Raw genomic sequence first — 144,179 nt, 5'->3', positions numbered from 1 at the left:
ACCTCAAAGTGGCTATTTTTCAACAAAAAAACTTCAAAAACAGACTCCAACATGAAGCTGCAGAACTGGAATTAATTTGCCAACTAGATACCATCAGATTAGGCCTGGATAAAGACTGGGCGTGGTTGGGTCATTACAAAACCTAAACTTAATTTTCCCAATACTAATTTCTCCCTACCGTTACTCACACCTTCTTGTCAACTGTCTGTAATGGGCCACTCTCTTACCACTTCAAAAGTTACTTCTCCTCCCTTGGTATCCTGCTATTAATTGATTTATCTCATTAGACTGACCTAACATTTGGTAAAGCAACCCACATCCTTTCATGTATTTATACCTGCTCCTGTATCTTTTACTTCATGCATCTGATGAAGTGGGTTCTAGCCCACGAAAGCTTATGCCCAAATAAATTTGTTAGTCTCTTAGGTGCCACAAGAACTTCTCATTTTTTTTGCTGATACAGACTAACATGGCTACTACTGAAACCTAAATTCAATATAAAATCCTTTTTTGGAGAGTCTTTATCCCCATATGAAGGTTCAGATTCAGTGATGGCATTGACTTCAATGGGATTTGTGCCTGTACAGGCGAGGGGTGAATTTTGTCCTGACAGTCAAAAGAATGCCTCTATAAAATGACATGTGAGCAATATCGCAAACCCAGGCTCCGAAGTGAGGGTCCTCGTTCCATATTTGGGTTTTCCATTTAGAACCCGAGTATCTAAAATTGGAATTTCTGCACCTAAACTTGGTGCTCAAATTTGAGAGTTGGGCTCACATTTGATATAATGCAACTGGTAGCAATTAAAAAGTAAATCAAAACTCAGTTTTGTGTGTCTGTCAGCAGTCAGCCATGTAAATGAAATTTCAGAGGAATGTGCAGTAGAGAAGTATAAACCATACTTCCCTCCCCCATCCTAGCAGCCTGTAGTAATGGGGCTGTTAGAGATTGAACTTGCACACATTCTTTTGTAACTGTAAGGACGAGCTGATAGTTATCAGATCTATAAGACCTTAAATGTGCATGTTTCTCTTTCCCAAAGATTCACTGGGCAAAACTGACTTCAGTGAAGTTAGACCAGGGATAAATTTGATCCATTAGCTCCAGAATGTATTTTCTCAAGTGAAAGAATCTATTATAACTATTTTAGTATAAGTAGGCTCCTGTGCAGCTGCACAGCTATTACATACCCAGAGATTAAACAGTATTTTTGCTTTCAACACTTCGTCATTATTTCAGTTTTTAAGGCAAAACAAGTCATCAATTTGAGGTCCTCAAGAGTAAACCAATATCATGCTCGTTTATATATTTACTGGTGTAAAACCACATATTAAGAAAGGAATTTCTGAAAACCCACAGCACAAAAGGGGATCAGAGACATGATCCAGACATGAATTAGAACAAGACTTAGAAAATGGCTATGGAGGAAATGAATATGAAACACTTAGAAAATCAATTCAAACTGGTTTCAGTTTCAAGTTTCAGAGGCTCCTATTTACAATGGGGGAGATGTTATACCAATAAAATAAAAACCAGCAGGATCTTATTAAAGGGGGTAAGACAAAATGTCACATTTATTGTGAATACAAAAAGAATCGTAGCAGGCAGTCAGTTATAGCTATAATATTTCATTCAGTTTCACATTTATTCAAACATTCGTTCATTCACACACACAGGTTCTGCAGCTGCTGTATAGTTACCAGCCCTGAATGTAGCTTGAGTTCGTGGCTTGGGTTTGCAGCTTGTGGCGGCTAACTGGCCAGGAAAGCCGGGCACAAGGAAGAGCTGGGTCTCTGTTGGGCATGCACCGATGCCCTTCCATGTTGGCACCAGAATGTTACCCTTCAAAGTCTTCCATCTCACCCATCCTTTTTGTAGGCTTTAGTTTGAATCCAGAGTCTATAGGTCTTGCTGTGTCACGCTTCCTCTGGGTTTGGTATGATTGATCACCCGTCAATTGCAGACATGACTTTCAGCCTAGGACCTGGCTTTGATGTTTCTTCAATTGTACTTTTGTTCTTTTCTTTTGAGGGTGGACTCCTCTTACTTTGTCAGAGCTGTTGTCTGCATCTTCAACCATTGGGTGTTTACACTTTATTTCATCAGGACGGGCGGGGGCTGGAGGTTGATTCCATCATCCATACATATCTCATTCACACATCTAAACTAAACTAATAAGATTACAGCAGGGTTTTGCAAAAATGAAGGTTGCAGCAAGCTTTTACAAAATGGAATGAACATTTTAAAATGGAGTTTGGGACAAGTTAAAATGGAGTTTGAGTTACAATATGGACAAGTGTAAGGAATAGCAAACAGTGAACAGAAGTTACAATATAGACAAGTATAATGAATGACAAACAGTGAACAGAAGTTATAATGTTGAAACAGTGTAAGTTTCAGCGATTTAAGCAGCAATTGGATTGAAAGTGAAACTCAATTAGCCAGGTATTGGGATAACCGGTTTTATGAATGAGTGTTGTTTCATTCATAAAACTTTGCTTCCGAAGTTATATTAATAGAGTGAACAATTAAAAACAATTTCATTGATCAGTTCTACACCAGCGGAGTGGATGTTCCTTTTCCTTTCTTGGAATGTCCCTGTTTTAGCATCATACAAGGGAGAAGTTACAGGTGTTGCATCCGGTTCTTCAAAGGGGTCTTTTATTGGCAAACTGCTGGTGGCTTTGTGCATCCAAAAGAACATAACAGTGTCATGAAAGTTCAGCAATAGTAGCAGGAACATAGTTATGCATACGAACCAAACAGAAGGCATCAGCCATTTTCGCACCATGGCTGATTCCTTTATTCTGACCACGGGGCTGGTCTTGGCAACTGGGTGCCAGCAGGTGCTAGGCTCTCCTCTGGACTTCTAAAGGCTTTATTCTGGCCTTTGATCTCCAGAGTCCCCTTTACCAGCAGGCCTGAAGCCTTAGCTGGCTATAAAGGCGAATCACTGGAGATATCACTTTCTCTTCCTGAGGTTGAACCTAGGTTCCCTTTTGGGGCCTGAAGCAGGGTTGCCGTCATGATCACTCCAGTTGTTTCAGAACTGGATTTAGAGGTTGAAAATCCACAGCGTCTGGGTCCCAGGGTGGTGTTATTTTCTTGCAGTCGGAGGCGTGGATCCAGCTGACGAATCCCTTGCACTTGACTGCTGTATGGGTGGTCAGTAGGATCTGGTAGGGGCCTGTCCAGCGAGGTTCTAAAGAAGTCTTTCTCTGATATACCTTAATATAAACCCAGTCCCCAGGCTGAAGGGGGTGGCACGGTGTGTCAGCTGGTTCCACCAGGGCACTTTGGACCTGTGAGTGGATAGACCTAAAGCAACGAATTAGCATCTGACAGTATGTTATAACAGTATCATCATTTAGTTGCAGGTCAATTGGCAAGAGAGTCGGGGAGGGGATGCTGGCATACGCATAGATCTGGCCATAAGGATTTCATATGGGGACAGACCATGTTTGCGTGTAGGTGTGCTCCTCATGTACAAGGGGTAGGGCATCAGGCCATTTAAGGCTGGTTTCAGCACAGATCTTAGAGATTTTGTTCTTTAGTTCCCCATTCTTGTGCTCAACCGCCCCCACACTCTGGGGGTGATGAGCACAATGCAAGTGTTGGGTGATGTTAAGAGCCTTGCAAATCTGTTGCATGATTTGGCCTGTAAAATGGGTACCTTGGTCGCTGTTACTCGAAAGAGGTAGACCAAACCGAGGAATGAAATCCCTTAACAATTTTTTTGCTACGGTGGGGGAATCGGCCTTAGCGCAAGGGTAGGCCTCTATCCATCCAGAATACATACAGACACAAACAAGAACATATTTATAAGAACAACATTTTGGCATATTGATAAAATTGATTTGGATATTTACAAAAGGTCCCCATGGAGTGGGGTGCACAGCGGGTTTTGTCCGAACTGGTCTGCTGCTATTGTGGGCTAGGCAGGTCGGACAAAAATTGCAATACTGCTGTGCCATAATGGAGAAATTTGGGGCATACCAATGACGCAGTACTGAAGCGATCATCCCCTCTTTGCTCACATGCGCCAATCCATGGGACGCAAGAGCGAGATAGGGGAGCACAGCCTTGGGCGCTACCAAGCAGCCATCTGGGGAGCGCCACAAGGCATCTGGATGCAAAGTACATCCATCCGGCCTCCATCTGTCCTTCTCTGGTTCTGGGGACAAATCTTGCATAAGAGCTAAATCATGGAGAGAGGCAGGCATGGAGGGGAACTGTGAACTAAAGAAAATAAAATCAAATGGAGCCGGAGACCCGGAAAGGGCCACCTGTCTGGCAGTAGCATCTGCCAGTGCATTTCCTCTGGTAACATCATCATAAGGTTTCTGGTGAGCACTACATTTTACAATGGCAATGGCAGAAGGGAGCTGAAGGGCAGCGAGAAGGGCATCAACAAAAGGCCCATTACTAATCTTTGCCCCCCTTCCCCCGAAGTGAGAAATCCTCAGTGTTTCCATAGTTGCCCATAATCATGAACCACCCCGAAGGCATATTGAGAGTCTGTGTAGATGGTAACAGACTTGTCTTTGGCTAAAGTACAAGCACAGGTAAGGGCGACAAATTCTGCGACTTGGGCTGAGTGTGCTCCCGTAAGGGAGTGGGCCGCCACAGGCTTGTGTTGGGAACAAACAGCATAGCCGGCCACAAGTAGGCCTGCAGGATTTCTGAGGCAGGACCAGTCTACATAGAATAGTAGATCAGGATTATGAAGCGGGGTATCCTTCAGATCAATTGGTCTAATGTAGTGCCAATCTTTAAAAAAGGGAAGAAGGAGGATCCAGGGAACTACAGGCCAGTCAGCCTCACCTCAGTCCCTGGAAAAATCATGGAGCAGGTCCTCAAAGAATCAATCCTGAAGCACTTGCATGAGAGGAAAGTGATCAGGAACAGCCAGCATGGATTCACCAAGGGAAGGTCATGCCTGACTAATCTAATTGCCTTTTATGATGAGATTACTGGTTCTGTGGATGAAGGGAAAGCAGTGGATGTATTGTTTCTTGACTTTAGCAAAGCTTTTGACACGGTCTCCCACAGTATTCTTGTCAGCAAGTTAAGGAAGTATGGGCTGGATGAATGCACTATAAGGTGGGTAGAAAGCTGGCTAGATTGTCGGGCTCAACGGGTAGTGATCAATGGCTCCATGTCTAGTTGGCAGCCGGTATCAAGTGGAGTGCCCCAAGGGTTGGTCCTGGGGCCGGTTTTGTTCAATATCTTCATAAATGATCTGGAGGATGGTGTGGATTGCACTGTCAGCAAATTTGCGGATGATACTAAACTGGGAGGAGTGGTAGATACGCTGGAGGGGAGGGATAGGATACAGAAGGACCTAGACAAATTGGAGGATTGGGCCAAAAGAAATCTGATGAGGTTCAATAAGGATAAGTGCAGGGTCCTGCACTTAGGATGGAAGAATCCAATGCACCGCTACAGACTAGGGACCGAATGGCTAGGCAGCAGTTCTGCGGAAAAGGACCTAGGGGTGACAGTGGACGAGAAGCTGGATATGAGTCAGCAGTGTGCCCTTGTTGCCAAGAAGGCCAATGGCATTTTGGGATGTATAAGTAGGGGCATAGCGAGCAGATCGAGGGACGTGATCGTTCCCCTCTATTTGACATTGGTGAGGCCTCATCTGGAGTACTGTGTCCAGTTTTGGGCCCCACACTACAAGAAGGATGTGGATAAATTGGAGAGAGTCCAGCGAAGGGCAACAAAAATGATTAGGGGTCTAGAACACATGCGTTATGAGGAGAGGCTGAGGGAGCTGGGATTGTTTAGCCTGCAGAAGAGAAGAATGAGGGGGGATTTGATAGCTGCTTTCAACTACCTGAAAGGGGGTTCCAAGGAGGATGGCTCTAGACTGTTCTCAATGGTAGCAGATGACAGAACGAGGAGTAATGGTCTCAAGTTGCAGTGGGGGAGGTTTAGATTGGATATTAGGAAAAACTTTTTCACTAAGAGGGTGGTGAAACACTGGAATGTGTTACCTAGGGAGGTGGTAGAATCTCCTTCCTTAGAGGTTTTTAAGGTCAGGCTTGACAAAGCCCTGGCTGGGATGATTTAACTGGGAATTGGTCCTGCTTCGAGCAGGGGGTTGGACTAGATGACCTTCAGGGGTCCCTTCCAACCCTGATATTCTATGATTCTATGATTAATTCTAGGAGTGGAGAGTTCTGCTGTCTCAGCTAAACAGTCATGGGGTTCTCCAGCCGCTGTGGGAAGTAGGGAAGTGGGGTTAAGGACAGGAAGGTGACTAAGAGTTACATTTGAAGCATTTAAAAGCAGCATTTCATATTTAGTTAGTCTCGAGTTAGAGAGATGCTGGGTTTTGCTTTTTAGAAGCAGGGTGGTCACAGCACGCAGGATGGCAACACATAAGGGGGAACCCAAGACGAAAGTAGCAGAAGCCTCCACAATGGAAGCGGCTGCAGCTACCGCCCAAAGACAAGGAGGGAGTCCAGCTGCTACAGGGTCCAAAGGTGAGCTATAATATGCTATGGGGCGTTGTTTGTCACCATGAGTTTGGGTAAGGACCCTCAAGGCTATTCCCTCCTTCTCGTGGCAATAGAGAGTGAAGGGCTTCTGGTAGTCAGGTAGGCCCAAGGCGGGGGACCTGGTAAGAGCTTCCTTAATTCTAGTAAATGTTTCCTCGGCTTTTGGGGACCATGGAAGGGGTTCAGGGACCTTATCAAGGGTTAATTCTTGCAGGGGCCTAACAATAGCTGTATACCCAAGGATCCACTGTCGGCAATACCCGGCCATACCTAGGAAGCCATGCATTTGTTTCTTAGTGGTTGGTTTAGGGACCTGGAGGATGGCTTGTATTCGTGCAGAGGACAAGCGTCTCTCTCCAGCTGAAATATCATGTCCCAAATAGTGGACTTTGGGCAGACAGAGCTGCAGTTTGGACTTGGAGGCTTTATGACCCTTCTTGGCTAGATCTTGCAATAGCGTAAGGGAATCAGTTTTGGAGGCCTCTAAAGATGGCGATGCCAACAGCAGGTCGTCTATGTACTGGACCAGAGTGGACCCCATTTTGAACACAAGGTCATCCAGATCCCTTTTGAGGATCTGCGAGAACAATGCGGTCGATTTGGTATAACCCTGGGGTAACCTGGTCCAAGTGTATTGACACCCTTGGTAGGTAAAAGCAAACAGATATTGACTATCTCTGTGGACAGGGATAGAGAAGAAAGCCGAGCAGAGATCAACAACCGTGAAATAAATGGCAGAGGGAGGAATATAGGAGAGAATAATAGCAGGGTTCAGGACAATTGGGTAGGTAGGGAGAATGGCGGCACTGACAGCACGGAGATCCTGGACAAAGCGCCAGGTCTGCTTGCCAGGTTTCCTTACGGGTAAAATGCGGGTGTTACATTTACTGACTGTAGGAATAACAACTCCTTGCCTAATTAGGGAGGTAATCACTGGGCGGATTCCCTCCTCGGCCTCCCTTGAGAGAGGGTATTGCTGAACTCTAGGAAGGGGTTTTGCCGGATCTAGGCGAAGTTGAACCAGTTGGGCAGTCCTGATGCACCCTACTTGGTTGGCATGCTTGGCCCATAAACAGGGAGGAATCTTGGCCAGCAATTCCTGTTGCAACAAGGAAGGACTGGGATCGGTCTCCTCCTCTGGAGCGCCCAATTGCAGGACTGCCAGGACCTCATTTTGGCTGGGATCTGGGACATCCAAATACACACCGTCTGGGGTGCAATAAATTGTACAATTTAATTTGCACAGCAAGTCTTTTCCCAAAAGGTTAACAGGTGAGCAGGGGCTGAGGAGGAAAGCATGGTGCTCAGACAGAGAACCGATAGAAACAGTCAGAGGTGAGGAGATGGGATGCGGAATAGGAGTGTTGCTCACTCCTACTGCATTCACTATTTTTGAGGTTACTGGAAGAGAAGGGAAGTCGTCCGTGTGGAGGGTGGACCGCGAGGCACGGGTATCTAGCAGGCAAGAGGTAGGGGTGCCATTAATTATACAGTTTACATATGATTCTGTCTGGTTTAAAGGGACAAGTGGAGTGATGATGTCAACTGTCTCCTGGCTATCCTAACGGCTTTGAGGGAACAGGGGAAGAATATTGCGGTGCAAGGGCAGGGTCAATTGACCACTCAGGATGATTGGGACAATTGTTTTTCCAACGGCCCACTTGTCTACAATTGAAATTGTTATTATTTTTTCCCTGGGTACGGAGACGGTAGGGACCTTTGTTGGGTCTCTCTCCTCTTCCCCTTAATGGGCGCTTGTTGTGGGGTTTCTGTATATTCTGGATCTGGAGAGTCATTAATTTAGTTTCGATGTCATCCTTTTTCTTTCCTAACTGACGGGAGTAATTCTGGGCTGCTGCCAAAATTTTGTTAGGGTTTTTTCCCTCCCAATCCACAATACCAATCTTTAATGGTTCCTAATTGTGAATTGAGTCCCTGGACAAAGGTGGCCACTATGGCTTGTTTGGCACCTTCCTCTGCATTACCTATGCCAGAATATCTTTCAAAAACCTGCTTAAGGCACTGCATGTAATCAGCAGGGTTTTCTCCTTTGTTTTGTCTACAAGCAGTAATTTTAGTCCAATCTGTCTTTTTTGGGCAAATTTTCCTGTTATTGACAGGTTTGTTTTTTTGCGGTTAATGGTCTTTCCTAATTTCTAGCTGCTATGGTTACATTTCTTAAGCCGTGCTGTTGTAACTGCCCTACAATGGAATTTTCCTCACCCTCTTCTTATGCTCTGTATACATAAGTTTCAGAGTAACAGCCGTGTTAGTCTGTATTCGCAAAAAGAAAAGGAGTACTTGTGGCACCTTAGAGACTAACCAATTTATTTGAGCATAAGCTTTCGTGAGCTACAGCTCACTTCATCGGATGCATACTGTGGAAAGTGTAGAAGATCTTTTTATACACACAAAGCATGAAAAAATACCTCCCCCCACCCCACTCTCCTGCTGGTAATAGCTTATCTAAAGTGATCAGTCTCCTTACAATGTGTATGATAATCAAGTTGGGCCATTTCCAGCACAAATCCAGGTTTTCTCACCCCCCCCCCCCACAAACCCACTCTCCTGATGGTAATAGCTTATCTAAAGTGACACATTGTAAGGAGTGGTCACTTTAGATAAGCTATTACCAGCAGGAGAGTGGGTTTGTGTTTGTGTGTGTGTGTGGGGGGGTGTGTGTGAGAAAACCTGGACTTATGCTCGAAATGGCCCAACTTGATTATCATACACATTGTAAGGAGAGTGATCACTTTAGATAAGCTATTACCAGCAGGAGAGTGGGGTAGGGGGAGGTATTTTTTCATGCTTTGTGTGTATAAAAAGATCTTCTACGCTTTCCACAGTATGCATCCAATGAAGTGAGCTGTAGCTCACGAAAGCTTATGCTCAAATAAATTGGTTAGTCTCTAAGGTGCCACAAGTACTCCTTTTCTTTCTGTGTACACAGTTAGCTTGACCATAGTTTTAGGCCTATAAGCACTCCCATCTCAGAGAGATGCTTTTTCAAACTTTTACTGGAGTCCCAGGTGGGCTTTAATCCATCATCCATTACCTTTAATCCTTTGAGAAAGCCTTGTGATTGTCTTGAATTCATGTGACTGTGGCATTAAACTTCCCTGTGCTTTTAAAATGAAAGGGAACTTCAAAAGACTCATTCATGCAATCTGCCTCATGTCAATAGCTGAAATCCATAAACAAATATTGCCCTGGAGCTTGCATGTGATGATGTGGCATGAAACATTTAATTAAACTGAAACTCTGATGGAGCATTTCATACATATATAGTAATGTTAATTATTATACATTAATACATATTAGGCCTAGATATTTTCGTGGCTCCATATTTAATTTACTCATATGTAAAAACATTCAAAATGTTTTAAAAAAATATACTGTAATTGCAGTAGCAATTACAGCAGTAAGAGTATTGATAAAGTAAGAGTAAATGTTTGTGAAAAACCCTGGTTTCGAGCACCCCAAACCTGGGGAGAAGTTTAGATTCAGATCTGAATCTGAACTCTGAAGTCCAGTCCTTTCTCTAGTATTGAGTTCCACTATATTAAAAAGTTAAAGCCACCTGGGTAGATTCCATTATTTGTGGTGCAATCAGGTTCTGACCATCTGCTCAGGTATCAGTATTATATAACACCAAGAGAGTCCATGATAACTATTCATCTGTAGAGAAAGAAACTGTGTCACACACAGACCTTTTTTTTTTACTGGACAAGCAGAGGTAGTTCAGTTAGATGATTCCAGATGAGTTTCAGCTGAAGCCCACGTTGTGTGTATATTAATGAAGAAGTTAATTCATCCAGCAGGAATGTCCTCAAACAGAGGAGATGGAAATATTTTTGGAAACAATCAGGAGGTACTGAAAAAAAATTCTTAATGATAGCACAAGATACATTTTGCTTCACCAAGAAAACAACTGCTTGAACTACTCCACTTCTTGCTTCTTGTATTTTTAATTAAGTATTAATCATCAGTTGTTTAATAATAATAAGGTTCTTCAGGAGCAAAACGGGAGACTGATTTGTTGTATGGGCAGTGCAAGTCCACACAAAGGATTGGATCTAAGCTGCACTTCTCAGGAAAGTCTTCTCAGGAACAGCGTTGGGGCTTGACATCACCCCTCCTCCGCCTGAAGTGTGCACCCTGGAAGCAGCCCTCTGTGGGGCTGCTTTGCTGTAGAGAATAGCTTGCGTGCACAGCATGTAACTAAATGCTGCTTCTCAGCAGCAGTGCTGGCAACTTCATGCCTGAACACAATGTGGGTATGTTCCTAATGAGTCTATGTACATTTATAACATTCCTCTGCACACTATTTTAAGCCCAGAGCTTGCCCAGTACCTGCCAGCAATATTCCTGGCTTTGGCTTGGTGCCGCAAGTGCATTCCTCTTCTGAACAACAATTTTACTCATCACTAGAAAGTAAATTCTACACGACGTACACATCCGATGCAGTGAGCTGTAGCTCACGAAAGCTTATGCTCAAATAAATTTGTTAGTCTCTAAGGTGCCACAAGTCTTCCTTTTCTTTTACTCAGAGTCAGGTAAGCAGAACACAACACACTGAGTTTAATTTCACTCACTGTTCATTTCTTTGGTTTCTCTTCCCTCCCGTAGTTTGCTTTCGTTTTACATTCATTTGGTGCTCCAATAGAAACAAAGTGTCACATTATCTGCTTTAAACACTTTTTCCTGTGAACCCAGGGCCCAATCCTGCTCCCACTGAGATCAATTACAAAATTCTCATTGCGTTAAATGGGAGCAGGATTGGGTGTGCTGTAGGGCGGCAAACATTTTTAACTATTGTAGTTCATATTTGTCTTTTCCTTGTGCAGAGGAGAAGAGAGCCGAAGAGCAGCTACAGCATGGTTTAGTAAACTAAGCGTGGGAATAGGAGCCAGGAACACTTGAATTCTGCCACTGACTCCCAATCCGTAAAATAGACACAATAATACCTACCTACCAGGATGTTGTGACAATTAAGTAGATAATGTTTGTAAAGCATTTTGAAGTGTTTATTAGAAGGGAGAAAGGTAACATTACAGATCCTTACTCTCCTTTTTTGTTTCCAAAGCAATTACACACTTGACCAGACAGCCTGCTTTCTCAGACATTCCTTACAGCTCAGATACAGAGGAAGCGTATACTCAAATGCCATGATGATCAGAGAACTATAGAAATTAGATAATTAGATTAAACTTGAAATGTTAAGGATTTGACTATGGAAGTGGGGTGAGATTGTGGATGTATCTTAGTGCTATAGAACTGAAAGACCTGACATTGCTGTCTCTATTTTCCACTATTAACTGGCAGATTAGCTGGGAAGTACTCAGCCTAGTTTAGGGGAATTACAAAATTCTGGCCACTATAGTTTTATCACCCTTGCAACAGACTACATAAAATTATCAGTTTCTTTGTGGCAGGAATTGTCCACCAAATAAATCTGAATGAAAGTCCCCTAAATTGTTATACATTAATAAATACAGTGATAAAGTCATACAGTAAGAGCAGGGGTTCTCAAACTTCACTGCACCATGACCGCCTTCTGACAACAAAAATTACTACACAACCCCAGGAGGGGACCGAAGCATGAGCCCACCTGAGCCCTGCCACTTCGGGTGAGGGGAGCCAAAGCCAAAACCTGAGCCCCACCGCCCTGGACAACGGGGCCAAAGTCAAAGCCCAAGGGCTTCAGGCCCAGGTGATGGGGCCTGGAACCGGAGCCCTGCCACCCAGGGCTGAAGCCCTCAGGCTTCGGCCATAGGCGGTGGAGCTCAGGCTTTGGCCCCAGGCTCCAGCAAGCCTAATGTCAGCCCTGGCGACCCCATTAAAATGGGGTCACAACCCCACTTTAGGCTTCTGCCCCACAGTTTGAGAACTGCTGAGTAAGAGCATAATCAGGAAGAAGGTTCAACATATATGACACCGCACATGATTTGATCTATGTTGCTGTTGTGCCACTCAAGTTTCCCCACCGAATGGCAAGGGGCAGCTGGTACAAATGCAAACTTCCATTTGTACAGAATGAGCTACCAAGTGGAGCAGCAATACTGAAAACTGAACATTCAGAGATCTGCATCTGTCTAATCTATCTGCATTTGAGCCAGGATGATACAATTTGTTTGAAATCCCTGTTGAGCAGTTGCCACAACATTGGTTAACTGGGAGTGATTAAAAACATCCTTATTTGGGGCTGCAGTGACACCCACTTCCTTTCCGAGAAGCTGGCTGCCCACAGAAGGGAAACTTTATTCACCTCACAATTGCACACACATAAGAAAGAATAAAATGCTAGGTCACTGTACATGTTTACTGAAAGAATATAATACTCATTACTCAGATGAATTGCTACAGACAATAAGAATAGCATTCCCCTCTGTCTATGTACTCTACGTGCCACGATATTCAAACTACATTACTAAGTCAAAATCTCTGGTCTAAAGGATTCATTACATTCCAATGGTTTAAACGACATGTATATACAAGTTAAATCTGTGGGTATCCAGAACTAACCAGGCCACTCAAAACTTCACTGGAGAAGTGGGGATAGAGCTCAAATCCTCGTGCTCCAAAAGCAAAGTCCCTGCTACCACAAGAACGGAAGGAGAATTCCTATTAGCTATTAGTAATATTGGCCTATGACACAGAGATTAGCTGTTCTAAATTTACAGAGCAGAGGGTATGATGTACACACACTAGCCAGTTTGTTACAATATGCATGGTAGGCTAACATAAATACCTGTTTACAAAAGAAACAATTATGTAAAGTAGATAGTTCCTGGCCTGGCCACCATAAACAATAGAAGGGAGAAATATCTTTTTTCCAATAAAAGAGGACAGTGGGATGGTTAGGTTATACAACACCTCAGGTATTAGAAATTCTGCTGCAAGCCAAACAGTCTGTAGACAAAAACAAGGTTGTTGCCTGCAGAGCCCGCTGTACCCCTGGCACATACGAGCCCAACAGAATTGAAGATATTAGATTCCAGTCCTACATGAGGAGAGATTCTTGGAGCTACATACATTCTTTCAGAAGAGCAAGGCTCCAGGGGAAAGCATTCTTTAAACTCTACACACCAGGGGAAGCTTTAAAAAGAAAATACTGAGCCTATTTACACCAGGTGCTGTTACGCAAAGAAATCTGGCTCTGTGTAAGCAATTTACTTTGCCCATGTTTTGTTTTTCTTTTAACCGTTCTGACTATTATTGTTTGGAAAGATGGTTCTTCTCTCACAACACAGCAGCTACTGCTTCTTGGTCATAAACTGAACTCACAGCTAGAGCTCTGCAAAACTCTTGTGGTTTTGTTTCAAGGAGATTCATGTGAACTTTGTCTTTGGTTTTGATCAATGTGGATTTGCACCCGTAAATCTTGCTTAAGTTCCAGATTCACCAACGTGAAAATCAAGTGAAAGCACTGACCTTCATGTACATTTGCTTTACCATATGGTGAACAACTCTCATTTAAAGTCAAATCTTGTAATCAGCACAGATGGTTTCAGAAACAATGAACCCACATGTTCTCCATCCCAACTGTAAACGACTTGGAGGTAATGGATTTGGGGGATTTCCTGGGACAATTCCCAGATGTAACTGAGTCATTTTATGTAAATTGTGAAGTTAGTTTTGCTCCAAAATATCCTGCCTGTTGACCCTCAGAGCATGGTACAAAGTCCATCTCTTACTCAGGTTGAGACTGGCATTTGTAGGTGAAGTAGGCTACAGTTTGATTTAATTTCTGGTTGGTTATTTTCTCTTTGGGGAAAGAGGACATTGCTGGCTTTATGTTTTATGTCATCCAATTTTTAATTCTATTAAAAGCACTTAGAGACTGGGATTCTTTCTTATATTTAAATATAATACTATCTCTGGTTTTATGTTCTTGCTGTTTCCTGTCCTCAGATGCCCTTTACAAACATACCTTGCTCTATTAATTCTATTTTAAAACGCTCCACACACAAATCTGTTTTGGTTTGCCGTAAGGTTGCAGGAAGCATTACATTGCATTTGTACAGTTTTACAATTTACTACCAGATTATCAAATTAACCATTTAATTTTGCATTCATTTTTGATCAGGTTAATGTGAGAGAGGAGAATAGAACATGGTACTATAAATACTTGTGGTTTTGCTTTTCTTTTTTTGCAATGCCTAGACCTGTCAGATACATACACAATAAAACAATTAATCACGTCTTGAAATGTTCCTTCAGGGGATTCCAGTTGTGGTCTGCAAATAGAAGCTAAAGCCAGTTTAGATCCTACTTGATCTAAAAATATGGTGGTTTAACAGATACTGCTGTACTTTGTAAAGGAAACTTGACATTACAAAATAGTTATTTACATAATTAAATGTTTATTAATGATATGTCACTTTTATATATTTGTTCATAATCTATTAGCAGTTGGATCAAATATTTGGACATTGCTTATTTAGGGGATGTCACAGGTTCAGTCGAGCACCTCTCCCGGTATTCACCAGACAGCTGTGACAGGATCTAACCATTGAATCCTTGGGTGTTTTAAGCCCCCAGAGTCTGAATGGAGTCCAGGCACTGTTGCTATCTTAAGGCCTTGGGGCAAATTCTCAAGGTACAGACTGATCCAGCGCTCCCGCCTGAGAAAATCACTTGATCTCCGGACCAGTCCCTGGAACGTGTGTTGACCCCTCAGACTTCCCAGTAGCTTAAACACACCCTCTGCCAGAACTCCACCCAAAGGCATGAGCCTTCTAGTTTACCTTCTTAAGGAGGCATGTGATAGGTTTAGATGCTTAACACACATAAAGACAGACCGTGCACAATATTCTCAACCACCATTACTCTTTCTTTAATAGCAAGAGAAAAATGCTGATGTACGCAGAAATACTAAACCCTACATACGTTTCCCTGTCTCTATTTCATTGCCACTCCTGAACATTCTCTGGACTCAGGACAGAGTCATCTGAGGCCGTCCAGTGTCTTTCTGTTCACAGTGCATGCCTTCTCCCCACTGCTTGTCTCCTCTCACCTTGGCCGGTTTGTCCCCTTCTCCTCTCCTGACCAAATTTCCTGGGTGTTTTCCTGAGCCTTCCCCTACAAGTTATTTTATAACCTCCTGCTCTGTCACCTCTGTCTCTTTGTCCGTCTGATGGGAAGTCTGCCCCACACTGGCCCATAAGAAGTAATAGCGCTCTAGGGAGGCTGTGCAGGAGGCAGCCAATTAGAGAGGGTCTGCGAGGAGCAGCCAATCAGGGCTGGGCAGGCCCATATAAGAAGGGCTACAGGGCAAAGCAGCTTCAGTTGCACCCTGGAGCTCAAGGAGGGAGGACTGGCTGCCTTGCAGGTGGGAGAATGTGTGCACCCTGGACAAAGCAGTGCCAGGGACCAGGGGTACTAGGGAAGAGCCCCTGGCTTGTGGCTGGGAGTTGTAGGCCAACACCCTGAGGCAAGGGCAAAGAAGGTGCTGGGGCTGCGGGGAAGTGGCACAGGGAAACAGACTGAGAGGTTGGAAGGGATGCAGCATGTGGCTGCCATCTACAGGGTCCCTGGGCCAGGACCCAGAGTAGTGGGCCCAGATCCCCCTGCCACTTGCCCCTGAGGAAGTGGCAGGATTGTCAGACTGCAGTGCTGTTCCCTGGAAGGGGGGGAGCACAGTGTGTAGCACAGCTAGAGGGCTGTGTCCTGAAGAGGATGCTGCAGATCTTGGAGTGACACAGGTCCAGGAGCAGAAGTGACAGTGGGTGAGACATTACCAAGAGTCAGTGTACCAACCTGTGGAGCTGATCTGCAAGATGACCAGCAGGAGGTGTGAGTTGTATCCTGTCACAGTCCTGCTTGGGAACTATTCACTCTCCAACCCTGATCCCAATCCCCCAGTCTCCTTTTGAGGGAAGCTGGAAAGAACTGTAGGATGTAGTTACTCTTTTGTTCTCCCAGATAAGGGCTATTCAGGAGCTGAGAATCCTTAATGATTGGCTGTGATGTCTGGGCAGTACATGCTTAAAAGTTTGCCACCATTGGTGGATACAGAGAGGTATTCATGATATAGCAATTTTCACAGCAACAACTGCAGAATAACGTCATAATATCAACCAGAATTTGTAAGTCATATATCAGTTCCCCAAATCATCATAGAGGGTCTAGAGACAGATACACCTAAGTAAATGAGAATAAAAAGTCTGGAATAATTCCAAGGAAGTCAGATAAATTACTCTGGTTTAAACTAGTGTCCACAAGTTTGAAATCTGTCCCCATGTCTTCTCTTGATGTGAGCATAACCCCCACTAATGTTCATGAGGGATATGTGTATTATAATTAATACAAATAAAAATCATTCATGTACAATTAATTTGCACAGCACTTTACAAACTGACGATTTGGGCGATCTGTTTGATATTGGGACGGGAACTCTCTATATATCTATGTCAGACTGCAAACTCTATTTAGCATGTAGGGCTTGCTACTTTCTCTGTTTTCACCTCCAGGTGGGACTTAAATTCCAAGGGGAGGTGACACATAGGTAACAATGGAGAATCATTAAACCTTGATTGTTCTCTGTTCACATGGAAGCATCTTTAGACAAAGAGTTGTGTACCACCTAGACGAACCAGTCTGCCTAGGTGGGTTGGTAACTAAGCAATGGATTATCTGGTGAGGCTCACCAGGATCATCTGACAAATGGGACTGGAGGTTGTAAAAGAAAGGGTCCCTCTTATCAGCTGTCTTGAGGGAGAAGAGACCAGAAGCAGAAAGCTGGCTGCAGGAGTGAAAGAAGACTCCATGTTCTGGAGGGTAAGCCATGTACAGGAGGGCAGAGGGAGAGGGAGCCTCAGCTCAAAGAACGTTCAAGAGGGTTAGGAAACTAAGGCAGGGAAATGAATGTAAGTGTTTTATTGTTTTGTCAGGATATGTATGTTTCTTGTGCTAAACAAAGTAGAGAGTAAGTGTGACCCTGGAACCTCTTGATACTGATGGACAGAGGACACAGGGTGTACATAGAGATTTACAGGGATCCCCTGGGTCAGTTTAAAAAATTGACTAAAGGGTGGCATGTAAGGTCTTTACTGAGAGCCAGTAACACACTGGTCATCATAATCACTGTGAAATATTTAATATTACAGATATTTAAAGATTTATGTACTTATGTTGGAAATTATATTCCTAAAGTGTGTGAGTTAAAGCAGGTCACCTGGAGTGAAACGTGTTCCTTTCAGACAGGCAGACATTTATTGCCTAGTTATATCAAAATTTAATATGGAATAATTTACAATGGAAGCCTATTTCTATACTAAGCCACCGGCTAATCAAGATTGCAAAATCTACAGGAAGGACAACAGCAGGAGTGAGTCAAGTTTACGGGTAATGGTCAAAGGATTGTTTTGATATATCCTTGGTTGCTAAAGGACAGCCTGGTATCTTTCACCCAGAAGTAAGATGATGGGGAGTTGCTTCATAAACAGAATTTCACAAACACACCTAGCTGTCATATGCTGGAAGGATTTTGGCTGAGCTTTCGCTCTTGTGACATAACAATGTCCTATTAGTTAAGTTTAGGCTCTAGTATGAGTTTTTTATTTTATTTTACATGTAACCCTTTGTTTCCAATATTTCTACATGCTGTCATTTGAATCTCTGCTCTTTATTAAATAAAAAGACTTGCTTTCTCTATGAACAAATCTAAGTGTTATGTGTTAAGTGAAGCTGTGCTCTGCCGTGTAGCTGGGAAGCTGTGGTATCCTGTTCTTTTGGGAACAGAGCCTCTGGGACTGCGGAGCTGGTGCTCAGGCTGGAGGCCGCATGTGGAGCCCTGTGGCCCCCCCACCAAGGAACCAGACCTGCTGGCTGCTTCCCGAGTGCAGCACGGTGCCCCAGCACGGTGCCCCATTAAAGCACGGTGCCTTTAATGGCCCAGCCAGCAGTGCTGACTGGAGCCGCCAGGTTCCCTTTTCGACTGGGTGTTCTGGTCGAAAACCGGACACTTGATCACCCTATGTGAGGTCCCTTTTTTGTGAAGGGGTAACAGAGTCTGTGCCCAGCAACTGTGCCAGAGAGGCCAAAAAAAGAGAATGCTGGAGCCTACCCAAACTGTTAAAGCTTAAAAACACACAGGCCTAGTACTTGGGGGCCCACACAGAGCAGCCTGGTGAGTGAGCAGGAGAGCTTTACCAGGGCTGTGACACAAACCAAGAGTAAGATATAGCCATGTCCCAAAAGCAAGGCCACATTTCAACTCTAGGACCACATTTCAACTCTGGGAAGATGTGGAGAGATCATTAGGGAAGAGAATGTGGCAGGAAGAATTCCTGTCAGAGTGCGGGGACCACAGAGTGGGTGCTTAAGAGGCAGGGAGACTGTTCCAAGAACTGAGTGTATGAAGGAAGTCTCACAGTTTCTTGACGGTGAGAAGACAGAAATCAAATTTTAATAAGGCCTGGTCTACACTACAAGTTTGTCGGATTTAGCAGCATTAAATCGAATTAACCCTGCACCCTTCCACACAATGAAGCCATTTTTTCAACATAAAGGGCTCTTAAAACCAATTTCTGTACTCCTCCCCAATGAGGGGATAATAAACAGGAAGCCAAGGAAGAGGTTGATGTGGTTGTCGCAGGAGGCCAGGAAGTGGTGTTTTGAAAAGGCTGAGATGGGAGGCAGCCAAGAGAAGGTTGCAGTAACCTACCAAAACTTGGACAAGGATTTAAGCCAGGGGTGGGGAAACCACAGGCCACTTCCGGCCCATCAGGCCTTTTAATCCAGCCCCGGAGCTCCTGCTGGGGAGCAGGGCCGTAGGCTTGCCCCACTCTGGCGCTTCAGCCGCCAAGGAGTGGGGTCGGGAGCTTTCTGTGTGGCTCCCAGAAGCAGCAGCATCTCTTCCCTCCATCTCCGGCTCCTACGCATAGGGACAGCTGGGGAGGGGGGCTCCGCACACTGCCCTTGCCCCAAGTTCCGCCCCCACAGCTCCCATTGGCTTGGAACCACAGCCAATGGAGCTGCAGGGTGGCACCTGCAGACAGGGCAGCATGCAGAGCCACCTGGCCGGGCCTCCACATAGGAGCTGGAAAGGGGGACGTGCCGCTGCTTCCAGGAGCTGCTTGAGGTAAGCACTGCCTGGAGCCTGTCCCCCTGCTCCAGCCCTGATCCCCCCCCCTCTCGCCCTCCAAACCCCTCAATCCCATCCTGGAGCACCCTCCTGCACCCCAAACCTCTCATTCCCAGCCCCATCCCAGAGCCTACACCCTCAGCCAGAGCCCTCCCCCCGCACCAGCATGGAGCCCCCTCCCACACACTAAACTCCTCATTTCTGGCCCCACCCCAGAGCCTGCACTCCCCACCACAGCCCTCATACCCTAACCTCCAATTTCATGAGCATTCATGGCCCTCCATGCTATTTCCATACCCAGCTGTGTTCCTCACGCCAAAAAGTTTGCCCATCCCTGGTTTAAGCAGTGGGGACAATGAGGATAAGGAATGGAATCTGGTGGTACTAAAGAGGGAGACTGGGGGAGGGACAGACAGGAATTAGTCAGAAACTTGGCATGAAATGAGAAGGAGTCAGAGATGATGCAAGTTGTGAGTCCGGAGTACTGGAAAGACAGAGTTGTCAGTGATGACAGAGAAGGAAATAGATCCCTTAAGCAAGAGTAACCTGACTCCACCATTTCCACTATCAACCCTGAATGTAGCATTATTACTTCCAACTTATCTATTGTGGGACTTTAACTCCTTGCAAAGTGTAAATACTGACTATTAGCCCTTTGACCAAAAACAAGTGAAGCATATTTTCCAGACAGTACTCTGGATGAATTTAAATTGACAGCAGTTGTGTTTGTATGTTACTATAATGAATTCTGGTCGAGGAGACTGAAAAAAGACAGAAATGGGGACCATTATTTCAAAATAGCTAGAAAAACAGGGGATCAGTGTTTCTTACATCAAGACAAGTGGAAATACACTTAGCAGTCAGGTTTTAATTTCTCCCTATTTTGTTTTATTGCATTCAGTGTTTGTTATTTGACTTATAACACTACCCACTTATGGTGCTAACATTAAGGACCTTTCAAAATTTCCATTATATATCATTGTTGTTGCTTAGCTGTGTGTATGGCTATCTATACGTGTCTATCTGACCTGAAAGTTGGAATTACAAAGGCATTTGTTTGAAAAAACTAATTGGATTTTGTTTTAAAGTTCTAAAAATGTTTTAAAAGTGAGATGTGGTGTTTATATTGTTGTCTGGTTAGTTATTTGTGTGCTGCAGCCTTTGCATATAATTTTTTGGAAAGCCAATGGCTTTCCATGTCTTATAGGGCCTGACTCAACTCCCATGCAAGTTAACTTCCATAGGAGTTAGATCAGGCCCCTCATGGACCAAATACTCCTCACCTTACTCCTGTGAGTAGCCCCAAATGCCAAGGGCAGGTGTTTCAAGTGAACAGTGAATGTAGCAGCAGGTTCCCTTTAGAGGTCCAAAGTTATTTACAAAAATAAGTCTGAAAAGTAAACACCCCTATTTCTTCCCTTTCCTCGACTGGTCTCATCTCTTCACCATTTTACACCTTTTTGTGTTTTTTTTTTCTACAACTCTTCCTTTTTTCTTTCTCTCTATTTTCTATTTCCTCTCAACACCTCCTGGCCAATTTTCTCCCCTTAGGGAGGGGCGGGATCAAAAACAAATTATCCTTCAAAGCACAATGGGCCAAGTCAATGGGAACTGCAAGCATTCAGCACCTCTCTGGATTTAGCTCCATAAAAACTATATATAAAAGAGAAAGTGAGCAAACAAATTCAGAGGAAGGTACCATATGAAACAAAGAAAGAATGGTCTATCGTGTCCAGAAACCAATGCTTATTAAATGCTTGATCCGTCTCCCACTGAAGACAATGACTTAACTCCTTTGCTTTCAGTGGTGTAGTATCATACTCTAATTTGAGGATTATCAATAAAGATGAATTAATATGTAAGGCCAAATTCATCCCAGCATGATTCCACTGATTTCTCTGGAGCAACACTAGAGATTAATCTGGCACATATGTTGTAGAAGGTCTTGGCACCAGTGCAAGATAGTTTAGGAAGAATGGTAGGGAAAGAAACGTGTGATAAACAGAAGATTTACACAGTTTTAAACTGATTAGCCAGATTTTGACTTCAGACTAATTATTGTTTCACAATGTAACTTAGTGGAAATTCCTCTTAATACTGGATTAATAAGTTTAATACAAGCAAGCCCTGTTCAGCACCATAGGAAGTCTAAAGTAATGCTAATTCTGATAATCTCCTAAATCTATAGTTGTAAATAGTGCTCTTGGCTGTTAAGTGATACTTTAGCTTCATACTGAAATTTCTGTAATGCAGGCTGTTTGGTTTTAAAAAGATGAATATTGAGGTTTATTGGGACAAGAATAAAGTATCTGCCATTCCCAGGAAATAATAAAATTACTTACTACTGTACAACTACAAAGTGCTGTACAAACATCAACTGATTCTCACTGTATCTCCATCAATAGGACAGGATTTTTCTCCCTGCTCTACAGATGAGGAAACTGATCAAGAGAGGATGAGGTCAACATCTTAAAGTGACCTCCGAATTTTAGGTGTCTCAGGTTTTGACTGTCCAGCTTGAGAGAGCTTGATTTTCAGAGCACCTGAATTTTGATTGATTTAAACTCTAGTTGTGGGTTCTCAGCCACTCTGAGAATCAGGCCCACAACATCTCATGCCATGCACCCCAAAATTGGGGCATTTACAATCAGAGGCCATTTCTGAAAATGAAGGTGGCAACTTGTGCAAAGTCACAAAGGAAATAAATTCCAGATTTTGCATTAGAACGCCTACATTCCTAGTTCTACTCCTGTGCTCAGATCAGTAACCATCCTTTCCTTTACTTGCAAATAGCCAAGAAAATTATCTGGTCTATTGATCCCAAAAGACATATTGGTTCACTGAAATGGTGCACCTCTTTAAGGCTGCTATGCAGCTGTAATCTGAGAAATCCTAGATTGCTGACAGAATCTGTCAGCATTGTACACATGCCATTAAGGAGTGTGAGGAAGCCTGATGGGCGTTGCTATTTGTCTCAGTGCTGGTGTGCATAGGGCAGTGCTGCTCAAACTTTTGTACTGGTGACCCCTTTTACATAGCAAGCCTCTGAGTGTGACCCCCCCCTTATAAATTAAAATTTTTTTTTATATATTTAACACCATTATAAATGCTGGAGGAAAAGTGGGGTTTGGGGTGGAGGCTGGCAGCTCGCAACCCCTCCATGAAATAACCTAGCGACTCCCTCAAGGGTCCCGACCCCCAGTTTGAGAACCCCTGGCATACGGGCATTCACTCCCCACAAGACAGAGCTGGTGTATTCAGCAGCTGAAGAAACTGCCTTAGAATAACAGTTGGGGTATTTATCAATGGCTTGCCTCACCAAGACTTCCTTAGGGCACGTCTTCACTAGCAATGTGGCTCTGTAGTCGCAGCACCAGCACTGGGGGAGAGTTCTCCCAGTGCTATAAAAAACCCACATCCATGAGGGGGGTAGCTCCCAGAGCTTGCAGCACTAAGGGGCGTGTTTTTTCACACCCCTGAGCGAGAAAGTTGCAGCACTGTGAAGTGCCAGTGTAGACAAGGCCTTTGTGAGAAAAAGCGAGACAGGAGGAGCAGCAGGAGAAGAACAGATGAAAGGTTAACTAGGAGGAGAGAGAAAAACAGGGCCCAAAAGAAGCAATAAGAATGTAACCGAAGTGCATAGCTACATGCTCAAGCCTCATGCTGCTACTTGGTCACATTTCCCTGCACAGCCTGCCCTCAGCTTGTGCTTACATATGCAACACTCCACTGCTATGTCAGATGTGGCCCAAATTGTTTCCTGGCTGCCTTGTGAGCATTATCCCTAACTGTTTGCCTTCCCAGCCCACCTCAAGAAAAGAAATTCTGGCATCGATGGCAGTGGCATGTTAACCGTCAGCAATGGGGTGCTTCAGGCTTCTTTGCCAACCAGCCAAAAAGACACTTGTTTCAAAGAAAGCAAGGAGGAAAGAGTTGTCTGGTGGCATTAATTATACTACAGGGATTGAGAGAGTGTCATGTCCCACTTCCCTCTACACAGTCAAAATGGCAGAGTGGGCTGAAATTAAACAGCATCTGTGCTGCCACCTGCTGCAGGATTTTACATTTATTCGCTACAGTAGTTCTTGGCTTCCATTTTCAAATATTGTGTTTGAGGAAAGAGGACAACGGGGCGTATTACAAAGGTGGAGCTGGTGCATAGTATAAATTCCCTTACAGAAAACCTTTTAGGTTGGAGTTAAAGGTGAAATATCTATCAATCACTTAAAGGGGAAAAAGAAAAGGAGGACTTGTTTACAGACTAACACGGCTGCTACTCTGAAACCTGTCATTAAAGGGGAAAAAATCTTTAAGAGAGCAATATGTCCAAAAGCTCAGTCATGTGTGTGCATACACACAAGCAGTGATTTTGCTTGAAATCAACAAGGTAGAAGCCTCGCTGGTAAATTTGCCTGCATAGCTTCTGTGACTGCATTTATAATCACACTAACTGTGCATTCACAAGCCTGTATATATGGGTCTCTGGTTTTCTCCACAAAATAAAAAAAGGAGCCTGAAAAGTCAAAGTAACAGTGACATTCCCATTTTAGAAAGTATGGGCATGTCCAGTTAAAATGACTGAAACAGCCTTTGACTGCATAGATACTGGTAGGATTTGGCTAGATATCAGTGCTGCTCAACTGTACCCATCCACTCGCCTTAGGTAAGTAAATATGGAGGGAGGGATAGCTCAGTGGTTTGAGCATTGGCCTGCTAAACCCAGGGTTGTGAGTTCAATCCTTGAGGGGGCCATTTAGGGATCTGGGGAAAAAATTTGGGATTGGTCCTGCTTTGAGCAGGGGGTTGGACTAGATGATCTTCTGAGGTCCCTTCCAACCCTGATATTCTATGATAGGCAGGTGATTGAACTGTCCATATTTTCACAATCCCCATGGCAAGAATGGGAGAGTAGATTTGATACTTCAGGTAGGAAGGTTTCCTTACCGTTTTGCAAGGCTGCCCAGTAGGTTTTCTTCAAGGTTGTTATGTAGTCTCACCATGAGAAAATTACTGTCTATACAGAATTGTCTAAGGTGCTTAGTCACCAAGGTACAAAAGTATCTAGGGGATAGAACAAAATACTGTGAGTCAGGAGTGTTAGCAGTGCTTTTTGAGACCAACTGATGACAGGCCCTATATAGGTGCAAAGTATTAATATTAATAGTATCCTGTCTCAGAGGTGGAGACAAACTGAAATAGCTACCCGCAGACAAGGTTTGATGCATGCCAGCAAGCCTGGGGCAGGCTCACCCTGCCTCTGGCCATGCTGATCCTGTTACATGGATAGAAGACTTGCTCTCGAGGGCCATCACCAGCATAGCATTCACTACAAAAAGACTGTGAATTCTGTTGGGGGAGGAGGCTGGTAACACTGAAATAAATTTATGCAAGCCCTAAATAATATACACAGTGGACTTTTACATAAGGGTTGCAGGAACTTTTGGACTGTTTCATAAAATTAAAAAGCACAAATTACCAGATTCTATTTACAAAGGACAGGGAATACCCTAAGCAACATTTAAGTATTTTATATAAAGTGGAACAACTTCACCAGGAGACATTAAGAGACCCATCCAAAAATACCTTGCATCCTGGTGCACTCACCTAGGAGGTGAGAGACCTGGATTTAAGTCCCTGCTCTGAATCAGGCAGAGTGAGGATTTTAACCCAGGTCTCCCACTTTCTGGGTCAGTGCTCTAACCATTGTGCTATAGGCAGGGGTGAAAGTAAGTTGAGTGACTTACCGGTACGCTGGGGCCAGCTCTGGCCCCTGGAAGGGGCGGGGCCTAGGGCAGAAGGGGCAAGGCTGAGGGGGTCAGAGCCAGCCCCAGCCCACCCTGTAAGGTAAGTGCCCCTCCTTTCCTCCTCCTACTCTGGGGTAGCAGCAGCAGCCTGGGGCTCCGGCGGATATTTAAAGAGTCTGAGGCTCCCCTGCTTCTACTGCCCCATCCTTTAATTAGCCACTGGAGCCCTGGGGAAGCAGCGGGGCTCCAGCGGCTATTTAAAGGAGCAGGGCAGCAGAGGCAGCTGGAGCCCTGGCCCTTTAAGAAGTCCCAGGAGCCCCCGCTACCCCAGGGCTCTGGGGGCTATTTAAAGGGCCTGTGGCTCCTCTGCTTCTACCGCCCCAGTCCTTTAAATAGCCCCCTGGAGTAGCGGTGGCGGGGCTCCGGTGGCTAATTAAAGGACAGGGCGGTAGAAGCAGGGGAGCCCTGCAGCCGCTACCCCAGGGCTCCAGCAGCAGGGCTCTGGAGGCCATTTAAAGGGCCTGGGGCTCCAGCTGGGCTGCCCCTGTATGGCGCAGCGGCTCTTGCCGGTATGCTGTACTGGGGCGTACCGGCTTACTTTCACCTCTGGCTATAGGATTTAACAGTGTCACCACTCCTTCAGGCTCTGTTTTGTTCTGGGCCTGATCCAATAGGCATGCTCAGAGTCTGCCTTTCAGATTGTGCCCTACAAGACAGATCGTTTGTGCATCCCACTGGGGCTTAGGCGAGAGTTGTTAGGTGCCATGCTGCTCGGAGGTGTCAGGCCTTAGGGAGCTTTGTCCAGGCCTGTTGGCAGAAATTTAGCTTCCTAGGGGATTTTAGTGGTGGAAACTTCGGTGCCATGGGAATTCAGGCACTACAGGGTTAGGTGAAAGCTGAACGGGGGCGGGGGGGTTGTTGAGGAACTAAATTTTAGACTTAGCCCTGGTCTACACTGGGGGCGGGGGGGATCCAAGTTACGCAACTTTAGCTACGTGAATAACGTAGCTGAAGTCAACGTACTTAGATCGACTTACCGTTGTGTCTTCACCGCGGTGAGTCGACTGCTGCCGCTCCCCTGTCAACTCTGCCTGCGCCTCTGGCTGGAGTACAGGAGTCGATGCAAGAGCGCTCGGGAGTTGATTTATGGCGTCTAGACTAGATGCGATAAATCGATCCCCGCTGGATCGATCGCTGCCCACTGATCCGGCGGGTAGTGAAGACATACCCTTAGGTACCTAAAGTTGCAGTTAAGAACCTAAATCCTTTTGTGGAAATAGCTCTAAGTTTTGCAACATAAGAATTCTGAAAATTCTCATTGAAAAAACAAAGCTTGTGCCTCTTTCATTCTTATAGAACAAAACAAGTTGGCAGGAAAAATCAAAATGAAAGATGATCAGATTATTACCAATGAAGTAAATAAGGGCTGGCATCTCTATCCATCTGAACAGCAGCAGCCTGAGATGTTGTCACTGTAAATTTTTTTGCGTTGGGGGAGGTGGATGAAAAGTAGCAGCAGCAACTTTGGGGATACAGTAAAAAGTTTCAGGAGAGTGGACTGTTATTGAAAACATTCTGTCCAATTTACTAACATGAAATTAAACTGATACAGAGCACGAAGGGCAACCCCCTGTTTTAGATATCTCAGTCCAACACCAGTGCCCAGTTCTCAGGGAGAAAGAACTGACTCTAATCCGAAACCAAATTCTTCTGCTGCTCACACAGCTCCCTGTTCAGGGACCACTGCCAGCGCACAGAACCTTGCATTACAAAATCTTGGACCCACACAGCATCTCTTCCCAAGACTGAACATTTGCTCACATGCCAAGAAAAAGAACTTGCACGACTCTATCTAACAGCCCCTCCTTGCGACACCTACTACATCAAGTATAGACATACCATGCTATCAGGCAATAATTTATTGTACAAAGCATTCACTCTGCTCTCATCTAAATAAGAATTTCACCTTAGACTTCAATGGGAGCAGAGCCAAGGTCCCAATCATGCAAATCTTTACACCAACGAGTAGCCCTTCCAGGAGTAGTTCCATGGATGTTAGGGAAGACTTGTGTGACGAAAGCTTTGAGGGACCAGGCCCAAAGCTCTTAACTAGGTGCATGCATGTGTGTGAAGTATACAATAGGGAAGGGTATTAGCTGGTGTGGGGCAGCTCCAGTCAATGAACTAAATGGAACTACAGCAATTTACACCAGTTAAGAATCTGACCCAGCGTTTTTAATGTTACTGCCCAGGACTCAGGAGCAGAAGGTGGCATTTCATTTGACTACAGTTGCCTTTTACAGGCATTAATGCAGGGCTAGGCTGTATCCAGAAGAAAATAGTTATCCAGTTTCAACGATTCATGTCCAGTAATAGTAGAACTACTCTCAGTTGCAGGGACTGAGCCCACTGACTTCGATGAGACCACTTGTGTAAGCAAGCGCCACTCCAATAAGCAAAGACTGCAAGATCAGGCCTCTAATTGTAACCAATGATAATGCAACTTCTTGTAGTTGAGGATAACTTAAAAGGATGGCTTAAAACTGAGATGCAACCCACTATAGTATGCTAAAATACCTAATGCTAATATTTCATAGTTCAGTTGTGCTAGGGATTTCACATTAAGGTGATGCTGTGGATGATTTTATTTATCTAAAATTAAGTCAAAGACAGAATACAATATATGTCACACTCTTAACGAGGCAGTTCACTCAGAACGGACCGGAAAAGGGGACAGAGGCAACTAGCCCTGAACTGTTTCAGAGTAGCAGCCATGTTAGTCTGTATTCGCAAAAAGAAAAGGAGTACTTGCGGCACCTTAGAGACAACCCCTAAATCAAACCAGTGCAGCTTTCTTATTGAGACAACATTTTAATGTTTAGAGACCTCTGGGATAGACATTTCCCAGGCATATTCGCCTGACTAACTGAAATCAAAGACAGGTAAGCCATCAAGAAATCACTGTACACTTTTTAAAAAAAATCCTCTTTCACTTACCACTGTATAAATTAAAACTATCAGCAAGCTCTTCCTGTGAAAGCATGAACAAGCAGAAGAGGCACTGACTGTGGGATTCATCCCAATTCTGAGATAGGGGAAACAGCCCCAGTCACTAAACGTGCATGAGATATAGATTAAGGAGGATAGTCCTCTTTTTGTTTCAGACACTTCCAACTATACAGGTGTACCTGAGCCAGACCCTTAGATTTGTGTCTCAACTTCCTCCAACCACCGTCCCCTTCCCCCTACCAAACCCCCCAAAATCCTTTTGAGAAACTTGGACTCAAATCTAAACTTTGTCACTCTGCTCTAATTCAGGGGCAGCTGCAGTCCAAAACTGGCTTTTCCCTGCCCCACCCCAGTAAACTACCACTAAACCTGCTTTCTTTTTTTACTGCCAGCGCAGGAAAACAGGTCATTTCCTGTGCCCTCTTCCTTCCCACACTGCTGATCTCTGCCTTCTGCCTCCTTCACTCCTTTATTCCTTCTGCTACTTTAGTCTAGGCCCCTTCTCCATCTGCCTCCTTCACTCCTGTGCCTGGCTTTGCTTCAGGGATTCACTCCAGCCACTCACTCCTACCATACCCTATTTAGCCTGGGAGTGACTAGGGAAGTTATGTTAACAGTCCAGTCTGGGCCCTTCCCTTCCCAGCACGGCCAGCCATAGGCAGACCATTACAGTGCTCAGATGTGAAATGGGGCTTCTCTCTGGCTCCTGCTCTGAAGGGTCTTGAGAGAATTAGCCACTTACCTGCCTACAAAATACTTTGCCTGGGATCTTGTCCTGCTGTCACACATTCCTGGCAGGGCCAGTCAGTGTCAGAGCAGTCAGTGTCAACTCAGCCAGCTGCTCCAGCTTGGACCTGGGGAGAATGGACAATAGACACAAATTTAAAAAACAAAACAAAAGACCCTCTTTCCAGCTCTATCCACAGTATAAACAAAAGCCTGCTGGGGCTGGGCCCCACTAGCATCTAATGGCTAGGGGCACTGCTCTAAACCGAACCAAACAGTTTATCGATTCGCTGCCTTTTCATAGATGGCTGGATGTTAAAGCATGATCTGAAATGGCAAAGGCCATCAGCTAACCCACTGAGCCATCACCAGGCTGACTTTCAGGAGACTCTCTCTCTATTTTAGTTAGTATAAACTGAACCACGGAGCTGAGCACCCTCCACTCCCATTTACTTCATTTTGTGGGATCAGGCCCACTTCTGGGGTTCACAGTGAAAAACAGCATCACGCTGTGTGAATCTGCATCTCCCCACCATCAGAACTCATCACCATTAACTAAAATAGAAGAGCATTCACATTTCTGAGGAATGGTAACATCTCCCAGAGTTAAAGGAGTAAGAATTGTATTGCTAATTAAAAAGAAAAATGGATTCATTTTTCTAGCGTAATAGTGAGTCAAGAACAAGACATACATATTTTAAAAGGGCGAATAACCACTAGGGGGCACCTTACTCCATAGAGTCCTTTTAATGAACTGGTAAGTAAGTAGCATTGTTTGAGTCGAGAAACTAAACGTGCAACTCTGTCCTGACTGTAATATTGATGTTGGGTTCCCAAGTATTTTACCACAGGCCCAGACTTATGCGGCAAACTAGTGAATGTTCCTATTTTTCTCAATAATTGTCCTGTCAAAAACCCTAAAGAGGTTCTGTGTAATAATATAGACTCAAAGTGGATATTGCTGTGCCTTATCTTTGGTGAATCAGCATGGAAAAACAAGAGCAACCCTGAAGGAAAGCTCACTCCCCAGAGGCATCCTACAACACCTTAATGAGAAAGAGAGGGATTGATCAAGAGGAGTTTCATAGCCATTATTCTTAGCAGGTATTTGATGTAGAGGAAGAATCATTCTGTATTATACAGCACCTATTCTCCTCACTCACCATGAAATTAATACAAAAATATCTTTAGTGCAATTGTGTGGGAATTTTTGATGCTTGACTCTGTGTTTTCCTTTACATAACAGACTTTAGAATCAGATACAGCATCAGGTATTTCGCCTCTGTAAAGACCAGGTTCAATCCTTGTTATGTCAATAAAGGGAAAGAGTTACTTGCTTGAGCAAGAGTTGTAGGATTGGGGCTAATCCTGCAAATGGCAGAGCTCAACTGTAAAAGAAGTTGAAAGTACTAACTTGGCAAGACTGGGCCCAAAGTTAGTGCTTTGTTGCTTTGGCATTGAACTCTAGTTTTCCACTCTCTGATGTTATATTTTTTAAAAAATAATAGGAAATGCTAGAAAGAAAGGAGTCTGTAAAATCCCTTTGGTTCTGAAAACTAAACTCCAGTGCCTTGACCATTTGCTGAAGTACGCAACAGGAGAAACTGCACTTACCATAATCAGCTCATTTTCATAATTAGATGGAACTAATGTACTATAATAGGTGTTAGGTAGCTGGGAAACTATTCTACGTGGTCTCCAAACAAACAAACCTCATAAAACAAAACATCTACAAGTGTTACTTGCATGTTGCTTCTAGCCCACAAACACATTACTACACATCACCCAGCAAACACATCTACATTCATGTCTAAATGCAAACAACTACATGGATGCAGTGTTAATGTTGCAGGAATAAGCATTCAAAAGGGAGGAAATGTGGAAGTGAAGGTTCAGTGCACAAATTAAACCCTGCCTCCTTCCACAAATGCATTACGGTATTACCAACCCCAAGCATTCAAAAATCATGAGTCAGGCCCACAAATCATGAGATTGGCTTACAAATCATGAGATTTTAAAAAATAATAAATATGAGGCTCTTTTTATTTGCCTTCTAACTTGTGAGCCTTTAGGCTTAGCGTTTCCAAACTTTCCTCTGCAAACACTGAGGCAGAAACTTACTTTTTATGTTTTTATTTTATTTTTATCAATTAAAGCTGAGTTTCTGGTGTTCTCACTTAACTCCAGGAGCTGGGGCTTTAAGAAAAATACTAAATATTACAAGACTCATGATAAAATCAGAGAACACTGCACTCTGATTCAGTAATTATGTGATCACATACTTCTTTACAAATAATATAAAATAATAGATTTTTTTCTACAACTGTAGTTAACTAGAGATTGCACTGTTAAATACTTTCTCTCTTCCACCTTCCATCTTGTCTATTTAGATTGCAAACTCTCTGGGGCAGGGACTGTCTCTTACTATGTACAGTGCCTTGCACAATGAGCCCCTGATTTCGATTGCTGCTTCTAGATGCTATTGCAGTGTAAATAATAAAGACAATATTAGGTTGGTGTTATACACTAAGTACAATTTGCTTGACATAAGTTTTACCTTGCTCATTTCAAACACAGGGCTTGATCCTGATTGGTGTAAGCCTCCACAACTCAACACTGAAGCTAATGGGAGTTGCAGGTATTCAGCAACTCTCAGGGTCAGGGCCTTAAAATTTACCAGTAAATTTTCAATTTTTAAAATTTTTCCAATGAGCTCAGTCTTGAGGTTCAGATTTAAGAATCTTGGGCCAGATCCTCAGCTGGTGTAAATCAGTGTAGCTCTAGTGACCTCAGTGACACTACACCAATTTATGCCAGCTGAGGATCTGAGCATCCCCTTCTCTTACACTGCTGTCATCCTGGGCAAGCAGTTTGCGTCGCTCCTGTCACCATCCTCGCAAATTAATTTCAAGCTCTACAAAAGTGTTATTTCCCATCATTTCCTGTTAGTCTCTGATTGTCCAAGTAACATCCATCCTCATCCTTCATTGTCATCTTCCCCAGGATACCTGCGTATTGCTACATTTCTCGCCAACTCACAGGTTTATTACTCAGGCACTTGCCACCCACCACTTCTCATCCATGGCAATTTGAATTACCACTGAAATGACAAAACCAACACAAACACTCATTATGTGCTTTCATTTGATAATGTGTGTTCACCTAACCCATTATCTCTCCTAGTCATATTGAAAAGGCAGGTACTTGGCCTTACAATTTTTGTAACACATCCTCCTCATGCAATAAATACCTCAAGTTTAGGGCCAACTTCTTGTATAATCTCGATTAATTACACAGGCCAACTCAGTGCAGTAAGAATACTGACACACAAACCATAATTCCCGAACCTTTCATAAAATATTATCCAACTTGAAAGCAGTCATGAAGTCAAACAGAAAAAAATAATAATAATTTTGATCCAAACTGAGGGATCCATCCTATCTGATCTGCCTAGCAAATTCTAAGCAAAGATCAGAAATAGACAAAAGAAACGCAGTTCCCTCTAAACTTATTTTCCAGTGGTGTTTATGAAATGTCTTTATTGTAACCTCACTGGGGCAGGGACTGTGTTTTTGTTCTGTGCTTGTACACTGCCTAGGACACTAGGCTCTGCCCATGACTAGGGCTCCTAGTCATGTATTGTATGCTAGCGCAATACAAATAATAGTAATAATTAATAACAATTTATTTGTGAAATATACTCAATACAGAGTAATATGGAATTGGTACAATATTGACACGTGGAGCTGAATTCTCTGTTGGTGTAAATGAATGGAACTTCCTTGAAGCTAGTCGTACGCTTCCCATTTATAGCAGCATAGAGCTTAGCTCCTAATGTAATCTGTTGAGTCCAACCAACATATGTGATTATTCTAGCATTTATGCACTCTTGCTTTTGTTTCTATGATATATTTGGCCAAATTAATCCCTGGTGTGAATTCACTGATTTCAGTGGCATTGCATTGGGGACAACTCTCTTTGGCTCTCTCTTTAACACAACTTTAAATAACACAGAACTACTGGGTTTTCTTTAAAGTTTTCCAGGTCAAAATAGATCTAGCTGAAGTATTGCCAACTCTCTGGAGAGACACAGGATTTTGACTGAGGCTGGAGACTGGAGCCCAGTCTAACAATGATGTGACAAGCTCCAGAAGCGCCTAGCAAATTTGAACCTTTGTGTTGGCTGTCTGCCCCATTTGCCCATCTCAGGGCCTGGGGCAGAATACCAATCAGATCTGCTGCAGGCAGAGCTCCCTCCCCATAGAAACCTGAAGAATTCTCAGAGGAGGGGGAGCTGAAGAGCCCAGCACCTCAGGGAGATGCCTCCCCTCCTGAGAGCAAAGTGGACAGGACGGTTCCTCCCCATGCAACGCCTGGCCTTGGAGGGGGTTGAAGACATCCTGGAGCTGCCCCTCCTAGTTTGGAAGTGAGGAGGGAACCCTGCTCCAGCCCCCTGCCCCGAGGCATGGGAGGGGGGAAGAACCGCAGGAGGAGCAGAGGTGAGGCTGGTGGGCAGACCTGATGTGGGGCAGAACTGACTGTGTGGGGGAAGAATTAATTGCTGGGCAGAGGATGGGCAGATCCGAGGGTGAGAGCTCCTTATGCTGGGGTGAGAATCACCTTACCCACTACCTTTTGGAGTATGGCCTACACTAATTTTCTCTCTTTTACCTATGCCCTGTGGAGATGGGCCGGGAGAGTTCAAAAACCAAAAGACAAATCAAAAGCCCCTCACATTATAGTCTTTTTAAAAAAACTCATGTTTTTTGGATCTGACACATGATTTTTTATCTCTAGTGTTTGGTCATATTTAACATACTCATTTTCCAAATTGTTTTCTCATCACGTCTTAAGGTGCTTACTTCCGGAGTCCGAATAAATTCCTTGCCCAGAAGCTGCTGAGTAAGGGCCTCTAATCTAATTCCCATTAAAGTCAATGAAAAAACTTCCATTGCCTTCATTGGATAGTAGATCAGCCTCTAAGCTACTATATCTGCTCCCCAACTACCCATCTATGCATAACCAAAAACAAAAATACAGAATTGCATAATCATTTCTGCATTTCTCATACACAGAAGCTACTTTGTTATGGAATTTGTGCATTTAATATAGTGACTAATAACTAATGCCTGAGGACAAGGCATTGTTGAGTCTGTTTATGTTTGCTATTATGGCCCTGATCCTGGAAATAAGCATGTGCTCACATTTACTTTGAAATCAGAGTACTCACAGTAGTAAAGTTAAGGATGAGCGTAAGTGTTTGCAGAATTGGGACCTAAGTGAGACAATATGTTATAGCTTAGTTCAGTTTATATGGGTCTGCACTCTCTGTTCCCATTGTTTGAACACACAAACCTCTGGTGCAGGAGGAATCCATACTCTCTACTTCACATTAGAGCTCACTGAAAAGTTAAAACAAATGTTTTCACAAGGATAAAAATTGAAATTCTAAGTTGCTTCCATTTCATGGGGCTCAAAACAAGCCCTTTTTTCAATATTTTTTCCACATTTTAAATTTTTATTGAAAACACCAAAACTGTTATTTAAACGGCAAACAATTAAAAAATATGTAGATAATGATTGAGATAATGTGTTTGATAAGTTTCAATAACAATGTCAATAATGTGAAAAATTTAGCAAAAAAAACCAAAATTCCAGTTTTGTTGTGAATGTTTGTTTCGAAAAAAAATGATCTTCTCTTGAAAATAAAGAGGTGGAAGAAACTGACCAGGGCTGACCAGACCCTGAAAACAATGAGCCATTTCCAAATTACTATTCCATGTGTGCCATATATCCCCCTACTTTCATGTGAACTAGGGAAATAGCCCAGGGTGAAGAGTTATTTCCTCCTAGTCAACAAGGAGTTAAACATTTCTATCAGCCTTGCCCCTGGCACATTAAAAAAATATTTTCTAGAACTGCAGGGGGAGATCCCAACCAAGATCTAGTACGTCTTGTGACAGGGTCGGGTCGGATGGCTACAGGAGAGTAATTTTTTTTTTTTTGAAGCAAAAAAGGTATTTTTTTATTTGCATAACACACTTAGAAAACAAAAACAACAACATATGCAATGTGTAACACAACAACCAATCACAATTGTTTTCTCATTAGCTTCAGGGGAGGGAAGTGTTCAAGCTTTCCCTGGCCCAGAGCGGGGGGTTTCCTCGACTCTTGTGGTCTTCCACCCTTCCGAGTTACCTGGTGGTCCAGAGCAAGGGGGCTTCATCGACTCTCAAGGTCTGCCACCCCCTTGAGTTACCTGGCGCCACGCCCGAGTGTCACCAACAATTCCCTCCTCTGAAAGCACCCAACAAAAGGGGCAGGCTGTGGGGTGGACAACCCGGGGGGGGCACATGCACCCACATGTGAAAGGACCCCTCTAAGGTGGTGGTGTCCGCAGCAGCAATGCCTGGGGCTGGGGTCCCTTACTCTCTCCCCCAATCAAAGGGTCAAAACAAAGGGAGCCGGATGGGGACACCGAGCAGAGAGCCTCGGACAGCGCCCACCGCTCCTCAAAAGCATCAATGGAATCGGTGGACGCCGCCCAGAGGAACTCTGCCGGGATATGTGAACGAACTGAGGAACAGAAAACGGCCCCACAATCACAGGAAACTCCATCAGCCAACCTCCTCTCTCTGGTTTTATAGATGGCTGTTTTAGCCAGGGCCAGGAGGAGGTTAACTAGGAGATCCCATCCGTGGCCTCACAAAGTCGCGGGAAGTGCATAAATAAAAAGGTGAGGAGAAAAATGCAACCAAAAACGCAATAAAAGATTTGTGAGGAGCCGGAAAAGGGGCTGCAATCTGGCACACTCTAACTATACGTGCGCCAGGGTTTCCCTCACATTACAAAAAGGGCAAGTATCCGGAATGGGGGTAAACCATGTCAGAAACACGCCTGTGCTCACAGCTCCGTGAAGGAGCCACCAACTGATGTCCCCGACGGGCCTCGGGACCAAGGTGGAATACAGGCTGGCCCATCGAGGTTGCTCACCCTCCAAAGGTGGCAGGAGGTCCCGCCACTTTGTATCGGGGTGGGGCACCAGGGTGTGGGCGTGAAGGGTGTGAAGCGTGAGTGTGTATAAATATTTCCGTGGTGCTATTTGAAAACCGACCGGCTGTAGTTCATGCAGCCGGCTTGCAGTGAAAGGGTGAGAGGTTTGTTGGGATCGGCAGGGTAGGGGCCCAATGGAAAGGTCCGGCGGGCCTGGGGTAGAGGATGGGCGGGGTGGGCCCTCGCGCAAGGCTTGGTTGACATAAGCCCGAGCAGCGGGGGTCAAAGCGGCCTTCACCTCCTGAAGTACGCGCCGGGGGGTACGAGGGCTGGAGAGCCCCATGCGCCGAGCGAGCGTCAGGGGATCCAGCCAATCTCTCCGGTCATAGTCCAGGAGGTCTCCGACCCTCGTGACTTCCGCCAGGACCAACCTCTGGCGCACCAGGCGAGACTCCGCCGCCTGCACACGGAGTTGGGGATTGTGCAGCAGGGGCTCCATGAGGAGATCTGCTCCCACGGTGGCTACCATGGACCTGGTCGTTAGAAACAGTTTCCAGGTCCGGAGGAGGTCCTGGTAGAAGACCGGCAGCCCGGAGAGGTCTCGCGGAAAACCCCTCGGAGAAAGATAAAAGAGCTGCCAGTCGTATCGGAGCCCTTGGAAGCGGCGCAGGAAGGTGTGCGCCAGTATGCTCCACGCCGAACTACGTGCACTATAAAAGAGCCTCTGCAGAGCCTGGAGGTGGAAACCGTGGACCTGAGTGTACAGACACTTCAGGCCCTGCCCTCCTTCCTTCAGGGATAGATGAAGAACTCCAACAGGGGCTCAGTGCATTCCTGACCAGAAGAACTCTAGAATCAATCTCCGGAGGTGGGTCAGGAAACCCAGGGCCGGGGCCAGGGTGTTGAGCCGGTACCAGAGCGTGGACAGGACTAGTTGGTTAAGCACCAGTGCTCTCCCTCGGAGGGAGAGACATCGGAGTAGCCTCGTCCATTTCCGGATCCGCTCTATCACCCTGCCCTCTAAATTTTGCCAGTTCTCCAGCGGGGAAGGGTGCGTGGCGGAAAGGTAAACGCCGAGATAGAGCAGTGGACCCGCACTCCACCAGATGGTCTGAAGCGCGGGTGGGAGGGAGCTTACCTGCCGCCAGTCCCCCACCGCCAAGCCAGAGCTCTTGACCCAGTTGACTCGGGCGGAGGAGGCTGCTGAATAGATGGCCTGGCATGCCTCCACTCGTGCCAAGTCGCCCGGGTCCTGGACCATGAGAAGTATGTCATCGGCATACACCGACAGGACCAGCCACAGCTCCAGCTCCCGCAGCACCAACCCTGTCAACCTCCTGCGGAGGAGACAGAGGAAGGGCTCGATCGCCAGAGCGTACAGCTGGCCCAAGAGGGGGCACCCCTGCCGTAATTCCTCGCCCGAAGCTGAACGGTTCGGTCAGGGTCCAGTTGAGCTTAACCAGACACTCTGTGGAAGCGTACAGCACCTGGAGAAAACCCACAAACTGGGGTCCAAAGCCAAACGCCCGCAGAGTGCTCAGGAGGTACCCGTGGTCCACCCTATCAAAAGCCTTCTCCTGATCTAGGGACAGGAGGGCGAACGACAGACCCTCTCTACGCCCGAGTTCCAAAAGGTCCCGAACTAGAAATAGTTTATCAAAGATACTGCGGTCCGGGACAGTGTAGCTCTGGTCTGGGTGGATCACGTCCGCCAGCACAGACCCTAGCCGCAGCGAGATTGCTTTTGCTACAATTTTGTAGTCCGTGCTGAGGAGCGAGACGGGACACCAATTTTGTAAATCGCGGAGGTCCCCCTTCTTCGGCAGTAAGGCGAGCACAGCTGGCCTGCACGAAAGAGGGAGGACCTCGCTCTGCAGAGACTCGGCCCAGACAGTGACTAGGTCTGGGCCAAGGACGTCCTAAAACACGCGGTAGAACTCCACGGTCAGCCCGTCCATGCCTGGAGACTTATTAGTAGGCATACGACAGAGGGCTTCCGAGAACTTGGCCAGAGTGAGAGGCAACTTTAGCCGGTCTTGGTTGCTCACGCTGACCATAGGGAGCTCCTCCCAGAGCACTCTGCAAGCCCCAGAGTCGGTCGGATCTGGGGAGAAAAGACTTGCGTAGAAGGCTCGGGCCCTCCCGCACATCGCCACCAGTTCCGTGAGGGGGGTGCCGTCTTCTGCCAGGAGGCAGGTGACATGTTTCTTGGCCCCCCTCATTTTCTCCAGGGCATAGAAGAAACGGAAGCCGCGATCCATCTCCCGAAGGAGGCGGATGCGGGATCGAACAAAGGCGCCCCGGGCCCGACTGTCCTCGAGGGCCCGGAGCTCCTCCCGCTTCTCCCGGCACGCTCCGCAGAGGAGTGGGTCCTCGGGGCTGGCGGCCAGACGTCTCTCCAGCTCTAAGACCTCCCGTTCCAACTGCTCTATCGCCGCATTTCTCCGTTGGCTGGTGCCCTGGGTGTAGTCGCGGCAGAAAAGCCTGGCGCACACCTTCCCCAGGTCCCACCATCGCTGCGCCAAGGGAAAGGCATGCTGCTGCCCTCGCCAGGTGAGCCAGAATTCCTGGAAGGACATCACGAAGCCCTCATCCTCCAACAGGCTGTTGTTAAAATGCCAGTAGGCCGGCCCCGGCCTCTCCACACAGAGGGAGGCTGTCACGGTGGATAGATGATGGTCAGAAAATGGGGCCAGCCGAATGCTGGAGGAGTGGGCTTGTGAGAGATGGAAGCATGATAAATAAATACGGTCCAACCGGGAGTGGCTCGACCAATGGGCTTCCACCTGGACAAAGGTGAACATGGAAGTGTCATCTGGGTGGTGGTCGCACCAGATGTCCACTAGGGAGTGATGTTCGACTATCTCCCAGAGGGCGTCCGTGGTGGCCGGGCACTGCTCGGTCCCCGAGCGGTCCTGTTCCTCGAGGGTGGTATTAAAGTCCTCTCCCAGGACCAGGCACTCGTGAGAATCTAAGGTGCCAAGGAAGACGGACGCCCGCTGGTAGAATTGCAGCCGCTCTGGGCCCGATGTCGGGGCATAGACGTTAATGAGCCCCTCCATACGGACCCGGAGATGCAGCAGGTGACCTGGCATGGCCTCGGCGACCCCTAGCACCTCGGGCCGTAGGTCAGGGGAGAACAGGGTCACCACTCCAGCCTGTTGAACTGTGGCATGGCTAAAGTAGACCCTGTGCCCCCACTCCAGCCATCAACTGTCTTCGGCGGTCAGGTCCATATGGGTCTCCTGCAGGAAAACCACAGAGTACCCTCCCTCCCAAATGAAGGAGAGCACCTGGGACCTGTGGAGAGCCATCCTACAATCCTGGGTGTTCAACATTGCGATGGTGAGAGGTGTCATGGGGAGGGTCGGGGGAGTCCTCACTGGCAGGGATGCTCGCATCTCCCAGCGGGCCACACAGCAGTCCATGACCCATCCCGAAGGTGAGTAATTTTTCATGGAAGACGCGGACCAGCCAGTAGGCCGCGGCATCCTGCTTCCCCATCTCTTTACCTTCCCCCATGAGGGCCCTTGTAGTCCGGAGGATTTGAGAAAAGTCCCCCCATCGCTGGAGAGCAAGTTGTACCTTGTTGTGTGAGCCACGGACATCCTCTAAAAACTTCTGCAGCTCTCCTCACAGCTCATGGGGGGATGGGGTTACGGCTTCCCGGTTGTTCCCCGGCAGGGCCCTTGGTGCAGCCCTGTGGTCCACTACAATGGACAAGCAGGGTGCGGACCCCTGACGGGGTGCCTGATGGGCTGGAGCTTCTAGGCCCGCCTCAAGCTCTGGGGCGAGAGGGGGCGGTGGAGGGAAAATAGCAGCTCCTAATGGGTCGGGGCAGGAGAACACAAAGGCCACTCCCTGGGGGTCATCATTTGGGAAAGGGAAGGAGATAGCCCCGGGGGTGGCAATGACATTGCAGGAGGTAAATTGGATAGGGGTAGGGGCAGGGGCAGAAGCAGGGGCAGAGGCGAGGTTCTGGGTTTCGGGAGGCAAGCAGCTGGATGGTGGCGCCTCCCGATCAGGCTCAAGAGTTAAGGGGGTGGGGAGGGAGCTCTCAGTGACACTAGGCGCGCGCTCTGTGGTGGATTTAGCGGCCACAGCATCAGGAGGTGGATTATCTTCTGTAGGGCCCCTACCCGGGAAGGAAGTCGATTGCTCCACACCAACGGGGGTGCTCCTGGCGACTCGTGTCCCGGCCGCGTGGCACTGGCTGTCACTTGAGCAGGCTCGGTGGTCATCAGCGGGGTGCCATCAGCGGCTGGGTCGGTGGAGGAGTCCAGGGGCTCCTCAGAGGTGGGAGCGGAAGCAGCAGTTAAGGGGAGGGAGCATGGGGAAAAGAGGGGTGGAGTGAGGTCACCCAGATCGAGATTTGCTGGCAAAAGGTCGTCCTCCCCCTGGGTAACTGGGGTCAGATCAAGGCCTTGATCTCCTTGAACATGGAGGAGAGGACACTTTCCGCTGCCCCGGGGTTCTCCCCGGCGGCACCTGCCACGATGGTTGCCTCGGAGTTCACGGGGGCTTCGGGTAGCGTCAGGACAGAAGGGGCTTCCTTGAGGGTCTCGGAGGGGAGGGTCTCCCATGGAGGGGAGACACTGCCCTCCGGTGCTGCCACGTCTTTCCCAGCTGACACCGGTGGATGGGACGCACTCGTGGGCAAAGCGGAAGGTTCGGCATCGGTGCCTCCCTTCCTGGTCTTCCGGGGGGCCTCCACCTCCCGTAGATGAGGCGGAGCTCGAGCCTTCCACTTGCCTCGCTTCCCCTGGACTAGGGCCCAGCCCTCCATGGCATCATCTGGGGGCTAGTTAGCAGGGGTCGTGTCAGGGGGAAAAGGTGATGGCTCAGGGACTTGTGGGGGGGGAAGGGTGGGGCAGCATAAGGGAGGGAGGATTCTCCCTGGGGCAGGCTCTCTCCCATGCCTGGTGGTATCTCTGCCACACCCTCCTCTATAGCCCCCGCTAGATTGTCAGCAGTGAGGGCAGGGCTCTCCCGCTCGTCTGGGCGTCGTAGGGGAGGTGCCCCTTGGGCCTGAATGGGAGTAGTGGTGGTCCAAAGAGGAGGGGGGGCGGGTTCGGGTACCGGGCGGCCAGGGGCATCAGCAATGACGGGGCCAATGTCCTGCTGGGTCTCGGGGATCCCAGGTGCCCCTCCTTGCCGGGCTAAGGGACAGTCCCTCCGGACATGCCCCAACGCCCGGCAGAGGTAGCACCGGGCTTCCCCCGTGGAAAAGTACACCCGGTAAGGGGCCCCTCGTGGGGGACTAGGAAGGACCCTTCGAGCGCCACTCTGTCACGCGCCGCTGACAGCAGTAAAAGTTGCACTTGCTGGTGGAAGGAAAAAATGTGACGGAGGGTGGGGTCCTTGCAGCCCAACAGGAGAGGACTGATAACAGAAACAGGTTTCCCCAGGATGGAAAGGGCAGGTAGCAGGGCAGCACTGGGGAGAAAAGGAGGAACAGAGGTCAGGACCAGGTGGATGCCCTGGTCCTCTAGCGCCTCTAGGGGGACAAACACTCCCCCCCCCCCACTGCCAGGCCCCTCTCCACAGCTTCCTGGGCGGTAGCCTCCAATGCTAAGAAGAAAACGAACTTTCCATACAATTTGGAGGCCACCACAATGGCCGAGGGCCCCACCACCCTCGCCAACGCCCGCACGTAGGTCTCCACGTGGGGCGAGGTGGGCACTAGGAGGCATCAGACACCGTGTTTCCTTGTCATGGTGGGAAAGGGGCCCCGGCCGCTATTAATGGTGGCGGAGGCGGTGGGCGGGAGAGATGATGAGGCGGCAGGCGGGGGGGCTGCTGCCGCCCGGGCATACATCCTGGGGGCCGAGGAAGGGACATCCACAGAGCTGGTAGAGGGGGCAGCGGGGGAGGACGCCGTGGTCGGTGGCGGGGCTGCAGCAGTGGGGGTGCCCCTGCCATGGGGGGCCCCGTGGTTTTAGCGGGGCCCTTCTTCTTGCCTTCGCCTTTCCCACCGGCTGGGGGGGCTTCCCTAGAGTCTGGGGAGGCAATGGGCATGGCAGTGGTGGAGGTCACCCCGGTGCCCTCCATTGCCGATGCCCCAGCGGGGACGGTGGCAGGTGATTAACAGGAGTTGGGGTCAAGTAGAAAGGAATAAGTTGTGGGGTGGACAATTTGGGGGGGGGGGGCCACATGAACCACACCGTACACTTGTCCAGAGAGTCCTGTTTGGTTGGCTGGTGCTTCTGGCCCATGCGATGGAATCAGGGCGAGCAGCTGAGTCCAGGGACAGATGTTAGTCCACCAGCAAAGATGGTGGAGTGAGGGGGTGAAAATTGTAGTGTGGGGGTTGGGAGGACACAGATGGATCGGGGGGAAGCTCCGTGCCACACCCCCTGTGTCCCTACAAACACAGTTAAGACACAGTCAAGGCCTCCCCCCACACGAGAGCACAGTTTGAAAGTTACTCAGTCTTAGGCCCCCTCCACGGCAATTTGTAGATTCCCCAGGCGGTGTTCCTCCAGTGGACGGTTTTTTCTCTGTCTGTTCCAGGCTTTCTTTTTTGCTTTCTAGAAATGCTGGAGCAAGTGATAAGATTCCTCTCAACTGGAGACGGGTCCGCAGACAAACAGCAAGCGTCTGGGTCTGGGGGCTGGGTCCTTCCACTCCCCCCCCAGGAAGCGGGCCAGCAGGCCCCCCCCCCCCAGGCAGGGATTTCAGCTGGAGTGGCAGCAGCGTCTGAGGGCGGGCAGGGGGCTAACAGCCAGCCGGCAGCCAGCCAGCACTCTAGCAACAGCAGAGAAAAAAGAAACAACAAAAAGAAAGGAAAGGGGGTAAAGTGTCTAGGCCGGTCGGGGGGGAAGCCAAAAACAGGAGCAAAAAGCAAGGAAAGCCTAGGCCAGAGGGTGGCGACAGGAGAGCAGGCTACATAGGTCCCTTTTCCTGGGTAAGGTAACAGAGACGGTTTTTTTTTTCTTTTTTTTTTTTTTTTTTCTGTTTTTAATCTATTTAATATGTGCTGACAGGTCTAAAAATGTAATTGTAAACAGGGGAATCATCTCAAAGCGGGTGTGTTTTGTGACAGGGTCAGGCCAAATGGCTACAAGAGAGTGATAGAAGGCAGATATATTAGCCCCAGATTAAGTAGGTCCCTTTTCCTGGGTAAGGTAACAGAGAAGGTTGCAGAATAATCAGGAACCTTCTGGAGACAATTTAGACAGACAGGCTGATTAGAACACCTGCAGCCAATCAAGAAGCTGCTGGAATCAATTAAGGCAGGCTAATCAGGGCACCTGGGTTTAAAAAGGAGCTCACTTCAGTTTGTGGTGTGTGTGTGTGTAAGGAGCTGAGAGTGAGAATACTGTTGGAGGACTGAGGAGTACAAGCATTATCAAACACCAGGAGGAAAGTCCTATGGTTAGGATAAAGAAGGTGTTGGGAGGAGGCCATGGGGAAGTTACGCAGGGAGTTGTAGCTGTCGCACAGCTGTTCCAGGAGGCACTCTAGACAGCAGCATTCCACAGGGCCCTGGGCTGGAACCCGGAGTAGAGGGTGGGCCTGGGTCCCCGTCCCCTCCCAACTCCTGGTCAGACACAGGAGGAGTTGACCTGGACTGTGGCTTCATGAAAATGGCCAAACTGAGGGATGCCGTGAAGTTCCAAGGTGAGCAAATCCACCAATAAGCGCAAGACCCACCAAGGTAGAGGAGGAACTTTGTCGCAGTCTGTAGATGTATTTTGTCTCCTTTGAAAGTATTAAAATAGCCAAGTGTCTCCCTCTGTCCTTCACTTACTCTAGAGAAATATACTATGCAAATATCCTTAACTATTAGGGGTGGTTGCTTTGCCATGTTATAAGGGTTATCGCCATTCTGGAACACATTCTTTATCTTATTAATTATCAATGGCTGTATGGTCCAGATCTGTGAACCAACTGGTAAGCGGAGTCTTTGATCAGTTATTTAGTCATCCATTTCCCTTGCTTTGTCTGAACAGTACCTCGTTGTTTTTTAGATGATAAATGTTGTATCCTTTGTCATAAGTTTAACAAGTCATACTTGAGAGATCAAACACTGGATGCATCTTATGTGGATGCACTTTATCTAATTCTTTTAATGGTTATTCCCCCCCACCTTTTTGGTAGAAATAATTTCCACATCTTCATCCCTGCTCTATTCAAAATGTATTCAAGTATCCTGAACTCTTTATGATAAAGAGTCTGATCCTGTTCCCATTGAAGTCAATTAAGTCTTACCATTGATTTCAATGGAAACAAGATCTGTCTCAAAGCCACAACAGGACTGATGACAAGGAGCACTTATCCTGATCCCATGCAAGAATAAATGTTTCCAAAAGTCCTGTTATTGACATTACAGGGGTTATAAGAGCACTTCCACCGACTTTCTACAGTTGAACCCAGGCTAGCTTTCTTTTTTGGAGACCCCTCAAATGTCTGTGTTTGATAAAATCTGTAACAGCCCTTGGGCTGAAGATCTTTGAGCTAAGCCAGCCCTGATTACAAGATGAACCCCATCTGAGGGGAATCAGGTGATCTAATATAAAAGGCAGGAGGAAGCTGCAGCTGGGTAACTAAGAGGAGAAGACAGACAAATCTCTGGATGGAGTGGAGGAACTGGAACTAAGTATGAAGTGGATTATGATTTTGGATTTTATGTTGAGGACTCATTGAGGATTGTTTGGATTATTTTCTGATTAAGGACTTTGAAGTTTGTGTGGAACTTCATTTGATGTTAAACCAGCCCCAGAAAGGGGTGCTGTGAGCCACAGCAGAGTCTAAAGGGCTCCCCAGATGAGGCTATCAGGGGTAGGCTGCTTGCAGAGCAACCTTTGGCCAGATGCTCAGGAAGTGGCTACATCTCTCTATAGTCAAATATCTCCTTGCTCTTTATCGCTGCTACCTGTCTTTTGGGCTGTAAGCTGTTCAAGGCAGGGTGTGGGTTTTCCTATATATCTGTATAGTACCTAGTATGCTTTAGTTCCAATGTCATAGAATTATGGTAATTGGCTTATTTATAGCTGGAGTAAAATAGCAACTGTTTTACAGAAGTGCTTAATTAGCTGCCACGGGCAAGAAAGCTGGTATGACTAGTTCAGACTGGCTTTATAGAACTCTCCCAGCAGTGTCAGCAAAATCCATTTAATGAAACACAAGATTGCTGATCAGTCAATGAGAATTTATTCTGACAATTAGCTATCTCTAGGGTCACTCTTGCTTAGCAACTTGGAAGAGATAATTGTATGCTCATCATGTGAAGCACAATCCATTGTATGTCTACTGTATAAATCTTAAGTAGTTACTAACAAAAGAATGCCCTGTCTTGTCAAAACATTTAGGATCAGATTTTTGGGGTTTTTTTTAAGGCCACTTTGCAGTGCATAAGTGGCACTAAGTAACCTTAAATGGCTGGAGAAGATGTCTCTGCTAGCAGAAAACTGGCCTCCTAGACCAGCCACTGCCCCTTCCTCCCCAGAGTAAGGGCAGGGGGTGCCATTCTGGAGATGTTGTGAAGCAGAACTCTACCCAGTTCTCATCTAGCCTAAGTTACAGCCGCTTCTGTGCGAGTCTAGCCAGGGCCAGTTTACAGCTTTCCACTTCCATCCGCATCCCCTACTGTGCTGGAGCATTGGCTAGAGCTAGGGCAGGATGGCAAATCTGCCCCTTATGCCCATCCCACTATTAAAGAGGAATGAGCATATCTGAAGCACAGTTAACTGGTTCCTTCTGTGGATTGATCACAAAGATGCAGCACTAGCTGTATCTTGTATCCGTGTCCCTTCAATAAGCAAATTAGTCAGGTGCAGTTATAAAGTAATTCTTTAGTAGACTATACAACTAAATAGGCTAGGCCAATTTACAGGGGTCCCATCTCCTCTTAATTTACTCAGAGGCTCTTTGTCCAGCGTGTTTCTCTTCTTCCTCCATAGAAGCTGGAAAAACCATTGTCAAAATGCTCCTCAGTGTTGTCTTGTTCCTTCCTTGATTAAGATACTTGCCCGTTACAAGAACTAGCAGCAGGCTGCATTGCTGTAAACATTGGAAAGAATGGTATTGTGGCAAAATGATCCCCATCTAAACTATATGCAAAGGCATTTAAGTTAGCAAGGAATTTCCTAGGGACTCCTTGAACCAGGAGTAGAGTTACACTGGTTTCCATTAAAGTCTTTTTGTTCTGCCTTTGGAACTGTGTAGCTTTATTGGCATGTATCTCTTGTCTGCCATAGTCACCATCAGCTTTCTATTTGCTTTTGTGAGCAATTCAAGGTGTTGACTTTGATCTCTAAAGTCCTGTTTGGTTTGGACCCTTGCTTCTTTATAGATCACATCTCTCTGTGTGGCATAATAGTTGAGATCAGCTGGTATGGTCCCTAGCTATTAATGTCTGGGGCTTGTGACCAGGTGTTCAGAGAGAGAAACCCACTGTGCCATGGAAATCAATTCACCATTGTTCCCCTGTTTACTGACTTTCAGGACACAGTCTAAAGTCAGTCTCTTCACTCAGGCTTTCCTGTGAGGTCAGATGGCTGGAAAGACTCAGTGACTTTGCTGAATTTTTTATGTTGATTATAGTTTTTGCTGTGCATATGCTGGCAGGCCCAAAGATGGGTGAATTTTATAAAGCTATAAATAAATTAACCCAGGGAGATCATTCAAGTTTGATCTTCATTCTGAATGAATCTACTATCCACGTCTTTAAAGTTTCAATTCTCTATTGTTTGCTATCCATGTAGTAATTCTTATAATCTAAGTGTGGAGAAAAAATACCTCTTCCATTTAATTGTCTGTTAATGTACTTTTATGGAAAACTCAGTCTTTTGTATAAATATTATTAGATTTTTTTTATCCTTAAAATCCATCTTCAATTTTCCTTTAACATTTAGCTGTTTCCTTTAGCATTTAATGACAACCCCCTGAAGCCACAGTTAAATGTCACAACAAAAAAAAAATTGGTGGTTGAATTCTTCAGAAAAAGGAAATTAAGAAGAAAAACCCTTCCTTATGCTAATCACTGATATTATTCATTCTCCTCCTCTGACAGGCAAGTTTCATTGCCACTCTGTTTAAAAACACTGATCTTTAAAAAGGTCTCACTGAAAACAGTGAGCCCGGTAAGCTAGAAATAAAATAGAGCAAGAATTTCAAACTAAGTTGAGATGTTGGGTTTTTTCCCCATGTAGTCATTGCATCCCATACTAGGCGAAATCGGGGACGAATCTGGTCTGTGGTGACCATGTGTAGCTGTTTCCAAAAGACTGCCTCTCGCTGTGCACCATGCAGTAGCAGCTCTGGTCAGTGCAGACACAGCAACAAACAGAGGAACTTCAGTAGGAACTTGAGAGGTGATTGTTCCCAGGGAAGGCTCTTTGGCTTGAAATGCACTGCTTCTGGAGTGAGGCTTCTTCCCCTATGGAAAGATGCAAGACTTGCTTTTTTTAATATGGACAAAGATGCATAGCAATTCCTATAGTGGATCAGAGCCATAGTCCATCTAGTGCAGTATCTTGTCTCCAACAATGGCTAGTATCAGATGTTTCAAAGGAACAAACCTTCCAACAGCCAAGACTCTGATCCTGCAAAACACTGCTGAAACATATGAGTAGTCCAGCTGAAGTCAATGGAACTACTCAACCTAAAAGTTAAGCATGTTTGCAGGATTGAGGCTCAAGTACAGTAAATGGTTCTAATCCTAGTATGTGAGAGGAGCCTAGAATCTTAATCTTCTTTATCATGTTTTTGAGATACTTAAATTCATGTAATGGCAGCTACATACTACTGTGATGAGCACTTTAATAATGTGCAATTTTTAAAGGAAGCATTTTTTCTTTTACCAGATTCAGTTCTCCATACTCATTTGAACTATAGTATTTTCCTGATATGCTCAAAGGATATTTAGTACAGCTGAATCCTTTATCACATGGACACACAAAGAAACGTCTCCGGTTCTCAGAAGTGTCCTAGAAGTTGCATCAGTGTCGTCAAGAAAACAATTTTGCCTATTTGCTCTAATATGGGCAGAATGGCTAGGCTCCAGATGAAATATTAACCAAGTTTTTCTGTCTGTTGCACATAACAGATGTTTGTTTCCTTTCTCTTTTGCAGCCAATGTTTGCCTCTATCAATGCTACAGTGTTTTTGTATGGAGGAAAACTAATTTAACCTCAGGAAACAAACGACATAAATGTTCCACTGAAAGCTGGTTCACACATCGTTATCTAAACAGACTCACTCGCTTACTGCTTTATAACTAAACCTTCAGCTCACTGATTTAAAAACATGAGAATTTGACATGCTTTTTTTAAGCATTTATTTTGGATGCTTTGTGTTGACATTTAATTATCTTGATACTCCCTGACATGTGTTCTTGCTACATTAGCTGACAGAAATATGGATAAATGGAGCAGCCTACTAACTTCTTCCTAGAAGATACATGCTAATGAGTCCACACTAGAGGAAATCGGCAAGTATGCTACTTTCTGGGCTTTTCAGTTGAGTAAACAAGCCTTTCTTTCAATTAATTAAACAAATGTACTTCATCAACTACTTAATGTGCAGAAGATCAGAATGATTAATGACAATCACTGTGGAACTGGATTTATGATGGCCCATGGAAGGTTGGACTAGGCTCACCCATTATGGCTTAGCCAGAAGGAATAGGGGCTGACCTTTGAGTTGTTCTTGGTGCAAAGGTAACCTCCCAAGTGTGAACCAGACTTACAACAAGGCAGCAATATTTGCCTGACACAATTAATACATAAGTGTAAGTAGTCCCAGTTTCTCAGCTAAGTGTTTACGGTGGAGACTGTCCCAGTTCCAGCAGGGCCACTGACGGTGGCTGGGAGGCAGGGCTTGGGGGAGTGGATCTGTGGGAAATCTGGGGGGGTGCTGGGCTGTGAAGGGGCAGGGAAGATCTGTGTGTGTTGGGGCACTAGGGAGTGGGTGTTCTGTGGGGGATGCTGGGCAGTTGTGGTTGGGATGTGGGCAGGGGTGGTGTTGTGCAGGGTGCTGTGCATTTGTGGGTGGGACTGGGCATAGGGAGTCGGGGTGTTTGGTGGGGGGGTGGGAGCTGTGTGGTGTGACATAGGCCCACCCCCAAGGGGAAGGAGCTTGCTGGCAGCAAAGGGCCGGGCAGGCCACTGCGTCTGGCAGCTGCTGATTTGTAAATAGTACCCTCACATTGGGCGGAGTGGGGCTTGCCATGCCATGCCCCATTGCCTCTGGCTGGCCCATCACTCCAGGGACTGACCTCCCCACGCCATGCTCCATTGCCCTCATGGGGGGCCAAAAATATGTTTGGCGCCAGATCCACAAAAGGTTAATCCGGATTTTGCCTCTGTTCCCATGGAGTCAATGGGAGACTTACAACTGACTTATTAGGAGCAGATAGGAACCTTCTTTATTCTTGGGATGGAAGACATTTATATAAATTATCCTTTTAAATTCCTATATTTTGCATTTCCTCACAGATTAAGTTTAGATCTCACTATGATAGGTGTCTGAGAAATACAATAAACTGAGCCACCGACAGGCAAGCAATCCCATGCCAAGTAATAGGAAGCACAAGCCTCAGCCATGTGTGCAAACATCAGACACAGCAATTATTTCCTTTTAGGTGATCAATTCAATTATTGACATAAGAGATGTCTGTTTACAATGGCTTTCAGGAAAGTGATAAGATATCCAGTGAAAGGCAGAGAAGGAACAGCAAATAGGAAAGGCTTATCATTTTGCCAGTAAGAGGATTGTATGTGCATTAAAGAGTGTAAACTCCACAGGGCAGGAACCATGTGTTCTGATTTATTAGCAGAGCACCATGCACATCAGCAGTAGTATGGGCCTGATTCAAATTCCACTGAAGTCAGTGAGGGCTTGATAGAATGAGCCTGCTCTTTAGGATCAATGTTCTTGTTTTAAAATGTTCTTGGGCTTTCCAAGGTAGGTCATGTTTTATTAATCAATGGCCCTACTGCATTACACGAGTACTTAGGCCTGGACTACACTGGGGGTGGGGTTTCGAACTAAGATACGCAACTTCAGCTACGCTATTTTCGTAGCTGAAGTCGAAGTATCTTAGTTCAAGTTCCCCGCCCGTCCTCACGGCAGCGAGTTGACCGTGGTGGCTCCCCCGTTGACTCTGCTTACTCCTCCTGCTGAGGTGGAGTACAGGTGTCGATTCGGGGATCGGTTTATCGCATCTAGATGAGATGCGATAAATCGATCCCCGATAGATTGATCAGTACCCGCCGATCCTGGTAGTAAGCTGGGAGCTCTCACTACTAACTATAGGATTCATCTGAAGTCTGACTGGTCACTGTATTCAGGTAGAAGTAGTTTGCAGATGTGAGGATACAGTGGCAAACTCTTCTTGGAGCAGTACACTCCATCTTGAAAAATAAGTTTTTGCTGAAATCTTCTTTGGTTTTAGTAAGAAGTCTGTAATCCATTTCATCTTGATAATGTTTAAGATGAGCCCTTAATAAATCCTGAGATTTATTCATATAATTAACTTCATCTGTTACAAAGATCCTCTTTGTTCATACTAATAAAAGTGAGGGCTTTGTCTGCCGCTACTGATTCCACTTTTCAATTTAAAAAGGGGGCTGTTATGGTAATCTTTGATATGTCTGCTAGCAGCCTTGCTTTCCTATTCTAATGGGCTTCTAATTAATTCAACACTAAGATTAAGATCTAAGATATTCTATAAGGACTTTCCCTGAGACTTATGCCCAGCTATAATACTGACCTTACCTAAAAGGACAGGCTACTCAGTCTGGAAATGCAACACTTAGGTGGATCAGTTTCAAACGTGTGTGTGTGTGTGTGTGTGTGTTTCCTCTGGTTATATACTGTAATTCTCACTGCTTTCACTTCTTCATTTTGTGCCTTTGGCTATAAATTTAATTCTTCATCTCTCTCTCTCTCCAAAGAAGGTTCCCTATAACACTGGATTCTATTTTTAAAAATAAACCAAAACTCTCTCACAAGAAACTCAATGCTAGGCTTGCAGTTCTCTTCTCTACCCACTTTTCTCAAAGCAATAGACCATAGTTTATGAACAGTAGCACAGAGTATTCTGTCTCATCAGGACAGCCTAGAGCTTGTTTCTTTCTTTGTGTGTGTGTTTTTTTTTTTTTTTGCTGCCCTGAACAACTTGAAACATATCCATCCCTTCCGCTCCCTCAACCATGTATAATAAAACCATCACTGTTGCCACAAACACCACCCAGATCTGCTTTATATTAGAGACAGCAGTCCAATTCCCTGTTACTATGTTTCTTCCAATTTTCTCATCTTTTGTAGGGTCTATCTCAGGGACTTCTTTCCTAAACCCTTCTTTTGTGAAGAGAAACTGACCTACTAAGCTGCTTAATACACTATTTTAAACTCTCCTATGTAGTATTTATCTTACAATACATATAAATGTGGAGCTGGAGGGGACCCTAAGAGGTCACCAAGTCTATTCCCCTGTGCTGGGGCAGGACCAAGGTGTTTGTCCAACCTGTTCTTAACAGCCTCTAATTATGGGGATTCCACAACTTGTCTTGGAAGCCTATTCCAGAATGTAACTGCCCATGTAATTAGAAAGCTTTTTTCTAAAATCTAACCTAAATCTCCCTTGCTGCAGATTTAAGCCCACTATTTCTTATCCTACTGTCAGTGGACATGAAGAATAACTGATCACCTTCATAACCATCCTTAACATACCTGAAGACTGGGAGAAGTAGGACAGTCTGCTTTTAAACAGAGGAGGATAACTAGTTTTAAAAAAACCCCCAAAACTACTTGATAATAGAGTTAGAAAACCTCTCAAACAACCACTTTTTAAGAATTGTAAGAATAAATGAAAGCGTCCCTTTGGCTTCACAAACACAGAAATGTTAATCTTAGCATTTCAAGGAACAGGAGACTGATTGGATACTATCCCCTATCCTTTTTGTGCTGCTAAATGATGCAGTGCACCCAGTATTTCCAAAAGCATTCCATAAGTGGTAATGTAAGGACACCAAGAAAATAGCACTAAAACATTCTCTCTTCTCAAAGAATATTCATTGCAATAAAAACATATTTGCCTTTTGTTAAAGATAGAATTTGTTTTAACTGAAAATCAACTGCAATGTTGTTTAATGTATGAAATTTTAAAGGTTTCACATTGAAATTGTAGCAATAATTTCACACTGCACTGCCACTTCACAATTCGATAATTTTCATAACTCTACAAAGAAGGTCCTGATTTTCCAGACTTTATATTATAACCAAGAATAAATACTGCCCTAGAAATTAAGTGTTTACATCTGAGACCTGTTCTAATATTATAACCTGTAAAAATCTTAATGGCACAGAAGTTCAAGTTTCTATAACTTTGTAACCCTCTGGATGACAAAGCATCTTGGTTTTGAAGAAGAATTCTCTATCTGAGGACAGGTACAACACTCTACCACAATGATTAAATTTGTAAAAAGACAGATGGCTACTTGACATGTCCTTAAATATTTAAATTTAAACTAATGTTGCTTTTAGAATTATTGTTTTACAAAAAGAAAAGGCGTACTTGTGGCACCTTAGAGACTAACAAATTTATTAGAGTATAAGCTTTTGTAAGCTACAGCTCACTTCATCGGATCTGATGCTCAAATAAATTTGTTAGTCTCTAAGGTGCCACAAGTACTCCTTTTCTCTTTGCGAATACAGACTAACACGGTTGCTACTCTGAAACCTGTTTTACAAAAGTCACTCTTTGAAATACCAGATTTTTATAAACAGCTAGTAACAGTACTTACATATTTTTCTAAATGCTAGGTATGCCAAGTCTCTAGATCAGTGGTGGGAACAGTGAACCACAGGCACCGGGAGCTGCAGGCAGCAGTGCAAATGTAAACAAATGGTCTGGCAGCCTGCCAGTGGATTAACCTGACAGGCCAGCTTGTGGCCTGCCTGTTACCCACCACTGCTCTGCATCTTAACACAATTTTCCTGTTCTATAACACAAGTTAAAAATATTAAAGACCAGATACTAAGGGGATATACAGAAAACACCCACATCATTAATAAACTTTGCTCTTCCTCCCATGGCTTCCTTATGTAGAAGTCTGTCAATTACTAGATACAAAATATCACCTAAATTCCTCCTTTTTTGACCTTGCCTCAGCTCAAATCCATATTCATACCTCAGTGCTCAATAATACTCAGCACCTTATAAGTTCAGGCCCTCTGGTATTGCCCTCTTTTATGGATTTACTTAAGTCCCATGCTAGCCAGACTACTCCCTATAATTATAGGATGCAGGCTTTTTCTGCCCGACTGATTTCTTATCCACCTCAAAATTCAATTCAAAATCCCTCCTGGTTTTCTAATTTACAGATTTACACATTTCTGTCTATATAACGATTCAGCATTTCTATACCCCTTAACCAATTCATCACCTACACCCCCATAGAGATAGCATCTTTATTTACTGATGGGAAAGTTCAGATAGAGATGGCTGGGGCAGGAGTTTCTGCCTTCCAGTATCATGCTGAGATCACTGGACAAGACTGATCCGGTAATGTTAATATCCACCTATTTCCCCACCACCTCATTCCACAACTCCAACCCTAAGAGAGAGGTTTTTGGGAAATCTTGGTGGGAGGGAGAGGGCAAGGAAGGGAAAAAAGTATATTCCATTCACTACTGTTACCTCATCCTATCTAGAGCTCTAGATCCTACAGCCACACATTGTGCTGGTGGCTTCCTGGCTCCATGTGTCCTTCCTACCATTACATCTACAACATGTATTCAAGAAGGTGTGAGTGACAAAGGAAAACCAGTCTGGTGCTGCTATTTCACCTGATATGCAGTTTTATTTATAGAGCAACAGGAAAAAGTGTGTTAATAAACAAAAAAACCAACTACATACCTTATTTTGTTTTTTAGGTCTGACATGGCATCTGTATCTTTAAATTCTCTTGCAATTTGCACTGTTCCATAACCCCCACCTGCAAAGGCAAGGCCAACTGTATTTGAGGAATGATTTCTGACAAATGGAAATACAATACACATAGGTTGCTAGATAACATAAGAGAAGCCTTGTACAAAATTCTCATATTTGTTCCCTCATTTTTTGTTCACAGTTGACTTAACCAATAAGCTTTTATAGTGGGTTTTTCAACCAATAGTTGCCAAGTGGTTGAGGCAAATAACTTCCTCCCTATTTTAATGGGGTGGGGGGAGACTGAGGGTAAATAACTTGTCCAGGGTAGCACTGAAGTCTATGGCAGAGCTGACTGGAGGTCCTAGAATAACTACAATGAAAATGGTCTTATTTACAAGTCCTTATCTATACTAGTTTGCCTTTGTAGTTTATTTTGAAAATTGAATGTACCTGATGCTGACAATTATGAAGATGGAGGGCCTTAACTGTTGCATTGGAATACAGAACTGGCACACACATGCTATAATAAGACAGACCAAGTTTTTTCACAGCACAATATGTCTTAAGTAGTGACATTATTATTTTTAAGTTGAGGTTGGCAGCAAGAATTGGTTCAGATCATCATACACAGTGGGTGGAATCTTTGAGAAAAGTTTTATCACATGAGACAGTTGTCTAGATATGTTCACTTAAAGTCCTACCAAGTTTGACAGCATCCCCTTAATCCCACAATTCTACTTTAGTACTAATCTTTCCTATGGCAGCAAAATTATACAAACACATTTTATAAGTACACTACACAGCTACAGGCCAGATAGAATTAGCTCTTGCCAGTTCTTAAGATCAAATTTGCAAAACAAGGGTTCTATTTGTGTGCATATAACTTTGCATCCATAATGATTTGCAGTGCCAATGCACACACAAAATTCAGCATGTGTATAATGGTATAAGAGGAGACAGAGTCAATTCTGTTTGAGAACACAGTGATAGTACAGAAAAGTTTCCCTTCAGGGTTGTGAGCACTTTAAATATATGCAAATTGGGGGGGGGGCAGTTGAAGCCCCTTTTGAAAATTTGGCCTTTAATGGTGCAGCAGGTGAAGTAGTGGGCTGCTACATGTACTATGACCCTTTGCTTTGGAGGCACTTGCACTAGAAGCTGGTCCTTCTCATGATAGTTGTGCTGTTTTTGATGAACTGATTCGACAACAACTACAATTATGAGCATGAGAAAACAACCCCATCCATGCCAGCATTTAATACAGGAAACAGCTCTAGTAACCCCATTGCAGAAGTGCTGTGTGGTTTGTTTGGTTTTTTTGGGTGGTTGTTTGAAAACAGCACGAAGGAATCCGTCCGTCCTACCTTTTTTTCACTCTCTTTCCTGCTCCAGTGTCTGGGATTAAAACAAAACACATGGGCATTTTAAAGATGTCTGAGCTGGGGCATAAAGGAGGTAGTGGCAGAAGCAAGAGGGAGCAGGTTGGGCGCGTGGCATTGGAACAGTTTTTATACTGGGGGTGCTGAAAATCATTGAACCAAACGGTAAATCCTGTATATGAGGAAATCACTTTAAGTTCCATCACCCATGGGTTGTGGTGAGTGAAGAGGAGGCAAGAATGGGAAGCAGAAGGAGGAGACTGATGGCACAAGTAGGTGAGTGGAGGAGGGCGGAAGGAGGGTGCAGGGGTGGGTGAGGGGAGGAGAAAATGGAATGAGGGGAGGAGGAAAGGGGCAAAGGAGGGCGCAGGGGGTGAGTGAAGGAAGGTGCAGAGGATGAAAGGGGGAGGAGGATGCAGAGGTGAAGGAGGGCGCACAGGGTGAGTGGAGGAGGAAGGATGGCACAAGGAGGGGAGGAGGAGAAAGGAGGGCACAGTGGGTGAGGGGAAAAGGGGTGGAGGAGGGCACGGGGTGAAGGAAGGTGTAGAGGGTGAAAGGGAGAGGAGGAAGCAGAGATGAAGGCAGGCACTGCAGGGGGGGAGGGGAGAAGGCAGCAGGAATGAAGGAGGGCAGGGGGAGAAGGGAGCAGGAGGAAGGAGAGGGGTGGGGAGAGAAGGCAGCAGGGGTGAAGGAGGTTGCAGGGGGTGAGGGGAGGAGGAAGGAGGGCGGAGGGCGCAGGAGAGAAGGTGGTGAGGGGAGGAGGAAGGTGCAGAGGGTGAAAGGGGGAGGTAAAGGTGGGCAAGGGGGGTGAGTGGAGGAGGAAGAGGGCGGCAGGGGTGGGTGGAGAAGGGGGAAGAGGCAGCAGGGGTGAACGGGGTTGCAGGGGGTGAGGGGAGGAGGAAGGAGGGCGCAGGGGAAAGGTGGTGAGGGGAGGAGGAAGGTGCAGAGGGTGAAAGGGGGAGGTAAAGGCGGGCAAGGGGGGGTGAGTGGACGAGGAAGGAGGGCGCAGGAAGAGAAGGGGGAAGAGGCAGTAGGGCTCAGTGGATGAGGAAGGAGGGCGGCAGGGGCGGGTGGAGAAGGGGGAAGAGGCAGCAGGGGTGAACGGGGTTGCAGGGGGTGAGGGGAGGAGGAAGGAGGGCGCAGGGGAAAGGTGGTGAGGGGAGGAGGAAGGTGCAGAGGGTGAAAGGGGGAGGTAAAGGCGGGCAAGGGGGGGTGAGTGGACGAGGAAGGAGGGCGCAGGAAGAGAAGGGGGAAGAGGCAGTAGGGCTCAGTGGATGAGGAAGGAGGGCGGCAGGGGCGGGTGGAGAAGGGGGAAGAGGCAGCAGGGGTGAACGGGGTTGCAGGGGGTGAGGGGAGGAGGAAGGAGGGCGCAGGGGAAAGGTGGTGAGGGGAGGAGGAAGGTGCAGGGGGTGAAAGGGGGAGGTAAAGGCGGGCAAGGGGGGGTGAGTGGACGAGGAAGGAGGACGCAGGAAGAGAAGGGGGAAGAGGCAGTAGGGCTCAGTGGATGAGGAAGGAGGGCGGCAGGGGCGGGTGGAGAAGGCCACAGCAAGAGGGCGGAGGAAGCGGGGAGCGGGCGGCCCGGCGCAGCCAATCGGGGCCGGTTCATCCCTGTCTCGGTGTGAGTCAGGCGCGGCGCTGGGGTGATGTTGCTGCGCCGGGCAGGGACTGGGAGAGCCGCCCGCGCCACAAGCGGGACGCGGCAAGGGCGGGCGCCCCCTGCTGCCTGGGCAGCTGCTGCCGCCGCCTGCTGCCGCCGCTGGCCCCGTAGCCCGGGGCGCTCGGCCTGCCCGCTCCCGGCGCGCTGAGGGATCCGACCCCTCGGCGCGCGGGGCCCGGGGCGGCGGCAGGGGGCGCGCGGGGCGGCGGCAGGGGGCGCGCGGGGCGGACACCAACGGGAGGAAGGGGGCGGGGCCCGGGGGCGGGGCTGCCGGTTCCCCTCCCGCGCTGAGTGGTTCCCTCTCTCCGCAGACGCGCCGCCGAGGGAGCAGGGCTCGGGGCTGCCCGGCTGGGTGCGGCTGGCTCCTGCCGGGGGTCCCCGCTTTTCATGCTCCGCCAGCCAGCCCGCATCCTGGCTGGGGTCCCGCCCTGGTCCGACTTGCTCCGGCACAGCGAGGGCGAGCAGGAGAGGCGGCACCGCGCCATGGCCCGCTACAGCCTCAGCAACCTCCTGGACTGGCTCTACGGCGGGGTGGACCCCAGCTTCGCGGGCAACGGGGGGCCCGAGTGCGCCGCCTTCCTCACCCCGCAGCAGCGCCTGCTGGAGAGCCTGGTCTTCCTCACCGTGGGCGTCCTGGAGATCCTGGTGTCCCTGCGGAAGATCAGGCGGCAGCTGCCCTCCAGGGAGGAGGGAAACCATCCGGCCCAGCAACCCCAGGCCAAGCAGGAGAGCCTGGGCAAGAACCTGCTGTTGGTGGCCCTCTGTCTCACCTTCGGCCTGGAGGTGGGGTTCAAGTTCGCCACCAGGACGGTCATCTATCTGCTGAACCCCTGCCACGTGGTCACGATGTTGCAGGTAAGAGTTATGTGTCACCTCTGTCCGCGCTGGGAAGTTGGAATCGACCCCCCCTGCTCTCAGCTCACTCACCTCATGCGTGGAGAGACGCTAGCAAGAGGTGCCTTGCCAAAAGCCACCTGTTAGGATGTGAATGGGGTGTGGGGTGTCATGTGGGAGGCTGATAGGATGCTGCTGCAGCCAAATCCCATGTTTAAAAATCTCTCACTATGTCATTAGAAACATCTTGAATATATTAGGTATTAATTGAAAGCTTTTGAAATAATCTGAAGAACTTTTTGCCCTTGTATTGTCTTTGGCCCTGATGGAGCAAAGATTTAACCTGCCTGCTTAACAGTATACGCTCAGGACAGTTGTGTCGACTTCAATGGGGTTCTTTATTCCCATACTTAACTTTACATATTGCAAGTTATTGTAGGAGCAGAGCCCTTGTTTGCATCTTGTATTTGTTCGTGCTGTGAAAATGAAAAGAAAGTAGTCAATTTCATTTCCTGGCTCTGATACACCAGTCCAGGGCTCTAGTGTTAGGGTTGCAAACACAGCAGGGGAGTGTGTGTGTGTACTATTTTCACTGGATTTCTTTTCAATATTATGCAGATATTTCCCTTGGTTTTAGGCTTTAGATATGTATGTACATCAATTTTTTTCACCACCCAGTACAAGATAAAATGATACAAATATCAGGAATTCAAGATCTCTAATGTTTAATAAGCTGTTATATCCGGGGAGGGCAAACTACAGCCCACAGGCTGGATCTGGCCTGTTGGGGATTTCAATCTGGCCAGTGGGATTGCCAGCCCTGTGGTGCAGCGGGGTTTAGGCAGACTCCCTGCCTGACCTGGCCCCACGCTGTTCCCAGAAGCCGTCATCATTGTATCCCTGCATCCCCGGGGTGGGGGTGGGGATGGGGGGGCGCAGAGGGCTCTGTGCGCTGCCCTCACCTGCAGACAACTGCCCTCTGCAGCTCCCATTGGCCAGGAACGGCCAACTGCAGCCAATGGGAGCTTTGGGGGTGTACTCGTAGGTGAGGGTAGCGTGCAGCGGAGCCACCTGCCCTGCCCCACCCTACCCCTAGGAGCCACTGCCGGACATGCTGGCCACTTCTGAGAGTGGTGCGGGGCCAGGGCAGACAGGGACCCTGCCTTAGCTCCGCTGTGTGTTGCTGTCATTCCGGAGCTGCTCGAGGTAAGTGCTGCTTGGACGGAGCCTGCACCCCGAATCCCTCCTGTACCCCACACCCCTGCCTTGTGCCCCCTCCTGCACCCCAGCCCTTTGCCCTGAGCCCCCTTCCTGCACACCACACCCCCTCCTACACACCAAGCCACAGCCCTACATTCATGGCCCTGTATACAATTGCCCCACCCAGATGTGCAGGTTAACAAATCCAGGCTCTGACAGATCAAGCAAATTCCAGATAACACCAAGGGGACTCAAGCATCTGTTCTTATTACAGTAATTGCTAGGGCAGAGAGTCAGTCTTTTAAGGAGTGGGACTGAACTGTTTCCAGCGTTGTCGACTAATACCAGTACTTTGAACTGCACCCAAAAACTAATTGATAGCCGGTGAAGATCCCATAACACTGATATAGTGTGTGAGCTGTGTGTCACACCATTTAATAACTTTTGCACTAGCTTCCCATAAAATGGTAATGATTCTTGGTGGAAGAGAGTAACATAGTGGCATAATCCATCAGTCAACAGTGTTAATGTAATGAAAAGTGGAAATTCTGCAAGGGACTTCATAAATATTTAAGCAATGAAATAATATAGCCATACTCCTCTGTGCATTGAGTATGTTGCAAAGTAAAATCTTTTACTGGAGGAAAGCTTTCTCCTAGAAGCTGTGGAGAGACTATCTAATATCATTAAAAGAAAAGGAGTACTTGTGGCACCTTAGAGACTAACCAATTTATTTGAGCATAAGCTTTTATGAGCTACAGCTCACTTCATCGGATGCATACTGTGGAAACTGCAGAAGACATTATATATACTGTGGAAACTGCAGATACAAACGTTGGGGGGTGGGGGGGGAGGAGGGTAGGAAAAAACAAGGGGAAATAGGCTACCTTGCATAATGACTTAGCTACTCCCAGTCTCTATTTAAGCCTAAATTAATAGTATCCAATTTGCAAATGAATTCCAATTCAGCAGTTTTTCGCTGGAGTCTGGATTTGAAGTTTTTTTGTTTTAAGATAGCGACCTTCAGGTCTGTAATTGCGTGACCAGAGAGATTGAAGTGGCGGATGTGCAGGTGAACGAGCCTCTCATAGTGTGGCATTTGTGCTGGAAATGGCCCACCTTGATTTTCATACACATTGTAAGGAGAGTGGTCACTTTGAATGGGCTATTACCAGCAGGAGAGTGAGTTTGTGTGTGTGGTTTTTGGAAAAAGGGGGGGGGGGTGAGAAAACCTGGATTTGTGCTGGAAATGGCCCACCTTGATGATCATAGACATTGTAAGAAGAGTGATCACTTTAGATAAGCTATTACCAGCAGGAGAGTGGGGTGGGGGGGAGGTATTGTTTCATGGTCTCTGTGTATATAATGTCTTCTGCAGTTTCCACAGTATGCATCCGATGAAGTGAGCTGTAGCTCACGAAAGCTTATGCTCAAATAAATTGGTTAGTCTCTAAGGTGCCACAAGTACTCCTTTTCTTTTTGCGAATACAGACTAACATGGCTGTTACTCTGAAACCTATCTAATATCATTATGTCTTGAAGTATCTATTTTGTGCCCTTGAAGGGAATGGCATTTTGCAATAATACGGTATTTCTATATGTATTTAGAAAAGCTTGGCACCTAACAGCTCCTTAATTTATGTGTAACGTTTAGCCAATGCCTTTTTTATTAATGGTCTTTTTTTTCCCATAATGAAAACAAAACATCCAACAGCTTTTTTACTCAGTCAGGTGCAAGATCTTTTTAAAGCAATTTTTTCCAAACCTTGGTTTCTGACCAATTATCAGGCCTTTTGTAAGTGATGAATAAGATTATGCTGGGTCACCCACAGTTGGAGTTTAAATGGGACTCCTTTAATTTCAGCCTTTCACATTTGAAGGGCACAGGATTCCCATCTCAATATATGAAAACTCACAGAAGGAAAAAATCAGGTATAATTAATATTTATCTGGTGCCCAAAGTGCTTGAGGTACTTCACAGAATGTAGGAATGATTTAGGTCTCTGCCCTTTAATTTGTGTGTGCTTTTGAAGTAGACTGTATTTAGAGGTGCCTTTATTTAGATGAAAGCCTTTCTTGGTCCATGTTTTTGTAATAATCTTTTATGCTTTTAGAGAGATCTAATAGATTCTTATAGAGAATAGTAAGTATTACTGCATCCCTGAGATATTTTTAGTCCAGACCTCCCAGATGGCTGACAGAATGACAACAATGAGCTCGGAACAAAAATTGGCTGGTGTATTTTATTTTCAACTGGTCATTTTCCTCTTTGTTTCCCAGCTTGCTTAACCTTTCCTTCCCATATATTCCTTTCTAGTCTCTCTTGGTCTCTTCTTTCTTGTTCTTGTTCCCAAGTTTCTGGCTCTGTAATTGGTACAATCACTTTTCCAGGTGATGATCAGGAAATGAAGATTTTTCTATTGTCTAATTCTACAGTGAAAGTAAAAGGAAGTCTTCCTGGTTCCTCATAACTCCTGTTTACTGGAGTCTTCTCCTCACTTGCTAGTTCAAGTCTTTTGGGGGTTACCTCGACCACAGCTTCAACCCCTTCAAGATGGCTGTCTTGCACTACAACACATCTTGCATTATACCCACTGCTAATGAACTGGTTAATGCAGAGATTATTTCTACGTAATCTCAATTTGTTCCCAGTACCGTCCCTAAAAACATATGAAGTGAGCTGTAGCTCACAAAAGCTTATGCTCAAATAAATTTGTTAGTTGCTAAGGTGCCACAAGTACTCCTTTTCTTTTTGCGAATACAGACTAACACGGCTGCTACTCTGAGTACCTTCCCTGCTATTTGCCCTCCTGCCCCCGACTCCACCCTGGGGTTAAGAAGGAACTCTTTTGTTGCCCTCCTACAGGTAAACCAGACTGCTTTTTTGAGTTACAGTGAACTGAAATTCGAGGCTAGCCGAGAGGTTATTATGTTCCTGGGAGGCTACAGTAGCTGAAGTCCCATAAGAGCTTACCTTCGACTTCAGTCCTGTTGATCTCTTAACTGTCACAGTGCTGAAGCTGACCCGCAGAACTCCTCTGCAGACGCCCATCTTTGAGATTGACACTCTATGGAGTACTAACCCTTTCTTGATTTTTCCTAAGGTTTCTGATGATCTTCTGCAGAGCTTCATAAAACTAGAGTTAAATTAATCTTGATAGCAATCATGGGCAAGAGGTCAATATTTTTTGGATGATTAGAGGATTACATACTTTCAAAGGTCACTGAAGGATCTGAGAGAAACGAGGTGGGTGTGGTAATATCTTTTAGCTTCTGTTGGTGAGAGAGAGACTAACAGAAGTTGGTCCAATGAAAGATATTGCCTCACCCACTTTGTGTCTCTAATATCCTGGACTGACATGGCTACAATAACATTACATACAACAACTGAAGGACCCGGGCCTTTCTTGTTGTAATAACTCTAGATTCATTCTCTTGCCTTCTCCATTCCAAACATCGTTAAAAGAAAAGGAGGACTTGTGGCACCTTAGAGACTAACCAATTTATTAGAGCATGAGCTTTCGTGAGTCCAAAGATGGACTACAAGCCGTCAAGAACACTATCCCCGATAATGTCACGGCTAACCTGGTGGCTGAACTTTGTGACTTTGTCCTTACCCATAACTACTTCACATTTGGGGACAATGTATACCTTCAGATCAGCGGCACTGCTATGGGTACCCGCATGGCCCCACAGTATGCCAACATTTTTATGGCTGATTTAGAACAACGCTTCCTCAGCTCTCGTCCCCTAAAGCCCCTACTCTACTTGCGCTATATTGATGACATCTTCATCATCTGGACCCATGGAAAAGAAGCCCTTGAGGAATTCCACCATGATTTCAACAATTTCCATCCCACCACCAACCTCAGCCTGGTCCAGTCCACACAAGAGATCCACTTCCTGGACACTACAGTGCTAATAAACAATGGTCACATAAACACCACCCTATACCGGAAACCTACTGACCGCTATTCCTACCTGCATGCCTCCAGCTTTCACCCTGACCACACCACACGATCCATCGTCTACAGCCAAGCTCTGCGATACAACCGCATTTGCTCCAACCCCTCAGACAGAGACAAACACCTACAAGATCTCTGTCAAGCTTTCTTACAACTACAATACCCACCTGCAGAAGTAAAGAAACAGATTGATAGAGCCAGAAGAGTTCCCAGAAGTTACCTACTACAGGACAGGCCTAACAAAGAAAATAACAGAACGCCACTAGCCGTCACCTTCAGCCCCCAACTAAAACCCCTCCAACGCATTATTAAGGATCTACAGCCTATCCTAAAGGATGACCCAACACTCTCACAAATCTTGGGAGACAGGCCAGTCCTTGCCTACAGACAGCCCCGCAACCTGAAGCAAATACTCACCAACAACCACATACCACACAACAGAACCACTAACCCAGGAACTTATCCTTGCAACAAAGCCCGTTGCCAACTGTGCCCACATATCTATTCAGGGGACACCATCACAGGGCCTAATAACATCAGCCACACTATCAGAGGCTCGTTCACCTGCACATCCACCAATGTGATATATGCCATCATGTGCCAGCAATGCCCCTCTGCCATGTACATTGGTCAAACTGGACAGTCTCTACGTAAAAGAATAAATGGACACAAATCAGATGTCAAGAATTATAACATTCATAAACCAGTCGGAGAACACTTCAATCTCTCTGGTCACGCGATCACAGACATGAAGGTCGCTATCTTAAAACAAAAAAACTTCAAATCCAGACTCCAGCGAGAAACTGCTGAATTGGAATTCATTTGCAAATTGGATACTATTAATTTAGGCTTAAATAGAGACTTGGAGTGGCTAAGTCATTATGCAAGGTAGCCTGTTTCCTCTTGTTTTTTCCTACCCCCCCCCCTCCAGATGTTCTGGTTTAACTTGGATTTTAACTTGAAGAGTGGTCAGTTTGGATGAGCTATTACCAGCAGGAGAGTGAGTTTGTGTGTGTATGGGGGTGGGGGGGATGTGAGAACCTGGATTTATGCAGGAAATAGCCCAGCTTGATTGTCATGCACATTGTGTAAAGAGTTGTCACTTTGGATGGGCTATCACCAGCAGGAGAGTGAATTTGTGTGGGGGGGTGGAGGGTGAGAAAACCTGGATTTGTGCTGGAAATCACTTTAGATAAGCTATTACCAGCAGGACAGTGGGGTGGGAATAGGTATTGTTTCATATTCTCTGTGTATATATAAAGCCTGCTGCAGTTTCCACGATATGCATCTGAGGAAGTGAGCTGTAGCTCACGAAAGCTCATGCTCTAATAAATTGGTTAGTCTCTAAGGTGCCACAAGTCCTCCTTTTCTTTTTGCGAATACAGACTAACACGGCTGTTACTCTGAAACATCGTTAACTGTCTCTTATGTGATGATGATTTTTTGGAGGGGGGGGTAATGAATACTTATTCTGAAATTATATTTAAATAGTCTGGTCTCTGCCGTTCAGAGCTCTGGATTAGTGCTGTAGTAGTCTTACCGCCAGTACTCTCTTTCCACCTGCCTCTGACAAAGGCTACTCCAGTTGCCTTTACTTCCACATTTTCCCCATTAAAATCATTGCTTCATATGCTTGACTCAGTAGTAACAGCATCCTAGGTGATAGTGCATCTTAAGCAGCAAGTTTCAGAGTAACAGCTGTGTTAATCTGTATTCACAAAAAGAAAAGGAGTACTTGTGGCACCTTAGAGACTAACCAATTTATTTGAGCATAAGCTTTCGTGAGAGAAAAAAAACCTTTTGTAGTGATAATCAAGGTCGGCCATTTCCAGCATTTGACAAGAACATGTGAGGAACGGGGGGGGGAGAATAAACATGGGGAAATACTTTTACTTTGTGTAATGACACTGGGAGTGGATTATCAGTACAAAAAGTTTTTTTCCTCTCCTGCTAGTAATAGTTCACTTTACCTGATCACTCTCGTTACAGTGTGTATGGTAACACCCATTGTTTCATGTTCTCTGTGTATATAAAATCTCCCCACTGTATTTTCTACTGCATGCATCCAATGAAGTGAGCTGTAGCTCACGAAACCTTATGCTCAAATAAATTTGTTAGTCTCTAAGGTGCCACAAGTACTCCTTTTCTTTTCATAATGAGAGATTATTTCAGGAGCTCTCAATGAGGCTCATTTCATTTCTCTATGATTGTTGCCTTTTTTTTTTTTGTGAGGATGGTTTTCTTTTAAAGCTATGCCAGTCATGTTTCAGCTTCTATTCCAGCGTTGCTGTTTCGCCTTTTAAAATGGTTAGGGGGGAGAGTGACTCTCTGCCTTGCAGATCTTTTTTTTCCATTTCCATCACAAAGTGACAGTTATTAGAACTGTGACAAAATTTATGCCCAGGGTAACTACTAACTTTCCATATCAATCAGGAAATTATACTGCTGGATTTCAGTCCTGATTCTGCCTCAAGAAAGTGAGAGAGAAACTGGTGATATCTAGATTTCAGAAGATTACTTCCATTTAAATACTGGATGTTGAGACTAGCATCAGACTACATAGCCTTTAATTGCCTGTCAGATGAGGGCATGCTGGACGCATCTGAGCTGTGACACAAGCAGGTGTTGCTCCCTGTTGTATAAGGTTAGCCGTAGGATGTCAGGATGTCCCTACCCACCACAGGCAGAGTGGGATAAAGGACACAGAGAGAGACTTTTCTGACACCCAGGTCAATTCCCCAAGTAATGTAAATCCCAAGGTCAAATCCTGACTCCAATGAAGTCACTGGGAATTTTGCCATTTGCTTCAATGGGCCAGGATTTTACCTCAGGAATTTATTTAGTATGAGTAGTTAACATCTAAAGGTATCCAAGCAGGTGGATCCCTTCCCTACCTGTATCCCCCACAGGTTTTACGTTCCAGGCTCATTTTCAGTCCAGTAGAGACCACTTCCCCCTCTTGAGGGAGAAAAGCCAAACTGCTTCCCTTTATGATATGCTTTGGCAAATTAAGAGAGACAGCCAAAGCTTCCCTTTCCCACTGTTAGCCAAATGGCTTAGTCAGGCTTGCATAGTTTACTTCTGTCAGTGTACTGTAGCCAGCGTCTGCATTGTATCATGCATGAAGTTCATCCTTCAAGTAAGAGGAGGAAACAAATTAAAGGGCAGAGACCTAAATCATTCCTACATTCTGTGAAGTACCTCAAGCACTTTGGGCACCAGATAAATATTAATTATACCTGCTTTCTTGCCTTTTTTCTCTCCCTGGAGCCTAATCACACCGCTCATCTGTCAGAACTTTAGTGTTGCAGACCTAACAAAACCAAAATGGGGAGGACAAGTTTAGCTTGTTAAGCATTGACTTGATTTTCCACCCTCAAATGCTTCCTTAATCCCCAGGTGTAGCTTGCCATGTTCCACTCCCATTGCTGATAACAGGCATTTGTCCTGTGTACAGCAAAGCTGAACTTGGTCTAGTGTGTCTCACTTGCTTGTTGCTAAGTAGATTAGGTCATGTTTGTCTGGAGATCTCCCACTTCCCTTTCTTTTAGATTGAGGGTAAAATTTTCAAAATGTAGGCTCCTAAGTCATCTAGATGCTATTTTCAAAAGTTACTTAGGTTCCTATACCCTTGTGACTTTCAGTAGACAAAAGTCAGATGGACTTAAGTGCTTTTGAAATTTTACCCCTAGCTATTAAACTAGGGTTGCTGATTCAAGCTCTTATCTGGTTACTGTATAACAATAAACCCATATCAGTCTTCCTGGGAGCTTCTGTGTGCCTGCTACCGTCTTACTCCCTTCTTACTCCCTCACCAAAGGCTCTTAAAGTAAACTGTCATGGGATAAGAGGGAAGGTCCTCTCATTGACTGGTAACTGGTTAAAAGATAGGAAACAAAGGGTAGGAATAAATGGTCAATTTTCAGAATGGAGAGAGGTAAATAGTGATGTCCGCCAGGAGACTGTACTGGGACCAGTCCTATTCAACATACTCATAAATGCTCTGGAAAAAGGGGTAAACAGTGAGGTGGCAAAATTTGCAGATGATACTAAACTACTCAAGATAGTTAAGTCCCAAGCAGACTGCAAAGAGCTATGAAAGGATGTCATGAAACTGGGTGACTGGGCATCAAAATGGCAGATGAAATTCAATGTTGATAAATGCAAAGTAATGCACATTGGAAAACCTAATCCCAACTATACATAAAAAATGATGGGGTCTAAATTATCTGTTAGCACTCAAGAAAGAGATCTTGGAGTCAGTGTGGATAGTTCTCTGAAAACATCTACTCAGTGTGCAGTGGCAGTCAAAAAAGCAAACAGAATGTTGGGAATCATTAAGAAAGGGTTAGAAAATAAGACCGAAAATATCATATTGCCTCTATATAAATCCATGGTACGCCCATATCTTGAATACTGTGTGGAGATGTGGTCTCCCCATCTCAAAAAAGATGTATTGGAATTGGGAAAAGGTTCAGAAAAGGGCAACAAAAATTATTAGGGGTATGGAACGGCTTCTGAAAGAGGGGAGATGAATAATTAATAATAATTTAATGGGGCGTGGGAGGGGGTTCAGGGTGCAGGCTCCGGGAGGAAGTTAGGATGAGGGAGGGGACTCTGGGCTGGGGTTGGGGCACGGGAGGGGTGAGGGATCCGTCAGGGGGTGAGGGCTCTGGGGTGGACCCAGAAATGAGGGGTTCAGGGTGCAGGAGGGGACTTTGGGCTGGGACAGGGGGTTGAGGTGTGGGAGGGGGTTCAGGGTGCAGGCTCCAGGAGGAAGTTAGGGTGTGGGAGGGGACACTGGGCTGGGGCAGGGGGTTGGGGCATGGAAGGGAGGAGAGGTAGATAGGATACAGAGGGCCCTAGACAAATTAGAGTATTGGGCCAATAGAAATCTGATAAGGTTCAACAAGGACAAGTGCAGAGTCCTGCACTTAGGACGGAAGAATCCCATGCACCACTACAGACTAGGGACCGAATGGCTCGGCAGCAGTTCTGCAGAAAGGGACCTAGGGGTTACAGTGGACAAGAAGCTGGATTTGAGTCAACAGTGTGCCCTTGTTGCTAAGAAAGCCAATGGCATTTTGGGATGTATACGTTGGAGCATTGCCAGCAGATTGAGGGACATGGTCGTTCCCCTCTATTCAACATTGGTGAGGCCTCATCTGGAGTACTGTGTCCAGTTTTGGGCCCCACACTACAAGAAGGATGTGGAAAAATTGGAAAACATCCAGCGGAGGGCAACAAAAATGATTAGGGGACTGGAAGACATGACTTATGAGGAGAGGCTGAGGGAACTGGGATTGTTTAGTCTGCAGAAGAGAAGAATGAGGGGGGATTTTGATAGCTGCTTTCAACTACCTGAAAGGGGGTTCCAAAGAGGATGGCTGTAGACTGTTCTCAGTGGTAGCAGATGACAGAATGAAGAGTAATGGTCTCAAGTTTGCAGTGGGGGAGGTTTAGGTTGGATATTAGGAAAAACTTTTTCACTAGGAGGGTGGTGAAATACTGGAACGTGTTACCTAGGGAGGTGGTGGAATCTCCTTCCTTAGAAGTTTTTAATGTCAGGCTTGACAAAGCCCTGGCTGGGATGATTTAGTTGGGGATTGGCCCTGCTTTGAGCAGGGGGTTGGACTAGATGATCTCCTGAGGTCCTTTCCAACCCTGATATTCTATGATTCTAAGACTGGGATTTTTCAGCTTGCAAAAGAGATCATTATGGGGGATATGATAGAGGTCTATAAAATCATGACTGGTGTGGAGAAAGTAAATAAGGAAGTGTTCTTTACTCCTTCTCATAACACAAGAACTAGGGGTCACCAAATGAAATTAATAGGCAGCAGGTTTAAAACCAGCAAAAGGACGTATTTTTTCACACAATGCACAGTCAACCTGTGGAACTCCTTGCCAGAGGATGTTGTGAAGGCCAAGACTATAACAGGATTAAAAAAAAAAAAACAACCTAGATAAGTTCATGGAGGATAGGTCCATCAATGGCTGTTAGCCAGGATAGGCGGGGATTGTGTCCCTAGCCTTTGTTTGCCAGAAGCTGGGAAAGGGCAACGGGGGATGAATCGCTTGATGATTTCCTGTTATGTTCATTCCCTCTGGGGCACCTGGCATTGGCTACTGTCAGAAGACAGGATATTGGGCTAGATGAACCTTTGATCTGACCCATTATGGCCATTCTTATGTTCTAATGACTGTTTTGTCACTAGGTTCCCTTTGGCTTTTCCACATAGCATATTCAACTGGCAGTGTTCAGTCTTTGGGAATGATCTATGTTGTGTTGGCAGGGAGTGGTAACAGAGGAACAGATTTATATTGCTCACAAAGTAGGAGGCACCCTACTTCACTTATGGCTGCCCAAAGGAACTGCCAAAAGGAAGTTGCCCATTGGAATGGTTCCTGCTTTCTTTTAGGAAACAGCAAGCGGGAGAGAACTTGTTAGAGTCTGTGACTTCATTAAAGAAACTGGTGTGTATCTGTGACTATGAAATCACCTAGCCCAGGGGTTGGCAACCTTTCAAAGAAGAAAAGCCATTTTTTTGTTTTTGTCGTTGACCAAAATATTTGAGAGCCGCATCACACGCAAAGCTACTTGTAGAGTTAGAATTTATCAACTAATAATAATTGAACATATTAAAGTTATTACTACTCACCAATACTTCTAATGCGACTAGCCTCTAGGTGCTTCAGCGAGAACTGTATCAGACTGCCCACAGCATGGGTATGTAGCCACAGTGTTAAACCCGTCTGGGTCCATACTGCTGCATCTTCGCTGATATCTTTAGCCAGGGTAGCTAGATTAAAGCTAGCAGAGTTGCGGTCATGCTTCTTATTGCAATGTAGGCACACCCCCTACATTTGTACAGCTCCTAGCACAATGGGGACCTGATCTCAGTTGGGGTGTACTGCTGTTACTGACATACAAATAAGTTTGGACCCATCTCTCCTGCAAATACTTGTATTCAGATTTGGGCTTGTTAAAATGCATTTGCTACAGGACCTGCAGTGACATGACAGACCCTCAAGTGAGGCTCTGAATAAGGCCAGTATCGCAGGGGGTCACAGTAATGCGATGTCACTGTATAATATGTGTGCTCCCTGGTGGCTGAGTGGTCTCTGCCCTTCTGAATCACAGAGTGCCAGGAGTATTGCGTACCCGAGATGACACAATAACTACACCCATGCTGCAGTGGATTATGTATTTATGAGAACCTCACCCTGGCTTTGTATCAGACTCCGAATCCCCTGCATGCAAACCTCCCACTGCTTCTGTTGGGTGCTAGTCTTCCTTCATTACAAAGCAGGGGATTGGGGTGCAGGAGGCGGTACAGGGTCTGAGAAGGAGTTTGGGTGCAGCAGGGGGTTCTGACCTAGGGTAGGGGATTGAGGTGTGGGAGGGGGTGTGAGGTGCAGGCTCTGGCCGGGAGGCAGCTCCTGGCTGGTGGCACAGCAGGGCTCGGCTGGCTGCCTGCCCGCCCGCCTGCCCTGGCCCCATGCCTCTCCCAGAAGTGGCTGGCTGCTGGTACATCTCTGTGCACTCTTGGGGGGGAAGGCAGCTCTGTGCGCTGCCCCAGCCCCCAGCACTGTCCTCACAGCTCCCATTGGCCGGTTCCCAGCCAATGGGAGCTGTGGGGGCAGTGCTTGCAGGCGTGGTAAGCGCCTCCTGGCCAGAGCCTACACTTTGCACCTCTTCAAAAACGGCTGCCCTTGGCTCCAGAGCCACAGGTTGCCAACCCCTGACCTAGCCAGAACAACTGACTGATCAGCTGATGTTGGGGACCCATGGGCAGAAATCTATGTAGCAGATTTTTAAAATGATCTGTGTCAATGAGCTCTCCTAGGAAATGGTGTTACAGGCCTGATGTATATTTAGTTTTCTGTTTTTCGGGATTTATTAATTTAATATTTCAGTGCTTTTTTAATAATTCTTGAGTTTTATGTAGACGTTCAAAATTAGGTTTGTTTGGGGTTTTTTTGAGCTTTTTCTTTGTATGCACTACAGGTATATTATCTACATTACTCATTACAGTAGTATATGTTGTGTCATGAGTAATCTTTTTGTATGGTTCCTAGTGTGCTTTCATTAAGTTTCAAACAGCACTATGTTAAAGTGAAATAGGGAACCTTTAGTGTGCACCAGCAGTGTCTACATGGACCAATTAATGCACAACACAGTAATGCAATTCAGAAATCACACCTGCATAGTCCTCATTACTGCTCCATATAGACAAGCCCTTAGATACAAGTAACCATTTTTGGTGTTTTTCCAGTGTCTAATGGATAAACACAGATTCCATTTTGTTAATATGAGGATGTTTTATTGGCGTTTCAGGTAAAACTGAGAATCAGAAGCCCTGCATATGTTCCACACAGCTCAAAAGGGTCTGGTGCTCCTGTGATCATGCTCAACGAGCACCCTCACAATATACAGAAGTCATGGCTGTTCATCTTCAGCCAGCCAGAGATAGGAACTGGAAAGGGGATGGGCCTTGTGTAGTAGGCAGAAATGGCTACAAAATGGCAGCCACTGAGACAAACAGGTGGAATCCCAGTACTGCCAGTGTCCTTCCATGGCAGAAAAATAACATTCAGTAGTTTGAAATCTCGTGTGCTAGCTCTCTCTTTCTGTGCTGAGGACAACAGGTGTTGGCAAGATGTATGTAAATGTTACTTTAGCCCTTTTCTCTGTTCTTATAATAGATTGCAGATAATCCTAGTGCTGGGCCTAAATATTAGGAGACAAGATAAAGGAAAAAGAATTAAATCTGCTGCAGCAGTTTAGATCACTCCAAGGGGAAATCAACAATAGCTGTTTATAAAGGTCTCTTCCTCATGCAAATATTTTCTGTTTCCATTTTTTTTCCAGTGAGAGTAGTTTACTTCAGAACAGCAAAGGCCTTGGGCTGTGAGCCAAAAATACTTTCTGGAGGTGAAGTTTCTCTTCAGCTACTGTGTTTTGAAAAGACAGTGAAACACCTTAATCATAATTGTAATGGTGCAGTCTGATAATGAAGTCACATACCTTACTGGATGCTGAGTGCTGCAAATTAAAGTTTCTTTTGATCAGATGTGCTGATGTCTGCATCTCTTTAAGCTAAGTTGTGTTCAGGTCAAACCCACATTGGCTTTTCCTACTCATGTATTTTCACAGAAAGGGCAAGGTGGTGTTGAGGTTGCGGGGTGTTAAGCTTCCATTGACCTGATAGCGCCCATGATTCATATTTGCTTTTATCAGAGATTTAGAGAAGTTAGTCATCCTGGATAGTTGAGTGATGTCTTGGGTGCCAGATCTGCGCTTAGGTTCTGGTCGCTTGTTTTCTAGCCTGGCAGCCTGATTAGTTCTTGGAAGAGGAAGGGGGAGCCTCACATTACTCAACTGCGACTCCTCTGACAAAGTGGCAACAGTGTTTGTACCAGTGGTCCAATTCATTCTTTCTGTAGCCAGAATGGCAACTGTTTTGTGGGCTTTCCAGTCTTAGCCACCTATCACCATAGTATGAAGTGCTGAGACAAGGAGTCTGTGCAGCTGAGGAATTAATTGGGAGTGGGGTGGAGGCAAAGGAAGGCTTTTTCTGTGGAAAGGGAGGATGATGTTCATAGTTGAATCTGATTACCTGATTTTTTTAATTTTTCCTTTACATAAAAAAAAAAATGGGTTTACCCCAGCTGTTTCAAACTCCTCCTAGGACTGTACCTCTCAAAAAGAAGACAGCATTCTCCTGGTGACCAAAAAAAAATAACCAAAAAAACCCCAGCATATAACTGCCTATATGCTGTAAAACATGGAATGAACCAGGTCGCTGTGGAGGAACCATTGTAATGTCTCTACAGCTAGTAGTGTGTTGTAATTCTTTTTACCCTTGCCTGGTTGGAAAGGGCTATTTTTAGCCTTGGCATGTTTAGGAGAACAAATGCTATATTTTTAAACATTTATGAATATGTTAGCACCTACAAATATGCTGAAAAGATGTGAAGAAAAGCAGCTGACAAAAGCAGATTCCTCTGAGTAAGAGACAGATGGAGGGAGGTGTCAACAAACGTGGACACGTGTGATCCAGTGGATATAGTGCATTTGGACTTTCAGAAAACCTTTGAGAATGTCCCTTAGCAAAGGCTCTTAAGCAAAGTAAGCAACCATAGGTTAAGAGGGAAAGTTGTCTTGTGGATCAGTAACTGGTTAAAAGAAGTGAAACAAAGGGTTGGACTAAATGGTCAGTTTTCAGAATGGGGAGAGGTAAATAGCAGGGTCCCCCATGGATCTGTGTTTGGACCAGGGCTGTTCAACATATTCATGGTCTGGGGGAAAAAAGGGGTGAACAGTGAGTTGGCAAAGTTTGCAGATGATACAAAATCACTCAAGATCGTTAAGTCCAAAGCAGACTGCAAAGAGTTACAAAGGGATCTCACGAAACTGGGTGACTGGTCAACAAAATTTTGGATGAAATTCAGTATTAATAAATGCAAATTAATGCACATTGGAAAACATAATCCCAACTATACATACAAAATGATGGGGTCTAAATTAGCTGTTACCACTTAAGAAAGAGATTGTGGATAATTCTCTGAAAACATCTGATAAATGTGCAGCAGCAGTCAAAAAAGTGAAGAGAATGTTAGGAACCATTAGGAAATGGATAGAAAATAAGACGGTAAATAGCATAACACCACTATATAAATCCCCAGTACACCCACACCTTCAGTGCTGCGTGCAGTTCTGGTTGCTCCATCTCAAAAAAAAGATATTAGAATTGGAAAAGGTACTGAGAAGGGCAACAGAAATGATTAGGGGTATAGAACATCCTCCATATGAGGAGAGAGTAAAAAGACTGGGACTTTTCAGCTTGGAGAAAAGATGACTAAAGGGGGATATGATAGAGGTCTAAAAATCATGAATGGTATGGAGAAGGTGAATAAGGAAGTGTTCTTTATCCCTTCATGTAACACAAGAACTTGGGGTCTGTCACGGGTCCCCTCTAGGGTGCCACCTGTAACTGGGATATAGCTAAGCCCTCTGTTTTACCAAGCTAAGTTTCCTCTTGCATTATGATGTTGTAACAAGCTGCAAAGCCCTCCAAGCTTGCACTCTCAGCAACATCCACAGGCAGGGACCACACCCAGCTGTGTTCATGAATGCTCTGACCAGCCACTCATGAGCTAACAGTAGAGAGACTACAGCCAAATACCCCCAAACTCCCCAGCCTAGGACCCTGGAGCTGTACCGTCCTGCCCTAGTCAAAAGCCTGACCAGAAAACATTATAACAATTACCCAATCTGCCCCCCCCTCCCCCCCGATGTGGAGAGGAATATGCGCTGAGCTGAGATTTTTCCCCAAACAATTCACTCAAACCGCACTGTTTTTAGGTAAAAATTAAAACAGAAAACAGATTTACTAACTACAGAAAGATAGATTTTTAAGTGATTATAAGTGATAGCAAACAGATCAAAGAAGGTTTCAGAGTAACAGCCGTGTTAGTCTGTATTCGCAAAAAGAAAAGGAGTACTTGTGGCACCTTAGAGACTAATCAATTTATTTGAGCATAAGCTTTCGTGAGCATCCGATGAAGTGAGCTGTAGCTCACGAAAGCTTATGCTCAAATAAATTGGTTAGTCTCTAAGATCAAAGAAGGTTTCAGAGTAGCAGCTGTGTTAGTCTGCAATACCCACCTGCTGAAGTGAAGAAACAGATTGATAGAGCCAGAAGAGTACCCAGAAGTTACTTACTATAGGACAGGCCCAACAAAGAAAATAACAGAACGCCACTAGCCGTCACCTTCAGCCCCCAAGTAAAACCTCTCCAATGCATCATCAGGGGTCTACAACCTATCCTGAAGGATGACCCATCACCCTCACAGATCTTGAGAGACAGGCCAGTCCTTGCTTACAGACAGCCCCGCAACCTGAAGCAAATACTCACCAGCAACCACACAACAAAACCACTAACCCATAAACCTGTCCTTGCAACAAGGCCTGTTGCCAACTGTGTCCACCTATCTATTCAGGGGACACCATCATAGGACCTAATCACATCAGCCACACTATCAGAAGCTCGTTCACCTGCGCATCTACCAATGTGATATATGCCATCATGAGCCAGCAATGCCAAACTGGACAGTCTCTACATAAAAGAATAAATGGACACAAATCGGACGTCAAGAATTATAACATTGAAAAACCAGTCGGAGAACACTTCAATCTCTTTGGTCACTCGATTACAGACCTAAAAGTGGCAATTCTTCAACAAAAAAAACTTCAAAACCAGATTCCAACGAGAGACTGCTGAATTGGAATTAATTTGCAAACTGGATACAATTAACTTAGGCTTGAATAAAGACTGGGAGTGGATGTGTCATTACACAAAGTAAAACTATTTCCCCTTGTTTATTTCCCCTCCTACTGTTCTTGTCAACTGCTGGAAATGGCCCACCTTGATTATCACTACAAAAGGTTCCTCCCACCCCACCCCACCCCCCGCTCTCCTGCTGGTAATAGCTCACCTTTCCTGATCACTCTTGTTATAGTCTGTATGGTAACAACCATTGTTTCATGTTCTTTGTGTATATAAAATCTCTCCACTGTATGCATCTGATGAAGTGAGCTGTAGTTCACGAAAGCTTGTGCTCTAATGAATTTGTTAGTCTCTAAGGTGGCACAAGTACTCCTTTTCTTTTTATAGATCAAAGATTACTTGAAAAATAAACAAAAATGCAATCTGTCTTATACACTACACAGGATTTGAATCAAACAGTGTCTCACCCTGTTAAATCATCTAAAAACTGCTTGTACAATCTATACACAGGCAAGAATCCTCTATTTCAGTCTGGGACCAGCACTTCCCCAGTTTAAAGTCTTTGTTCTTCCAGAGCTATTTCCATGTGTTGAGTTGTGGGGAAAGTGAGGTCTCTTGGTGATATCACTTCCCCCTTCTATAGCTTTTTCCATGTGGCGGGAACCCCTTTGTTCCAAGACAAGTTCCCAGCCCAGTTAGTGGAAAAATACTGGTACCAAAATGGAGTTCAGTGTCATGTGATTTAGTCACAAGACCTTGCATGCTCCGATGAGTCATGGAAGCCGTTATCCATAGGTTGACTGAAGCATCCACAGGTGAGGATAAACTCTTCCGTGGCCCATTGTCTTCTTTGATAGGCCATTCAACTTGGATAGGCCATTCATAATGTGCTGTTTAGACTATATGTAAAGCTTTGTGGGTGTTACCCAAAGCAAGCACATTTGAAATACAGCTGCATAGTCAATATTCATAACTCCAGATACAAAAATGATACGTCATATTCTGCAAATCATAACTTTTCCATTGACACCTTACATGACTAATTATGTCATCATCATTCCACTATAGTGAATATAGGGTGCAGAGTGTCACAGGGTCATCTAATGAAATTAATAGGTAGCAGATTTAAAACAAACAAAAAGAAGTACTACTTCACTCAGCATACAACACGTGGAACTTGTTGCAACGGGATGTTGTGAGGGCCAAAACTATAACTCGGTTAAAAAAGAACTAGATAAGTTCATGGAGGATAGTTTCATCACTGGCTATTAGCCAAGAGGGTTGGGATGCAACCCTATGTTCTGGGTGTCCTTAAGTCTCTGACTGTCAGATGCTGGGACTGGACAACAGGGAGTGGATCACTCGTTAATTGCCCTGTATTGTTCATTCCCTCTGAAGCATCTGGCATTTGCCACTGTTGGAAGAGAAGATACTGAGGTCTCTTCTAACCCTGAGGTCTCTTCCAACCCTAATATTCTATGATTCTATATTCTAGTGGGCAAGATGGACCATTGGTCTGACCCAATATGGCCATTCTTATGTTCTTAGATGCTGCTTCACCCAGTAACTAATACTGCAGAACTGATCTCTGAATGTTAAATTCAGGGTATGAGATGTGGAGCAGCACTCTGAGTGGTTCATAGAGAATGCAGCATATACCAAGAAGGTCTGACCAATATTGTCTCGTTGTTTCCTTGTGCTCCTCCATTTGTCTGTCAGTATCCATCTTGTCTTAGAAAGTGAGCTCCTTGGGGGCTGGGACTGTCTTTTTGTTTTGTGTTTGTACAACACCAAGAACAATGGCGTTCTGGTCCATCACTGGGACTTTGAGCGATGATAATACAAATAATAAATCCTAAGAAAATTAGATTTGGTGTAGGCAAATGCAACAATACGCAGGAGGAAAGTAATCGAAAGCAGATATTGGGAAGGAGAAATTGGAAAGCAGGAATATAAGAGAGAGCGGGGGTAATAGTGGAAAGTAAATTGGATGAGAGTTTGCAGAGAAAGATGAAGGAATGAAGTGTGGGGAGACAGCAGGGAGTTAGTGTAAACTTTGGGCTGAATGCACAGAAGATTCATCACTTGGATCCTGGAGCCGACTGTCCCTTTCAGTTTGGCTTTGTGAGTTAGGCAAAGATTTAGGAAAAGGACCACTTGGAGTTCCTGTTTCCCCAAAATATCCCCCCAAGTCCCTTCACCCCCTTTCCTGGGGAGGCTTGAGAGTAACCAAGGTGAGCACAGACCAGACCCTTGAGTTTTTAGGACACTAAAAACCCAGTCAGATTCTTAAAAACAGAACTTTATTTTTAAGAAAAAAGTAAAAGAAGCACCTCTGTAAAATCAGGATGGAAGATAATTTTACAGGGTAATAAGATTTAAAACACACAGGATTCTCCTCTATGCAAAACTTTTAAAGTTACAAAAAACAGGAATAAACCTCTCTCTTAGCATAGGGAAAATTCACAAGCTAAAACAAAAGATAACCTAACGCATTTCCTTGCTATTACTTACAATTTGTAATTTTAAAGCCATATCTGAAATAAGCATCTAGGAGATTATTTTTCCTGCTCTGGTCCCTCTCTGTCCTGGAGAGAACACAAAGCGAGCACAAACAAAAACTTTCCCCCACAGATTTGAAAGTATCTTCTTCCCTTATTGGTCCTTTTGGTCAGGTGCCAACCAGGTTATTTGACCTTCTTAACTCTTTACAGCTAAAGGAGGGATTTTATGCTACCCTTAGCTGTATGTTTATGACAACATGAGTGTTTCTTACATGATACTTGCCTAGGGTCAGAAGATACAAATTGTCAGAGTTCTTTGGTGGATCTGCCCCTAGAAAGTATCCCATAGGAAACACTCATGCAAGGGCAAATGATTCCACTTCTAACTTCTATAATTCTAAAAGGAGAGAACTACAGGAGTGGGGTCTGCCTGAGTCCTTCATTTAAAAAAAACAAACAGTCCAGTGATTTGGGAAAATCTGTCTTCCTATAGTTTAGTATTAGAGTTCATCTCTGAGATGAGTGATTTGATTGCATATCTAGATTGATGCTAACTGCAACTGATGTGCCTTAGTTTTGTTGGTCACTGTAGAATATTCTGTTCCAGTTAAGAATCTTGGTGAGACAGTGGAGTCCCTAGAAATGTCTCTGGGGGTTAATTGAAATCCTGATTGTCTTGTGAAGTTTTCCTCTGAGGCTTTTAACATTGTAGAGTCATTTTCTGCAACTCATTTTGTTCTTCCTAGTTATTCCTGATCACAACAGTTTATTTTTGAATAATGGGACTTTGATATTGAGTTTAAAGGGACATCCTCAGCTAGAGGATCACTTTTCTGCCTGAAAATTTTAACCTCTTTTAGGTTTCAGAGTAGCAGCCGTGTTAGTCTGTAGTCGCAAAAAGAAAAGGAGTACTTGTGGCACCTTAGAGACTAACCAATTTATTTGAGCATAAGCTTTCGTGAGCTACAGCTCACTTCATCGGATGTAGTATCATCAAGGGGAGCACTGGGCAGGTGGCGTGGGGCAAGCCCCTGAACCCACTCCCTGGCTGGAGCTTGAGGGTTGGATAAAAAGGTCTGATGGGCCAGAAGCGGCCCGTGGGCTGTAGTTTGCCCACCCCTGGACTGTAGTGTCAGGCAGGAGTAGAATGAGTGCTTTGGTCACTCTGCAGTGTTCCTTTTGGCTTATTCCAGAATCATGGCTTCAGAAGAACCTATGTCAGGCATTCTTAGGGGGCAGGGAAAGACTAGAGAGGAAAATGAAAAACAGGGAACATGTAAAGGGTTCTTTTCCTTTTTTTAGAGAGTGGGAGAGGTGAATTTTGCTACCAAGTTCTAGATGTTTTGCCCCACATGAACATGGCTTGAAATTCCAGATAATTTCAGTTTGCTTCCTCACAGGCACTTTGTTTTGTGACAAGGGGCTACTAAATGAGTTAAGAAGTGGTTATTGGCTGCTTTTGAGGAGACCATCCAGATTTAATGACCTGGGGACTAAATAGTGACCGTGGTACAGCCTATGCAGTTTGATCAACAATGTTCTGATGAGATAACTAGAAACATATTCTCTGTCTACACTTGACAATGTAGTTATTGATAATTAAACACATGTAAGATCCAGTGGTACAGTATGTCTACACTGGCTGTCTTGTTTAGAATGTGGTTTTGTCCAGGGTCCACACTTAACACTTTGTTACATTGCTGCAGTTGCACTGTCTTCTGGATACCTGTTCCACGGTTCCAGAAGTCCTTGCTTCAGGTAGCTTTGCCTGGAAGATTTCAGAAGGTCTTCAGGCATCCCAGGGGAGTTGTGGAAAAAGTCAAACTCCCATAATTCCCATGGGGAATTCCTATAGGACCCTAGGAATTGGTGATGTTGTCAAGTTCTCGTCTCAAGATGGAGGTCAGGAGCTCCTTGTTCAGCAAGACAGGTTTCTGCTGGACCTTTTTGAAAAGCTGTGGTATAAGGGTGTTTTGCCAGTACCTATAGTGATTAAGACACTAAGGCTAGCAGTTGATAGGGACTATATTGCGGTGATTGTGCTCCCAACATGCCCAGAATAGCTGTCTCCCTGTGGTGTTGAAGGATTATCACTAGGAGGAATGCTGTGTTTGATTCTGAACCATTACAGCAGAATAGTGAAACTGAGTCATTCTTGAAATTTTAAAAGGGCTTTAGAAATTGCAAGGCATTATATTTACCCCGGTTGCCAATTAATCAGTGTCAGGTGGATTTTACAAAAAGAAAAGGAGTACTTGTGGCACCTTAGAGACTAACCAATTTATTTGAGCATAAGCTTTCGTGAGCTACAGCTCACTTCATCGCTGTAGCTCACGAAAGCTTATGCTCAAATAAATTGGTTAGTCTCTAAGGTGCCACAAGTACTCCTTTTCTTTTTGCGAATACAGACTAACACGGCTGTTACTCTGAAACCTGTCATTACGGTGGATTTTAGTTGTTAATGTTAACCAATATTGTGTTAGCTGGTGAGATGGTCGTTCAACCTACAGAGACTAATGGGGCATAGGCTTAGGCTAGGATGTGGCCTTTCTTGGGCCACTTCATCTAGCAGGACTGTTCTGCTTCAACAAAAAATGGTGAGATTTCTATTGTGCTATAGTTCCTACGTTTGTCTATTATGCTTAGCTGTACTTAGTAAACTAGTACAATGCACTGCAGGATACAATCATAAAGCAGATCCAATTCTCTTATTAGTAAATTGCTGTGACAACAAATGATTTGTATTTTATTCAGAGGTACGATACTGTAGTCGGAGTACAAAAGATTGAGGGGAGGGAAAATAGCCACTGATTTTTGCTCTGTAGCACTTTTTTTTTAAATATTTGTCATCTTTTTAAATGGAGATAAGATGATTATTTGGATTCTGTGCTGTGAAAGAGGACCCGGACCAGTTAGAACTCACCTTGGTAGACAGAAAGTAGAGGAAGGTTGGTTTCCTGTACATTTTAAATACTATGTATATAGGGTGTCTGCAGTGGTGTTGTAGTTGTGTTGGTCCCAGGATATTAGCGAGACAAGGTGGGTGAGGTAATATCTTTTATTGGGCCAACTTGTTGGTGAAAGAGACAAATTTTCAAGCTGCACAGAGCTCTTCTTCAGGTTGGCGGAAGGGGATGGAAATTAGATTACACAAAGAATGAACTTGGAAAATCTCTTTAGGTTTCTTAGTTTATATCTCATAAGCTTTGCACATCTATAACTTTGTCCATGCAGTTATTTTAGCAACCGCACAGCAACTAGCAGGACTTTTCTTATAATGTGTTTCAAGCTAGGGGTAGGGTGTATGTGCCGTAATGAACAAGTCTGTTAGTGGAGATGAAAGTTTTCTTCTGAGAGAACACACTTGCAATCCAACCTCATTCAGTACCTCTCTTATAAGGAATGAGTCTAATAGTATGTATGCGGATCTCTACTGATGATACTGGTTTTGGGAGAATAACTGGTCTGAATTTTTAGGGTCTAAAATATATGCCCTGTGTAAAACTTCTAGTCTGTTCTCTACGTTTAGCTTTATTGATATTTTCTCTGAAAAGTTTTACTGTTATTACTAAGATGTACTCATCATAAACAAATATCCGAATGTGCTGAGCATTTACCTTATCTAATTACCATTATTTGCCCAGTATTAAGTTGGTATCTGTTGCAATTGATGTCACACATAGCCAAGAAGTTTATTCACCTTTTTTTCCCTCCTGTTTGCTCATGCTTATCTCTTTCTCCCCATCTTTACTGGAAAGACAGAGATTTGTATATAATGTTGTTTGAGTGGGTTTATTATTGGTGTTTCTCAGAATGCCTGCCTTTTTAAATTCCCCGAGACTTTGCTTGCATTTTGGTCAGTCTATAGTCATCCCTACAAACTTCTGGGGAAATTGGGACAGTGAAATTAGTAGATTAAAAATGAAATGTGATTGAATAATATGTATATTTTTTGAGCAACTTGTCAGTGGAAATTAAAACAATTGAATAAATTATTTCCCTAATAGAACTTGGCTGAATAATGCAAAAAGTTATTTAGTTGAATAATTTAAATGACTGGAAAAAAATGTCCGAATCATAGAATTGTAGGCCTGGAAGAGACCTTGATAGGTCATCTACTCCAGTTCCCTATACTGAGGCAGGACTATTATTTCGATTGGTGGTGCCCAATCTTATTACACAGGAGGGCCATATAAACCTAAACACAACCTTGTTTTAACATACTTTAATAAGATTTATAGTCACCTATATTGATTTATATTTTAAGTTCAGTTTGTTTTGTATGTATTTAGGACAGTTGTTCCTATGTATAGTATTGTCTATTTAAAAACAAATAAAGAAATCAGTGCATAAAAAGTATATCAGAAATATAGAAAACGAGGGGGGGGGAAAACCAGTAAAAAATACACAACCCAGGGGTGATGGGGGATTGGTGAGGAGGCAATGGGGGACAGGGTGTTTTTCCCTAAGGCTGGCCCTGGAATTGGCCATTAGTATATTATTAGTATATTGTTTTTGAAGCAGGCCTTATGAAATGCTTTTGTGGGCTGTGTATGGCCCGTGGGCTGTAGGTTGGGCACCCCTGACTAGACCATCCCAGACAGGTGTTTGTCTAACTAGTTCTTAAAAACCTCCAGTGATGGAGATTTCATAACCTGCCTAGGTAATTCATTGCCGTGTTGAACTACCCTTGTAATTAACCCTTAAACAGCCATTGCTTAAACAGTCAACGGTAGTTAGGTGCCTAAATAGTTCTGAGGATCTGGGGCTGGAACGCTACCGTGGCTTAGGCCAGGAAAGAGATAATAAAATTGAAGAGAACCAGACCTAGAAAGAAAAGGCAATGGTATTGAAAGCAAAAGTCCAAGCCACAAATACATTCTGAAATACATTTTTCCCCTTCTGAGGATGGATTAAATAAATAGATCATGTCAGTGTAGTGTTAGTAGTCACCAGTGATGGGGAGAGAAATAAGTAAGGGCTAAGTCCTCAATGGCGTTAATTGGTGTAACTCCATTGACCTCAGTGGAGCTACACCAGTGTACACCATCTGAGGATATGGCTGTGGGTCTCTTTTCTCTCTAACTTCTGTAATCATAAGCCCATGTTTTATGACTGGACCAACAGTTAGATTAGTATCTGTTCTGTCACGATGTTGTTACAAGAGAAGAAGAAACTAAAAACATTTGCATTATAAATGGGGCTGGTAGCACAGCCATTTAAAGTTGTCCAACACCTCCTGTTATAAGATCCTGTTTTCAGTTGCTTCTAACTTTGCCAAACCATTTAGGCTGAGAACTTCCATGCCAGGTATATGCTTCAGGTTGAATTTTGGAAAATTTCAACCAGAACATTTCAGATGTTTTTGAGAATGAGGCTAGGGAAAATGTTGTTTTGCCAGTGTTGATATATTAAAAAAAAAAAAAAATCTGGTGACCTTTTCTGTGAAAACCTGTAGTGCCCCCATGCTTTGGAGCAGGAATGTGAAATTTGGCAGGTAGTTGGACTTTGTTTCAGGGATGTGCATTTTGCTTACCCTGTGAGAATCTGTCCAAATTTTGCCAAGTTATAAGCCTTTGAAAAAATTGCAGTTTTCACATGCTTTTTAGACTTAGATTTTAGCAGCTAAATTTTCTGAAGATTCCTTCCACATTGAGCATGTGCCTGGTGCTGAACAAAACTTTCCCTGCAAATGCAGCTTGAGGCTGCTGTGCTGGGTCCAGGCACCTGAGCTGAGAGCTTCTGTGCTCTATGACTGCACCTACTGGGCTCAGGCAGCATGGAGGGAGGAGGAAGCTGTCTGATTTGAATAAAGAGTGGACAAGAGCTGGACTTGCAGGGGTAGTGACTTAGGACAAGGAGCCTGGGAAGAGAGGGACTGTGTGGAAACTGGGCCTCGAGGCTGGTTGGAAGTGGGAGAGGGAAACTGAGACAGGCAGCTGGGAAATAGTTGGGTACTGGGAGCTAGTATGTGGTGGTGGGAACTGCTGAGCTTGGATGACAAGATGGGGGGGATTGGAACTGATAGGGGAAGGAGGCAGGGAGTGAGCCTCAGTGGGAAGAAAGGAGAGGCAGATCTTCACCATCTCCTCATCAGAACTGGTATTAGCTGGGGAAAGATCCTGGGACAAGCAGCCTGGGGTGGAGGAGCCAGTGTTGATGGGAAACGGGTGGAGGAGTGTCAGCTGGGGGCCAGGATAGGTGAGAGAGATTGAGTGAGAAGCAGGGAATGGGGGAACTGTGACTGGCTGGGCAATTAGACTGGGAGTTGAAGGGAGGGGGGAGCCTGACATGGGAATGAAAAGCCTGAGAAGTGGATAATGAGACTGGGTTGAGGAGCCAGAGGGGGGCTGGGACAAGGACATATTCTGCAATTAATAAAGAACCATATTTTCAACTAAATTTTGTGATCTGAATAGATTATAGGACTGAGAACAACATATTACATGTAATTCATTCACACACAGACCTCCCATACATTTCATGTGCTTAGGGTGAACTAGAGTAAGAAGAAGCTAAGACACATTTTCTGCTCTGTTTGAATTGCAGTAAATGTTTCAGTGTTTGAATACAGGGTTCTGTTCTAAGCTGGTCTGTAGAATCGTGCCATAAAGGCAACTTCTTTGAGATGGGCACTGGAGGCCTGCATGCTGCTGTCTGTGAAGTATGCAACCGATAACTCGGTTGGGGAGGCCAAAGGCACTCAACAGAAAATAAAGAGCAATTGTGTTCACTTCTACTGCTGAACTGAGCTACTGTAAATCTTAAGAGCAATGTTAGAAATCTAAAGAGAGATGGATTAGGAGCAGTTGTAATAGAAAAGTGCTATTGAAATTGGCACAAGAACCACTGAGAATAAAGAACTGGGAAGCCAACACAGTGATAAAGAGTTGGGTAAGAACAGCAGCAAATACTATGCAGACTCTTAATTGCACATTGCTGGGCTTTGTCTGGGCTGTTCAGACTCTGAAAGTCTCACATTATTTATTCAGTGATATTAGGTTACTATATATTAGTTCAACTTTTAAAAATCCATACTCACTTCTGGATATCTCCATTGATGTCTATTGGTCCCATTTATATTAAAAGGACCAGGACACTCGTTCAGGATGGTATAAAATCATCAAACTGTCTGCTAGTCTGTTTTTTAGCTTTCTGCCAACTGCAATAGCTTTACCTTCCTTCTCTAAGTGCAGGATAGTCACTAAAGAATCTTTATTCTGGGATGTGTCATAGTTTAAATATCTTGTTGGAATGATATTTAGAAAAGAGAGATTTCAGAAAAGCCAGAACTGTTCTCCTTCAGGAGGAAAAAAACAACCTATCTGAATAATTTTCTTATTCCAACTTATTGAAAGTCAATTGGACTTCAGGTAAAATTTTCACAAGTGCCTGAGTTCATGTACAGGCACCTACATAAGCGGTTTGTTTATTTGTTTTAAGAAATTAAGCGACTGCTGAACACTTTTTGAGTATCCGGCACTTATGTAAATACCTAACTGGGGATTTCGGGTAACATTTTAGAAAGTGCCTAGGTCCCACTGACTTTCAGCGAGATCTAGACTCCGAAGTCAGGTAAGCACTTTTGAAAAATTTATCTTTAAGTTCCTAATTTTAAACACACACTTCTGTAAATCTTGGCCTTGTCTTTGTTTTGTTGGGTACTAGATGTAAGGGCCCAAACACAGATGCTGCATCCAAACATCCTCAAAGTGTGGCCAGTTCTGTTCTCACACAGTGTGTACTTTCTCACTTGAGCCTTTTTTTTTTTTTTGAGGTTATACTGAGATTGACCCTAATTCAAATAGTCCATTAGTCATAGGAGAGAATAACCTGATTGATTTAGCTGTAGTAAATTAATAATAGGTGGTATGTTTCATGAATGGGGTGTGAGCTGAGTCTTCCAGACTCATGTTAATGCTTGTGTGGATTATTTGCATTATCCACCATTGTTTGCAGATGATGCCGTTTAGTCCATGAGTAAGGCTAAAGCTTTTGTCATGGGTATTTTTAGTACAAGCAATAAACAAAAATTCATGGAAGCCTGCGACCTGTCCCTGACTTTTACTAAAAATACCCTGGGGGGAACAAACAAAATGCATCCTTGGCTTGCTTGCTGCTCCTGCGGCAGGGGCTGACCGCTGCTGCTCCAGCCCCAGGGAGCTGACCCAACCCCAGCCGCTGCTCCGGTGGCCCTGGGGCTGGCCACCAGTCAACTGTTCTGACGGCCCCGGGGCTGGCAGCTGCTCCAGCCCTGCCCCAGAAGAAGTCCCAGAAAGTCATGGAATCCATGACCTCTGTGACAGAATCGTAGCCTTATTCATAATCAAGTAAACTTTACTCTCCTATGAGACAGCTCACATACCATTAATCGGCCACATGCAACATGATGGATCTACACTCCCCCACATGGGTACTGTGAAGATTAGTTAGTTAATGATGTAATGGGATGTGCAAGTGGCAGTTTATTTTAATAAATTAAAAAACAAAATAATGCTTAATGTAGCTCTGGTTTGACTCATTTAGAGTAACTAAAATGCATGCTGGTTTTGTAGAGAAGAAAAACAGAAGAGTTGAACACATGCAAGTGTTTCCCCAAATGTAGCTTGGAGGTTAAGTTTAGTGGATAAATGAACTCTTGTGCCTGTGGATCAATTTGCTATCCCAGCAGCTCAAGCTGCATAATGTGGTAGAGTAGCTTGGTATGGCTTGGGTAATCTTTGTTTTATTTTATAAGGGCTTCTTGAGAAGAGGGATGACCAAGTTGCTTTTTAAACTATAGGAGAAAGTCACCCAGTACTTTTTCAGTGGATAGTTACTCTTCCATAATCTTTTGCATTATTAATGTTTATCTAGTCCATGATTGATCTAGCACTGGAGAACTAAATGTCTTTTATTGATACCATATACATATGTTAACTTCAACTCCATTAAGCATTTGTTTCAGTACCAGCAGTATGCTTGCACTTTTTATGGCATGAATAAAGACACCATCTCTTGCTCCAAAGAGGTTGCATTCTGAAACACAATCTGACAAGAAAACACTGGGAAACGCCTAAATTGGGGAGAGGGTGGGATAATATTGATAGGAGTTAGTTAGTGGATCTTGCAGAAGAAATGTTTGCAAGGGGGGTCTGAACAAAGAGAGAGTGGGAGACTCATGTACTGGCAAAGGGTGTTTGTTGTAGGAGGGCAGCCTGTGAGAAGCAAAGTAAAGGAGCAGTGATGCAGATGTCATTACAGAGTAAAAGGGCTGCTGGTGGCTGGGATATGAGGAAGTACAGATTTTCTCTCTCTCAGATGTCATTGTTCCTCCTTCCATTTCATCTCCCCCAAAGTGGTCCATGTTAATGTAAGCAACCCACAGTATAGTCAAACTGATGACTGTCAAAATACAACCTGTATTCTTTTAAACTGGCTGTTCTAGTCTGTTAAATAATACAAGAGTTATAAACTCTAAATTGCTACCTGTCTGTGTCAAGCTGTTGAGCCTACAGTTTTGTTTGTCTCAAAATATGAACTTAAAAAAAAAACAATTTGAAAGGTAAAGGGGACATTGTTGAATCTGAACATGAATTGTAACTTCTCTCCTGGGCTTTCTCTCTTCTAGCAGTTAGGAGAGTGGGGATTCCTTTCCCTCCTTTGTGGCTCATGCAGGGGATACATGAGTAGGACCGTGCCCGATTGCCTCCTCTTTTTAATTATATCATAGAGTTAAAAGGACCTGCTAGTTACTTAAATGGTTTGTTTTTTTAGTGCCGCTCTAGAAGTATGAATATAGTCTTACCAGTTTTCGTTCTACGTTTGACCGTGTCTCTTCCTTCCCCACCTGTTTCTAGTGAAGCTAAATTAAAAAGGGTTTCTCTGTATACATTTGTCAGTGATAATAGAATGGAATATAGGCCTCAATACGAGTGAAGATGGCACTGGAATGTCCCCAAAAGCATGTTTTTATTCTCAACACCGTAGGTTTTCCTGCACAATTAGAGGATAGATGTCGTCAGCCTTGCCACAGCTCTCCTTATCCCTAGAGCCCGCAAATCTGTGGATATCCGCTTTATATCTGCGAATGCAGATATCTACAGACCATTTTTGCAAATCACGGATCAGATACGGATACAGATTTTATATCCGCACAAGACTCTCCCTATCCCCAAGTACAAGCTTGATGAGTTATGTCACTCCTTCCATTCTCATGCTTGCATAGTCTACATATATGTACCACAAGACCTACTTGTACTCGTATTGGCTTTTACTAGAGTAACCTGTCTTACCACCCCTCCCTCATCTAGCCCTAAGGGAGAGACTCATTTCCTTGATCATTCCTGTAATGACATTGATCATAAAGATCTACAAATCTCCTCCTGTCTCAGGCAGCATGTAGCTCTGGCACCTCAGGAACAGTTCAGGGAAGGAACTGTCATTTAAGAGTCACATTACATTCCCTTGCTCCACGGTGAAAATAATCTGCACAAGCTCTCTGCCACTAGTAGGTTACTTCTTCCCCAGTGTTAGATAAGCGTTGCTGACTAATGTGTTGGGGAAGGTGGGACAAAAGCTGCCCAGGTTGGCAGAATAGGCTGACTTAGTGGCACCCCAGCACATTAGGTGACACTCCAAAGGGCCCAGACCCGTCACAACAAGCCTCTCAGTCTCAGCTGTTGAGAAAGGAAAGTGTTGCATAAATGAGGTTTTGATTGACTTCTAAAGCCTGCCTATCTGCTGATAGATAGGAAAGGGAATGTAATCTAGTACTGTAGTTAAGAATAGAGCATTGAGAGTCAGGACTTCTGGGTTGTACTCTTATTCTGCCATTCACTCACTGTGACTTCACCATGTCACTTAACCTCTCTCACTGAATTTAACCACCTGTAAAATGGAGATAAGAAACTTAGTCTTAGGAGAGCTTGAAGCTCTTGTTGGTTCTCGGAAGACAAATATCCTGAAAACCAAGTGCCAAAAAGTGAAACTACTTATAGCTGGCATTCAGCCAAATAATACAAAAAAATCACTGGATTTCCCCCATCTAGTATGGATATTCACTAGTAGATGTGGTAACATTACTAATAGACAGATGGAATCCAGGTCTAAATGTCTGAAAAAAGGCAACTGGCAAAATTACCTTTAATTTAGATGTAGTAATACTGTTGTACTCTTTGGTCTATATATTTTTCAGAAGAAGTGTTTCATCCTTTGGAGAATAGCAGTAGGGAGCTTCAGAACCACTAGTCGCTGGAGGATTTTTGAAATGCAGAACAATCCAGATGTGGTTGAATAGAGATCCGAGCTGAAAAAATATAGATCCATCAAATCTCAGAGGAGCTTGGAAAACCCAGCCAAGAACTCTCTTATAAAATGAGCTCTTGTGTTTAAGTGGAAACCAATGGAGAAACTTTCTGAGCTGCTCTTTTTAGAAATTCTCTTACACCAACACTGTCTGTCACCAGAATAGGGCTGTCAATCAATTAAAAAAATTAATCGTGCGATAATAGAATATCATTTAAATATTTTTGGATATTTTCTGCCTTTTCAAATATACTGATTTCAATTACAACACAGAATACAAAGTGTACAGTGCTCACTTCATATTTATTTTTGATTACAAATATTTGCACTGTAAAAAGCAAAAGAAATAGTTTATATTTCAATTCACCTAAAACAAATACTGTAGTGCAATCTCTTTATAATGAAAGTTGAACTTACAAGTGTAGAACTATGTACAAAAAATTAACTGCATTCAAAAATAAAACAATGTAAAACTTTAGAACCTACAAGTCCACTCAGTCCTACTTCAGCCAATCGCTCAGACAAACAAGTTTGGTTACAATTTTCAGGAGATAATGCTGCCCATGTCTTGTTTATAATGTCACCTGAAAGTGAGAACAGTTCACGTGGCACTGTTGTAGCCGGTGTTGGCCCCTTGGCTGCTTGGAGACCCCTCTGGCTCACAGTCCTACTCGAGCCCACGGAGCAGAGTTTTGGCTACTCTGTCTAGCAGCATCTTCAAATGTCGATTAAGGAATTCCCCCAACAGTAATTTAATTTGTTTGATTTTTATACTTTTTTTTCCTCAAAGGAGTCACATGTCTTAAAAGCGTGCCCAGTGGGCGTGTGGCTACTAATTTTTACTGAATTAATACTTTAGGAGGAGACTGCAGAGTGGTGCCAACTGAACATTAACCCACGTTTACTTCCTTATCAATCATTCACTTCAGCCTCCTGCATGATGTCCTTCAACAGGGTCGAGATGCCCCGGTCAGCCCATGCTCCACTCAGGATGTTCTACAAGTGTTGTTTGCTTTCAAGTGGACATATTTGCTGACCCAAAGATCAGTACTGATCATACACGCAGCATGGAGCCAGTCAGTTTCACCTCTGCCATCTGTCCGATGCTAAGAGAAGGCTTTTGCTCACAGAATCTTCTTTTGCAGTCATGTCAAGCCATGTTCTTACCATTCGTTCAGTACGTTCCGTTTCATCATCTGAGTCAGATGCCACCAGCAGAAGGTTGATTTTTCTTATTTGGTGGTTCGGGTTCTGTAGTTTCTGCATCGGAGTGTTGCTCTTTTAAGACATCTGAAAGCAAGCTCCACACCTGATCCCGCTCAGATTTTGGAAGTCACTTCAGATTCTTAAACCTTGGGTCGAGTGCTGTATCTATCCTTAGAAATGTCACATTGATACCTTCTTTGCATTTTGTCAAATCTGCCGTGAAAGTGTTCTTAAAACGAACGTGTGCTGGGTCATCATCCGAGACTGCTATAACATGAAATATATGCAGAATGTGGGTAAAACAGAGCAGGAGACGTACAGTTCTCCCCCAAGGAGGTTAGTTACAAATTTAATTAACACAGTTTTTTTAATGAGCATCATCAGCCTGGAAGCATGTCCTCTGGAATGGTGGCCGAAGCATGAAGGGGAATATAAATGTTTAGCATATCTGGCACATAAATACCTTGCAATGCCAGCTACAAAAGTGCCATGTGAATGCCTGTTCTCACTTTCAGGTGACATTGTAAATAAGAAGCTGTCAGCAGTATCTCCTGTAAGTGTAAACCAACTTGTTTGTCTTAGCAATTGGCTGAAGAAGAAGTAGGACCAAGTAGACTTGTAGGCTTTAAAGTTTTACATTGTTTTGTTTTTGAGTGCAGTTATGTAACCAAAAAAAAAATATCTACATTTGTAAGTTACACTTTCACAGTAGAGATTGAACTACAGTACTTGTATGAGGTGAATTGAAAAATACTATTTATCATTTTTACAGTGCAAATATTTGTAATAAAAATAAAGTGAGCACTGTACCCTTTGTATTTTGTGTTGTAATAGAAATCAATATATTTGAAAATGTAGAAAAACATCCAAAAATATTTAATAAATTTCAATTGGTATTCTATTGTATAACAGTGCAATTAATCGCGATGAATTTTTTTTAATCGCAGTTAATATTTTTGAGTTACTCGTGTGAGTTAACTGCGATTAATGGACAGCCCCACACCAGAGTTTTTCATGACCTGTGACATATATAGAAGGCCTAGTCAGCTAGATCAGATTTGCCTTAGTCCAGGCTTCAGCACATTCTCCAGCCTCTTGCTATCTACATTCAACAGCATAGTTTTAAATCTAGCAACACTCCTAAAATAGACAATTGGAAAACTCTTAAGTAATAGCCTGGTAATAAGTTGGAGACAAGTTTCCAAATGCAGTGCCTCATGCAGTTGCTCCTCTAAATTCCCTGTATGTGGAGGTTATAATAGTGCCACTTTAGTAAAAAGGCCAGTTTACATAATAAACTTGGCCTCCTTCTCCCCACCAAAAAAGACCTGTAAAATGTGAAAACAAAATGCATTAAAGAGGCACTGTTAGGTTTAAAAATGTTTTCTTACTACCTTAAATATGGTATTAAATGTTAGATTCCAGGGTTTTTTTCCATTTTAATTGACTGTTCAGTGCTCTGTTTAGTTTTTCCATCTCTCAGCCTGGTTAATGAGAGTAGATTAGTCAGTTTCACACTTGTTTAAAAGTCGTTAGTCAACTTCATTTTTAAGATCTCATGCCACTGGCCCATTGCTGCAGTGCTTTATTTGCAAACACTGCAGGAGACACTTATTTAAATAACTCTCTGTTTGGACTGGAGAAATAAGTAATGGAAACGTTTCTATTTTGCCAAATTTGACCGGACAATCAAAGCACAAAGTGCTATAAAGAGCAAACAGTGAGAAAATGGTGTAAAGGGGCTACTCGAACCTCAGAAAGACAAGGAAATCAGAGCAAATACAAAAATGCTGGGCTGTTAGTAGAAGAGCTAGATGAATACTGCAATCACTTTCCTATTATATATTTCAAAACAATAAATAAATTTACTTTTACTACATTTGCTTTTGGCAAGTATTCTAGCAGTCAAACTTTACTGGTGTGAATAAATATGAAGGACAAATTTCAAACTTAAATATTTGCTGGAAGCAAATTTCCAATTGTATAACCAGGAATGTAAAATCAAAATTTTACATTCTGATATGCAATTTGCAATTCATGTTGTTAGGATGTATGTAATTAACCACCAGAAAACAGAAGCAGTATCGCATGACTTATATGACTATCAGCATGACCTTTGAATATCCTTAAACTTTTTGAAGACCAAGAAGAATTTGCTGAATTTTTTTCCGGTTAATTCTGAATAACAAATCTGAGAATGTTTGGCTCTCTGTAAGCAGTGAAACAGGGTAGGGGTGAGGGAAGAGAGATTCATTGAGTATGATCTGTTTGTTTATGATCTGTTCATCCAGCTGTTTTCTGTTCCTTTGCAATTATTCATGGTTTTAAAAAAAACAAACACCCCCCCCCCCCAGAATATCTATTTCTGAAGAGAGTGGTATTTAAGGGGGGGTGCGTAAGGCTTGATGGTAGACTGAATGCCGCATTTTCTTGCTTTGGATGACCTTCTTTTTGGTTTATGTGTCGACTTTGTTAACAGAGTTCTGTGCAGTTTAATAAAATCATTTCTCCTTGTTGCTCAGGCCTCCCACCCTCCACTGGATTTTCTCTTCTTTCTCTGCTGGCTTTCCCCCACCCCATGCCAGCTTAGTTTGGAGACTTGTATAGCCTGAGTCCTGGTTTTTACCACTGTTAAAGCTGATGCATCTGTTAGTAAAGAATATGTTTGCTGCTGAAGGCCACCCTCTGACTGTCTATATCCCTATACAAAGCTTGTACATACAACAGCTAAATAGGTGTTCACAAAGTCACTGGCTTTTATCTAAATACATTTGTTGTCCTGTCAAGGAGTACGTTGGGTTTTCTTTCTTTCTTCCCATTTCTTGAACACTTGGATTTTCAGAGTTTACAAAAATAATCTTTCCATCTATCCGTCCATCCGTCCTTCCATCCTTCCTAATTAATCATAATATTTCCTCTGAGCTGAATAACTAGGTAGCTGTATTCCCCTTTTAGTGATTTTAAAAAGGAAGGGAATTGGCAGGGGATTCTTTAAATAGCAAATGTAACATTTTTCTGACATCCTTCTCTTCCCACCCAGTCACTCCTGCCCAGGTACCCACAAGCAGCGAAAGTATGTTTTGAAAAATGCTGCTCTTCCAGTACTTGGGAAATGGATGGTTGACATTTTGACGGTATCGTTGCCACCCTGAAATGTGCCTTCTGCTGTGTGTTACTGGAGGATAGTGAAACCAAGGTTGCATCCTCTGCCTGCTTTCCTCCATCAGCTACTGCTCCTTGCTTGGGAGGGAAGGAGAATTGACATGGAATGATGATGCTCCTCTTTGGCTGATTTATGAGTGTAATAATAGGGGCCAGATACTGATCTCTGTTATGCTGGTGAAAAGCCAAACTGAATTTGATCCTGTTTGTTCATTTTCCTGTAGAGCACAGTGCATCTGTCTTCAAATGGAAGGATCCTTTCCTGTGACTTAGATTACCTTTGATCTGGGAAAAGGAAGCATGGCAGACCAGACTAAGGGCTTGTCTGCACTGGCAAGTTTCTGCACAGTAAAGCAGCTTTCTGCGATCAAACTGCAGATGCGTACACACTGCCACGCCACTTGGTAGAAGACTTTCTGTGTCTGTTTACTTTACTGTACCATGGAGCTGTTCCCTGCTGTAAGGATAGGTATCAAGTTGCTGGTATGTGAGTGACTATGCCAGTATGGGAATAGGTATATAAATACCCGTCTTTAAACCTTTGAGGATACCCAGTAAAAACTAGAAATTTTCAGAAGACTGAGCAGATAGCAAGCCGAGGGTACTTATGCCATCATTTATAATTTTAAAACCAATCCTATGATACCTTTGTTTAGAAATCTGACACGTGTTTGCCTATACACCATCCCAGCTCTCTGCCAGGAGGTTGTGAAGCTTAGTGTGTTAAGCACTTTGGATGCTAAGGTGAAAGATGCTATACAAGTATTTAATTGACATGAGACTTGAAAAATAATGTGTCTAAACGTATGTGTTTTACATTCATTATTTTAAAATGTTCATATTGGGCATTCTAGGTAAATCTGCACTTTTGGGAAGGTGGGGAGGGGGATCACATACACATTGCTTTAAAAGGTCAGTCCCAAGAGAGAGACTTGCGAAGCTAAAAATATCAAAGGCCTCAGTAACCCCCATAAAGCCCTGCAGCTCTGTCTCCTGCTGAAGAGGCTGACCTGAAAATGAGAAGCAGTGAATTCTGTTCTCTTCTGTATTTACTTAAGAAAATACTTCCTTACTTGCCTCTATTGCAGTGAATGTATTTTCTGTTAGATCTATATGCCCAGGCTGGGAGATCAATCTTTGTAATTACTAGAGTGACAGAATTGTTTCAGTAGATGCCATTTCTTGTTCTTCTCTGGTGGAAGTCGGCCATCCTGCAGAGAGTTACGTTACAATGTTTCATATACTTTTAAGTAATTGGATCTTTCTGCAGTGTGTGCCACAATAGGAAATGGCTGGTCCAGTTTGATGGCCTGTTTTTTCTTTTGACCATTTGTTTCCCATATACAAAGTGCAACCACATACATATATTGTTTGTTTGTTGTTTTTTAAGATTAAGGGAAATACCAAACAAAAGTGAAGTCTCCATTGGGAGAGCACTTTGTGTGTCTCCTGTGCAACATGTGGCATCAGCTTTACTTCTCAAGTGACATCTGCCTTCTGCCAAACTGCTGTCAATTTAAACATGCAGTGTATGGGAAACAAAACCACAAGGTACATGGGACCACAATGATAAATTCCTACCATTAAGACCATCAGTTCAAAATACATTTTTAAATTAAACTAAAGGGGCTAGAAATATTGTTTCAGAATACTTTTTTAGCAGGGGAAGGAAATTACAGGCCCTCTGTCAAATGCAAGTAAGAAAATGTACTTCAAATTTTAATGTGCTTGGTGGCTAGAGGAAAATCCAGGCACTTTAAGTACTGTCCAGAAAGTTGTCATGGTCCCCATGGGAAAAATGGTCTGGGCCGCAGTTTGAGGGATTAAAAAATTCCCAAAGGAAGCAATAACTAAACATGAGTGGGGAAAGTGTGTAATGTTTAGCGTAAAGATGAAACATGCCAGGAGCATTATTACTCGGTGTTTTACAAACATTAATCCTAACAATCCTCTGTGCGCAGTGGGAGGAGTGTCATTAACTTCTGAATGGTTGGGGCATCTGTAGGGGAGACGTTGAGTTCGATCTTGCAAGGTGCTGAGCATTGTCCTTCTAAGAGGTGCTCAGTATCCTCAACATCACTGGGAATTGAGGGCACTCTGGATTTGCTCAGCAACTCACAAAATAGATCTTTGTGACTTGCCCAAGGTCATATAGGGAGTCAGTCCTTATGGCCATAAATTGGGGACCTCTAGTCCTGTGCCCCAATCACTAGCTTTGGACTCTCTTGTTTTAAGAAATAGGTGTGTGAAGTTTGTATGCATGACCAAAGGTAAATTAATTAGAATATTACTATGGCTTGGAATTGCTAAGAAAATTTTTGGTCACCTATTTTCATGAACCCTCCTTTTCAGGGGCTGAGGCTGCCTTAAAATTTTGGACTGTGAAATGTTTTGTCTCTGTCTGATGCTTGCTTTAAAAATGGCTCTTCCAAAGACACTACTGTGCAAATGTGATACATCCCTCTTAAGGAAACAGTGATTATAGCCCCAGTGCTACAAGATCTTACTCACACGCTTAGCTTTGAACACTTGAGTAATTCCATTGGCTTGTGTAACTGCAGAGACAGGAGTCTTGGTGCCTAATTGTAGGGTTTAATATGCTTTATTGGTAAATAAAATACAGACTGTGCACAATTAAGCAAAGTAGAAATTAACCCAATTGACTGAAGTGAGGCATTTTGACCTCTTACATAGATAACATGCATTTAAAAGAAGTTTAATACATATTCCTATCAAAATTCTGCTGTCCTTCCCCTATCTCTGCTGTGCTTTCTCTAACCTTTCATGAATGATTGGGCTTCTACTGTGTTAACCAGCTTTAACATATTGAACTGTTAACTTGTGAATTGTATGGCTATGACAACACTAATCAGCGCAGAATACCCAGTGCTTCTTTAAAATAACACAAAAAAAAATACCCTCTGCAAGCTTTGGAATATCTTGCGGGTGGTTTGTACCATCTGCTGGGTCAGAGAATCTGTCCTTGGCCAGTAGCTTTTGACAAAATATTCTTTAGAGGATTCTTAGCTTCTGTCATTTGGGAAGTTGTCCCCATGGGTCAAAACTTCAATTCTAATGGAGACAGTGATGAGACCTGGATGTAAATTAAACATGTCTTTTATTTCACAGGCTTCTTATGAGGCTGGAGAAAGACCATTCCCTATAAGGTGATGAATACCCTCAGTTCTCACTGAAGTGAGCAATATTGCCAACCCCAAGCATTTAAAAAAGATCATATTGGCATTTCACGTGTGAGTGGATACCTTTGAAGAAATGTCACTTTTTAAACACGTATGAAGATTTGTCGGATATCAGTCAGATTTGCTCTCAGTTCCTTGGGGGGGTGGTAGTGGCTGTGTCTGCCTTTCTCTCCTGCAGAAGAAGGCACTAACTGGGTGCTGAGGTTACACATTGGCTTGGCAAACTGAATGTTTTTTCAAGTTGGCAGATTTTCAGACTAGTTTTTTATTTCTCTGAGGCATCGTCTTGGTTTTGTTAGGGGCACATTCTTACAAGGTGCAAAGTGGTTAGCTGCTCAAGAGGGATTGAGTTAAATCCATCCTCCGATCTCCCTCCTGCAAATTCAACTCCTTGGCAGGTGCTCAGGCTCTAACCTAGTGCCTTTGCCATGTTCCATCTTGTATTGATTTTAATGCGCTCGAGGGATATGTTAGAAAATGGCTGCTGCATAATTTAATAGTTTATTTTTGTATTCTAACAAGTTTGAACTAAATGGAAGAATCTTAACTGTGTATTTATTTCAATGCTGGGGAAAAGTCCCGGGGCAGGTCTAGATACTGTACCGATGCAGAAAACACACCATTTGTGGAGTGGTCACAGCAAACTCCTTTTCTCCACTGCCTCAAAGTCCCACTGCTAGGGTGCAGGTAAAGTAGTCTAGTTTCTATTGCCAATTTATTTTGTGGCCTCTGCTGAACTACTGAAGTCTCATTCCCAGCTGAGAGTGCCAACAAAGCTGTTATAGTGCCTAGATATTCTTTGAAAACAATGCATGATAGAGCCCACTTAAATTAAATGAATTTATTTGTTCAAAAAGAGGAAAGTTCGTTACATAGAAACTTAAATGTTACATGAAAAGAAGGCTTCTATTGCAGTATGAAAAAATCAAGGCTTTCCCCCAGAGGACCCACCACCCTTTTGGTTTTGAGCGCTTCTCTAACCATACTTGAAGTGCAAGATTCAGATTTGGATCCAGACTTTAAACACCCCAAAGTTTGTGTGTAATGCACTGGTTTTGTATGGATAATGTTGCTCCCTAGTTTGTGATCAACAGAGACAGGATAAAAGATCTACAACTGCTGTCTGCTGAGAGAGTGCTCCTTTAGCTCAAGTGACAGAGGTCTTTGCTTTTGGAGCTGTAACCCCAGAGTTCAAGTCTCAGCTGATCCTGGGTATAATATGCCAGGATTGTCACTCTGTCGGTGTCGCTTTGAAACCTAGAATGTCTGAGTCAATGTGAAGCAATGGAAATAGCAGCAAGTATGGTTGAGAGCTCTTTTTGTTTAGAGTATCACCAGGTTCAGTCATCACATCTGAGGTGTGTTACTGTCCAGTTTTTAAGTTCTCAGCCATTTTGACTTTATGAATTATACCTGTGCAGAATGATTGACTAAGTTACCACACTTGTGCAACAGCATGGCTTTAACTTCTACAGTAAAAGCTGTGTTATCTGGCACTTTACCATCCAGAAAGCTCTATAAACCGGCATTTCTGATCTTCGTTGAAATTCTGGTTTATAGTCCGGTTGGTGCGGGGTCGGCAGGCTCCCTACCTGACTTCATGTGGCTCCCCAGAAGCAGTGGCACATCCCAGCTGCTCCTAGGTGGAGACACGGCAGCTCTGCACGCTGCCCCTGCCCTGCCCCGAGCGCTGGCTCTTTAAGGTTTTGGGTTTTTTAGTGTCTTGGGATAGATTTAAAATGTGTCTAACTGCTCTGCTCAAGAACTCTCTTCTGTCTGTGTCACTTTGTATAACATGTCAAGATTGCTGGGGTAAAATACGATAAAAGGCCAAGGAGCTAGTTTAGTATTTTAATATTTCCCTTGTGCAACATGAGTATCTTTGCGGTACAGACAGTAGGCTAATGCAGCCACTAAACCCATTTTGGAAAGTTTAATTCAAAGCAGAATCTGCCTAATCCTTGGTGTGTGTGTATGTGAGAGAGTCCTACAGGGGCTATACGCTATTCAACTGATATGCGGGAAAATATCATCTAAGAAGTATGCTCCTTTTTTTGCCTCTGCACACAAAGCATCAGTTATTGGACTGTTCCTACGCAGCCATTGGATTAACTTGATCGTTAACATAATGAAGTAAAATGATTTGCTTTTTTTAATGCAAGAAATTCTGATTTGGTTTTGAGGTTTCTTGGTAAGTAAGTGACTTGAGGCCTTTTCAGTTAAATTTAATTGATATCTTTTTTTTGTACTTTGCAACCACAAACATTCTGTCTGCTGACTGAGATGAGATTTTGAATGCTCCAAACAGTAACTGAGACTCATTCATTTGATAGAATGAATGAAGCAAATAACTTGAGTGAGTGAATAATCCAGTGTATGTTACCCTGTTAAAAACCTGCATTGGAATCCAAATATTCACTGTACCAATAGCTGTCTGGTTAAAGGCTCACTTTCAGATTCTAATGACACAGTTCATAATATTGTGTTGTTTAACCTTCCCACTGTTGCTGTAGCATGGTCATGGTCTGGTAGTAATTAAATTGAACATCTACCAGGTGCATATACCAGACATGCCCTGCAGCACCAGAGAGAGGTATGTTTGCTGAATATACCTGATATTTCACTTCGGAGAAAGAGTTCTCACATAGAGCAATTTGATATTTGGAGTACTGGCCTGGCAACAAAAGAAGTCATTGGATCCTCCTTTTAACCAAATAGAAGATATTTTCCACTGATGCTCTCTATTCACGAAGGCAAAGTAATGAAGTTGAATTGTTCTGCAGTCCAAATTATATTAAGATGTTGGCTAGTTTGGTGCTTGTGTGTGTTGCACCAGAAGGCAATAGGTGTTAAAATGTAATTCTTCTTTCCGCTAGCGATATTAATCACTTTGTATCCTGGTTAAGATTTGCTGATGCAAAATATTTGAACAATTGGATTTGAATTCCAGCACCGGGGGATGATGACTTTAGAACTAGTAGATGTCATCCTCTCATACCTAGTTTTTATTCATAGATTGGAAAAGAGAAAACAAGCTTTCCCACTTTTTTCAACTCCCAATTGTTTTCTTAATTGACTGAACTGAATTAATTGACTGAATAAACCGAGATGAAAATATTGTTACTGCACCTGCAGAATAGGCTACTTCTGTCAAAAGCTGGTTTAGAGACTCAGGTCCTGGGTGACTTGTCAGTGACATCTGTTGTCAGATGTCACCGGTGTGGTGCTCTACTCTGTTCAATGTTGATAACAGGTGTGTGTGTGTGTGTGTGTGTGTGTGTGTGTGTGTGTGTGTGTTCTCCCTGTGTGCTGTCCCAGCTCTGCACAGATAGCTGGCACAGCAGATCTCGAGTGAACCACCCAATGACCACAGACTCCGATAAGGTACGAAGGCATCCGGCCAGGTTTATTGCCAAACGAAACAGTCTCTAGCTCCCCGGATCAGATGTCTACAGTTCTGCTAGTACATATGTGCTCCCTGACAATGGACCAGCTCAGTCAGTGGTGGGATTCTCCACTGCCCACTAGGCCAGAAAAAGACATCCACTCGGGGTTGCATTCTTATACACAGGTACAAACAAGTTATACATCACTCCTGACGTATCGAGGTACAATCACTCTGTGTGTTGGGGTGCTGCCTCTCTTCTAGTACATGTTGGTTCGAACAAACAATTCTATCCATCATATTATCCTTTTGAGCCTGTCTTTTAGGATGGGTCAGCCTGTTCCTCATTATTTCTGTGGATTGTGTTTGTACCGGTCTGTTCTGTTGCCATCCTGGTCCATGTTTATCCTATTAGTGCTTGATACCCTTTAGATATGTGTATACATCCAATTAGCAGCCGCCTTCTTGCCAACTTTTTTGAGCAGGGCCTGCCTGTGGCTCACAGCTAACTTTGCTTTATGTTAACAAAGTCTTGACCATTCCTTTGGTTCAGGCCTCAGGCACCTGATACCAAGGGTTTATGTTTCAGGGCCTCATCTTACTACAACTTCCACCAGTTGAGTAATTTGACTGTCTTTAAAACTTGGCAGAAAATACGTACTACTTAATATCATTTTTTTATTTAATTTAAATTATATTAATATATTATAAGAAGGCTAGGCCTTACCATAGGTTGTCAATTTGAAATTTAATTTTAAATTATATTAAATTTGATTTTCTTTAAAAAATAAACCTAGTTAATTTATACTAAAAAATCCATTTTTTTTTTCTTAAAAATCATCAATTTTTACCCACCTTGTCTGCTGTTCCAGTATCATTGCATTATCCTTGATCTCAGGAAATGTATATCCATTTACTGCTGCAGTTCATACCAGTGCTTTGGAAAATCACCACTGTTGCCTTAGATAACTAGCTTCAGTATTTGCAGTATTTGCCACCTCTTCCCGCAGTTCCCATTGGCTGGGAATGGTGAGCCATGTCCACTGGAAGCTGTGAGCGGCTGTACCTGCGGACGCTCAGGTAAACAAAGCGTCTCGCGGCCTGCCAGGGGCTTACCCGTGAACAAGCCGCTAACCAAGTTTGGGAATCCCTGACTTAGCACAACAGGGCCTTGCTGCTGATTGGAGCTCTGGCAGCTATCACAGTAGAAATAATTAATAATGATGTAGTTTGCTCTTGCACAGCAACAGTATTTGAGGAGCTCTTGTAATGGGGGAGCATTAGAGATGGCCTGGACATCAGACTTGAGCCCTTTGGACTTGGGGAAATAAAGTTTTAGATGCCACTTTTGCTGCTCAGATCTATGTGAAGGTGGTGTGGAATCTTTAGCTTGATAATATTTTTAAACCCTTTCCTGGTACAAAGGCCTGCTGTAGCTGGAACAACTTCCGACTGGATGGACTATCTGTGACATGTGGGAGAAGGAGAGAAATGTTGAGGAAATTAATTTTTAAAAAATCATATCGATAACCAGCTTTTTTTGTTTAATATTTCAGATTTTTCTCCTCGCCTGTCCCCCATGTCGTGGTGCAATGATTCTGTTCAGGTAACATCAGTTCTCTCTCTTACTGCTTTCCTATCTATTTGCATAATGTATATAGGTTGTAATGCTTTGACTTCAGCTATGTTTTAAAATTATATATCTGGGCTCTGTGTGTCATGCACTGTAGCCCAGAACTGGCTGGAATGAAAAGTAGAAGGCTGTCTGAAAGTGTACATGACTTAAATCAGGGCTTGTTGCCATACTTAAACTTGTTTCCTTATTTTAAGGGTGTTTGATGTCTCTAGCAATAGGCAGTGACCCAGCAAACTCAGTGATGGATGCGGGTGTTCTTGCACTGATTAGATTCTGGGCTTGTGTAATCTACATCACATGCCTTATGCCCTTTGATTATCTCCCCCTACCATTTTTTAAAATGATTAATTCCTCTACGTCATTCTGCAGGTTCTATAGGATTAACAGATCATTCTAAATGCCATAAAGATAGAGTTAAACATTAAATAGTTGTACCAAAATTCTTACCAGTTGCTCAAACAGATTGACAAATATTTAAAGCTTAATTTCTTTTTTTAAAACATGACTTACTGGTGCTAACTTGAAAGTTAGAGTTTTTGCAGTAACACTCTGTTTCCAATAAGAAACTCAGTGTGACCCAGTGGATAGAGAGCTCTGGACTGGGCCTTGTGAGACCTATGTTCTATTCCCAGCTTTGCCTCTGGTTTGCTGAGTAACGTGGGGAAGTCACTTCACCTTCCTGTGCCTCAGTTTCCCTATCTGTAAAATAATGTAACTTAACTCCATTTGTGAAGTGCTTTGAGATCTATGGATCTAAAGCACCATATGTGAGCTATGTATTGTTGTTGTTATTACTTAAGATGGAAGCCGTAAGTTACCAAAATGCAAGACAATGACATTCTTGCAACGATTAACATCACCACATTTAAATCCCAGTAAGTACTGATCTCAAAGTCCAGGTGTGCACAGTCCTGGGCCTTTAAAATTCCTTTTTTTCAGAGAGAGGGCATTGTAATTTTTTATGTATTGGAGGAGTTCACCGTTCATTGGAACTCGCCCTGCAGGGCAAGAGGAATTTGAAAGGGCTGGGATACTGTGGGTGTGTCCAGTGATGAGCTGCCAAAATCTTAACAACCAGTTCCCTCCTCACCCCACGAGGGGGTTGTGGCTCCCCCCCCACTGAGCCCTGTCCCATCAACTCCTGTCCCCTGACTGCCCCCGGATCCGGGCAGGAGGGTCTCGTGGGCCACCGTAGTGGGTGCCCACCCCGCCCCGCTCCTAAGAGCCAGAGGGACCTGCCTTACAGGGGGGCGAAGTGAGGAGTCCCAGCAGTGCTTACCCGGGGCGGCTCCCAGGAAGCATCCGGCAGGTCCCTCTGGCTCCTAGGGGCGGGGTAGCATAGCTAGGGGGGAAGCAGGGGGAATGGCCGCTCCCCCCACTGATCATATGAAAAGTGGCGCCTTAGGCACTGACTCCGTGGGTGCTCCGGCAGCTCCCCGCCCAGCCCCAGCTCACCTCCGCTCCGCCTCCGCCCCTGAACGCACCGCCCCGCTCTGCTTCTCGGTCCCCCTGGGTTACCTGCTGTGGCATGGCCGGCCCTCCTCATGCCCCCCCCCGTCCCCCATCCCAGCTCCCCTTCGCTCCGCCTCCTTGGGCCTGAGCGCGAAGCCGCTGCTTGCTTCTCAGCCCTCCCAGGCTTCCTGCGTGAACAGCTGATTTGTGGGAAGCTGAGGGGGGTGGTGGAGAAGCAGAGCGGGGTGGTGCATTCAGGGGCAGAGGCAGAGTGGAGGTGAGCTGGGGCCGGGTGCGGGGAGTTGCCAGTGGGTGCTCTGCACCCACCAAATTTTCCTGGGGGGTGCTCCAGCCCTGGAGCACCCACAGAGTGGGTGCCTTAGGTGCCACTTTTGGCCAGTTGTTAAATTTAAAAGCCCTTTTAGAACCGGTTGTCCCTCGTGGGACAACCGATTCTAAAAGGGCTTCTAAATTTAACAACCGGTTCCAGCGAACCGGCTCCAGCTCACCACTGGGGGTGTCTACACTGCAATTAAAAATCCATGACTGGCCCATGCCAGCTGACTCAGGCTTGTGGGGCTATTTAATTACAGCAGTAGTTCTCAAACTTTTGTACTGGTGACCAGGGCCATCCCTAGCTATTCTCGGGCCCTACAGAGTCCCCCCATGGGGATGGGGCAGGCCTTCGCCGGGGGCGGGCTGGCTTGGGGGCCAGGTGGAACCCGCCCTCCAGCACTCACTGGCGGCACAGACCGGGCTGGGGCCGGGTCACTCCACTTACCACGTAGTGAGTGCTAGGTGCCTGCCCTGCTGCAGAGTCTGCAGGGAAGGGGCGGGGCTGGGTGGGAAGGAGCGGGGTCAGAGGCTTTGGGGAAGGGGTGGAGTGGGGGCGGGGCTGGGGCGGAGCAGAGGGTGGGTCTATGGGGAAGAGACGGGGTAGGGGCTGGAACAGCATGCAGAATGTGGTGCCCCAAATTTCCTGGTGCCCTACGCAGCTGTGTACTTTGCGTATGGGTAGGGACAGCCCTGCTGGTGACCCCTTTCACATACCAAGCCTCTGAGTGCGACCCCCTTATAAATGAAAAACACTTTTTTATATATTTAACACCATTAGAAATGCTGGAGGCAAAGCATGGTTTGGAGTGGAGGCTGACAGCTCATGACCCCCATGTAATAACCTTGCGACCCCCAGTTTGAGAACCCCTGAATTACAGTGTAGACATCCAGGCTTGGGCTGGAGCCTGGGTTCTAAGACCCTGCGAGATGGGAGGGTCCTAGAGCTTGGACTGCAGCCTGAGCCTAAACATCTACACTGCAATTAAACAGCCCTGCATCCTGAGCCCCATGAACCTGAGTCAGCTGGTAAAGGCCAGCCATAGGTGTCTAATTGCAGTGTAGACGTAACCTATAGCAGTTGAAAGGCAATGAACCTGATTCTTCGTTGTTGTTCTACGCATACAGCGTAATGAAGCCACAAAGATACTGTAAGGCAGTGGTTTTCAAACTTTTTTTTCGTGAACCACTTGCAATTGCTGAGGGTCTCAGCAGACCACTTAATGATCTTTCCAAATGTTGCTTGTACCGTTAGCTAACTATTGTAAAGCGCTTTGGATAAAAGTGCTATATAAAAAAACCTTAATAATTAACGTTTGTTTTTGGTTCTACAAATAAAAGCACACAACTTATATTTGAAATTAGTAGTCTTACCTTCCTAATGCGATTGATGTGCCCTCTCTGGCTGCCGCAGCCCTGCACATCCCAAATCCCCCTCGCCCCCCTCTTCTCACCCCACTGTCCCCTCCCACCTACCCCTTATTCCCCCCAAGGCCACCACCTCACCTTACCTGTGTGTCCTCTCCAGGGTCCCGGCACCTAATTAGTGGAGCCACGCCTGTGCAGCTCCACTAATTAGGTGGGTGGCTCTTCATTCTCTCGTGAGTGGCTGCTTAGGTGCACACCTTAGAGGGAACTATCCACGGACCACCTGAATGGAGCTCGCGGACCACTGGTGATCCACAGACCACAGTTTGAGAACCTCTGCTGTAAGGGATCCCTGGGAATTCCACAGGGGAATCTACAGCAGGAATAGAGTTGCTGTGGCAATTCACATCTCCTTTTGAGGGAGGGAGCATGTTCAGAGCGGTATCTTGCTGAGGCAACGGCCCATCTGTCCTGGGCAGCTGGGTACAAATTAGAGAAGCCAACAGATTACTGTATCCTGTGCCACGGGCCACATTAACATCTGGCAGCTCCAGCATAGGAAAAGCGAAAAGCCAGTTTTGCTCCTCTCCTTCTTCGCCATTAGGGTCAAGCTCAGCTAGGACTATGGGCTTCATGTTTTCTCTAGAATTGTATTTTTTTCAAAGTGCAGGTGGAGAGTGATGTAATGCCCATACTCTCAGCTAACTGTTTTTATTGGGGGAAGGCGGAGGAGGGGAGGAGAGTAATGGGAGGAATTATTTTTTTATTATTTTCATAGATAGCGTCTCTTCAGAGGCTTTCTGATTTGTGCTGATTTTCTATTGCTACATGAACAGAAAAATAAAACTTTCTCTTCCCAATGTCCGTAAAACTGTAACAAGCCTATTTTGAGGCTAATCTGGTGTGACGTTATGCTGTAAACTCATGGAGCATGGCTTTGGTATACATAAGGAGCTTTTAAGTATTCCTGTTGGATAACAATAATACTTAGCATTAGCAGTGTACACTGGAGGATCTCAAAGGACTACCAGCATTCATCTGAGCCAGGCTTGGCAAATATTCTCAAAGCTCTTTATAAAGCTGGGTAAATCACGTTCTCTTCATTTCACAGATGGGGAGACCATGGCACAAGAAAGGCTAAGTGACTTGCCGAAGGTGGCATGGAGAGTTGGTGGTGAAGCCAGAGCTTTCAAAATGAAGTCGTAGTTCTTAGTCATCCTCCTTACATATTGGCAGAGCCTAGAATGTGTGACGTTCCAGCACAATAGTGGGGTAGTGGAAAGAGTTAGTAACGTGATTTTTCTGCCCCAGCTAGTAACCTTTTCTGTTTCTCAGCACCCAGTCTTTAGTATTGCTAATTACTGTGCGAGTGTCTGCACAAAAAATGCTCACTGTGAGAGCTGTTGGACATTTTACGTTTAATATCAGGGAATAGGCTTTCAAAATGCCATATTGACTCCAAGGAAATCTCTTATGTGGATGACTTGCAGCAAATTCAAAAACAAAATGCAATCAGGAGAAGGGAGTGAACACTGTATGGATTCTATTGTGTGGTCTTGGGTGTACCGAATTTTGCAAAAGCTACATTCTCTTGTTTCAGATATGCAAAATACATGTCCTCTGCCAATGATCAGCTCTGTAACTGATGCCTAAGATTTGGTTTCCTCTTGCAGTCTCCATTCTGATGTGTCCTGACCCCAATAAAACCCTGCCTCTGAGAGAGAGGAAAAATTAGTATTTTAATTTCACAGGTTGTGTGTCAGTTTGGAAGAAGTGGGGATTCTGAAAATTAAGTGGTATGAGTGGATGGAATTTTTAAAAGAGGAATGTGGGTGGTCTACTCTTTGGAGGGCTTTCTGTGCTCTAATGTCCAGATATCAGGCTCCTTTATTGCATTTAGGATTAGCTTTTTATATTATAATAGAATCTGCTTACACTTGTGCATGGACCTTCTCTTTTCCTTTCGCCATGTGAACATGTAGACTTTCTTAAGGGAACACTGGCCTTTGGCTCTTGGATTGCTGAACACAGTGCAAAGTCTCATTAAAAAAACCTTCATTTGATTTCCCCCAATTTCAATCAGAACTGTTTTTTCTTTTTAAAAATGAAAACCACCCTTTTTCCTGGGTCTGGTAATAGCTGTTCCTGCACCCTGATGTGCCTGGTATTGTGTGGTTTTTGAAATCACAGTGACTGATTTATGGTGTGCTTTGCAAAGACATTTTTATTTTAATTGAACATTGTCCCTACAGAGTCCAAAGGAAAGAATATGTGTAATTGGATTATCCCTTACAGTATGTCACTCGAGAGAACCTACAGTGATAAATGCAGTTTCCATGTTCTTTGGTCAAGGTTATTAGAACTGTTAGCATGAATCCCTGTGAAATTTCCATATTAGTTTGATTGATAAAATAGCATGTCTTTGAACCCTTGCTATATGAGGCTAAATCTTGCAGTCCTTACTCCTTGACTTCAACAGGAGTTCTGCCTGAGTAAGGATGGCAGGATATTGCCTGTAGAGATAAAAGGTAAAGTGTTTATAATAAAGTGACTGGATATGTTAAAAGGGGACAGACCAAATAGCCCTGATAGGATTTTTAATGAGTTTGTCCAGGGGACTGTGTGACTTGAGATTTGTAACAGGATACAAATCCTTGTACCCCATGGTCATTGTTTCTGGTCCAGCTCAGTTTGGGTAGAGACTGTAAAACCTCACTTTCTGATGGCTGTGGTGGCTTGTGTGAAATGAAGTCTAAGTGGTCTCGGTTCAGTTCAAGTACTGTGAAATGTAAGAACAAGAAGTTATTGCATTTCCATGTGGATCATTAGTGGCATTAATTGACTGTACAACATCAATCTCCGCAGTAGCTATATAAAACAATTTTCTGAGAACTCTTAGATGCTTTTCGTCAACCTGATAATGAGCAGAAACTCTAGCCTGTGGGTGGCAGCCCACCTTAGTGTAAAAATCTAATACTGGCTTCCAGATGGCTAAAATTTTGTTTTGGTTTCTAATGATACATACGTTCCTACTGTTTACTCCACAGATGTGAGCTCAAAAATGATCCTACCTTTTAGTCATTCACCTCCTTGTCAGTTCTGGTTTGTATGGATGTCCTTATTTAAGAATCTGGGATTCTTCCTGTAATGAGATTTTAACGTTAGCATTTTCAGCAATGAGATTTGCGGGCTTATCTCCTCTGCCCCTTCTTGCTCACAGGTCAAGATAAGCTTGTTGGTGTGAATGTTTGTCCTGTTCCTGAAATTTAATTATGTAAGTTAGAGTAGCACTTAGAGTTGCTAACCATAACTGGGCTCACACTGTAGTAGACATATAGTATAAACGCAGTAAAGGTCAGCCACTGTCCCCAAAAGCTTGCTGTCTAAATAGACAGGGCATGAGGGGAGATGGAGGTGAAGTGACTCCCAGTGGCTATGCCAATGATGCCACAAGAGTATAACCAGGTCTCCTGAGTCCCATTCCAGTGCCCTGTGCACTCAAAGAACTTTCTCATAAATTTGAGGTCAATATATCTTTCTATTTAGTAACTTGACTGTTTGCTCAGAGGGAGAATGTCAAGAAATGGGCCAGGCAAGTAATGGGCTTAGGGAAGAACGCTAACACATAAAGCTTATGACTAAAACATCAACCATGGAGCAAACCATAGAAATCTGATTCTGTTTCACTTGCTGGTTACAGCATCAGTCTTACTCCATCTTGTGTCTTGTCTGTCTTACTCTGAAGCACTAGCCCCCAACCTTTTTGTGGCCAGTCGCACATTCATGTTTTCAGAAGTGTGGCGGGCGCCAACAATTTTTCAAGGCTTATTTTGTACATTAAATAATACGAAAAACGTCATATTTAATATTTAATATGACTCCATAAGATAAAAAAGGTAATTTTACATGTAAAAGGTATTAATTAAATTATTCGGCAACTAATCTTTCACCTTACCATGTGAATTTGCTCATGGTGATGGGTTAAAATCACTGTCACATACTATTTTCTTCAGACTTGGGAAATGTATGAGAGACTTCGTCTTCATATGTGACATCTACAAGATCAGTTTTGCTTTGAATGATTTTACAGAACCTATCATTTGAGCCACATGTTTGTCTTTTCCGTGGAGCTCAAGATTTAAAATGTTCAAGTTGTCAGCGATGGCGGCAAGAAAAGCCAAGTCCATTAACGAGCTGGAGTCTTCTAGTTGCTCGAAGTTCTGATTTGTGGAGTTCAGAAATTCTTTGATCCCTTGAATTAGGCTTAAAAAACGTGCAAGAACTTTACCTTTGCCCAGCCATTGTACTTCTGTGTGCAAGATAAGATCAGATTGTTTATCATCAATCTCTTCCAACGGGGCCTTTAAAAGTCGGTGTTGCAAAGGTTTCACTCAAATAGAGTTAATTATTTTAATAACGACATTCACGATGTGTTGAAAAGAATGAACTTTGACACACAAAGCTTCTTGATGGATAATGCAATGTTAAGACATAAAGTTGGGAAAGGATTCATTCTTCTTGCAGAGTGCAATGAATCCATTGGCGCTGCCCATCGTTGCTGGTGCCCCATCAGTGGTGATCGCAGACAGCTTGTGCAGTGGCAGACTACTTGATGTTGAGTATGATTTGAATAAATTATAGATGTCCTCACCCTTTGTTCACCCTTTCATAGGCAATACTTAACTCTTCTTTTACGGTGAAGTCACTAAATACCACCCTCACCATAACTGCCAACTGTGCTGTATCCAATATATCTGTCGACTCATCGAACTGTAGTGAAAACCAGTCACATATTTCCAAGTCATCCTTTAGCTGAGTTTGTATGTCGCTTGAAATTGCATGTATCCTCCTCGTAACTGTGTTGTCTGATAACTGCAAGTCTTGTATTGCTGCCAAAATCTCACGCTTGTTAGGAAATCCTTGAAACAGGCAATCAGTACCAGTCAAAAATGCTTCTTTCAACAATTCACCATCTTGAAACGTTTTTTCTTCTTTGCGAGCAGATGAGCAATTTTAAAGGAAGCAATAGTAGCACTTTTAGACTTTACCACTTGTCTAGTGAAAACAGATTGATGGGCGGATAGGTTTGGTTTGAGTTGATTCATTTTCTTCTTTCTCAACTCAGATTTAAGTGGATGGCAAGTGTCAAAAGAGCTGTAATTAGTTTGGAAATGGCGTTTGACATTGTTTTTTCGGCACTGCAACAGTACCACCGCACAATAAGCAAACACATTTCCCTTTATTTTCAATAAAACAATAGGATTCCTCCCACTCTGCGTTGAAATAATACGTACATTGTCTTTTATTTGAACCACTCATTTTTTTTAAAACCAAAATGTGTTTAAAAAAAAAAAAATCGCAAAGCATGAGAAAACAGCAGCATCAGTGCAGCGGAAGAATGCTCACCTACAGGGCCGGCTCCAGTGGAGCAAGCAAGTGCCTGGGGCGCCATTCTGTCCACCATTCTTGTGGCGGCAGAGTCCGAGTGGTTTTTTTTTTTTTTTTGGTGCTTTGGCAGTTCCGGCAGCGGCAGTCTAAGCCGCTTTTTTTTTTTTTTTTTTTTTTTTGGCAGTTCTGGGTAATGCGGAGAAAAGCTGCGGCCCCGCCCCTGCCGGGGACAGAGAACACCGGCACTCGCAGCCTGCAGCCCTGGAGTTCTCTGTCCCCGGCAGGTGCGGGGCTGCGGCTTCTCTCCCCTGCTGGGCACTAGTTTTCACACCGTGTCACTAGGCGGGGGCACATAAACACCCCGTCAAGCGCCGTGTTGGGGATCTCTGCTCTAAAGTATGTTTTAAATTTTTTGAAGCAGTCAGTGTCTTTTCTGGGGCAGTGTGTTTTAATATACAAGTGTTAGATCTTGAAATCTCCTCCGCGAGTATCTAGAACGATACAAACAGATGTTCCAGATATTGTACCAATTACTCCTTTTAGGTTAAAAGGACTGACATTTAGGCTCTTTCTACCATATTAGTGGCTGGCTTGCTATCGTATGTACTTAAATGACCCCTTATTACCATAATATCAGACAGCCTTTAATGCATTTATCCTCACAACAATCCTGTGAGGAACTTCTATTTATTTCCAATTTACAGATGGGGACCTGAGGTACAGAGAGACTAAGTGACTTGCCCAGAAAATCCATGGACGGAGCAGGGAATTGAACCTGGGACTTACGAATTCCTAGCTAACACCCTAACTACTGGTTCATCCTTCCCTGTGTAGTTCATAGCTAACACTGTGTTTTAAAGTGCTTAAACTTTCTTCTGTATTTGCCTGACAGGGATTGTCGTCTCATTTTTGTTGTGTTTTAATACTGCTAAATAAGATCATTGTAAATTTTAGTGTAGATGCTAGAAGCCAGTGGTTAAACATGACAAGGAACAGGCACATATCCTGGAGCAAAGTTTGTGTTTAGTCATGTTAATTAACAAGTGTTAAAACACAACTGAAAATTAAAGTTTAGACATAGTGTGTACTACACTGCATTTTAAAACCTGTGGCAGCGAGTCTGAGCCTGGGTCTACAGACTCAGGCTTGCAGGACTCATGCTATTGCACTAAAAACAGCGGTGTAGACATTGCAGCTCAGGCTCTGAAGACCAGGGATGGGGTTGGGCTCGGGCTCATGCACAGAGGTAAACTAATCTCTAAATGTGGAATCGGGGAGGAATTTCCCCCCTTGGTTCATTGACAGGATCTCTCTTGTAGTTGAACAAGGATCCTTTGCCTGGATTAGGTGGGCTTCTCTTACTTGGTGATCACTTCTGCAATTGCCTGCAACAGGCACTGGTGGACCGTCTATCCTTCCCATTTCTCTTTGTTAGCCAAGTTGCAGGGTTGCTAGTCCCATTTTTCCTACCTCCTGTTCCTTCTCACCAAGTGCACCATTACCCAAGAATCCTGGTGTCCAGCCTGAGCAGCTACAGTGCTCTGCTCCACTTCAGAGCTGTGGTTCTCATCATTTTCTTGGAAGACATTTTGGGTGAGGAGAAAATAAACACAGACTCTGCATTCATTCTTCAGGTGGTTTGTGCAGGTGGGCTTGAATTCAATTGTAATTTAAAGTGGTCTAAGAGTTAGTGAATTTGTAAGCAAACATAAAAGTAACTTTCCAAAGATTTATTGGTGCCTGGTTTTAACTTTATATTTCTGCAGGACAGTCATCCCTCGCTATTTAACTTTTGTTTCCATGCATAGGAATGTCAGATTGCCTCTTTTTAAATTTTGGATTGAGCTGCGATCCTGCGTGCCCGAGGAGAGCACACTGTGCTTTCGGTCAGCATTCGTATTCTCTTGAGTTTTAGTTGGATATACAAGAGGACCTATAGAGGACTAACCCTGGATGAACTGAGGTTTTTGAGAGAACAGAGCCATGTACTCCTTTTGTGAGTGAAATGCATACTGAGCTCAAGAATATGCTCATTTCTCTATCACAATATAATCTTACAGCAATGCATGCTTGGATTCATAGGAATGTGTTGGCTGTGCTAGCCCTTTTGCCACTGGCTTGCTCATTTCAGCATGTTAATATGATTACAAGGTAGGGATGAGTTGTTAAGCTTGGTCCCCCTTGCAGCTCACATCCTGCAGGGTTCAGGATGCACAAACAATTGAACTGCTGGTGTAGCTCCTTGTTCTTGGTCTTGGGATTGGAGAACAGGGGAAAATAACTTGCAAATAAAATGTTCCCCAAATGATGGGGGAAATGTATTTCACAAATACCATTCAACCCTTTGTTGAATGGAACAGCAGAGATTATTCCTGTGAATAATTATTGCGGGGGGGGGGAGGGAATGCAATAATTTGTAACTAGTGTTATTCTGAACAGATTCTTTGGCCAGCTCTGTTCACCATATGGAGCTTTATATGCACTGTATCTCTTCTGTAATGGAGATTTAAACAGGACTGATCCCACTTATTATGTGAGATGAGACAGTAGTTCAAGGTGAAATGACCTGCAGTTATGGGAAATACAGCATTTTAATTGCAATAGTGTTTTCCCTATATATCCCCTTCTCAAGATTTGCCGTGTTGGTTTGAATGCAGAATGCATGAATCTTTCTTATATTTTAAATTTAGACACCACTCATAAAAACAGTGCTGCTGCTTAAATTTTTGAAGCCTTAGTTTGACATCATGCATTTTTATTGTTGAATAGGAATAAAGGCGTTTGGTGAAATACCTATTTTAAGCTCCCCAAATAAAAACCCTCCAGCAGCCTCTGGCATGACCATGATTACAGACCAGCAGTGCAAACCACTTAGGAATCCAAAGCTCATTATAGAAAGCACTCTTACTACAGGAAATTATTTAAATGTTTGTTTATTAAGGAGGTTTTATCTGGTTTATGACAGTTAACAGTGGGCTTTAGCCCACGAAAGCTTATGCCCAAATATATTTGTTAGTCTCTAAGGTGCCATAAGGACTCCTAATGGCTTTATGCAAATTCAAGTGAACAGAGCTTATGCAAAGCTTTTGCTACTTTATGGAAAATCATTCTACAGTACATAAAATATGTTGAAAGTGCACATTTGATACTTAATTTTCAGGCTGTGAAAATAACATTGCCCCTCTTTCTTCTAAGGTTACAGATGCATATGTTAAATGGGGCCCTCTTGGCATTGCTGTTTCCTGTGGTTAATACACGCCTGGTGAGTAAACCATGCCTTGCTTTCTCCTCTGACTTCTTATTCTGTAGTCCTGGAGTTCACTTTTATGTTCATTTTCTAAAATGCTGTTTCCCTGGAAAGAGGTTTGACCTTTGCAACAGGCTCAAAGCAATAGAGATTTTTTGAGCATCTCTTCAAAGCAGTAACCAAACTATCCAGATATGCACAGCACCCAGCCTCCCAAATGCAATGGAAAGTTTGACCTTTTATAGTTCCTCACTGCTTGTAAATTGATGATACCAGAAAGCTCCTTTAATCCCATAGCTTTGTTTCTACAAGGGCTTCCTCCCTGCAAAGCTATTTGCATAATGAATTTGCATGTGCTGTAGTTGTGTTGGTAGCTCTGTATTTTGCTAAATTATCTGAGATGTTGAGAAAGTGCTGTCCTGAGAGATTCTCACACAGAATGGATGGAAATTGGTCCTGTTCCTGAGAGAGCTTGCTGAAACACAAAGTGGCTTGTCTTTCAAAGAATTGGAACATAGAACTTGCCATATTCACTCAGATGGTGGGTCCATCAAGTGGGATGTCCTGTCTTCAGCAGTGGCTAACACCTCACTGCACTTGGAACTTGTGGCAAAGCTGCCTGTTGTAAATAGGGATTCTTTCCTGATTGCTGCCACAAACAGCTGGCCCTCTGAATCACTACACATTTTTGTTCTTAAATGTTTGTTTTTAATTGAATTTGTGCAAGAGAGCTGTATTGTATTGTTCTAACAGGGATAGCAGGCTCTATATGCAGTTAGAGAGTATGCCTCAAACTACAAGAACTTGTTGCACTAGCATTGTTCTACATCCATCCATCCAAAGAGAGGAATTCACATTGAAGGGGAAAACAAATCTGAACTGAAAAAAAATCCACCCTGTTATATGCTGCCTTGCAGCAAATTGAGAAAGGTAATATCTCTCTGAAATGTGATGTAGAGGGTTAGGATACAACATGACAAGTTAAAGATTTGAAGCCTGACACTATACTGCCTTACACTTAAGTCATCTTGTCTTTACTAGAAAACATGTGGATTCTTAACTTGACATAAAATCCTCGTGAAGGCAGGGTAGTCTGTACTTTGCACACAAATTAGCAAGTGAAGTTAAGGCCTAGGCTCTCCTTTATTCTTTATCTCAACCTACTAACAGATGTGAGAATGCAAACGGTCTTGTCTTCGCTAGACTTTTACCTCATGTTTTATTAACTCAAGTTAGCAAAATTGAGTTAACCCACATTTTTTTTTTTTCTAGTGAGAGTAGAGCGCTAGAGTCCTCTCCATGGCACCTATTCTGATTCAGGGATGTTCTACGCTCACTCTACACAGGTGACAATGATCGTTCAAGCTGCAAGGCCGTGCAGAATTGGGTCCAGAGTGCCCATCTGGAATCTCTTCTCTCTGCAATTACTTGCTTGTGTGGGTTCACATCAAACACTAACATCACAGGGAGTTAACATGATGGCATTCGCAATGTCAGCCAACTGAAAGCAAACAGTTTATTCAGGCAATCAGTTCCATCTTGGCCTTTCAACCAAGGGAAGGGTTCATAGCTTTCAAAAGATACTTCACAGTGAAGAAGGCCCAGAAAGGGTTTTCAAGATGCTGTGTGGGCTAGACATAAATGGCTATATTTTCAGCTTGAGGCATGGACACACATTTGGGCATGCCTAATCTATGATGTGCATGAACATGTGGCCAGCTAGGTGTGTTACGCTTGTAAATAGAATGGGCATGTAACAGTATTTATATGATTAAATCAGGCATAGCAGTTGTATGCATGCTGTGTCTTGATCCAGAGTTTTCAAATCTGGCACAAATTTAGATGCTCAGGAGAAGGTGATAGCTTAATTTATTGGGGTCTGGAATAATAATTTTCCAACTCTGAACTGTTTGTAAATGGTATTGAGGGTCAGTGGTAAGACAGACTGACCCGCTGACTCTGAGCCACATTAAAAATGCCAATAGATTTAAGAGACCTCTATTTTCCTGTGCATATAGTAAGTACATACAGTGCTTGTTCACTGAAACACTCTTCAGGGCATTGAGAATATGGAGGATAGGTACATTTCATTCTATTTAATGACTGATGTTCCATGTTGATGGAGAATATGGTACTTGGTTACAGAAATTTTGTTATTGTTGCACTTACAGTAGGTATCATTTACAAGGGGGGGGCAGCTTTTAAATTTATCGGCTTAATGAAATATTCCTGTAACTCACCAGCTGGCTAATCTATGAAGGGGTTAATGATATTCTTCATTAGCAAGATTACTGTCTGCTTTAGTTGAGTGAGGTTGAAGTGGTAAGTATCATCATAAAGCCAGTTACTGGTTGTCCATTTGCAAATCCTGACAGTCTTACTAGCACTGATCTGCATAAAATCAAATTAGTGTCATTTGTATTGAATTTTATTAATCCTCCGACTTGGTTTTGGTTGATCACTTTGGTATCTAGAACATGTGAAGGTCCATCAACCTTGGCATATAAGCATTTTTTCTAAAAATTCAAAACATTTTATTGAGAGACCATACCATTTCCAGAACAAATGTATTAACAGCATTCATCTGCAGGATTACACTTTATAAATAAACATGAAAAATAGTTTCTTATGATACCTAGGGTAGAAAAATGTAAGGTTAAAGATGAAAAATCAGTGGGGTTTTTTTTTTCTTTTAACTCTGAGAGTCCCTCTCTGTAATATAGTATGAGGCTCTGCCATAATTGATATAAAACCCAAAAGACCAACTACCCCCAGATGTGAAGAAGGTACAATGGAGGGCAAATAGAATGATTTTGAGTGAGAGGAACTTTGAGAGTTCTTTGGAAAGATGAGCCACTGAAATTAGTTTCTGAATGGAATAAATAGATTATATTGGTGTTTCTCAACTGATTGGGTGTGAGCCGTTGAAAATGTTGTTACAACCTAAAGCAAAGAAAATCTTGTTCCTTCACCTTGCACGCTCTTATCCTTCCAGGTAAAATATCCTGTCTACCCCTTGAAACACGCGCACACAAATTAGATAGGTTCATCATTATCACTGATCCATTTATTATTCTTATTTTTAGAGTAAATATAAGGGGTTATGAAACTTTTTGACTTTGACTAAGTGGTCACCAATCTGAAAAGGCTGAGAGAAACAGGATTAGGTGATGCAAATCAGATTGAGCCACTGTCAAGTGGAAGAAAAAATGAGGCACGAGTATAAGAGAAGTAAGCAGCTGAGGAACTAATGCAGAATTGCTTTGCATATGACTATGTGCATTAATTTCTACAGTGGAGCTGTTCTGCTTGAAGCTGGCAATTGGGGTTTGCCAAATAAATGTAATGGGATTACTTGTGTGCTTAAATTTAGATGTGTGCTTAGTTTACCAATTCAGAGATCATAGTTAACATGAGCATCTAGGACAGTGTAAAGTGTTTCTGAAGTTAAGGTTTCTCTCTTGAAATGAATAATGTCAAATATATTTTTTAGAGTAGGATTGTTTAAAGATGCTGCATAATATGATGATGCTAAAAGAATAATCTTCAATTTAAATGCTGGGATTGGTGCACTCTGTTTGAAATTCATCCTTATTTAGAATGCCAGCAAATGGCCTAAATATCACTTAAATCTCACTTAAGCCTTCAAAATAAGAGTTTTACCTGAATAAGAAGACCTTCACATTTAAATCCTGGTATAGTCAGCGTGCAGCAGATCCTCTCTGAGACCCAGTAATTCCAGAATATAGACCAGGGGTCGGCAACTTATGGCACGCGTGCCGATTTTTAATGGCACGCTGCTGCCTGCCAGGTCCCAGCCACCGGCCCCGCTCAGCACCCTGCCGAACCCAGGCCGGGACCCCAGCAGGCAGCAGTGTGCCATTAAAAATCCTGCCCGCCATGGCCCGCTCTTCTCCGCCCCCGCCCCCGCGGGGATAGGGTGAAGAAGCTTGGTCCTGCCGGCTGCTGCTGCAGGGCAGGTAAGGTCCGCCCTCCCCTGCCTCTTCCCCCAGCGTACTGGGTTCCTGCCCTTGCCCCTCCTCCTCTCCCTCCCTGCCACCCATCAGCTGATGGCCTTTGCAAGGGAGGGAGAGAAGCGGAGCCGCAGCGCAGGAAAAGAGGTGGGAACAGGGCCTTGAGGAAGGGGGGTAAAATAAGGGCAGATCCCCTCCAGCCCCCTGCCATGAGCCGCTCTAGACAGGGGCCTGGGAGCACCCTCATAACCCTAGCCCACACCCCCAGCCCTCTGCCCTGACCCATATACCCCCCGCCCCCCCACACCTCTGCCCTGACCCCTGCACCTCCTCACACCCTAGCCTCCTGCCCTGACCGCTGCACCCCTCACACATACCCAGCCCTCCATGCCCTGATTCCTGCACCCTCCTCACATGCCCCCAGCCCTCTGCCCTGACTCTTGCACCCCCCACATTCCTACCTGCACCCCTCGCACCAAATGGGAGCTGCCCTGGTAAGCACTCCACACCCAAACCTCCTGCCCCAACCCTGAGCCCCCTCCCTCATTCTAGCTCCTGGCCAAACCCTACACTCCAACCCCCAGCCTGCTCCTTCACCCCCAGTCCTGTGCTCAGTGCACTCCCACCCTCAGCTCAGTGCAGAGAGAGAGGAAGAGAATGGGCTAGAACCAGGGAGAAGGTAGGTATGTACCCACTCTATGTGGGCAGGGCCGGGATCCCAGACTGGCAGTGGGCTGAGCGGGGCCAGCAGCCGGGACCCTGGCTGGCAGGAACCGGCGGACAGAACCCCAGACTGGCAGCGGGCTGAGCCGCTCTGCCCACTGCTGGTCTGGGGTCCCGGCTGCTGGCCCCGCTCCGCCCACTGCCGGTCTGGGGTTCTGGCTGCCGGCCCCTGGCCAGCCGGGGTCCCAGCCGCGGGCCCCGCTTTGCCTGCTGCCAGCCTAGGTGAACGGAACCCCAGGCTGGCAGCAGGCTGAGCGGGCCAGCGGTGTAAGATCAGCATTTTAATTTAATTTTAAATGAAGCTTCTTAAACGTTTTGAAAACCTTGTTTACTTTACATATGACAATAGTTTAGTTATATAATATATAGACTTATAGAGAGACACCTTCTAAAAACGTTAAAATGTATTACTGGCACGTGAAACCTTAAATTAAAGTGAATAAATGAAGACTCTGAACACCGCTTCTGAAAGGTTGTCGACCCCTAATATAGATCATGGTGCACAGGCCAAGCAATGCATGAGCAACTGAAAATTTGACAAATAGTCATAGCTTCTGGGCATTAGCCTATAAACTACAGTGGTAGTAACTTTTAACTATATTCTATGTATTTTTTTTTTCTGTGCGACTGAGCAAAACTCTTATTGCCATCTGATAAATGTTTTTGTGTTGTCCTGCAGGAGTCCTGCTCCTTCTAAATTGTTTGTTTACTTTTTAAAATAGAACAACAAATTCATAACACTGAATTATTTTCAAGATGTCGAGCAGCAAAAGGTCGAGTGATGATAATTTCAACGGCTGCTAATTGGGAGAACTGGGGAGGGAAATATTGGCAAAATTTTTCATTTCTATGTTGTGTCAAAATGTTGTGTGATTTGAAATTCTGCAGCTGGCGGTGGCCTAGTTATTTAATAAGTCCTCAGAAAGCTGATTAAGTTGAATGCATAGTGTGGTTATTTGCTTGAGTTTATAGTTGTACTTTCCCTCTCCTATTCATCCCCACCCCCTTCCCCTTCCCTACTTGATTCTTTTATTTCAAAGGTACCAGGGATTTAGCCTCTAGTGACAGAAGATAGCTCTCCCTTCTGCACTAAGACCTGGGCTTTGCTCAGGGGCTCCCATATGGGTGGGGAGAGGACAAAATCCTTCTCCCAACCCTTAGAGTGTGGAGCAGCAGCAGAATCATTTCACACCGGTTAGTGGTGGTGGTTCCATCGGTCTCCTCATCGTTAAAATCTTTTATGTTTTGAGTCTTTAGTTCTGTAATAAAGATCCTTTGTAAATGTGTCTATGCTCTGACATTTCTATCTGCTCCCCTCCATCCCATGATGTCTGAAATGTATTCTGAGCAGTCCTGTTAGAATTGTGAAATGTTTTGCTCCTGTTTAAACAGCTGTTTTTTAAAATGCTCTTGCTTATGACTCCTGATATAAATAATAGGTGTTATAGCGATAATTATAATCGCTGTTAACACACAACACCATAGATTATGAAAATTTAATTACTGTTCATGATAGCTTGTGAGGAATTAATTGCTGCTTATCGACTCCACTTTCAGTATAAGCATGTCTTTTAGCTATGGATGCTTGTGCTCATTACAGACTGAATACACTGAGTTTCTTCAGGATTTGTGTCTTCCTTTCTTTAATCAGGATAACTACCTATACCAATTCCTACAGTGAAGCAGTCCCGCATGCAACTGGCAATTACAATGTTTGATAAGTAAGAAATACATCTGCTGCTAAAGAGAAAATAATCAAATGTACTGTTACATTTTAAGCACATATTTATAGATTTGTTAAGGCTGGACTAGACTGCTATCCATAATTTAGACCTAAATACAACCCATGATTCCAAAGTAAAATTTACACTCAACTTATTTGGTGCTACTGGGTTCACTGAGGCCAAGATTTCATCCCTTGTTTATAAGTTACCAGTGCAGTGTCACAAACCTACTGCTGGCTGAGAACCAGGGAGTGAAATTGACCAGTCTCATCCTAGATAAGTAAAGTATGAACACAGTGAAAAGTAAAAATAAAATTCTCTGGTTTTTGGTGGTGTGTCAGTAATGTGGGTAGAGAGGCTTTAAAATTTGACTGTCCCATTCTGAGGTAAAAAAATCTGCCTACTCACAATTCTCCACCTAATAAGACAATAGTTCCAATTTGGAGTGGGTGTTAGCAGGGGTTACTAAGTCATACTCGCATACGCATGTCAGAATCCGGTTTAATACAATGTGTGTTGTAGCTGGGCTGTTCAAATGGAGTTAAATCTGCATCCTTGCTGGTCTGTTCTTCTGTTTGTTCTTAGTTCTGTGCAGTTGCACTGTAACATAGAATCATGAGAGAAAATCATTGCAGGAATTCAATTTAACACATAGAGCAAGTTAATATAAAACGTGTTGTTTCTACAAGAAGTTTTTTTAAAAAGTGCTCCACTGTTGAACAGCTGCTTCAAATTCAGACACCTGCTAATTGAAGAACGTGCAAGATTAGATACTTGGTACCAGACTCTTCTAATCTAAGGTTTATCTCCCTTTCAGTGTACTGGTGGATAGTGGGGATACATATTGCTTGTTTGGAGGCACTGGAGATTCTCCAGGGAATATTCAGATGCTTTCAACTTCATGTGAAATTCTGCGACTAATTATGTTCGGAGGAACCCAAGACCTTTTGTCCTGTATCATGTACCTCTGAAGTAAGCCTAAGACACATTTATGGTTTAACACTTTGCACGGTGTAGCGCTGGTCTCTATTTTCTATCCTCCTCTAGCATAGGACTATATGGGTGCTGTTTTGTGGCATTGTTGCTGTGGCCCAAATTCTCTGCTGGTCTAAATGGAGGCAGCACCATAAACTTAAATGGTGTTTCACTCATTTACACTAGCAGAGAATTTGGCTCAGTGACCTAAATGCACTCAAGTAGTTCCCTTCAAGTTTAATGGAATTGCAATAAATTAGAATTTACACAAAGACTTTGTCCCTTTTTGTCTCCTATGTGACCCTTTTTTGAAAGAATTTGACTGTCGGGAATGGAGTTTGGTTCAGGTGTTGCTTAGACATATGTACTGCATGGCGAGTCTGTGGTCATCCAATGACCAGGTGGGCTTCCTCCCTCTACTACAAATTTGTTCTCTCTTTCAGTTCTGCCATCTTGCTAGCAAAACAATTCCCAAGCTTAACTGAATCCCAGCTGCCTGTTCAACTTACTCATCAAATCTTCCTCTCCTTTGGCCTCCATTTCTCTGCACAGGAATGTGCCAATTTCTTACAAAATATGATATGACCATCTCCCTTCCCCCCCCCCCCCCATGGCTTTCACCTCCTCCTTCCTTGTCACACTTGCAGAATTTTCCTATCTAATCTACACTTGACTGAGCGAGCTCATCTTATCTCCTGATCTCCCTCGCAGGGGTGGGAAAACTACGCATCCAGCCCTCCAGACGTTTTAATCTGACCCTTGAGCTCCTGCTGGGGAGCAGGGTCCGGGGCTTGCCCTTCTCCACACAGCTCCTGGAAGCAGCGGTATGTCCCCTCTCCGGTTCCTATGCATAGGGGCAACCAGAGGGCTCTGCACGCTGCCCCCACCCCAAGCGCTGCCCCCGCAGCTCCCATTAGCCAGGAACCGTGGCCAATGGGAGCTGCAGGGGCGGCACCTGCGGATGGGGCAGCGTGCAGAGCTGCCTGGCCGCACCTCCGCATAGAAGCTGGATGGGGGACATGCTGCTGCTTCTGGGAGCTGCTTGAGGTAAGCACCGCTCAGAGCCTGCCCTCCTGACCCCCTCCCATGCCCCAGCCCCTCCCCCAGCACTGTTCCCCCTCCTGCCCTTGAACCCCTCAGTCCCAGCCCAGAGCACCCTCTTGCACCCCCAATCCCTCATCCCCATCCCAGAGCTCCCACCCCCAGCTGGAGCCCTCACCCCCTCCCACACTGCAACCCCCAATTTTGTGAGCATTCATGGCCTGCCATACAATATCCATGTGGCCCTTGGGCCAAAAAGTTTGCCCACCCCTGCACTAGAGGATCCTCCTCATCACCTGTCCAGCTTTGTGTGGGTTCCATGGGGCTTTCTCCTTGGTCCACATCCTCTACAGGTTATCGCTGGGTAGTCTCACCCACAAACACAAATTCAACTATTGTTCTGCTCTGTGCTGATAACTCAGAGCTTTAACTCTCTACTTCAGACTTGTCTCTGTCTACCCAAGCTAAAATATCTGCCTGTTTCTCTGACATCTCTTCACGGATGTCTAGCTGTCAGCTCAAGTTTAACATGGCTAAAACAGAACCCTTAATCTTACTACTCAAGTCCTTTTCCCCCACCTTCTTTCTTGATCACTCTGGACAACAGCCCATCCTGTCGGCTACTCAGGCCCGTAACACGGGCATCATCTTTGACATGGACCTCTTGGGTCCTCACACCCAGGCTATCTTTAAACCTGACATAACATCTCTAAGGCAAGGCCTTTCCTATCCATCCACACAATTTAAATCTCTCATCCAAGGTCTCATCATGTTTCAATTTCCATAATGTCCTTCTCTCTGGCCTTGACAAATGCAGTCGTACCTCACTCATGTCTTTTCAGTGAATGTAGCTGAAAATATCATTTTGCTAGCCAATAGTTTTGACCAGGGCACCCCCTCCTTTGTCTCCCTCTGCTGTTCCTCCTCTATTGCATCAAACATAAACTACTTGTCCTCACTTTTAAGGGCCCTAAAAGCCTATTCCCACCCTACCTATATCTTTCAGTCACTGCTGAAATGTTGACTTTCGCCTCTGGTGCCAGCTTCCATTGACCATTTGTTACATTTTCAAACAAGCAGTGCTTTCTCCCATGCTGCCCTTCACACTTGTGAGGATCTCCACCTAAATATCTGCAAATCCACTTCCTTGTTCTCCTTAAAACTCGCCTTTCCCATGATGCTTATAGAAAAAACTTGAGTTAGGCCACGGGGGTGCTGAGAACACTGTTTATCATGTTGACTAATATTGTTTCCTTGTACTCCCTATCTGTCTGTCTATATCTAGTCTTATACTTAGATTGTGTGCTCTGTTTGTATAGCACCCAGTACATTGGGGTCCATGAGTGGGGCTCCTAGGCACTATGATAATATAAATAATTAAGGATATACAGCTGTGAAATGTATCAGACATCTCATAGGCAACAGATGTTTAATGCTCAGCTGAAGTCCTCTTTTAAACAGCCTGCTAATTTATCAGCAATTTCAGCAGCCTGCCCAGCCAGGCATGCATCAACAAACCATTGCTGAATACAGAGATGAAGCAAATGGGATGCAGCAGAAAATGACAGGTGTACAGTGCTGTGTGCACTCCAAGGTACTGACAACAGCAAGTGGTAAAACGTGGGGTGAAAGATAAATATTATTCTAGAGACTGGTGAGTGTGTGCCAGGGAGTTAGCAGCGGATGGCAGGATTCAAGATGACAATATCCAATAATGTTTTACATATTCAGGCTTCTGCTTGAATGGCTCGGCTGATGAATTTTCTATTTTAAGAATTGGCAATATTGCACTGGAGGTGGAAAAAGAAATGTAAATAATTTGGGAACGTATAAGATAAATAATTATAATAAATAAATAATAAATAAGATAAATAAGAAATGTAAATAATTTGGGAACGTGGCCATGCTGGGTCAGACCAAAGGTCCATCTAGCCCAATATCCTGTCTTCGACAGTGGCCAGTGCCAGAGAGAATGGACAACAGGTAATCATCACATGATCCATTCCATTGCCCATTTCCAGCTTCTGGCGAACAGAATAGCCATTGATGGACCTATCCTCCATGAACTTAACTAGTTCTTTTTTGAACCCTCTCATAGTCTTGGCCTTCACAACATCCTCTGGCAAGGAGTTCCACAGGTTGACTGTGCATTGTGTGAAAAAATACTTCCATTTGTTTGTTTTTAAACCTGCTGCCTATTAATTTCATTTGTTTGACCCCTAATTCTTGTGTTATAGCTATGGACGTAATGTATGCAGCATGATACAGAAGAGCAGGAGACTGGGAATCTGGAGTCGTGTTTTATTGTAGTTTTTGCCACTGATGTGCTGCGTGAGATTAGCCAGCTTAGTTTGTATTGCAGACAGTTGGCTGTTGGGTGACTGAACTAAGGATGGCTATTCCACTAAAGGTTGGGGGTATTAGAGAGCTGTGCCATCAAATTTAAGGTAATCTCTCCCCTCCTTCTTAAATTTAACATTTTTCTCAGAGGAAAAAGACCATCCTAGAAAAAACTTTTTACTAATGTGTGAGTCCCCCCCCCCCTTTTAAAAGGAATATATCAGTCTGTAAATGTTTCTCTTCCCCACCCCCACCCCCCAAAAAAACTGTTCAGTGCATCCTTCAAAGGGGGAGAAAGAAACCGCACCTCTGATATTGGACAAAAAATTTTTTTTGCACACAGGAAAAGTTACTAAATGAACCAGTGTGCTCTTGTTCCAAATGTTACCTGTTTAAAGTACCTTCTGGGCTTCCCTTTATGGCCACAATAGTCTGTTTGGATCCCAATTTAAGCTACACCAAAAATATTCAAAGGCATTGCAAGTATTCCTATGAAAGGTATATTGTAGTCTAATCCTAAACCAGCAAATGAACAAACATTGTTCTGAAAAGCAAATTTTTATGGATCTCTGGATCAGTGTCAGTACATGCATTGTGGTATTTCTGTCAGAACTCTTTCTTAAAATAAAATCCTAGTAATTTCATAACTCTGCTGATTTGTCTGGCTACTGCTAGTGGAAATGGTAAAGAGTTGAGATGTTCATTGAAGTTCCAATTGAAAGTTTTCTCACTTGGTAAATGCTAACTTTTCAGTGACTCTATTCATTAAAAATGTCTCTGACTGCAATGGGTACCTAGGATGGTGATGTGAAAAAGTACAACTTTAACTATCAGGTCTGTTTCTGCAGGTGAATTAAAAAAAAAACCAAACTTTTACCTACCTTGGCAGATAACCTCTCCACATGGTATATAATTGCCAACACTTACTAGCCTTGGTAAAAGATATATCAATTTATGTTGTTTCTTTACTAGCTAAATATTTCTGTGAGAATTTGTAACGGTATTTACTGAGCATGTAGAGCTGGAAGTCAGTCTCATAATGCATCAAAATATTTGTTGGACAGAGACAAAACAGTTGAGTTTTCTTCAAAGTGAATGCTCATTAGAGCACTTGTTTCTTTTCAGGAATTAGGGGATATTTTTGTTCTTATTTAAGCTATGATCCATTCTCTAAGATATTAACATTCCTTGCTTATTTTAAACAATCTGTAAGAAAGTAAGGTGAATTAAAAGATCTGTCTGATGGGGAGAGAAGGAAGGAAATGAAGTAAATTCAGACTTTCATGAACTAATGTGTGGTCTCAGCAGTGTGGGAGAAGAAATATGAGAGCCCAAGACATTTGTGTTATATGATAGCGGTTCTGAACCTTACCAGATTACTGTACCCCTTTAAGGAGTCTGTTTTGTCTTGTGTGCCCTCAAGTTTCACCTCACTTAAAAACTACTTGCTTACAAAATCAGACATACAAATACAAAAGTGTAACAGCATGCTATTACTGAAAAATTGCTTACGTTCTCATTTTTACCATATAATTATAAAATAAACAATTGGAATATAGCTATTGTATTTACATTTCAGTGTATAGTATATAGAGCAGCATAAACAAGTCATTGTCAGTGTGACATTTCAGTTTGTACTGACGTCACTAGTGCCTTTTATTAGCCTGTTGTATAACTAGACAAATTACTAGATAAATTTGATGTACTCCTTGAAAGATGTATGCGTACCCCTGGTTGAGAACCACTGTTCTATGATATGAAAGAAAGGGCACAGCTTAGCCTGTGATTGTGTAAGCCACTCCACAGTTACAGATGTGTGGAACTCTGTTAGTAGGGTGCCAGATGCGTGCAGGGATTCACCCACGCAGATCAGTTTGCTGTATTGCAGCCATAGCGAGTAGACTCTAGTGTAGCTGTCACAAGGACTGAAAGTGCTTGGGCAGTAATAGGTTTTGTGTGACCCTTCGTATTGCATTAACAAGACTAGAGAAAATCTCTCTGCTGGGTTTAAAGCTTTATGTTTTGTCAGCTCGTGTCCTGAAAATGTTGTTGTGGATGAAATTAAAAATAGGACAAGTCTGGAGGTGGTGGGTTCACTGTCTTTGCTGAGGCTGCTGGGATGGATGGGGCAGTTATGGCACTCCCAGAAGCTATTGTACTGTTTGGATCCAGAGATGTGTGCATTTTAAATATGTAACAGAGTCAAACTTGGATCAGTATTTACTGTGCAGCTTTCCAGGGGACCACGATCATATTTGCCATATTATGAGTGTCCTAGATTTTCTGTTTAGTTGACCTTTAGTTGGTGAGGTATGCACTACCTTTGTATACTAAAGGATTTGTTCAGAACATCATTGTATTGTAGAGGTTTTTTTTAGTGATGCCTTGAGGGGGAAAAAAACACTTTATTCTGCAGATTGAAGGACAGTTTACTGCATTTACCATCTTGGGCTCAGTCCCTATAAATATTTAAGAACATGCCTAACTTTTTCCCATGTGAAATGACTCACATAGGCAAAGTTAAGTACGTGGTTAAGTGTTGTTGCATTTTTGTTGTTTCTCAGGTAACACCAATCACTGGTGCAGATCAAGTATTTAAAATAATAGAGATGAAAAAAAGAACCCCTACAGCTGACACTGTTGAGATCAACCATGTCTAGCATTGCTGGTTGGACAGCAAAACTAGCTTGACCTTCTTGGTCAATTCCACTTTTCTGGTAGTGATGGGCTAAGACCAAATCCCCTTGGATGTTTCCAAAATTCGGGCAGAATCTGAATTCTGGGGCTATGACCTATCTTGACTTTTCTGGGTTTTGTTCACTAGCAAAAATACTGTTTTGGTTATCCAGTGTGACGGGGGCAGCCCCCATTCTTCTGTTACCTAAATTCCCCCAGATTTTTATTTTCTACAGTACCTTCACAAATACATGTTCATTTTTTTGCTCTTTAGTCTGTGCTCATGCATACTTGCACTTCCCTTTGGTAGCAGTTGCAGCCTCTTGGTCTCCAGCACTATGGCCCTTGCTAACAGAACGTGTGAGTTGGATGAAATGGCTGAATAAGTCCTAACTTAAAACATGGATGCTGTACTTCTCTCTACCAAAATAAGATAGTTTGTGCAGCAGACTAGCCCTGAGGACAACTGTTGGTGGAGATGCCTGGGTGAAACTGAGATAGTTGTCGGGGTTCATCAGCATTTATGTAAGTTAGTTCAGAAAATCTAGGAGCGTGGCAGGAAATTTGAATAAAACAGTCTGCCTGTAAAATACCAGGAAAGGAATTGCTGTAAAGAAATGTTTAAATGAATGTGCTTCAGAATCCAATACAAATGTCCTTGTGTAGCTGGCACCATTCTACACCCTTGACGCTCTTTATTTTAAAGGGTCCTGCTGTCTACAGACTTTAATGCTAGCAATATTTTAACAGTTTTTGTCGTCGTCCCCCTGCTCAGCATTAAAATATGGGAAATACCCTTGCTGATCCATGCTAGGTTGCCTGCCTGGTGCCCAAGCCAGAGAATTGTGCAGATACTGTGGAAATAACTGGTATCGTATGTCAGTTTCTTGGCAACTCATCTGCTTTGGCTTCTTGGAGAATTCCAACTCCTGGCAGGACTGAGTTAAGCTGTATTTATAGTATACTTGCTACTATCCAAATGTACTCATCAAATAACTTTTAGTTTTCAGGTCTCAGGGCTACACTGCAAAAAACAAACAAACAAAAAAAAAACAAAAAACAACCTCCCCCCCAACCCTCCAAAACCTTATGGCAGCAAGTCTCAGAGGCCAGGTCTGCAGACTCAGGCTTGTGCCACAGGGCTAAAAATAGCAGTATAGATGTTCTTACTCAAGTTGGAGCAAGGGGGGGGGTGAGTCTCGGAGCCCAATCACCAGCTGGTGTGGGGAACATCTACATTGCTATTTTTAGCCCCATAGCACAAGCCTAAGTCTGTAGACCTGTGTTCTGAGACTTGCTGCATGTGGTTTTGTTTGTTTGTTTGTTTGTTTGTTTGCAGTGTAAATATAAACAATCTTATAAGGCGGTTGTCCTGAATATTTGACAACTGTTTCTTCACTATAGAAAAAGCCATTCATAGCCATCACTAAACCAATAGATAGGAGCTCAGATGTCCAAGGTTCCTGCAGTAAGGGCTGATTCCAAAGCCTAACGTAGTTAATAGAAAGACTTCATCAAATTACTTCATTAGGGCTATAGCCAGCCTGCTTAAGGGCTACAAGAACTTGTGTGCATAGAAGACTGCCCTCCATGCCAGTAACTCCTCTTTTTGCTATACCACTGTGTAAATCTGATGGGAATCTAAGATGAGCATAGATGAGAGACCATCCTTCAATATTCCATGCATCATGCACTTCTCCTTTCCACGGACTCATGAGCAGTAACAAGGCTGCCATGCATTCAGATGAAGTAGAAAATTCACTCGTCGGCCATAGCCTACCCTTTTTGGGGATGAGAGCTGCAAGACTTCTTGTAATGTGCTCTCTATTTTTGGAAGCTACCCAGAATACCCCTTAGCATGTGTCCTGGGGAGGGCTACATTGAATCTGCATCATTCTGGGCTGGTGTTAGGGACAAGCCGCAGATGTGGCATTATCATTTATGCTCTTTGCTGAAAAAACAAAATGCCAAATCTGTTCTAAAGTAAACTTTACTAGAAAATGTAAAACTTGAATAGTTCGAAAGTAAATTTTCCAAAGCTCCACATCAGCATATTTTGATCATGGGTTAGTTTGATGCAGAGGGTGTGTGTGTGTGTGTGTGTGTGTATGTGTGTTGCAATTTGTTATAAAACAAACAATACATAATTTTATATCCATGTTAAAAATTCTGTGGGTAGACAATACATTTCCCAAGACATTTCTGAATTCCACAATATCCATATGTTTTAATATTGAAACCACAAGCAACAAAGCCAGTAATCTTTAAAAGGAGAGAAGTTTTATTGGTTATTTGAGTAAGGTGTAGACTGTGGTTTGCTCCCATTTTAACAATTATGGGGACCTGGGATAGATGGTTAGAGAGGGATGAAATATCTACTAGCAGAAGAACGCGACAGTTCATCCATCTATACCTGTCTTGGATCTTTGCTTGTTTGCGTGTTCTAAGAAAAGGAATCAAGTTTGGAGAGTCTCTTCCCATAGCCATTTCAAGTATGTTATTTTTTCCATGGCTAGTGGTCCTGTCTCATGGTGACTCAAGCCTTTTTATATTAAGTTGTTCTGTGTCTCTGAGCTGCTATAGTACATTGTGCAACAACCAGCATTTGGGAACTGTGTTCACCTCCTCTGACCTCGTGTGTAGCTCTCACACAGTAATCCTAGGAGAACCACCTGTACATTCAGAAGGTAAAAATGTCTCATGTTCTGTCCTATTTTCAGAAATGGCATTAACTGTGATGCATCAGTGCTAAAAGGGTGTCAAAAGAGGTAAATGCCAAGTCAGAGTGCAGAAGCACACCGGAGAATAGAAATTAGATGGAGAGGACCTACTCGGTCATCAAGTTCATCTCTCTGTCAATGCAGGATTGCTTCCTATAGTATTCTGTCTAATGTCTTGCCCAGCTTAGTTTTAACTTTCCCAGGCAGTTGGGTTTCTGCTGCTTTCTCAGGAGCCTGCTCTGAAGACTTTACTGTCGGGAAAGATTTCCTGACATGGAGGCTAGCTATCCCTTTCTTAATATTGCCCCTGGGAGACAGGGAGAGCGATGCTGGTGGTAACTGCAAGGAGATGGCAGTTTGGGACAGGCAGCCAGAACATAATGTCCAGCCTACCTCAGTCACCAGAGCGTGTGAAGCTCCCAGGGGATGGGAGGTGGATATGTGGCCAGGGACAGTGGCCTGGGCCTCTCCTTTGCCCATTGCCAGGGACATCTTTGCTCTTTGAAGTTAACACCATCCTCAGGAGGTCTGGCTTTGCTTCCCTCAGTGAGAAGAGAAACCCACGGGGGCCTGGCACCCTTAGCGGTGGTCCCCTTTCAGCTTGTTAGGTCTGGGTTTAGGGACCTTGGACCTTTGGCTTGCAGTTGCTTACCATGCTTTATGTTCATGTTCACATTTCAGAGCCAAAGTAACTCAAGCAAAGAGTGTTCATCACCCGTCTCAGTTTGTGGGCAGGACACCTCAGCAGTGCTGCCTTCCCTTTGAGTTATAAAATGGGCACGGTAAATATTCTGTTGTGAATAGAGGTTACCTGCAGAATTCCTTAAATCCTGGATTGGCAGGTAACCCATTCTGTGCTCTCTGCACTTACTAGGCACTAGTAAGTGTGTCACCATCTTAGTTCTTGGTGCACATACAAATGCCTAAGTGTTTCATGGAGCAGGCAACACACCCAAAGCAAACACTTGCTAAATCCTAGCAGTGGGGTGAGTCAGTTGTTCTGTACAGCTTTACAATTCCTCTCCTGTTTGTTTTGTTCTTTCTCATTGTTGTAGCCTGGCTGTACAGTGTGAGTCTGTTTTTTGGCATTTAAATGCCTTACTGTGTAGAAAGGAAGTCAGTGTTGTCTACTCCACACCAGGAAATGCTCTTGTATAACTAGTCAGACCTTAGAACAAACAATCTTTCATGGCATGAAAATGTCATTTTGTTTAACACAATAAAAACGGTCAACACTGTTGCAACAAAACAAACTGTCCTCTGCTCTCAAGTGTGTCCTGAGTATGGAGTTTGTATAACTGACCCTCACGTTGACTCAACTAGTGCAAAAGTCCTTATGAAACCACAGACAATGGATGGAGAAGGCTTCTCAGCAGGAGCAAATGTTGCATGTTTTATCTGGAACTATTATTTCTGATTCTCAGGCTGTCCAAGTGGCAGAGCTACAAATCCTTTTCCATTTGCTAAAGCCATTTTAAGCTCCTTTCAAGTTGATTGATCTCTGATTTGCTCCCCTTACAGCAGTGTCTTTCAGGAAATAACCCAGAAGAGAGAAGAAAGGGTTAGGATTCAGAAAACTTCCAAGGGTTCTTGCAATGCTTTCCCTTTGCAGAATATTGCTCTATTGTTTAATATTTTTATTACAGAATATTTGAACAATCTGTTTTAAAAAAATAATTTGTATGGAATGTTTATAATTCACTTCCCTAACAGTTGGATGAACATCCTGGAGTTTGCAGTCAGGACACTGGTAGGGCTGAGCATAGTCAGCCATTGTGAATCAGGGCTAGCAGAGTTGCCTATTTAAGGAGATTCTTACGCTGGAGTATGATTAAAAGAAAATATTTTGTGCAAATAAGATTTTTGCCAATAGATTCCTATCCTGTCTCCCTGCTGCTGTGAACTCTTATTTTAAACAGTTTCATTCTCAGGCCAGCCTCTCTCTTCACTTATCCCTCTTTAGTGAATCCATAACTCTGTTTAATGCATTGGCACTGGATGACTTAGAAATTGTTATGCTGCACAATGCCATGTCAGGGCGAGCTGTGTTTCAGGGAAGGCTTCCCCTTTCTACCAGTTACTCTGTTTACTAAAACAGATGGGCCCACAACAGCGGGGTTTGGATCTGGATTAGCATTAGGTTATGGTTTGGGTCTGAGATTGAGCCAAGGCCAATGACTGGGTTTGCGTTGGATGGTATACATTTTGCTGAGCTGTTCTTGTGAGATTTCAGCCTAAAATGTGGTAAATTATTGTCCAATTTTCACACCTGAACTAGAGCAGAAAAACAGGTATATTTGACCTTGGAAGTGAACCAGAACTCGTAACTATGGAGGCTGTTATGGATCCTGGTATTTGAGTCCAACTCCTCTCTGTCTTCCTCCCACAAATTTTGAATTTGAAGTGCTGGGAATTTCCTTTCCACATCTCTCAAGCAATGTTAAGATTCAGACTTGTGCTTCTCCCTGTGAATTTTGTTGATTTTTAAGAGCAGGCTGGCACAATTGCGCATTAATGCATAGTTGCTGTATTTTACCCAAATCTGGTGGTTTGAAGTTTACAAGTATAGTGGCTCTCTAGGAGGGTACAGTTTTATTTTTTCTATGTATTCTAAAATATCTTGTCTATAAAGTGGGCCTTTCCTTCACTTTTTTTGGACAGACTTACAATTTGGTTGTGGGTTTTTTTGTCTGTGCTCTGTCATTCCTTGCGGTGAGTTTTACTTCCTTATCTTTGAATAGCATTGAGGTTTTGTACCTTACACTGCTGGTAATTGGACAGAAGCAATTTACTGAGGAAGAGCAGAAAACTGGCTCAGCTAGTTCCTCTTTTGTCTTTCTCCCTGCCTGTCCTTGTCAGGGTTGCCTGCCTGCAAGTATTACGCTGTTTTGTTTTTGTATTTGCTATTGGAAAATCTAGACTGCCAGTGCCAAGGGTTAATACATTTGCCACCCCTTCATTAACACAGGTAAATGGCAAAACAATGTAATTGCAAGGAATTGCAGTGTGGCTTTAGGATGTGATGGCTGACAATTCAGTTGGAATTTGGTCAGAAATACCACACAATGATTTAGCTCAGGTAGGGATGGTTGATTTTTAACACCACTCTGTAACACTCTCTGAGTTAGTGTTGAACCACTGTCCCAGGTTAATGAGATGCCAAGTAAATAAAGGTGGTTTGTTTATTACAGGGACTTCCAACACAGATAATTGCATTGTCTTCCTAACTTTCTCCATGATTTCACTAGGAAAAGGTATTCTTCCCTTCCTGACCTAACCTGCTAAGCAGTGATGTTACTCTTGTTATAATTGCTTTTGCCTTCTAGCCTGCAAGTGTCTGCATTTTGGTGGAGCCAGAAAAGAAATGATCCCTATGCTGTGTATGGATAGTTTGCAACATAGTTTGTGCTCACAAAAGGTGCTTTGTTAATCATGAAAAATGCTTATTAATGTTTTCCTTATTTCCTCAGCTTCCCTTTGAGGTGGAAATTTATTACATCCAGCATGTGATGCTCTATGTTGTGCCCATCTATCTGCTGCGGAAAGGAGGTAGGCCTGCAATCAGTCTGAGCCATATTACCGTACTGATATCTGATAGGTTGTAGTTAACTAATTAAGCACAACCTGTTTCATTATGTCTCCAGTTCTTCTAAGACAACACTTTGCTTTACCTGCCATTAGCACACCAGTATTATTATTGCTGTTTATTATTTGTTTTGAGGTAGTGCCTCAAGAAGCCCTGGGTATGGCCCAGCACCCCATTGTGCTAGGTGCTGTGCAAACACAGAACCAAAAGACATTTAATGCTCCAAAGAGCTTACAAGTGTGCATCATCCAAACATGTTCTCTTCCTAACAGACATCTTTGCCACCTTGTGACTTCACTAAGACACTTGATTATGTTTTCTTACCTTTTTGACCAAGGTTTGTGATTAAAATGCACTTGATTGCAGGAGTTTTTTGTTTTTGTTTTTAATTTGAAAACTTGAAGAAAACAAAACGATTTAAACTTCTGCCTATGAATATCGTCATCTTGGATGCCTCCAAGCATGGAGTACCTGGGGAGAACTGCTGTTCTTAATGAACAGGGAAGGTTTCTCTTGTAGAACTAGCTCCCCAGGTGATTATGAATCAGTCTGTGTAAAGCATGTTGTTTAACTGTGAAGCTTTGGAGAAAATCTAGTGCAAGGTATTGGTGAATCAGGGATAGCTTGATAATAATCAAGGATAGCTCCTCCTAACAAGGTACTTTAGTTCTTCAAGTAGTGTCCCTATGGGTGCTCTCCTTCTGGTGCTCATGTGCCTTCGATCAGAGATTTTCGGTAGCAGAACCCATTCAGCCCACATGTGCACCCTACTTGTCCTTGTGCCCCCTGTCAAGGCTATATAGGGCTGTGCGGGCAAACCACCCTCAGTTCCTTGTCAACTGCCTGGGCTTGAAACAGAGAATTCAGCGTGTCCGCTTCAGTTGGCCAAGCTTGCATTGTCTAGTTTGTTAGCTGCTAGTTTATTTTCCCCCGCAAACCACAGCAGACCGGGGGCGATGCGGGTTTACACACACGCACTGTCAGGAGGGTATTAGCCTTCTGCCTGAATTAGGAAATCTCCCACACCATTCGTGTCCATTGCTGATGGATATATAAAAGGTATACAATCTCCATCCGGAGACTCTCTAGGTGGATTTCTGATTGTATCACTTCCTGTTATCAATCTACCAATATACAACCTCCATTCTACAAGATCTCTTTCTACCTCTGTGGTGCTGCTCAAGAAGGAGAGGTTACTCACCCTGTGCAATGAGTTCTTCAAGATGTGCCCCTTAATGGGTGCTCCACTGCCAGCCCTCCTTCCTCTCTGCTTCGGGGTTTCCTCTGTGGGACTTTGCGGTGGAGAAGGAAGTGCAGGGCACGTGTGTAGGCTGAATGGGCGCTGCTAACGAAAATCACTGATTAAAGGTGCACGGGATGCATGCACATCTGAAGTGGAGCACAACAGGGACGTACATCCTGAAGAATTCCAGTTACTGCACAGGATTAACGTTCATTTATGTAATGTCTCAATGAGTCATAAAATTGGGAATGTTACAGACTTCTAATTAGAGCACTAGAGAATGGAAAACAAGATGTTTTATTCGCATATATTCTACGTAGTACATAAGAAGCTAAACCAAACTCTGCTGTACTTCCACCTTGGGACTCGAGATATTTCCAAGTTTCTGATGTTTCCGTCTTGTGTTTTGATCTCACTGGAATTGATCTCACTGGAGATTTTGTAGCCTTATCATATATACTTTAGCCCATGTAATTCCATATTTGTTTTGCTTTGAGGCATTGCCTAAGTGTGTCTCTTGGAGGCTCCCTTTTAGTGATTAATTTCTGGAGTATTTTGTATGGGTTTATCCTCCATTGGGACTGTGTCCTGCAACGGGAATGGCTCAGTGTAGTAAGTCTTCTCCACCTCTACCATATCTGTGGCATTGTTCTGGCTCGCTGCTAAGTGATCACGCTCGTTACAGTGTGTATGGTAACACCCGTTGTTTCATGTTCTCTGTGTACATAAATCTCCCCACTGTATTTTCCACTGAATGCATCCGATGAAGTGAAGCTCATGAAAGCTTATGCTCAAATAAATTTGTTAGTCGCTAAGGTGCCACAAGTCCTCCTTTTCTTTTTGCTATTTATCAGTTTACAGCTATCTGCTGCCATCTAATGTTGTTGTGAGAGCAGTGAACTTCCAGCCTGGCACTTTCTGCTGGCTATCAGACATCTTTTGTAATCACCCTTGGCTGAGGCTGTGAAGCCAGTTGGTTCCAGCTTGTTTTACAGTTGGCCCCTGTGGTAGAACCCTTTTTACCTGTTCGATTAATACCCCGTTAACACAGGACATTGAACTATTGTACAGTAATTGTGTCCCCGGAGACTGGTTCTTGCCAAATCTATAATATGTCTATTCTTGGGAAAACTTAAATTCTTTACAAACTTGGTGAGGTCCAGCACAGATAGAACAGCTACAAGAATGACCTAACGTCTGTAGAACCGATGCTAGAAAATGATTTCCTGTTAATATTCTGCCCATCTCACAAACAGATCTGGTTGAAACACTTTTTGACTCCATCACAGGTTGTCTTCTGCTGTAACAATATCTCATGTGGCTTGATCTGTGATCACTGACCTTCAGCAATACGCAGTAATCGGCCTGTAATCTATCTGTATACCTTGAGCAGAAGTTTGTATCAGTTTGATTATGTGGATTATGACCTTGGAAAATAGGTTACATGTGCAGCAAAATAATAGTTTATTGGACTCGGAAGCATATTAGAAAGGTGCAGGAGTTTGATAATGGGGACAGTGAGCCTTTCACTTCAAGGTCATCGGTTTTCAGCCTAGCCCATTACCTAATGGCTGTTTAGCTTATGTGAACTGAGTTGGTTGTAGTCCAGTTCCTGGTTGATGAATCAAAAAGCGACAGTCTGAAGTATTGTGGCATTGACTGATGCTCATCCCACGGCCATGCCTGTCAAAGTGGTCTTTCAGAACAGGAAAATTAATGGTGTGGCATAGGGAACAGTTACACAGGTTCAGCCCAAGCAGCTGTAGCGTGAGTGAGACCATAAATGTAGAACTCCAGTTCCATTTTGGAACTTCTCACCAGCACCAGGATATTTTTAAGAATACACCATTCTAGTGATGTAGAAATTGGGGTGTGTGTGTGTGTGTGTCTCTTCATCTTTTGTTCACTCTCATTGTGATCCTGTTCACTGTGGCAGACAAGGCACGATCACATAACACGGCCAGCCTTGCAGCTTCTGCTTTGTGTCTGTCCTGGGGACGGGGGCATTCTGGATTGTAGAATGCTTTGTCAAAGAAACCCCACTTACACACAGGAAAATTTCCTTTCTGCTCCCACTGAATCCCCAGCATGGGAAGGAGAGGCCTTTGTTTACTTCCAGCGCTCTGTCCCTGCTTGCCAATAACACCATGGAGAGGTATGGAAGGATTACCCGGTGCTGGCCATAAACAGCTCCTCCATGGAGCCCCTACCCACTCAGTCCGTGGCAATCTATTCAGAGACCCTCCCAGGCCACAAATAAGGAGGCTAGTAGTCTGAAGAAATGAGTTCTGTGTAAACAGAAGTTAAGGACTCTAACTGCATCCAAATATGCTAAAATCTCTCCTGGGTGAATTTGAAAGGGAAAAAGCTTTGGAAGGCAATTTCCTGATTGATGGATGAGGAAGACCCTAAATCCTGAGAATATCGACCCCAGGTGGTTCGAAGAGCTTCTTTGTCTGTTGAGGGTTAGAAACAGTTTCTGACAGGAGAACACACCTCTCTTGCCAGCTCTGCTGGACTTACTGAGATGACAGATGCTGACCTCTAGGGAAAGAGTGACCATAGGCTCAAAAGGGACAAATAAAATGTAACTGTAGAGTTGACAGAGGAACTGAACTGCGGCACCAATCTTTGGCTTCAGGTGAGAACAAGTCCTAATAAAATGTGAACCAAGGGGATGGGACCCCACCATAAATCCTTCCTTCCTCTGGGCCATCCAAGGGAAGGTTGGTCCCCAGGATTTGGTAGCTGCCAGCTCAAAATCCAAACCTGCTGGAAGGAATGCTACAATTTAGGTGTGCAGGGTTGATTTAGGAGAATTGTTCCTCCTTGAACATCAGTGAGAGAGTTTTGTAAGTACTTGCATACATATTCACTCTGCAGAATGAGCTGTGCAAAGTGATAACACCTGCTTCCGATGGGTATAATACTTGAATATCTTGACTGAAGCACCTCTGAAAATCAGACTGTATATTTATGGAGTAAAATTAACACTCCCTGTTTGTTTCAGTGGAAAACAAGCAGGATTAGTGAGAGTTAATGTCTTGTATAGTGTTTAATGCTAAAATTAAAATACATCTAGCCCCAAACACTGGATCAGAAGAAGGGAAAAGATAATATTTCAGGTGAAAAACAAGGGTGTCTCAAGTATTCACGATCATGAAAGTTAGTTACTAGGTGGAATCATAGTAATTCAGTTAAATATTAATACTTTTCTCTTTTCTTTTCTCTTTTCTTTTCTCTTTTCTTTTCTCTTTTCTTTTCTTTTTTTTTTGGAAGGTATCTACACAGCAGAGCCACTTTCCAATTTCTGGTGGGCTCTGTTATCCACTGGGATGATGTTTGTCTATCATTTTAGCATCTTACAGATTCTGGGACTGGTAAGTGACTACTCATAAAGTAAACATTTGGGCCAAAGTTTCAAAGTGTTTAAGTGCTGGGGCAATTATGTGCTCAAATTGGGCAATTGCACATGCTAATGGCTACTTATTCACACAAACACATTTTACTATGCTTAAATTAGACATGCAGTTGCATACACATTAAGTGCACAACTGCTTGCCTTACTTCTGAAAATCTGACCGTGTACTGAATAAATAGGTGAGTGAGTGCATCCGATGAAGTGAGCTGTAGCTCACGAAAGCTCACGCTCAAATAAATTGGTTAGTCTCTAAGGTGCCACAAGTACTCCTTTTCTTTAGGTGAGTGAGAGTTGCCAACATATTAACTTGATTACTTTGATTTTTAGGGGAGTTAAGAAATCCCCATTTTAGGTTTCTGTGTCAATACAGCACAATATAAGATTGATTTTATAAACTTGTTATTGTCCCTTTCCCCAGGTCACGGAAGTGAATTTGAACAACATGTTATGCCCAGCCATCTCAGATCCTTTCTATGGGCCCTGGTATCGAATCTGGGCATCTGGACATCAGACTATCATGACTATGGCTCATGGAAAACTTGTAATATTATTCTACAGTGCTGCCCCTGTCTTTAAATATAGTGTGGATTTGCTTAGACTCCCATCTAAGAAAATAGACTGAAATTTCTCCCTGGGGAGTAGCACTTACAGGAAGCGGAGGTACCTGTATTCATATTGGAGAAGAAAGAGGAGAATGAAAGGACAGTGTGTTAGTGTGTTGTGTCTCCTTCCCCTCCCTCCCCCCATCAATGTTTCTTGCCTCAAAAGATCTCTACGATAGAGTGAGGATTTTCTTCTTTCAACTACTGTTTTTCACTGCCCGTAGCCAATGGCAAAATTAGTGGCCTTATTCTGGGAGAAGTTGGTGTTTCTTACATATTTTATGCAGATTACAATGGAACCTTCCTAACCACACTATATAATTACCCCAGAAAATGGCAGGCTCTGCCTGCATCCCAGCAAGGAGAGTGGCAGTACAGTCCCCTTATCAAGACTTCATTATTGTTTGCTGTGTATCCTTCAGTACATTTACTGATTGCATTATAAAGTATAAGAAAAAGCTGAATTACTACTCTAACCGAAAGTGAACCAAGCAAACAGTTTGCAATGCATCATCCTGGCTTAACTTTCGTTATTTGAATTTTGCAAGTTGGTGAAGCAATATGCCAGAGGTCTCCCAGTTATTCGTGTGAATTAGTGAGGTTCTATTGCACTACTTTAAGCTGGTTGAAGATAATGGGGAACAAAAAAAAAATTCAAAATATTTTTAATTTATTTTTTAGATTGGACTGTTCTTTCTCAGTGGCTGTGGATCTTCACCTGTGTGGTTTGAGCCCAGCATAGTACCAGCTCTGAGGTTGCTCTGATTTGAATGCATGAAAAACCATCAGGTTGAAACAATTGTTTTAAAAAATCAAGCAGGCTGTAAATTGTGATGGGTGATGTTTCATCTCATCCTTCAAGTTGCCCCTGAACAGAAAGAAATATGAATTAAAGGGACACTGTCAACCTGGTTTAGACTGAGAAAACAAGTTACAAAACCCTACATGAAGAATTTCAAATTTTATTTCATGCTTTTAAAAAATTCCTGCCCTGTGTTCTGTATTGAACAGACATTAGTTCAGTATGTAGGGAAACAAAGAGAAACTGCTATTCTGGTTTCTCTCTCTAAGGGTCTGTACACCGTATGCAGTGATTTAAACTAAATCAGTGCAATTCTAGTCTGGTGGCAGTTATATCAGAGTAAAGGTACGTATACCAGCATAGCTTGTTTCATTTGCTAGTATAACAAGCTGTACTGCTAGAAACACCTGTATACTGGTATAACTGCCTCCACAGTAGGGCACTGCACTGATTTAACTAAACTTATTGCAAAAACTGCATGCAGAGATTCAGAAAGAACAACCAGGGGAAAAGCAAATTCAGTGTGTCCATTTACTTCAGTTTTAACAATGTTCAGTATTAAGACATTATACTGTACAGACAAGTGGAAAGGGGGAAATCTTGGCAGTGTTCCTTTTAATTTTTGAAATCTGAGTTCATGTTGGTTGTATTTCAGAGCTGCATCACAGGAATTGGCTGCAAAAAGTGATTTTTAGATTGCTTGTGTTGCATTGCCATAGCTGTAATAGTATACAGAGCCACCATACCTCTCCCTTCAGCTGAGTCGCCCTGCGATCATGTTCTGAAGTTAAGATACAGCCATTTATACCTCAAGGAGAGAGCTCATTGCCTAGAAAAATTATCAAAGTTACAAACTTGCATTGTTTTTTATTTTCACAAAGGCAGATTTTGATGGGGGAGAGGGAACACAAATGACTTCTCTAAATAGTTTCACTCCATTTAATTAAATATATATATTTACAGCTGCATTCAGGAGTATCCTATCAATCGGTATTCTAATTCGTAAACCCTTTTCTGGACACACTCTGTGCCTGGTGGCATATATTAAATATGATGAATAACCTATGCTGCCATAATTTGATAAAAAGGCAGATTTACTCATTGCACAGTTGTGATCAATTAAAATTCCTGTTACCCAGACCAACAAAATGCTCCCTATCTTCAGTCTCCAGCAGGAGTTCGCCTTTGAGAGCTAAGCCCCTGATACTCACAATGAATATCTGTTTACAGTGTGGCTCTCAGGCCCTGATCCTGCAACCACTTAAGCACGTTTAACTTCACTCATCAGAACAGCCTCACTGCTACTCCTGTATGTAAAATAAGCACATCTTGCTGAATCATTTGCAGGAGTGGGGGGAAAGCACCCATGTTAACAAAGGTGTTCATATTGCTAGATATTAAGCAGTTCCCCCTACTTGAATATATGTTCTCTCATAGGAACAGCTGAGCTAAATCATACAGCACTTCCTCCTATCCCCTAAGCTTGTATGATGTTTATTTTGGTTTATTTATCTAGCTAGCAGTCCCTTAGCAAAATGCCCTGGGCCAGACACCGCTGCTGTAACTACAATGAAGTGCATTTAGAAAGAGACCATTGGTGTTGCCAAGGGATGCAGTTGGCCCATCTTTCAACACCGGCACTATTGCTTGGATTTAAGTTTTTTGATTCTTGCCTTTTTCTAACCCATGTTTTTAAAATGTTGTGGCTACTGACAGATTTTGACAGCTCCATTCAGAACAGCAGCAGCCTCCCAGGTATAAAGCCACGTAGTATTTTTGAAAATACAGCATTTCCTGCCTACAGCTGTGTGCTTCAGGGCATTCTAATAAGTACGGCCACAGCTCTTTTAGGCCACTACTAGCCTCCAAAGATCAAATAATGAGGCTAATGGGGAATTTCCAATGTGTGGCTCAAGGGGTACCACCTCCATGGCAGGGTATTTACTTGAAGTGAATAATTTCTAGCTCTTTTGGCTGGTTTAAAAATGTAGGAGCAGGAATGGCAACTTTGAGACTATTTAGTTTAAAGTCGGGGAAGCCCCTAAAGCAGTACCTAAAATCTGACTCTCATTCCTCAGCTGATCTCTTACGACAGACACAGTCTGTAAGGTGCAGCAGAAAGGTGGGGATTGTTCCATTCGTAGGATGTTGGTTTGGATGATAGTGGGCTACTCAGAAGCTTGGCAACTTCTTAAAACATCCTACGGGAGGGTTACATCACTTCTATGGTGGAAGATTTATTTTTCTCCTATTGAATGGGTGGGTTTTACAAGCACTTACAATAGAGATGATGCTCCTTGGTTGGCTTCTGTTTATACTGGAAATGAAGAGGTGAAGCCAGGTGGCCAGGAAGCGTGAAAAGGAGAGGAAAGCACAAGGTGAGTGACTAGTCAGTGTGGAAGGGATAGCTTGCCTCTGGCCATCTGAGCTGCCTGAGACAGATCACTTTGTCTTCCACTAGTTCATGTGTGACAAGTCATCCGCACTACCAGGGAAAAATCACTCATGGTGCTGATAGCTAACATTTCACCCGGAGAAGGTTATTCTCCATTGTATTCAGAACTCCAGCGACAGGAAAATAATTTGTGGTCTTTAATATTATTGTTTTTCCATTTTTAAGCAGATGACATGTCAGGTGGGAGCCTGAATATTGTAGTTTATTTTAATAAAACAGGAGCGGGAGAGGGAAGCCTAGAAAGGAGAGACAGACTCATAGAAGTGAGGGACAGGAAGGGATCTCCATAGGTCATTTAATCCAGTCTCCTGCACTGAGGCAGGGCTAATAGACCATCCCTGACAGATGTGACTGGCTAGGCTTTGTGCCAATGGAGTCAATCCCAAACTAAAGCGAACTCTGTTTATCAAGTGCATCCTTATTTTGGGAGTGTCTCCCCATCAGTGGAGAACTTTGTGTATGTTGAGGGTAAAATTGTGTCTTTAAAAGCTAGCTCCAACTATTTAGCAACATGGTGCTCTGATCAATGGAGGTGGCCTTTCTGAGCACACCAAACTCTGCCCTTATCTCCTCTCTACTCTACAGGAGGAGCTGTTAGTAGCTACAGTTAACTTGTTTACTTATCACACAGTTTGTTTATGCTCAGGCTGAGAAGCATGAACTAAAGATGGTAACTCTTCTGCCCCCATGTAATGCTGGGCAGCAGTCAGTGCATGGTAATGGATTCTGGTGCCAAGGCTTTCTGTAGTCTGAAGACACAGCTAGTGCTATTTTTCAAAGGTTTAGACACACCTCTGCAGTGTTTTACCATTGATCTATTTTTGTCCATCTTCTGCTTAAGCGCATTGGACTTTAAAAACCAAAGATAAATTTGCATCTTGTTTCTCTCATAAACTGGAGATTAACAGCTCTTAGTCATGTTCAGAAGAAAAAAAATTTTCTGAACATGTCCAATATACATATAAATAAATGGATGTAAGGCCATAGCCCCCAAATACACCCTAGACGTGGTATTAGTTTGACTTCTTAGTGCTTGACAAATGCCGCTTGTAGGCAGAGCGCTTTGCTGAAGCTGGGAGACATGAGCAGTCAGTTCAGTTGTGCACTTTATGGTTTTAGAGTACCTCAGTGTAGATATATTCCCCTCTCTCTGTAGCCTCAATCAGGGTTTTGATATTTCTGTATATTTGATAACTGAATGTTTTGTAAAAACCTAAGTGTCTTTCCCTCTCAGAAATGGCTATTTGCAGTTAAGTACTTGATTCTGTGTCCCAAGTCTCGTCTATAAATCACAGGCATTGGTTTCCTAGGCATTTGTAACTACGTGAGGAGAAAAATATAGATGTGCATTTTTTCTTGTTGCAGTTATTTCCAATTGCATTTGTCGTTTTACTAGGTGAACTTTTCACAATTTTATTTTAAAAGACGGGGGATAAAGGAGAGCTGCAGCATACATTGGGAAAGTTAGTCGTCCTAGTTTTAACAAGGTAAGCATCTGGTATTAGTCTGTAAGCAGAAATGCTGCAGGTATGTTTGTAAAGACAAACACAACTACTTTCTGTGTTTTATGCTAATTAGTGACGAGATCCATAACAAACAGTTCTTTTGTGACCTTGTGCTCAAGGTGATATTGCTGTAACTCTGTTTTTCTGCTTAGCGTTGTTTAGTTAAAGCCGAGCTGTTTTTAAAATGGCTTTATTTTTCTTGAGGGTCAATTTTATACCTTTTTTATTTTTGCATTTATTCTGAGTCATAGTTCTCTCAATGCGGCAAGTAGAGTGGTGAGTGCACCCACAACGCTGTTGCCAGCCATGCTCTGCCAGGAATCTGGAATTGTTACATGCACTGAGCTGAGGCACAAAGCTGTCTTTGGAAACTTATCCCACCCTTGGTTCCAACCATCATATTATCCTGGGCAGAGACAGGGACCAATGTGGGCACTCAGCTGCCACCTCTGCTGTTAGTTCAAAGTAATTTGTAAAAGTGTTCTAAATTTTGTAACCTTTTTAATGTGCTAAGACTTGGTTATCAGGTAACATTTGCAGATAAGGGGTATATTTGTGTACTTGGTTTTTTGTATTTTGGTCTGTTTTTGTTGGTCCCTAACTGAGATCCTGCTCATTGGGCAATTAGTTGTTAAATCTTTAATTAAAGGAATAAATACCTTCTACTGTGTGTGGGAGCAGTTTTGTCATCATTTTAGCTATGCCAGGTCCTGAGCCTACCTGAACAATCTTGTTGCCTGATTATAACCAATCATAGCCAAGAAAATTGAACATCTTCCACTACATCCCTTCCTACACTAGAGCACAAAGGAGAGAGATGAAACCACACCTAAGGTACATAAGTACTCCTTCTCTATTCACTGTTTAAACCTCCCCTACCCACAAGTGGTGGGTAGAAGGTACAGGTGGCAGGAGATTACTTTCAAATCTTCACCCATG

At 43.8% G+C, this 144,179-nt stretch overlaps 1 protein-coding gene across 1 annotated transcript; it reads left to right on the top strand.

Moving 5' to 3' along the window:
* The first annotated feature begins 57,293 nt into the window (after positions 1-57,293).
* TMEM164 (transmembrane protein 164) lies at positions 57,294-143,890 on the top strand. Its single transcript, XM_084639564.1, has 6 exons — positions 57,294-57,846; positions 101,586-101,635; positions 113,402-113,468; positions 133,097-133,175; positions 137,735-137,835; positions 138,295-143,890. The coding sequence occupies exons 1-6, from the start codon at positions 57,379-57,381 to the stop codon at positions 138,496-138,498; spliced, it is 969 nt and encodes a 322-aa protein (XP_084495690.1). The 5' UTR covers positions 57,294-57,378; the 3' UTR covers positions 138,499-143,890.
* Positions 143,891-144,179: the final 289 nt, after the last annotated feature.

The sequence above is a fragment of the Lepidochelys olivacea genome, assembly GCF_965140295.1.
Source record: "Lepidochelys olivacea isolate rLepOli2 genome assembly, chromosome: 9".
NCBI lineage: Eukaryota > Metazoa > Chordata > Testudines > Cheloniidae > Lepidochelys > Lepidochelys olivacea.
Note: the sequence above shows the minus strand (reverse complement) of the source record. Positions and strands in the feature narration are given on the sequence as shown.

Bases quoted from the DNA above. Each gene is read 5' to 3' on its own strand.
- TMEM164 (XM_084639564.1), top strand. From the start codon at position 57,379: ATGCTCCGCCAGCCAGCCCGCATCCTGGCTGGGGTCCCGCCCTGGTCC. The intron at 57,847-101,585 runs GTAAGAGTTATG...TTAATATTTCAG, and splicing joins ACGTGGTCACGATGTTGCAG to ATTTTTCTCCTCGCCTGTCC. The intron at 137,836-138,294 runs GTAAGTGACTAC...CCCTTTCCCCAG, and splicing joins TCTTACAGATTCTGGGACTG to GTCACGGAAGTGAATTTGAA.